Raw genomic sequence first — 118092 nt, 5'->3', positions numbered from 1 at the left:
TTCTAGTTGTACTAGTATAAGGGCAGTTACATGTTGAATGAATATAATAATGTATGTAAAAGATACTAGAAACGATATATAAAGCTCGTTTGAGTTAGCTAATTAAAAGTAATCGATAAATATTAAATACTGAAAAACACTTTTACATATTAGAGCTTATTTTATATAATTAGTAGTAATATTCTTTGTGTGGATTTATACGTGGTTGACTTCAGAGGAGCTTGACGTTAAAGTCGTTACATCAAGCTGCCTTAGATCACTCGGAAGTTGGGATAACCCGTTCTTGCCAAGCTGTTTCTTTCATCATTCCAGGAAACTTCTTGATTACCCAATTTAACCCTTAATATATACACAGCCTATGCTTTTATTCTTCCAGACCACTTTTCCCATTGATTGGATACTCAACCCCTTTTATATACTAGTGTTTCCAGCTTTCTTATCCTCCTACTTACCCATCCCTCATCATCTCTCTAAGCTCCATTTTTAGCACTGTTTGTACTGAAATATTTTGAGCTTATTGCACTTTACTCCTCAACAAAGAAATGGCAGCTAAAAGGTCCTTTGATGACTCGAATCCCGACCCGAACCAACAAAACTACAAACGCATGAGATCTACTACTAGACCTTCTTTTGCTTCGTATGTACACTACGATTTTTTTAAATATCAATTAATAATTCATGTCCAAATACTTATTTAATTGCTTGTTTTTTTCTTTTCCAACGTTGATTTATCATGATTATCTGGCTTATATCTTTTATCCTTTCTTTGGTTATATGTAGTGTCATTAAAGAAGTGGTGATGGTGAATTTCTTAGACAACTTCTCTTCTGCCTTGGAACCTATGCTCCGTCGAGTGGTATGGACTATGTAGCCTAGTCAGACTTTAATTTTGAGTAAATTTCACGTATAATTACTGAACTTTATCATTTCAGTACAACAATAAATTTATAAAGTAACTTTGTCACATGAAACTAACCCACATGTCAGAAGCAGTCAAAAACACATTCCAACTATCACTGTTTTTTGAGTTTCATACCTAGACTATGTTGAGAAAACTACCTAAACTATCACTATCTAATTTGCAAAACACACCTCAAATTATTCTTGAATGACATGTGATCTACACTCTTCATTTTATATAAAAATGTTGCCAAGTGTTGTCCATGTAGATAAATAATGTCACAAAGGCACCTACATGAAATTTTTTTTTTTTTAAAAATTGTTTTAAAAAACAAATTGAAAAATAATAATTTTTGTAAAAAAATATCAAAAATTATAGAAAATAAAAATAATTTTCTCAATCTTATGATAGTTTAAATATAAAACTAAAAAAATAGTGATAGTTAGGGTGTGTTTTTGACCCTTATCTCTTTTCCAAAACAAAAAAGATAATAAAAAGTGATCAGTTTTTTTGGCAGTTTCAAAAGAAGAATTTTTCAATTTTTAAAATGTAGTTGAGATTTCAAAACTTAACTTCTTTTCAAGTAAAAGGCGTGTTTAAACACAATTTCTAACTTCCCAAATTCATTTTCCATCTTATCTTCAAAAACTCCTTTTTAAAAAAAAAAAATAAAAAAATTCAACCAAATCTATATACAAACGCTAGCGAAGTATTAACAGGTACCTGAAATTAATTTGCAGGTTCATGAAGAGGTGGAAGATGGACTAAAACGCTACTCATGTCGTTCCATATCTCGATCTCCTTCACTAAGAATCAAAGCATTAGAACCATCAAATCTTCGCTTAAGTTTCAACAAAAACCCCTCTCTAACAATATTCACAGGTACCAAAATCGCCACCAACGACGGCCAAAATCTCCAAATTCTATTGGTCAACACAAGCGGCGAAGGGGTTCCGACAACCTTACTTTATCCAATCAAAATAGAAATCGTCGTATTGGACGGAGATTTTAATGAAACCAATTGGTCACATGATGAATTCAACAAAAACATCGTAAAGGAGAGAGCTGGAAAGAGGCCATTGCTTGCTGGTGAACTTAATTTAACGATGCGAGATGTTGTTGTTCATGTTGGAGAAATTGAATTTACTGATAACTCGAGCTGGATTCGAAGCAGGAAATTTAGAATTGGCGCAAAAGTGGTTAAAATTGGAAACGGTCAAACTGGTGTGAGAATAGCAGAAGCTATTACTGAATCTTTTATAGTTAAAGATCACCGCGGAGAATGTAAGCAATATTTTTTTTTCATTATAATTTTTGTTTGTGTAGTCAAAACTAATATTCTAACTTGACAAACATCCAAGGCTCACTATTCTGAGTTCTAAAATCAGAATTTCATAAATTGCAAAAGGACCCAAACTATACTACTACAATATTACTAGATAAATGATTTTTTTTTTATACTGATAGTGTATTTTAACCTATTATAGCTGGGTGACAATTAGCCCACTTGTTGAGCTCCCTGCCTTCTACAGTTACTTATATTTTAGGTTACTAAATGTACTTTTGGGACGGTTATCTATAGCTATCATTTAAATGATTTGATAGTATTGTACAAATTATTTTGTATCAATTGCAAAATAATAAGTTTCTGACATGTTAATATATTGCAGTGTACAAAAAACATTATCCACCAGCACTAGGAGATGATGTGTGGCGTCTTGAAAAGATTGGAAAAGATGGAATTTTTCACAACAAGCTGCGTTCAAATGACATCAACACTGTACAAGATTTCTTGAAGTTGGCCACTATTGACACACCAAAGCTTAGAAATGTAAGCCTCTACTGAGACAAAACAAATCTAAACTAAGTACTATGAATTAAAAAGAAAATTTTATGAAGAATTTTTTTAATAATTATTTATGATTCTACAGATACTGGGAAGTGGGATGTCAGAGAAAATGTGGGAAGTGACATACAAGCATGCAAAAACTTGTGAGCAGGGCTCTAAGTTATACATGGCCAGTGGAGCAAATTATACTCTCTTACTTAGTCCAATTTGTCAAGTTGTTAGGGCAATTGTTGATGGACAGATTTATCCTACTCGTGAATTAACAGGAATACAAAAGGTAAAAAAAAATAAAAAAATTATCGATTTTATACGCACTTAGAGTCTTGAGATATTGTTTATTCCATTTTGTACTTGAACAATTTTACTAATATCTATACTATGGTATTAATAGGCCCATATCCAGAATTTGGTAAAGGATGCTTACGCCAATTGGAGTTCTTTAGAGGAAGTTGATTGTCTAGTGAATGAGCCAGCACTACTAACTCAAGGTTTGTAATTCATACGCATTTTTAAATAATGGTTGGTGTTCGGATCAGCTACACTAATTTCACGGGTTCTGCATTATATAAAGATTGCTTTTAGTTGTACTTGCTAAAGATTATATAAAGAGGTCGTTTTCAAAAAAGCACAAGTTTTTGGAATTAATAGTAAGAGTCAACGCACTTTGCTTCTATATTTTAGTACAATGTGTTGGTTATTAACTAACTAATACATAATATGATGATTTTTTTTCATATGAACAGGAGAACCAATAATGGATCAGTATCCCACTGCTCAACATCAGCAGCAACCCATGCTAAGATCCTATCAGGGAAACACATTTTTGACAGATGCATCTGAACAATTAGTTGAATACCATGACTGGATTAATGTTGATCCTAACTTCATTTGTACTCCTGCTGATACTAATGGTGGCTATTACTTTTCAGGAGGATCTTCTAATAGAGAATTGCGTTAACTTTATACTGTCAGCGTATAGAAGTTAATAAAAACTTATGCATCACGTTCATGTAAATATTGTGTAGGAACAAAGTTTGCCCAATAAGGGGCTAAAATTTGTTGTAGAAGTTGCGCCACCTCTTTTTGTAAAAGATGCGTGGTTTGGCAATCGAATGTGGAAGTATGTTTCAATTTTTTTTTCTTTTTAAAATCCAAATTTGGATTGTCTGTTGTAGCGAGCGATTGTTCATTTAAATTGAAAGAACAAATTAATGCAAATGTTTAATTTGATTATGCATCCAGCTATCTGTTGTTTATTTTAAACCCCTCTACAACTTCTTTGAATTAAAAAAAGAAGAAGATTGTAGGTAAGAGAAACAAGATCCTTTTCTTGAAAATTTCCCTATTTTTTCTGAAATTGGCAGGTATAAAACCTAGTATCTATACCAAAACAAGCAATTTAACATGAACAATTAAACATTAAATTGAAAAAAAATAGAATATAGTAGTATTTAACCCTATTTAAGTGATAAGTGTCAAGTATGAGTAGAAAAGACATACGTCTTGTATACATTGACATAGCGTAAAGATTAGGTAAGTATTTACCGGTACTGCTGGCAAGCACAATTAATCCTTCTACTGGTGCCTGCCACCAGTACTGGCTGGGCAGTACCGGATGAATGTCTCCTATTAAATTTATCTGTTCAACAATGTCAATATCATTAAGTTTTGAGCAATGAAATGAGTGCACAACAAAATGTATGATGGGGCCATCAAGCTGAAAACTACTTTGAGGAAGTGAACCTGAACATAAATTAGTAAAAGACACAACTGAATAGTTCTAAAACACTTTGTTTTGCTTATTAAGACACATCAAATACATTCAACACTAACCACAAAATGTACTCTGATTAATCACCCTGGTAAAACTATAACTTGCATAACCAATTAAACAAGTATCTACACGATTTACTAAAGAATTTAAGAAGTGAATTGAATTAGCTTTGTTAAATTTAGAGTACTGCATACGAGATATGTACATCAAAAAGGTCCAAAGTAATGAAAAGGAAAAACACGAAAATTCAGGTTTCGGCAACCAATAGAGCAGGTGATCAAGATCACTATTAAGAAAACCACAAACTAGACAAGCTGAGGGCATAAACTTAGCCAGTACTGGAAGCAGTTGTTATTGAGCTGCTACTGCTAGTCCATTTTGATATAACTGAATCGGGTGAGTGAGATAACGGGTGATTCTTCAACAACCCAGCATCATCACCAGGACTGGGCTTGCCTATTTCTGTTGCTGTTTTATCCATACTCTGAATTCCAAGTAGAGCCTCCAAAACTTCTGGCATGGATGGTCTCAAATCCCTGTCGTTCTGAAGACATTGGAAAGCCAACTCTGCCACGGCAGTGATCATCAACTTTACCTTGTCATTGGAGCTAAAGCAAAGATTTGAATCAACCAGCTCATGTAATGCGTTGCTCTGAATCTTGTTAATTGCCATATTTGATAGATTTATTTCGTGTCGATGCCTACAGGTATCAACAGCTGGCAGGGAGGATATAAGCTCAATTAGTACCACCCCGAAACTATAAACATCACTTTACTTGTTGAGCTCCCTGCCTTCTACAGTTACTTATAATTTAGGTTACTAAATGTACTTTTGGGGACGGTTATCTATAGCTATTATTTAAATGATTTGATAGTGTTTTACAAATTATTTTGTATCAATTGGAAAATAATAAGTTTCTGACATGTTAACATATTGTAGTGTACAAAAAACATTATCCACCAGCATTAGGAGATGATGTGTGGCGTCTTGAAAAGATTGGAAAAGATGGAACTTTTCACAACAAGCTGCGTTCAAATGACATCAACACTGTACAAGATTTCTTGAAGTTGGCCACTATTGACACACCAAAGCTTAGAAAGGTAAGCCTCTACTGAGACAAAACAAATCTAAATTAAGTACTATGAATTAAAAAGAAAATTTTATGAAGAAATTTTTTAATAATTATTTATGATTCTACAGATACTGGGAAGTGGGATGTCAGAGAAAATGTGGGAAGTGACACAGAAGCATGCAAAAACTTGTGAGCAGGACTCTAAGTTATACATGGCCAGTGGAGCAAATTATACTCTCTTACTTAGTCCAATTTGTCAAGTTGTTAGGGCAATCGTTGATGGACAGATTTACCCTACTCGTGAGGTAAAAGTTAAAATTCTCGATTTTATCTGCACTTGAGTCTTGAGAAATTTTATACTCCATTTTGTACTTGAACAATTTTACTAATATCCATAAAATGGTATTAATAGGCCTATATCCAGAATTTGGTGAAGGAGGCTTACGCCAATTGGAGTTCTTTAGAGGAAGTTGATGGTCTAGTGAATCAGCCAGCACTACTAACTCAAGTTTTGTACTTCTTCGTACGCATTTTTTAATAATGGTTGGTGTTCGGATCAGCTTGACTAATTTCACGGGTTATTACTTGAACAATATGAGAAGAAATCTGAAACCTCATGATTCTCAATTCATTTCTTTGACCACTATGTCATAATTAATTTCTTTAACCTTACCTAATAGTATCACATATGCCCATGCACAAAAAAAGTTGCTTTTAGTTGTACTTGCTAAAGATAATATAAGAGGTCTTTTTCAAAAAGCACGAAATTTTTGGAATTAATAGTAAGAGTCAACGCACTTCGCTTCTTTATTTTAGCATACAATGTGTTGGTTATTAACTAACTAACTAACTAACAACAACAACAACATACCCAGTGAATCCCACAGCGTGTGGTCTGGGGAGGGTAGAGTATACGCAGACCTTATCCCCATCTTAGGTAGGGAGGCTGTTTCTGAAAGACCCTCGGCTCAAGAAAAAACATCCATGATGGATCAGTATCCCAATGTTCAACATCAGCAGCAACCAATGCTAAGATCCTATCACAGTTTTGACAGATGCATCTGAACAATCAGTTGGATACAATGACTGGAATATTGTTAATCCTAACTATATCTGCACGCCTGCTGATAATAATGGTGGTTTTTACTTTTCAGACGGATCTTCTAATAGAGTACTGCGTTAACTTTATACTATCTAATAGAGTATTCTGTTAACTTTGTACCGTCAGCGTATAGAATATAATAAAATTTAATGCATCAAGTTCATGTAAATAGTGTGCAGGAACAAATGCATCAAATTCGTTGTAGGAGTTGCGCCACCCTTTTTTATAAAAGTATGCGTGGTTTGGCAATAGTTTGTGGAAGTATGTTTCATTTTCTTTTTCTTTTTAAAATTCAAATTTTGATTGTCTATTGTACCGAGCAAATTAATGCAAATGTTTAATTTGATTATGCATCCAACTATCTGTTGTTTATTTTACACCCTTCGACAATTTCTTGACTTCAAAAAAAAAAAAATTGTAGGTAAAACAAAATAGTAGATCCCTTTCTCGAAAATTTCCAAAATTGGTCTGAAGTTGGCAGGTATAAAACCTAGTATCTACACCAAAACACCCATTTTAACATGAAATTAAACATTAAATTGGAAAAAAAAATAGTATATAGTAGTATTTAACCCTAATTAAGTGATAAGTGTCAAGTGCGAGTAGAAAAGACCTATGTCTTGTATACATTGACATAGCGTGAAGATTAGGTAAGTTTTTACCGATATTGGTGGCAAGCACCAATAGTTAATCCTTCTATCGGTGCCTGCCACTAATACTGGCTGGGCATTACGGATGAGTATTGTAATGATTAAGTTTTCGTTCCTAAAAAATAATAATCAAGACACGAAAAATAGCGATAAAGAATAATATTTGATTTCAAGAATTTGTGCGGGGTTACAATCTTTATGAAATTTAATAAAAAGATGTAATTAATCATCTGATTCTTCTCCTCACGACCGTCATTCAAGGGCTTTGCTTGTTTTTGAATGGATAGATTACTTGTTGTCGAGATTTCACTACGAATGCGGCACCGAGCTTTGATCACAAATGTAGAGGTACGGGAAACTTGCAGCTCACCACTTGGAGCGAAGACTTCTTAGTATGCGGAAGACTTGCTGATGAGAGCTTCTCTATGTATTTCTCTTGATTCCCTTTTGGCTTTATGAAGAACCCTATATATAGTCGCAGGGGAGAGCTAGGGTATGTATGTGATTGGTTGAACCAGGTCATTTGAACGTTTGGCGACATTTGATTGATTCTTCTATTGACTTGACATGCTGCATCACTTATACACGTGGCACGATTTTATTAGTCCTTGACTGACTTGGCGCGCCACGTCATTTAATACGTGGCATGAAATTTAGGCTAATGGAGCGGGCTCATGATTTGACGACCAACTGAATGGACTAGCCTGGTAAAATTGAACTTTCAATTAAATCCATACCAATTGGACTTACGCCATTGATCCAATTATATTAGCCCATGATATTTATTTAAACTAATATATCGTAAATTTAATAGAATTTGAATTTCTTGTGAATTTACTTTTAATAAAATTTCGTCATCCACGAGTATCTCCAATTAAATTTATCTGTTCAACAATGATATCATTAAGTTTTGAGCAATTAAATGAGTGCACAACAAATTGTATGATGGGGCCATCAAGCTGAAAACTACTTGAGGAAGTAAACCTGAACGTAAATTAGTAAAAGGCACAACTGAAGAGTTCTAAAACACTTTGTTTTGCTTATTAAGACGGGTCCGTGGCATTTTGCACCCTTAATGTGTGCTCTTTTTTTCAACTTGCACCCTATTCTATTTTTTTTTATGATTTAAACCCCAATCTTTTTATTTCCTTGCAAAACAATAAATTCACCCTTTTTATAAATTTACCATGAGGGCAAAATAGGAATACAAATAATATATCTTTTTTTCCTTCAATTTATTTATTTTATTAGAACTGTAACAACAATAAAATTTATTTTCAAAGCTCTTTTTTTATTTTTTTATTTTAAGTGATATTTCTCTATCAATAGTTGCTAAACATTTGGAGTTCTTATTGTTACAAGTTTGTCGTTTTTCCTTTATAATTTAATTACTACTAATTTATAAAGGAAAAACGACAAACTTGTAACAATAAGAACTCCAAATGTTTAGCAACTATTGATAGAGAAATATCACTTAAAATAAAAAAAATAAAAAAAGAGCTTTGAAAATAAAATTTATTGTTGTTGCAGTTCTAATAAAATAAATAAATTGAAGGAAAAAAAGATATATTATTTGTATTCCTATTTTGCCCTCATGATAAATTTATAAAAAGGGTGAATTTATTGTTTTGCAAGGAAATAAAAAGATTGGGGTTTAAATCATAAAAAAAAATAGGATAGGGTGCAAGTTGAAAAAAAGAGCACACATTAAGGGTGCAAAATGCCACGGACCCTATTAAGACACATCAAATACATTAAACAGCAATATCCTGCTACACTAGACACAAAATGTACTCTAATTAATCACCCTGGTAAAACTTACTCATAATTTGCCATGGCAAAGATAACCAATTAAACAAGTATCTGCACGACTTACTAAAGAATTTTAAGGGAAAAGGGTCAAAAATACCCTCTACCTTGGGAAAAGGGCTAACAATATTCTCCGAACTAATTTTGGGTCAAAAATACCCCTCTCGCCATTAAAGTTTTCAAATATACCCCTCTCTTAACAGAAATTCCCGAATTCCCTAAAATAACTTTATTTCATTTTTAAACCTGCTCCATTATTTAACCCGATTCCACTAAATAATAATCCATACTATTCTCTTATTCCCCTCTAATTCTCTCAAAGAAATGAAATCGGGTTATTCTTAGTTGGGTCGACTTAAATAATGGAACGAGTTTAAAAAATGAAATTGGGTTATTTTGAGGAATTTGGAAATTTCTGTTAAGAGGGGTATATTTGAAAACTTTAATGGCGGGAGAAGTATTTTTGACCCAAAATGAATTTGGAGGATATTTTTAGCCATTTTCTCAAAGTAAAGGGGTATTTTTGACCCTTTTCCCTAAATTTAAAGTACTGCATACGAGATATGTACATCCTCTATAAGATTAAAAAAAGGGAAAAGGGTCAAATATACCCCTAGTTATACTTTGGGTCCAAATATACCCCTGTCGTTATACTTTGGGTTCAAATATACCCCTGTCGTTATACTTTGACACAAATATACCCCTCGTTTTAATGAAGGAACACATGTCATCATCCTATTGGTCTATTTTAAATTATCTCTTAATTAATTAAAATCCAACTCATAACCCGATATCCATTAAAAAATTCATATCCACACCCGATATCCAATTAAAATGAAACTTTTGCTCCCCATTATTCTTCTTCTTTCCGATTAAATGCCTTGGAGCAGATTAAATATGGTAATAGTGGGACCATCCAATTCACCATTGAAAAGGATGATAATTTTTATCTGCCCTTTAAATGAAGAAGGCAATGGCATAAGTTGAGTAGAATAAAAGGAGACACCAATCAAGATAAATCCCCATAGCCAAATCAACCACAACCCAAGTTGCTTTGCCTGTAACTCCACCTTAAGGGAAATTGAATTCAATATTGATTGAGAATAAATAACATAATAGAATAGTAAATGCAGAAAGCTGAGAACTTTGTCGCAATGAAGAAAAGAAACCAATTTTGATGGAGGATAAAGAACATAATAGTATAGTAAATACATAAAGTTGAAAATTTTGTTCAAGCAGAAAATATTGAATAGAAAAAAAGGTCGATCCGATTGATAATAAACAACACAGTAGCATAGTAAAAGCTGAAAGATTTGCTGAAGCGGAAGAAGAAATAGATCTTGATTGACGGCAAAAAAAAAAGTATAGCAAAATGCAAATGCATAAAGATGAAAGCTTTGATGAAATGGACATGCGAAGAAGGAGGAGGAGCAAAGATTTCATTTTAATTGGATACCGGATACGGGTATGGATTTAGATTTTTTTATTAGATATTGAGTTATGAGTTGGATTTTTATTAATTAAGGGACATTTTAAAATAGATCAATAAAATGATGACACATGTCTCTCCGTTAAAATGAGGGGTATATCTGACTCAAAGTATAACAACAGAGGTATATTTGGACTCAAAATATAACGAGAGATATATTTGGCCTTTTTCCGATAGTACAGGGGTATATTTGACCCTTTTCCGTTAAAAAAAGGATCCAAAGTAATCAAAAGGAAAAACACGAAAAATAAAATATACTATCTTTTTTTGTTTTTTGTTCAACACACCGTAAAATTTCTATATATAATAAGTGCCATGGAGGGACGAACACAGCAGGCCCTCCTTGTACCCACTGCTTCACGAATTGTACCCGCATTAAATTCTTATATCATGAGCTATATAATTTGTACATTTTATTCAATTATTTTTATATTCCATGTAGACACGTGTCATAGTACTTAATATTTATTCTCTTCTCATGTATAGACGTATGCACTTTAAATTTAATTCTCCGACACATTTATTTCCTCCGTGCACTTTTATTTGTTCACTTTTGACTTTTCGTGTCCTAGTTGAATATTTATTCTCTTCTCATGTATAAACATATGCAGTTCAATTTTAATTCTCCTACACAAATTTATTTTCTCCATGCACTTTAATTTGTTCACTTTTGACTTTTCACATTCTTTGAGAATTAATAAATCTCACGAGGATATATGTCATAGTACTGAAAAATAATAAATGTCATGGAGGGACGAACACAACAGTCCCTCCTTGTACCCACTGTTTCACGAATTGCACCCGCATTAAATTCTTTTACCATGAGCTATATAATTTGTACACTTTATCCAACTATTTTTACATCCCATGTAGACATGGGTTATATTACATAATATTTATTCCCTTCTCATGTATAGACGTATGCTCTTTAAATTTAATTCTCCGACACATTTATTTCCTCCGTGCACTTTTGCTTGTTCACTTTTGACTTTTCGTGTTCTAGGTGAATATTTATTCTCTTCTCATGTATAGACATATGCAGTTCAATTTTAATTCTCCTATACAAATTTATTTCCTCCATGCACTTTAATTTGTTCACTTTTGACTTTTCACATTCTTTGAGAATTAATAAATCCCACGTGGATATAGGCCATAGTACTGAATATTTATTCTCTTCTCATGTATACACGTGTGCACTTCTATTTTAATTCTCCGGCACATATTTATTTCCTCCGTGCACTTTTACTTGTTCATTTTGACTTTTCACGTTATTTAAGAATTAATAAATGAAGTATTTCTTGCATCCCATATTACTTGGCCACATTACTATACTTGACTTTTCACGTTCTTTAAGAATTAATAAAAATGAAGTACTCCCATCGTCCATATTAACGTAGACATGTGTCATAGTACTTAATAGTTAATTCCCTTCTCATGTATAGACATATGCACTTTAAAATTAATTCTCCGACACATTTATTTCTTCCGTGCACTTTTACTTGTTCACTTTTGATTTTCGTGTTCTAGCTAAATATTTATTCTTTTCTCATGTATAGACATATGCAATTCAATTTTAATTCTCCTACACAAATTTATTTCCTCCGTGCACTTTTTTTTTTGGTCGAAAGTAAAAGATTTATATTCAACCAATTGGAAGTATTTACACCCGTGCTCATAGGACTCTTGAGGCAGGCTCTACAATTTGGACTCTAAATTAACATAATCCAAAATCTGTTATCTAGACTAGCAAGGATAGTGATCTAGTTGGGCTATGATAGGCAGCCAGTGATGCTTTTGCTGTCCAATTATGTGCACCATAAGTACTATTTCTTTAACTCTTTCTTCCTTGCTTCTCCGCTGCGATTGAAATCTTCGAGCATTCCTCTCACTCCAAACGTGATAGACAGCCGCAGCAAACATCACTCTTGTGATGTTTCATATCGGATTTCGACCTTTGACCTTTTGCGCTAACCATGATACTTCACTATCCCACTGCTGGATTGCTCGAGGTTGATGTATCCAGCCTACTAACTTCTGCCAGATGAAGGAAGAGTATGGGCATTGAAAAAATAGGTGGTCATGTGATTCCACCTTGTCTTCTTCGCATAGGACACACTCTTGTGCAACTGATATTCCCCAGGCATTTAATTTATCCACCGTTGTTAGTCTCCGTTGAATTGCCATCCACATTATAAATTGGTGTCTAGGAAGCATACCTGGGAACAAATTCAGGGTTTTCCAAGGGACTTTGGGCCAAATGGGAACAACTGCGTTGTATGCTTTTTTGATGATGTACTTGTCTTCGTTTACATAGCTGTCCAAGGTTGTTAACCCAGTAGTTGTATTTTGTCGCGCGTCAAATATTTTCCGGACCAACCTTTCAAAGTATCCATGCCGGTTGGGGAACCTTTCGAAGTATCCTCCGTGCATTTTAATTTGTTCATTTTTGACTTTTCACATTCTTTGAAAATTAATAAATCTCACGTGGATATATGTCATAGTACTGAATATTTATTCTCTTCTCATGTATACACGTGTGCACTTCTATTTTAATTCTCCAACACATATTTATTTCCTTCGTGCACTTTTACTTGTTCATTTTTGACTTTTCACGTTATTTAAGAATTAATAAATGAAGTACTCTTTCCATCCCATATTACTTGGCCACATTACTATACTTGACTTTTTACGTTCTTTAAGAATTAATAAAAATGAAGTACTATGTTCGTCCATATTACTTGGCCACATTACTAAAAATATATGTCTATTTTTCTATTCTATATTTATCTTCTTTTCTATTTCTATTATCCCTGTTTTCCTTCTTTGTCAATACTTTAAACGTGAAGAGAGGACGAACAATAACAATGCAAATTTGCACCAAAAGTTATTTTAATGCTCCTACACATAACTTGTTAACTTTTGACTTTTCACGTTCTTTGAAAATTAATAAATCAAGTATATATTTTATCATAATATCCATATTTATTGGTATATAGTCTCAATAGCCTCAGAAAATGATTTGAAAATGAATAATTAATGTGAAGGGTAAAATAAGAAGACGATTTTTTTTTTCCTTGATATGTTAACATCGACAAGTAAAAGTAAAGGGAGGGAGTGATATTTATCCCCATTTTCCTTCATTGTCAATATTTTACTTATTTACTCTCCTTTGCGGTCTCTGATTATTGTTTCTTTGCATTTATAAAATGTATTACTTTATATTTTCATTTCAGAATTAAAATTTGGTGATTAATGATATAACATATATCTTTCTAATTTTGATTTCTTTGTAACAATTAATATAAAAAATTATAATATATTTTTTAATTAATTTAATAAAAATATTTTAATCCAATATATACAACAAAATGGTTTTTATTTTTTGGATCTAAATAGTTACTTAATTGAAATGGATATCAACCTGTCGGTATACATATAGAATATTAAAGAATTTAAAAGAAAAATATAGAATCAAAATATTAATTTTCCCTCATATTCTTACTAAGTTTCTTTTACATCAATGAATAACTTTCATTGTCATGCTAATGATAAAATAGTCCGACTCTTTCCATCTCAAAGACTTTTAATTACAACTAAAGTGATGGTACATAAAATACATTTTGTATATATAATAACAATTAAAATATTTTTAAAAGTTATTTTCAAAATACAAACCTTAAAGACTGACTAATTAAAGTGAATAGACATGTTATATATTCAATTGACAAAAGTCACGGGCATGTATTGCTAGTATATATTCAATTGACAAAAGTTAACCCGGCCTATGTGGGACGCGGTTGCAGTGTGGGTTTGGCCGGAAGTTTTGTTTTGTGTGAATGTGTTGCTTTTTTGGGCTTATCTTGTCCCATTCTTGTTGTCATCTCTGTGTGTGGGGGAGGGGGGGGGGGGGGCACGGGGGCGGAGTGTTATTTAGCGTTTGGACATAAAAAAAAATGCGAAATTTGAAAGTTGGTATTTGAAAATAGGTACAACTTGATTTTTTTTTGAATTTTTGTGAATCAAAAAATGTAAAAGCAGAGATTTAAAATTTTCTAAATTCCGAAATTCAACTTCAAGGTAAATTTCCAAAAATTATAATAATTCTATTTCCAAATATGAAAATAAAAAATGAAAATTATCCATGGCCAAATGGGCCATTAGTTAGACAAAATACTACTACTAATTTGTACTACTATATTATCTTTGTCTACCTTCTAAACAAAACTTTAACTCCTAAGGATGTTATTCAACAAACTGTGTGCGTTTGTGTGTTTTTTGGATGGTTGGGGAGTTAGTTTGACAAAACACTACTACTAATTGTACTATATTTGTATTTTTGTCTGTCTTTGTAAACAAATTTTTAATAACCTATGATAAGTACTATCTCGTATGTGTCGTTATTTAATAAGTACTAGTACTATTTAATTAAGTCGTACTCTCTCCGTTTCAATTTATACGTTACTTTTCGCTTTTCGAGATTCAAACTGTATGAACTTTGACCAATATTTTAAGATGTATTTTTTAATCAAATTGATATGAGAAAAGTTGCAACTTATAGTTCTTTCATGTAGTTTTCAAAAATATAAATTTTAATGTTTAAATATTGAGTAAACATAATCCAATTTAGTTTCAAAGTTTAGTCAAATTGACTCTCGTAAAGTGAAAAGTGCCGCATAATTGAAATGGAGGGAGTAATTTTGTCACGATCTATGCTTTTGGCGTTTGGAGAAATTATAAATTGACAAGTTTCGAAGAGGTTCCTTTTTTTTTTTCTTCCTTTTGGGGCATATGATGATTAAAGTTAAAAGTTCTTTAAAGAAGAGAAGAATTAATTCTTTGATTGGAAATGAGTAATTATACCTAGACATATATAAACTCTCGCATAATATAATTATCACTGAGTTTGCGAACAAAGTTTCATATAATAATTTTTAAAAAAGCTACATATATAAGGTGTAAAAATATTCTTAATGCGTATAAATTTGACTCAAAACGAATAATATCATACTATATTAAAAATATCATCTGTTTTAATTAGCCAACAATTGTTCCCCTTAGATAAATAAGATAAATTTCAACCCCTCTTTGTCCTTAGATCCTTTATCTAAGGATGCTTAAGAAAATGGAAGTCTGATACTATTTAAGTTCTTGCTTTAAAGTGTTAACTAGTAAATCTATCCGCGCTACACGCGGTTACAAAAATAATATATCCAGTGAAATATTATTGAATTTAGAAATAAAATTTATAAAAATTTATTAAATTATTCATGTAAATGCATATAAAAATAATTTTATATGTGTTCTTACCCACGTGATATTAACTCAAAATAATTTGACATATATATATCACTAAAGATCTAGGAATTGTAGACTGCTAGCTTTGATTCATGTAATCTTAGTAAATGAAATTCTTTCTAATCTTCTGATAATAAGAACACGATAAATACGACAAATACATCGTACACATCCACTAAATAGGCCGTGATGAATACTTGAAACATTCTTTTGAAAATCCCCGCACTCTGAAAATCGGAATACCTAAAACCTATCATTTTAATACAAATGCAAAATGTTAACTTGATCATTCCAGCAATTTTCCTCATGTGCTTTGGTGGTGCTCAACCTTTTGCCACAAATTTAGCGCAGACTAAATAATGACGATATTGTATTACTGAAAAAACACTTCAATTTGATAAAAGAAGTAAAAATAAAATATAAAAGGAAACCTAATAATAATAAAAAAAACTAATGGACAAAATATGCAACTCAGTATGAACAAAAGAATTAATCGTCCAATTTCAAGGATAATCACATTAATTGGCTTTAACTTTCTAAGAATACAACTGTCCATTTAGTTATGTCAAATGACCCTTTCGTTACTACATTTTAGTCATGCCTTGCAATTATTGATTGTCTCACAACTCTTCATTTTTTGATTAACTTATCTTGTAATTAATCTCCTTATGAGATATACATATTTGATATAGCCGTGAAACTTCGAAAAAAAATACTAATTTCTTTTTTTGAAAATTGACAAACCATTTTCTGCACAACAACATAGTTGCCTAAACAATGATTACCACTCATCTCCTATCTCGTGTGAAAAGCTTGCATGGGAATCAAAATAAATTATGTTTGGAAAGTGAATGAACACTTTAATGGGTGCTTTAGGAAAGCCAATAGATATAGGGTGAGTGTAGTAGCTGGAATCGTAGAGATTAAGCCCATAATAAGCTCTCTATGCCAATAAGGTGGATGAATCAAAGGGATTCGGAAGATCAAACTATATTTCAATGCAATGTGTACAACTTTTCTGTTACGCGCGCGCAGGGAATCAGGGCTGAACAAAGATAACACATCCAATCACATATAACACTACGTACAAAAAATAAAAGTATACATCATCTGAAAATAAGACATTTATAAAGAAAAAACAACTATCCAAGTTTTAAGATAACATAAAAGAACATGCGATGAGTAGAAAGCCAGACAGACTTGAACATACCATAACAAATTCTCCAAATTTTGCTACCCGGTCGCTATGTACGTAACAGGAATATAGAATTAAAGTTTCAGGAGGAAGCAAAATTTTAGTAAAAGAAATCAGTCATTTGTAAAATATAAATCTAAGAAACAAGAGGAAGGAGGAATTAAGGTGTAATTAAGAGAATTTAATGTGTCTTTTGGGTTGACGTGTGGAGTAATGGCAATACGTTCATATGATAAGGGAAAATGCTCATTACTTGTATTTATTTTGAATACCATAATCTGAGCGTTTTTCTTATAAATGTACAGAGAAAGTAATTTGTAGCACATTTAACATAATTAAGATATTTAAAGTAGTAACTCTTTAGTTATTTTTAACATAGTACTTAAATGGAAAAAAAGGAGAAAAAAATAAATAGGAATGCTAGTCATAGAGAGTGTCACATCGTCTTGTCTATAGTTAGTTTTATATTATATATAGATATAGATTCATCATGGGCTTTTGTCTTCCCTGTACTATACTGTTCCTTGATTTCTTTGTGGCCGGTGGTTGGCTTGTGGCTGAATACTAGTATGTAAAATTAAAGATACTAGGATGCATTATGTTACATGTATTTAAATTAGTTTGAATATTAAGTGTGAATAATTTGTTTGTAGTAAATACTTATTCAGATAGAGTATTTAATCAACGAAAAAGGCTCAAATATGCCATAGAACTATCGGAAATGACTCATTTATGCCACTCATCAATAGTTTAGCTCATTTATGCCATCGTCCGTTACCAAAATGACTCATCCATGCCATTTTTCATTAACATCAGTTTTACAATACCAGTTATGACATGTGGCCTCCAACTAGATTATGGTTGTGGGTGGGTCGGGTATATGGGTCGGATTTTTTATTAATTTGAAATTTAAAATTAGGCTGGTTTAATTAAACGACGTAGACCTCTAATTGGAAACCACGTGTCATATCTGGTATTGTAAAACTGGCGTTAATGAAAAATGCCATAGATGAATCATTTTGGTAACGAGCGATGGCATAAATGAGCCAAATTATTGATAAGTGGCATAAATTAGCCATTTTCGATAGTTCAATAGCATAAATGAGTCAAACTATTGATGAGTGACATAAATGAGCCATTTCCTATAGTTCGATGACATATTTAAGCATTTTCCGTTTAATCAAACTCATTAAACTAATCAATTTAGGGAAATTTTAGTAGCTCAATTGATTGACTATTGAACTTTCGATTCCCACTTTGTAATTTCCTTCCCCGACCCCTAGTAAAAATACATCTAAAAAATCAATTTAAGTTATAGCAAAATGATAAATTGAAATAAAAATATATGCTATTGAATAACCATGATTAAGATATCACAGTGTAGGAAACATATAAAATTGGATTAGTTGATTAAAAGTAATTGTTAAAGTACATTAGATATTTAAAAAATACTTCCTACATAGATCCAGTGACATGGCAGACCACATTGGACAGGAAAGCTATTTATCTTTTTCCTGTCTTTTGACCTTTCCCCCCCCCCCCCATTTTTCTCACTCCATTTCAGCCCTTTTCTTTTTACGACCAGACGCTTCTTTTCGTTCCCCGTTCTCAACAATTACTTCTTCGCTTTAATTAGCCACCAAACTACTCCTCCAAACCTCGGAATCTCCTCTCTTTTCTCCCAATTCAATACCTATTCATACTCTCTCTAATACCTTTCTCCTACTTAATAAAGGAGATACGATATTGTTGTATAGTATAATACTCCTTCTGTTTCAATTTGTTTGAACCTATTTCTTTTTTAGTCCGTGCCAAAATGAATGATCAAATTCACTTTATGAATGATTTACAGCCACACAAATTTTCATGACTTATTTTGAATCACAAGTTTCAAAAGTCTTTCCTCTTTCTTAAATGTCGTGCCCAGTCAAATGAGTTCATATAAATTGAAGCAAAGGGAGTATATAATATAATTTAACTTTTCCTACATATCAATTGGAATTGTAATTTTCTTTTTGTGACCCAAAGTTCTGGATCGAGGGCTTTTGTCAATTATAATTCTTGACTCACTTGGGATGGACAAAATGGTGAACTCATACTCTTCTCCCTCAGTGTCACTCAGGTTTTCCATCAACTTTCTGACAATATGCATATTAATTTTTGCCATTCCTTTTTGATTGATTTTAAATGGGTATTATTTTTTCCGTGTGTTCGCAGGTGGATTCCTACTTTATTCAACAATACTATCAGGTGCTTCAACAGCCACCTAATTGTGTTCATCAGTTTTATCTGGCGCCTGTTCTATTGTTCAAGTTGATGGTGATTAGCAGTTTGTATACGTCAGTCGGTTGCCTATATGCTAGATCTTCATTCCTTTCACCGGAGGTAGCACTAGTCAAAGAGGGAGACTCTGTTCAAAGCGGTATGGTTCTTGTTTTTTGAAAAACGTTAGTTTATCGCTAATCGCTTATACCCGTCCGTCCTGATAGTGAGATCCTTTCAAAGTTGCAAACACAATCCCTAGCGTAAGTCGCAATCAACTTGATGCACTTTGTCGGACTAATGAGTATAGGACCTAATTAGAGGTGGTTGGCGCCTATATACATTCGCTTCTACCCTTGTGGTAAGATCCCCTCTTCTTTTATCCTTCTTTTTTGTTATATTGAAATTTAATATTTAATATTATGTTTCCAGATGTGATCTATGACAAATAAAAAGGCACACAAAAGTAAATAGTACTTACAGGTTACATGTTCGTTAAATAATTGGATTATGAAGATACGAATCTTTAAGGCAAAACACTCTCTCCATATATGTCAAAATTATAGCCCATCTATGAATAAAGTGTATTGTTTTATTGGTAATGAAGATTGTTAATCCTATTTCTTTGTTATATATTGATTAGCTTTTGCAGTTTCCTAACAATAATCCACTCAAGTTTTGAAAATTTACTCCGGCCCTCAATTCCTGTTCAGTTAGTGCAGATCATTATTGCAAAGCTGGGCAAGTTATTAATGGTCTTCTATCCCTGCTTTTGATATTTGTACGCAATTTGCCGTTATAAGTTTAATGATAACAGTTTGAACTGAAATAACTTTAAGCTGAGGGACAAAAATGATAGAGAGATATCGGTAAGCGGAATCAAAATAGGTGAACCATCGCATTCAAGTCATGACAAACTGGTATTATTTCATTCTATATTAAATATCTTCCCGTTTGTTTTAATCTTGGCAAGAGATTGGTATGCAAAATGACCAGAGAGCAGGTCATGAAAAAGGAGAGGGATTAGATGATAGACATCATCTTTGTGAGATAAAAAGTGTTTTAAACGGATCTGAAACCCAAGAGTCTTGAAACGTGTGTATTGTTTATGGGTTTGCCGTACTTCTTTGCTCTGTACTTTTAGGTGTTTAAGATTTTTTCTAAATGTTTTGTTTAAGATTTTTTCTAAATGTTTGCTCTATACTTTTTAGTGTTTCACTGTTTTTATTCCAAAGCTACATAGTATCAATGGTTTTAGGTGGAACATTAAGATGTTTGCAATTATAGCCAATATCAAATATCCATTCTTTCTCATGATGATCTTGGACATGTTTAGCCTTGGTATGTTTTCAAGGCTAACATTTACAAAGTCGTACTAAAAATTAGCCTTTACGTTTAATGTAAAATATTAGTTGTTGGAACTCAATTTGCTCAAAAAGTGCGGGTTTATTCATGCTTGGGGTAGTTTTTGCATATTGCAGTACAAAAATAACATCACATAATGAACATTCTTCTTTATTCCAAGCCACAAAAATAAGGGATGATGCTTTCGAAGGGTTGGAGTACTTCTTTAGATGTAATTTTATACTGAAATTAGCTAAAACTTACGTTGTTTACCAAATTCTTGATACATATAAGACTTTGTTAGACTAATCTTGAGTCTAACAAGTAGATCTACAAACTTTGTTGATCTTCATGTACTCCATGGTGTTTTGAATTTGAGAAATTGGAAGTCCTTAAATATACGTCCACGCATTGAAGGTGAAGACGACAGACCTGCAATAGATGTCACATTGATGATTGACTCGATATGTAACACAATTGCAAGTACTATAGTTTCAAAAGCGTGATTACTTTCAAGGCAAGCTATAATTTTACATGTCACGAGCTCATGGATAAACACATGTATACAAGAAAGTTGTGGTCAAAGTTTCGCATCAAAGTTCAAGCAAAATACTAGGACTGGAATGGTTTAGGAATTCCCCTTTAAGTGCAGGATCTAAATCATGTCTAGATATGTGAATTTGGCTAAAGGTTCAGAGTTCTGAACATTAAGTGAGGATAGGTTGAGACTTGAGTTTTGAAATGTAACAATATGTACCTCGGGAGGATTATGCTGTATGGTGCCGCATATGGGCAGCTAGCCCGGTCATATTGTAATTTTCTTATATTTTTTTCTCCAAAGTAGTATTGTTCAATTTGCATAGAAATTTATTTCATCAAGAACTACATATGGATTTTGCAAAGAATATGACTGAACTTCTCAGGATTTCTTTTCTGTTAGTTGGATTATATAGTTTTATAATTGTTCAATTTAAAAGCTTAATATTATTTTAGTCAAAACTGCCAAAAGTTACTAAAAAAATAGAAAGGATGATGATTCAGTGAATGATGCATATTGAAGACTCATCCCTCTTTTCAAAATTTCAAGTGAACTGTATGTGAATTGTGATTGATAATTGGTTTCTATGAAGTTAAAAGTTTCATCTCTTTTTTAACCTCTCTTGTAATATCTTATCATAAGTAAATTTGCAACAAAACATGTAAACAAGTCATTTCCTGAATTGATTTGAGACACTTAATGCCTTCCCCAAGCCCAATCATGAAAGATTTGAAGACGAGTATAGTATTGAGTATTATATACTTTTCCTGTATACAAACTTAGCAAAACGATGCTTGATTATTCCATAAAACATCAATCAATATTCAGAAGGCAATTATATCAAGGAACAAATGTTAGAATCTGAAAATTTATAGAATGCAAGACTTCTGCAATCTTTCATTAAAAGTTCTTGAGATATACTAACAACGCCAAATTATATAATTTCGAATGTTCATAATATATCTTTAGTTTTTTTTTTTTTTTTTCTTATTTTTGATATTCAAATTCGTAAGTTTAATAAGGCCATCCATGGCCGCGCGAAGCGCGAACAAATTACCGAGTTAATTCCCTAAAAGGTCACCCATGTTTTGACATTTGCCTCCTAATATCAATTTTGTTTTTTTAGGACTAGAATATCACTCAACTATCCTCATTTTCCTGACAAATACTAAACATTCCAAAACGCTCCTTCTCTCTTAGTTGGCATGCCACGTCACATTCAATTTCTTTTTTAATAATAAACTTATGGAATAATTTCAAAAACCTCCCTCCAAATTTGCCTTTATAATACTTAGTTCCCTTTACATTAGCTTCCCTTGTTTTGATTCTTTTGTAATCAAAGTATCAAACTAATTTTAAATACTAAAAATTATTTGTGTTGCTAATATACCATTTTGTAACCTTATTTATAATGTTTGAACTTTTGAAGATAATAGTTTCTCATTGATCGTAAGATTTTTCCTAATTTATAACTATCTAATTTTATAGGTAAAGTGTTGTTTTTTTTTTCTTTTTTGTGCATGAAAATTTTAATCTCGAACACTAAAACATGAAATTCAACAATTGTGATATGAAAATTGATTCAAAAAGCATGGACTTCATACTGCTTCATTAATTATTTTTAAAGTCTTACGCTGTATATGCAGTTTCCAATCCTTTTTTGTAGATATAATTATGCTCCTTCTACCAAAAAAATTAGTATAAAATTTATTGCAGTTATACAACTATAAGAATTTTAAAAAATAGATTATTCATCTCACCCTCTAATGCGCTCCTTTTAGCCCAAATATTGTTATTAATAACATGATTATAAGAACAGAGAGAAATATTACCGTAACACGAGAATTTGGGATTTCTCAGAGTGATATGACATTAATACTAGAATTTAGGATTTCTTATTTAGATATAAGATAGTTTTAAATTTTTAGCCTAACTATTAATATAACAATCCTAACAATTTTAGAGGAGAGAACTTTTATGAAACATTGTTCACATAATTAAGTTATAAAAGGGTAAATTTGAAGTATATAGATTTCTAATTATTTAAACAAGTTTGGTTACAAAAATTGAAATAAGGGATGTTAGTGCAAATATCTCAAACCACAAGGAAACTAAGTGTTATCAAGACAAATTTGGAGGGAGGATTTTGAAATTATTCCATAAATTAACTATTAAAAAATAAAATTTTAATGTGACATGACATGCCAATTAGGAGAGACGGAGGGTTTTGTAATGTTTAGTATTTTTTGAGAAAAATAAGAATAGTTGAGTGATATTCTAGTCCTAAAATAAATAAAAGTGATATTAAGAGACCATTGTCAAAAACATGAGTATCTTTTAGGGAATTATTACCTACTTGATTTTATAAATGTGAGTATTTTATTTTGAGTGTGTGGATTTATATGATGGGTTGACTTGAAGATGGACTCGACGTTAAGTCGTGTTACATCAAGCTGCCTTGGATCACTCGGAAGTTTGGAATAAGCCTCTCTTGCCACGCTGTTTCTTTCTTTATTCCACGAAACTTCTCTAATTACGCAATTTCACCCTTAATGTTACAATTATAAGCCTTCCAGCTCTGTACTATATATACATGTATTCCAGCTTTTCATATCCTCCTACTTACCCATCCCTCATCATAATCTCTCTAAGCTCCATTTTTAATAGTGAATTTGTACTGAAAATATCTTGAGCTTATCACCCTTTACTCCTCAACAAAGAAATGGCAGATAAACGGTTCTTTAATGACTCGGATTCCGACCCGAACCAACAAAATTACAAACCCATGAGATCTACTGCTAGACCTTCTTTTGCTTCGTATGTACACTACGTTTTTTTTTTTTTTCAAATATCAATTAACTCATGTCCGAATATCTGTTTAATTGTTTTTTTCCCCTTTCTAACGTTGATTATCAAGATTATTTGACTTATTTTTATCCTTGCTTTGGTTATTTGTAGTGTCATTAAAGAAGTAGTGATGGTGGATTTCTTAGACAACGTCTCTTCTGCCTTGGAACCTATGCTCCGTCGAGTGGTATGTATACAATTTAATTTTGAATAAATTTCATCGTATAATTACTAAACTTTATCGTTTCATATTAACAGCAAATTTATAAATTAACCCACTTTATCACAAGCTCTCGTTGGGCCTTTTTTTTGCACGGATTGTCATTCTTTTGGGGTGGTCTTTAAATTTTGTCCCTCAAATAGTCAAATTACTGGTCTTTAAGTTTTGCTCTTCGCTTGAAAAGGTGATCGAAAATACCTTGAGATTTTAGGTTCAAGTTCCGCTCAGTCAAAAAAATAATAATTTCACAAGGCAAAGCTTTGGAAAAAGTTCTGCTTTATGTGGCATACTTTGTCTTAAGGCATAACTAAAAGTTTGTCCCATACGGCAGAACTTTCCTTGAGACATAAATGTTGTCTTATAAGGCAAACTTTTAGTTATGTCTTAAGGAAAAATTCTGCCTTATAGGGCATATTTTTAATTAATGCATAACATAGACTTTGCCTTATAAGGCAAATTTTTAATTATGCCTTAAGGAAAAGTTCTGTCTTACGGGGTAAATTTTTAGCTAAGACATAATTAAAATAATGCCCCATAAGACGGAACTTCTTAAAGCATAACTAAAAGTTTGCTTTATAAGGCAAAGTTCTGCCCTCTCCGGCAGACTTTTGGTTATGCCTTAAGGCAAAGTCTGCCGCATAAGACGGAACTTTTTGCAAAGTCTTACCTTGCAATTTATTTTTATTTTTATGACTAAGCCGGAGTTCGAACTCATAATCTCGGGTATTTTAAGCGAAGGATAAAAATTAAAGACCACCAATTTGAGGGCAAAAACTAAAGACCACCCCCAACAAAGGGTAACCGTGCAATTTGCCCATAATTTTTTTTTCACTTCTTTTCAAAAATATTTTGAAAACATTGTTTAGTTTCAGTTTTTTCAGCAGTTTTTGAAGATGAATTTTTAAATTTCAAAAAGCTTTTTAGACTAGTTTTTCAAGTTTTCTACTTACAAAAAGTCAATTTCTTTTTCAAGTAAAAGGCATGTTTAAACACAATTTCTAACTTCCAAAAATCATTTTCCATCTTATCTTCAAAAACTCTTTTTTTTTTTTTTTTTTTTTTTTTTTTTTTTTTGAGTTTCAACCACATCTATGTACAAACGCTAGCCAAGTATTAACAGGTACCTGAAATTAATTTGCAGGTTCATGAAGAGGTGGAAGATGGACTAAAACGTTACTCATGTCGTTACATATCTCGATCTCCTTCACTGAGAATCAAAGCATTAGAACCATCAAATCTTCGCTTAATTTTCAACAAAGAGCCCTCTCTACCAATATTCACCGGTAGCAAAATCACCACCAACGAAGGCCAAAATCTCCAAATTCTATTGGTCGATACAAGTCTCGAAGACAGGGTTTCGACAACCTTACTTTATCCAATCAAAATAGAAATCGTCGTACTGGACGGAGATTTTAATGAAACCAATTGGTCACATGATGAATTCAACAAAAACATCGTAAAGGAGAGAGCTGGAAAGAGGCCATTGCTTGCTGGTGAACTTAATTTTACGATGCGAGATGGTGTTGTTCAAGTTGGAGAAATTGAATTTACTGATAATTCGAGCTGGATTCGGAGCAGGAAATTTAGAATTGGCGCAAAAGTGGTTAAAATTGGAAACGGTCAAACTAGTGTGAGAATAGCAGAAGCTATTACTGAATCTTTTATAGTTAAAGATCACCGCGGAGAATGTAAGCAATATTTTTTTTTCATTATAATTTTTTTTTGTGCAGTCAAAGCTAATATTCTAACTTGACAAACATCCAAGGCTCATTATTCTAAGTTCTAAAATCAGAATTTCATAAATTGCAAAAGGACCCAAACTATACTACTACAATATTACTAGATAAATGATTTTTTTTTATACTGATAGTGTATTTTAACCTATTATAGCTGGGTGACAATTAGCTCACTTGTTGAAGTCCCTGCCTTCCACAATTAAGTGGAGGATTCGATTTCTCACCGACGTAATAAAAAAATAATATTAAAAATCTATGTTATGACGTGTAATATGACTTAAATTTTAGGTTACTAAATGTACTTTTGGGGACGGTTATCTATAGCTATTCATTTAAATGATTTGATAGTGTTGTACAAATTATTTTGTATCAATTGCAAAATAATAAGTTTCTGACATGTTAATATATTGCAGCGTACAAAAAACATTATCCACCAGCACTAGGAGATGATGTGTGGCGTCTTCAAAAGATTGGAAAAGATGGAACTTTTCACAACAAGCTGCGTTCAAATGGCATCAACACTGTACAAGATTTCTTGAAGTTGGCCACTATTGACACACCAAAGCTTAGAAAGGTAAGCCTCTACTGAGACAAAACAAATCTAAATTATGTACTATGAATTAAAAAGAAAATTTTATGAAGAAATTTTTTAATAATTATTTATGATTCTACAGATACTGGGAAGTGGGATGTCAGAGAAAATGTGGGAAGTGACATACAAGCATGCAAAAACTTGTGAGCAGGGCTCTAAGTTATATATGGCCCGTGGAGCAACCTACCTCCTCATCCTTAGTCCAATTTGTCAAGTTGTTAGGGCAATTGTTGATGGACAGATTTATCCTACTTGTGAATTAACAGGAATACAAAAGGTAAAAAATAAAATAAAAAAAATTATCGATTTTATATGCACTTAGAGTCTTGAGATATTGTTTATTCCATTTTGTACTTGAACAATTTTACTAATATCTATACTATGGTATTAATAGGCCCATATCCAGAATTTGGTAAAGGATGCTTACGCCAATTGGAGTTCTTTAGAGGAAGTTGATGGTCCAGTGAATGAGCCAGCACTACTAACTCAAGGTTTGTAATTCATACGCATTAAATAATGGTTGGTGTTCGGATCAGCTACACTAATTTCATGGGTTCTGCATTATTTTTTATCGGCATAGATATTGAATAACTCTGTCCATCAAGACTTGAACAATATGAGAAGAAATCACCTAATGTGAATTTAAACCTGAAATCTCATGATTCTCAATCCATTTCTTTGACCACTAAGTCATAATTAATTTCTTTAAGCTTACCTTTACCTAACAGTATCACATATGCCCCATGCACAAAAATAGGTAAACAGTATCACATATGGCCCCATGCACAAAAATAGTTGCTTTTAGTTGTACTTGCTAAAGATTATATAAAGAGGTCTTTTTCAAAAAAGCACAAGTTTTTGGAATTAATAGTATAAGAGTCAACGCACTTTGCTTCTATATTTTAGTACAATGTGTTGGTTATTAACTAACTAATACATAATATGATGATTTTTTTTTCATATGAACAGGAGAACCAATAATGGATCAGTATCCCAATGCTCAACATCAGCAGCAACCCATGCTAAGATCCTATCAGGGAAACACAGTTTTGACAGATGCATCTGAACAATTAGTTGAATACAATGACTGGATTAATGTTGATCCTAACTTCATTTGCACTCCTGCTGATACTAATGGTGGTTATTACTTTTCAGGAGGATCTTCTAATAGAGAATTGCGTTAACTTTATACTGTCAGCGTATAGAAGTTAATAAAAACTTATGCATCACGTTCATGTAAATATTGTGTAGGAACAAAGTTTGCCCAATAAGGGGCTAAAATTTGTTGTAGAAGTTGCGCCACCCCTTTTTGTAAAAGATCCGTGGTTTGGCAATCGAATGTGGAAGTATGTTTCAATTTCTTTTTCTTTTTAAAATCCAAATTTGGATTGTCTGTTGTAGCGAGCGATTGTTCATTTAAATTGAAAGAACAAATTAATGCAAATGTTTAATTTAATTATGCATCCAGCTATCTGTTGTTTATTTTACACCCCTCTACAACTTCTTTGAATTAAAAAAAGAAGATTGTAGGTAAAAGAAACAAGATCCTTTTCTTGAAAATTTCCCAATTTTTTCTGAAGTTGGCAGGTATAAAACCTAGTATCTACACCAAAACAAGCAATTTAACATGAACAATTAAACATTAAATTGAAAAAAATAGAATATAGTAGTATTTAACCCTAGTTAAGTGATAAGTGTCAAGTGTGAGTAGAAAAGACATACGTCTTGTATTTATTGACATAGCGTAAAGATTAGGTAAGTTTTTACCGGTACTGCTGGCAAGCACAATTAATCCTTCTACTGGTTCCTGCCACCAGTACTGGCTGGGCAGTACCGGATGAATGTCTCCTATTAAATTTATCTGTTCAACAAAGTCAATATCATTAAGTTTTGAGCAATGAAATGAGTGCACAACAAAATGTATGATGGGGCCATCAAGCTGAAAACTACTTTGAGGAAGTGAACGTGAACATAAATTAGTAAAAGGCACAACTGAAGAGTTCTAAAACACTTTGTTTTGCTTATTAAGACACATCAAATACATTCAACACTAGACACAAAATGTACTCTGATTAATCACCCTGGTAAAACTATAATTTGCATAACCAATTAAACAAGTATCTACACGATTTACTAAAGAATTTAAGAAATGAATTGAATTAGCTTTGTTAAATTTAGAGTACTGCATACGAGATATGTACATCAAAAAGGTCCAAAGTAATCAAAAGGAAAAACACGAAAATTCAGGTTTCGGCAACCAATAGAGCAGGTGATCAAGATCACTATTAAGAAAACCACAAACTAGACAAGCTGAGGGCATAAACTTAGCCAGTACTGGAAGCAGTTGTTGTTGAGCTGCTACTGCTAGTCCATTTTGATATAACTGAATCGGGTGAGTGAGATAACGGGTGATTCTTCAACAACCCAGCATCATCACCAGGACTGGGCTTGCCTATTTCTGTTGCTGTTTTATCCATACTCTGAATTCCAAGTAGAGCCTCCAAAACTTCTGGCATGGATGGCCTCAAATCCCTGTCGTTCTGAAGACATTGGAAAGCCAACTCTGCCACGGCAGTGATCATCAACTTTACCTTATCATTGGAGCTAAAGCAAAGATTTGAATCAACCAGCTCATGTAATGCGTTGCTCTGAATCTTGTTAATTGCCATATTTGATAGATTTATTTCGTGTCGATGCCTACAGATATCAACAGCTGGCAGGGAGGATATAAGCTCAATTAGTACCACCCCGAAACTATAAACATCACTTTTACTGGTGAGTTGATAGCATTCGTGATACTGGGGATCAACATATCCAGGAGTACCCTGTGGAGCTGTTGAGACATGTGTAACATCAGTTGGGAAAAGCCGAGACAAGCCAAAATCTGCTACTTTGACGCAGAAAGTACTGTCCAGGAGGATGTTGTTAGTTTTTACATCTCTGTGAATGACATCTGAATTGTGGAGAAAGGCTAGCGCGCTTGCTGTTTCTATGGCAATGCTCATTCGTGTACTCCATGAAAGTGATCCAGGCTTTGAGCATTCTCCATGAAGATGATCAGCAACTGTGCCATTGGGAATATATTCATACACAAGAAGAAGCTCACGGCAATGGCGAGATGTGCATCCGTAAAGGGTAACTAGATTCCGATGGCGCAAGCGAGTGAGGATTTCAATTTCATTTCGGAATTGCTCAACCCTCTTGTAGTTGTTCTCATATAAACGTTTTACAGCAACATCACGTCCATCTCTTAGTTTACCTATAACATGTCATGTAAACCATATGGTTAATGAATCAGATCAAATGTTTAGGTTTAGTAGCAGGTTTGCAGTGAGAAAAAGGCCACTTCAGAATAATTTCTCTTACCTAAGTATACTGTGCCAAAGCCACCTTCTCCTAGCTCTTTGTTGGAATCAAAACTGTTTGTGGCTTCTTCCAGTTCATTATAGTCGAAGACGTGAGCTCCAAAATAGTGCGAAGCCTTTGCAGGGTCCGTTGTTGAGGAGGGATAGGAAAGGATGCTTCTGGAAATCAAAGACGAACCAGCTTGACTTTTCTTTTGTCGACGATGATAGAGAACGAAAATTACACATGCCACAACGGCAGTGAATGCAGTTGCACCTACACCTGAAAGAGAGAAATAAGCGACTAGGAATATCTTGAACATTGTTGAAGAGAAGGATAATAATAATAAGATGAACAGAGTCAAAGGACAGTTACCTACGGCAACTTTCACCCGGATATCTCTTTTAGTGCCTGTAATGCAGACATAAACAAGTGATCAAATGATACGGAACCACAATAAAAAAATATCTGCAGTAGTATCATAAAGACGTAAATACAACTGCTATCGCCCTTCTGTTTCTTATCTACGAATGAATAATGTCGTTATTTTTTACTCTGTTATGAGAACATAGTCAAACGTGGATTAAATTTGGACTCGATATTCAAGCACCACAGTGCCCTCTGCTATTCAGGCAATCTCGATATATCAACCTTATTCCCTTTTGCAGATGTTGTGGTAATTCATTTTGGCATAAACAGGGTCCTGACATGATTCTACCGCATAGTTATAGTGCTCTAGAAGCTCAGTATGAAAAATCGCAAAATAATGATCAGGGCATTGCTGGCATAATTTACAACATAAGTTTCCCTTTCATAAGGTTTTGTACTCCATTTGTCTAAGGACCAAGCTAAATGGAGTTTCCTGAGGTGGATACGAATGCTTCATCAGATTTCTCGACTTTGATGATCCACCCCCTCCTTAGTTTATTAATGGAGAAAACTTAACAAGGAAAAAAAAAAAGATAATAGAAGGAAACAAGAAAAAATAACTGCTGTAGAAACATCAATTTGAAAAGCCTAAATCCTGAAGTCAGGTTAAAATCACAGAATATCATGAGATTCAGGTGAAAAGGTGGAAACTAATTGCAAGTCTTTCTAACGTCTAAAGTCCAACTTCACCACCTACTGGATAAGAGAGTCAAGGACTTTAGATGGGGCAAAAGAATTAGAGATTTCAATTACGAATTAGACAAGAAGAAGTAGAAAGGGAAGGGATTCGGGAAGCATCCAAATCTCGGGTGGTAGAAGTGAAAACATGGAAACAGAGAGAAAAAGTTGTTTTATTTAGTCATCGCGTCCTCATGCACTTTCAGGACTAGCAAAAGAATACCCAGATGGAGCCTTGCAAATGCAGAATATCGTCTTCAGTACCGAAGTATTGTTTTTCTTCCATTCACAGATATATGATTTTCAAGAATATTGAGATAATCACTTCTGATCTTTTGTTTCTGAAAATTCTATCATATATCTCAGCTAATTCTTGAAAACCAATCCCTTAGGAAGTTCTCATTCCTTGTAAGTTGTAATAGAACCCATCGCTAAGCTGTTGCTATACCAATGAACTGCTCTTTCAGAAGATGCATTGTTATCTGCATCATACACAAATTTTGACATACGTATCTAGCTGGGTGAAGCAAAAACAAAACTTGCTGCTGTCAAGTACTACTACAATCTTAGAACAGGCATCATCAAAAAGGGCTTGTGCTGGACAACCTGTATCTATATTTTATTATTTGGGCTTCACAAACTTGATAAAGAATGCCCCAAAGAATGTTACAATGGATGGAATAAATCAGAAAGGCGTAAAAAAAAATTGGAAGCTTACCACCAAAACATGGGGAAAATTTTGGAGGTATTTTGAATGGACAATTTAATTGAGATGTCTCTTGGGGCCAAATATTAGGGCATATGCCAGCCTATAGGTGATTTTTTACCTTGGTGGCAGTCTTATTTAAAAGTTGAACACTCTGGCTAGCAATAGATACATAACATGCGTCCCAATCAAGGGGAAACATAAGGAGTCTGCCCGAACCAACGGAACGATCCTGGCTACCAGTTAGATTCAACTTATTTTTTGGCAAACAAAGAAAAGTTAGATCAGGGAGATGGAACACACCTTGATCCGGTACATAACCGCAGTAGTAAGAATAAGTTCGGTCCTGACAAAGGCACGTTTGCTTCCTAGTATCTGTATCTAACCAACATAAACCCCTTGACCTCTCACAAGCCATACATTCTATGCTTTTGTTGTAAACCACATCAAACCCTTGCTTCAAAAGCTCCGATATTTTCGTACTTCCTTGGTTCTCAAACTGCTCAAATTCCTTTATCACAACAGGAACCACGACCTTAAACTCACAACTCGGGTACTTTGGTCCCCAAAATGATGAAAATGACTCATCTGGATAGAAACCAAGACTGGAGTCTCCAGTGTTATTGCAGATAAAGGAGAAATTTTTCCACTCTGAAGGTATACTGAAAGGACAACCATATAACAGGACGAAAGCATGCAGGTCGGGACCATAGTGGAAAAGGGCATCGTTCAAGGTAGTGTTGCCAAAACTATCAGGACAAACGTCTTCTTCAAGATCTTTGCGAGCAATTCTCATGGTTCTCGTATCTTTATTGATGGCACGTACGCGGAAATTATGATTATCAATCTTTATAACGGGATCCTCGTTGGCTTCACATTCAAGCTCGAATTCTGGAAGACCACATTCTTGAGGCCGATCACCACCCCAAAAAGGAAAGCCTATATTTTGAATATTCCCACAGCTGTAGGAGCTATTACAAGTGGTATACTGTTCATTTTCTTGGCCATAGGATAATGAGGACGTGATCAAGAAGAATAAGAAGGTGATGACGGGATGGAGCAGAGGAAGAGGGAAGTTTTGAGCGTGCATTTGTGAGAACTCATCAATGAAAGACTAGGTTGGCTGGAGAACCTATGTATTAGAAGAATTTGGCAAAATATATGATTCAATTTAAGTGTCCTAGTGTCAAACATAATCCAGTTTTGACTAACAAAAGATGTCCTGCTTGAGAATTGGTATGGAAAACTGCTCAGTTTTTATATGACTTTTCCAGTGATTAATATATAAAATTCACTTTTCAACTTAGATGACGAAAATAAGGTTTGCGTTCACAACTAGAAGGAGAAATTTCAAATGAATAAACAAGCCTGCGTAAATCTTTTGCTCCAATCTTATTGTTAGCTTTCCAGTCAATAACCTTGAAAAATTCCTCCAAGACTGTAAATAACAGTTCTAGATGATGAATCTAATTTTACCAAAAGGAGGACAGAAATGAAAGGAGGCGGAAGCACTTATGTTCACACTGAACAGGAAAAGAACATGTCTTTGAAAATTCCCTCTTATGGATTATAAAATTCCAATATATCATATCATATTCATTAACTGACTGCACCTGTTGACCATGCCTATATTAACCTAATTAAGGATCTTTTTCTTTTGCCCTTTGTGAAGCTAATGGATATTTTCAGTGCTGCTGATGGTCAGAAAACTACACCGTAGCTGAAAGAATAAAAAGGTGATAAATAATTAAAAAGGGGTTGGCTTTTTTTGACCCGAGACTCAGAAACCTGAATCTCGTCTACAAATAAAGCCTTGTATTTATAATAAATTTCTTTTGGGTCATGCTGAAGAGAGAAATTGCTACTTGAGTTGCGGTTCGCCCCGCATCACTTTAGAACAAGGTTCCAACGCAAAAATGATCTCATCTTTACTAATTTTCTTCCCTAGTTTTTATGGGTCCAAAAAAAAAAAAAAAAAAAAGGAAGAAAAAAAAAGCTTCAAGGAGAAAAAGAATAGCTACCCAAACTAGGCAGCTTTGAGTAATCCCTAGATTGGAGTCGTGTTATGAAACAAGCAGAAACACTTTGCACATCTCCATAGAGAGCATAAACCAATGTCTGGTATATTATCATCATACTATTTCAAAGGTGGGAACATTAAAAAGTTAAAACATTCATTAAAAGTTATACGACACTTTATCCCTCATCTAAATACTATTTCTATACTATTTTTTACACCAAATAGTAAATTTACCTATCAATAAATGACAAATGAATTAACTAAATGAGAAGTAAATCAATTAAATGGAAAGATTCATGTATCAATTAATTCTACAATTATCTATCATTATTATGCTTTTGAATATTAATATATAAAATGAATATTTTTAAAAAATTGTATTGAGATACTAAACTTCATAATATTATCCTTTTAATTTAAGAATTTATTGTAGAAATGTTTTACATGTATTCCTTTAAATTCCCGTGAATTCTTTTCATCTTCTAATTAAAGCTAACATTTGTACTTCATTATTCCTTCATATTTATCCTTTTGTTTTTAATGTTTACTTGGCTTCCTATATACTATATGCTTTTAAAGTGAACGTGCAATGTAAACTTTCACTTATAAATAGAGCATCTAATATCATTCATCATTGTTACTTCAACTTTATGAAGCAAATAGCCAGGGGTTGAAGTTGGTCAAGAGAAAGGTATTAGAATCTATATTAAAATTTTATAGTTTGTTTTTCTATAGTAAAAGTTAAATATCATGTAATTTTATTCCTTTTTCCAGTATTTGTATACATCAAATTTTCTAATATCAGTAACTATTAAGCATCTCTATTACACCTAGCTATTATGTACTTCTTTACAGGAGTATATCATGAAACTGACAATGAGTTACGAGCTATCATGAGGTGGACATGTTGATTAAATCGCTTTTCGTTCACAACTTCTTGATATGTACGTTGTTACAAAAAGGGGAAGGCTACTTATATAAGATGTTACTTTCATTCGACAACAACCTAATTTGATGTCTGTAACTATTGAGTATCCATATATATCACAACTAACAATTATTCCCTTGCTTTTTTCCCCTTCAAATTTTGTGTAACTTATCACATACATATATATATATATATTGTAAATATTATTAAAATCATTTTATTAAATTAATTAGCGTGAGATACACGTGTTAAAGTACAAGTGCGAAAACTAGTTTTACAATAACGTGGAAAAGAAAAAAGTTCCAAAAAACAGGAAAAGAAATTTCATGGGTATCAAAAAGGCCCTTTTTCAGAAAAATTAGCCCAAAAGTCACGGTTTTGGACTGCTTGTTAATCTTTTTTTGGCGCGGATTGTCCTTCATATGGGCTGGTCTTTAATTTTTTGCCCTACTTCTCATTTAATGAAAATTTGTGGGTCAAAGTACCTTTATTCGCTGGTTACGAACCAAAGATTCTGGGTTCGAACCCCAGCAAAGTGAAAAAAACAATTTCGCAAGGCAATGTTTCATAGAAACTATGCTTATTTGGGCAAAGTTATATAGAACTAGGCCTTTTCCGGCATAGTTCTGTAGAAACTATGTTTTTATAGAAATTATGCCTATTCGGGTAAAATTACATAGAAACTATGTCTTGTCCTGTATAGTTCTGTAGGATAACTTAATTTCTATTGAACTATGCCGGACAAGGCATAGTTTATATGTAACTTTGCTCGAATAGGTATAGTTTCTATGAAACCTTGTCTTGCGAAATTAGTCATCGATCCGAATTTCTTCTTTTTGTTTTTTCGATGTCAAGAGTATTTTTGGCTACTTTTTATTACTTAAAGTGCCAAAGGACAAAAATAAAGACCACCCCGAGATAGGACAATCGTGCGAATTGCCTGACAAGTAATTGTGAAATAGTCATAATTAAGGAGAAAATAAAATTTGAACAACAATATCCCTAGCTAATAGTCTAAAACACAGAAAAAGATCAAACATGGCGCTGAAGTTCAAAGTTAGTTTTGACAAGCGAACTCTTAGAAAAATTCTTGAAATTTCTTATATGTAGTTCAAACTCCAGAATTTTCAGGAGTCAACTCATAAAGGTTCTAAACTCCAGCACAATGTGTTTGCATTTTCCCATGTTTGAGCTTGGGTTATTTTTTCTCCAGATTTTATATTGGAAACTAAAAGTGGCTAAACTTTGAATTGTTTTGAATGCTGGTTAAAGCTTAATAATTAGCTGTGGCCTGTGGTTATTTGCCAATGGGCTTACATCTGGGCTAGTTTAATGGGCCTTTTAATTTCTGCAGCTATTAGTAGTACTGCCTAGTGCTTACTGGGTTTATATCCCTTCATTTTTGGTTCTCTTTGTGGAAAATTCGACCGGGTTTCTGATTTTAGACGCAATAAATTGCTGTGAAACTAAGCAAAGCAGAGCTGTACTTTGATTTTTTTGAATTCAAAGTATTTAGGAAAGAGAAGTGTCGAGATATTAAAGTCAAATCCTAACATCAGTTATTCAACAAAACCTGATACAATTGGCGTATATAATAAGATGGGATAATGACTAAACGCGTAGGCCAACTATATATGGAATCAGAAGATTGGACCTTTTTTAGATCAAATAGCATTACTTGGGTTAAAAAAGTGATAAAACCAAACCTTCGTATTAATCTTCTTGAACAGGACGGATTGTGATTTCTTTTTCTAGGTTTATGAAACACTTCTTGTCTGACCAGCTTTCAAGGCATAAGAACGACTGATTCAATATCAATAGCTTCAAATTTGCAGTATCATGGGATAAATATGATTTCTTCTCTTTTAACTAAATATTTCGAGTTCGAATAAGAAATATATGGTAGGAAAGTAAGTTTCGAATATGAATGATTAAACCAAAAAATAATTTCAAATATGCATGATTAAACCAAAAAATAAAGAGTTATAGATTTGATATACCAAATCTAAGAGGCAAAACATTCTTACTACATATCTGTTCACGTCAGTCATTTGAATGTAAACCAACAAAAAGTTTATTAACCATGAGATAGACTGATTAGGTTGATTTTAACTTTTAAGCAGCAAATTATGAAAATCTAACGGCAATGTTCTATAAGAAGAATGAGCAAGGTAAATACTAGCAAGTCGATAACCATAAACTGATAAAGTTGGAATGTACCTTTGCAATGATCAAATTTAACGGTACCATCTTGGCAAAAGCACAAAAGTTCCTGAGTTGAATTGTTAGAACCACAACGCCCGCCTGATTCCTCACACCGGCCGCACTCCAACGCGCTCCCCCAGTCCAGCACGAAACCCCCTCCCATGACCCCACCAAATCCTCTGATCCAATCATCCTTCTCGAAGCGTCTCCTCTCTGTCACCGTCGCCACCACTTTCTCCTCACAAATCCCAAACCACTTCAAATCTTCTGGCTCAGTTACCCCAATATAGAAATAAGTCATGTTTCTACCTGACAAGAGGGGTTGATCAGATAGTCAGTGTGGCAGAGCACAATTTTCATTAAAGGGGTACAAAAATATGAAGAAATAAATATACGAAGAAGATAATGGAATTTCAACGTCTATTATATATATATATATAATTGATTTTAACTTTGTATACAGTGTAATTTTTCCTCGAAGCCTCAATCCTACCTATAGCTCCACCCCTGATGGTCAACACCCCATACCTATAACCCCAGGATCGTGAGTTCGAGTTACCAAAGGAGCAATAACTCCAACAAAGGGGGATCAAAAGGGAGGGGAAGGGGAATAAAAAAACGTCCTGTTTGTACCTGATTTCAAGCATTCTGCGGGAAGCGCATACGGTACAGGCTTCGTACAGTTGAAATAAAAATTGAGTTTCAAATCTGAATCCGAATAACTCAACGGCAATTTCTCCAATGTAAGGTTGTGACGTGCTCTAGGACATTGCACGTCTAAAACATCAATGTCCACTAGAGTGAGAGAACCGGTTTGGTAATCTATCTTTTTGACGTAGAAAGCATCGCCAGGAAGGTAAATAATAGGATGTGGTTGATCTTTTGAGCAGTTGATGCCAAATTGTGGGTAACCACAGTATTGAGGAAAGCTGGAGTTGTAATTGTCGAGTCTCCAGAAAGGATATGAAATTTCAACTCCATTGCAAGTAGATTTAGGACAATATGCTTTTGAAGGAGTATCGTCATTTGGACTGGATCTGACGAAGGAGAAAAACAGAGACGCGAAAAAATAGAAGAAGAAAGAAAAGGATTGATTTTGAAACATGGTCAATTAAAGTTGAACAAATTGCAAAACTGATTGGTATACATGTAGTAGAATCTTTTGTGCAGCTTCAAGTGTAATGTTTTTTCATTGAAACTTGCAATTACTTAAACTACTTGTTTGATTCCACACAGTATATATTAAAAGAGAGGGAGTATATATTTTTGACAGCATGAAGTATGAAACGTTGAATTTGGGAGCCCCTTTATAGTCTCATGGATAGGCACCAAACTATTTTGTCATTTGCTGGTGAGAGTTGGATTTCTTAATATAGGTATTGAGTTTATGGAGATTTTTTTTGAAGACTTTGGATTGATTTATGTATTGGGAAAACATAAAGAATGAGGAAAGAAGGTGAGATGAATTATTTGTATCCAAAAATGCACAAGAAAATGATGGTCAAATTACGACGTCAACCAAAAGGAAAAAAAAAATAAGAAGGAAATTGCAACGCGGCTTCTCTTTACAGTACAATACAAGCAGTTTCCTCGATCACGCCCATTGCAAATTGTAATTTAGGTACACAGCAATCAAAGCGGATTGCAGCGGTGTAGCACTAATAACAAAACCAGAGACTAGTAAGTAAGAAGCTAATGGTAATAACGTCTCAAATTATACATCGCTTTTTTGATTTATATGTCCATTAATAAATATTAATTAGAAGAGGTATTTAATTAGTTGTATTCTTATTTATATCTATATTATAATCTCTTGCCATTAAATGTGTTACTTTATTTATGTGTCATTTTCTTTAATGAAATTTTTTTTACTAAGAATAAAATGAGAAAAAAATAATTAATTATGCCTTAGCTCCTAAAACGATAAAAATTTAAGACAACTATTTTTAGTTGTCATGACAAACAATTTGAGGGGAGGGAGTTCAGTATTTGGTTCCTGGACAAATTTATGATGGGATCATAATGGAGGGATTATAATAACTAATGCTTATGATTTGCTTGGATCTTTGCATTAAAACTGGAGTAGATGATGCATGATTTAAATTTAAAATACTATGTGTTTGGTTTTAAATTGGACAAATTTAGATAAACTTTTATTTGCAATTTTAATTTTGAGCTTCTCAATCCAATTTGGCATTTTCCATTTTGTTTTTCAGAATTTTATTTATATTGGTTTCTATTAAACTTTTTCTTTTCCTTGCTTTATTTTTTTTAATTTTTTTTTGCCCTTTGCTGCTTTAAATAATACTCCTATTAATACTGCTGACCACAATTGACTCAGTCAGTACTCGTTTTCATGCTTTGTATACTTGGCTTATATACCCGAAGCGACGCACGCACATATGCTTCCACTTTTTCAAAAAAATATAGCAATATCCTTTCTATTTTATTTTGTTCCACTATGGAGCATGGGCTTGTTTGAGAACAATTCTGCACTTACACGGAAGTGAAGAAAATACAAAGGAGCTGTTTGGATATGATTTAAAATTATGATATAAATTAGTGATTTGAAATCATAATAATTTGAAGTTGAAATTTTGTATGAATATGCAATTTGGGTTTCTTAAGTTGTATTTTTTCTCATATACATAAAAACCTCACAAGCTGTGAAAACCATCAAAATTTTCATAATTCTTATACAATCTTACCAAATGACTAAAGCTTAGTTCATAACAAAATTAATACACTACTAGAAAACATTTTTAAGAAATACAACGTCAAGTGATCGAATTTAGTTCAATAAAAAAGAAAAATTGAACATGAGTTGGATAAGTAAATGCAGTTGATAATGGTTGGTAAGAGTAAATTTATTATAAATATACTATCATCTTGCATTACTTGATATTTGATATATTGTGAATGGTTGGTAAATACATCTACCAACTTGTGAGTCTTTCTTTACAAAATATAAACTTATGGGTTAAATTTTACATTTTAAAAATTTGAAATCATCACTAATTGGAATCTCAAATCATGCCTTTATGGATGATTTGGGATTTGAAATCATGATTTGAAATTGAAGCTAAAATTTTATGCCAATTGCATAAACAAACGCTGATTTGAAATCATGATTTGAAAAAAACTGAATGTGTTCCACAATGGAAACAAGAGAACACGAAAAATATTGTGTCACAAAAACATTTTTTCCCCTTAACATATTTAAGTGGTCAATACGTGATTAAATGCTAGATTCATAATGTTCTTTACTTTATATGTAAAAGACTAGTTTTTGCTAGATCTGACTCCTCTCCATTACATCTTCTCTTCATTTCCTTAAGTGTATCTTTAGTTGAGTAACATTGTGTTCTATTTAAGTTGTAAAAGTCCAGATTATATTACACTAACAAGCATTTTAACCATAATTAAATGATTTTTTTTTTAAAACTACCCTCCGATTTTAGTAAGAAAAAAGATATTCCCCACAAGTTTTGATACCAATTAATATCATCTTATATTTTAATATTTAATTACATGTTAAAACTGCATAACATTAAGCTAAGAGGTTGGGTTATTCTTTTTCAAAATATCACCAAAGCCCTAAAAATTGTGAGACTCTTGTACAGGGGAGATTAATACATAATCGACTACTGTCTTCGAAGCAAGAAAAAAACTCTTGGTTATTTAAAATATTTTTTATCTTCTTTTGTGTGAAATAAAAGGAAAAAAATGTTTTTTAAGACTATTGTTTATTATCAGGCTAAAGCTAAAGCCGCTAAACAACACATTTATACGGAGAAAATAAGATCACTTGATCTCTTACAACTTGAATAGAATAAGATCACTTGGCCACATTTACGTTGTACAATTATAATATTTGAATCCAAAAGAATAAGATGGAATTAATGATATGGGCAAAATTTGTGGAAAACATCTCTTCTTACCATAGTTGAAGAGTATTTTTCCATAACTTACTCACTTAACTATCATTAAGATGCTTGTTAATATGATATAATTAAGACCTTTAAAAATTAAATAAAACACATGCCACTCATCTAAATGTGCACTTGAGTAAATGTAAAGCAAGCGTAAGGGAGAGGAGTCAAATCCGTTTTGTTTAAGTAACAGAAATCATTTTTTCCCAACATTGATCAAAGGTGTTGGTAGATGGCATGATTGTGCGCTCTCTCTCTCCATACATGCATACGCTTACAAAAACATATGTATATATTTGTTTGCACATGTTCAAAAAGAATAATATTAATGCTTTAATTTGTACTCCTCCATTGCCAATATGGACCGGCCTGTATAATTGTGCAAAAGCAAGTCATCTGAAAAAGTGAATTTTTAAAAATCGTTCAACAAAGTTATTACCTCTTCTTTTTTTTTTCAAACTCAGATTAATTACTTGTTAAATCCAAACTGCGGTCATTTCCTTCGAGTTCAATTTAACCAAACGAACACGTGTTCCTCCATCTTCCCGCCTAAATATACCTCTTCACGTCTTGCACACACCATATTCTACAAACTCAGAAAATCAGTACAGGAAGGAAAAGCCATGGGAGCTCTCTCTCTCTTCATCCTCACCGTTGCTTTTGCTTCTACTTCATTCCTTTCTCTCTCCACCGCAAATGCAATCGGTTGATAACGCAAGACAAGTAATGTCCAGGTCAGGGTACAGCACTATGTCCGCCATTACTATGCTGCGGAAGGAAAAATACCTCCTCGCTTGGAGTAAACGCAACGTCACTGCCGGCTTCACTATCTTTGCTCTGAAGGTAAAATTCCGGATATCAATTCTCCTTCATTATTCCCCTGTTTATCTCACCCTCAGTAACCTCCGTTTTATGACAGAAATCCCTACGATTTCTCGTGAAAAAAATCTCATCGCTACTACTACAAGCAGAACTTACCTTGATTCTGATGAAATCTCAATTGGCCACGTCATAATCTCTCCCCTGCCAATCTACGATGACGGCTATGTCATTGTTTACTCCATTCAACAATTCTTCGACATCAAATACACCAAGGACAAAATAGCAAGGCGTAAGAACAGTGAACTCTGAGCTAATTCTCATGAAGGTGTACTGTCTCTATAAATTCTTCTTTTGATATTGAACTGTTCATTTTGATGGATTGATGATGGTGTTTTGATTAGTGAATTTTGGTTTTTTGATTCTTACAACCAATTGTAGTTGTTATAGCAGATCAGGTACAGGGGAATCATCATCATCTATATTTTTATTTGCTCGAATTCCTGAAAAACTGTCTAAACACAGTACGCACTTCAATTTGTTGGCTACCGATTCAAAGGTGTTGGTACGTGGCATGATCTTGTGCGCTCTCTACCTACACAAACATATGTACGGAGTACATATGTTCAAAAAGAATATTATTAATGCTTTAATTTTGTATTCATCCATTGCCAATATGGATCCGTCTACAAGTTGACTAATCACTCTATTCAAAACACTAACACGGACTGTTCTGCTAATTAATGGCTAAAGACATTTTAAAATTAAATGATCATAAATGCTCAAAGAGAAAAGGCAAAAGAAGATGGTGAACAAGTTTCATTAGATCTACGTTTGTATCTGTTTCATTCTCCAATGAGTGTTTGTAAGTCATGTCCAAACATTTCTTCTTCAAATGTCATTCTTCACTAGCTGAGACTGTAGAATCAAGTGTTGAACTCAAAGAAGAATAACACATAAAGGGCTTAATTGGCTGCCCCAAAGAGATCATGGACGATCCTTCAGATCGTGAGGGAGAACATATGAAAGGTTTTGGTGGGAATTGAATGGCCTCTAACTTACCTTCCAGCATTTTAATTGCTTTATTCATTGGTGGTCTATGAGAGGGATCAGTTTGAATGCACCACAAACCTACTAATATCATCTTCTTTGCAATTTCTTCTTCTTCAATGGTCGTGATGCATTGTATATTCAAATCTTCAACTGTTACTAGGCGTTGATAAGCCCAACGTGGGAAGTATATTTCACTATGATGGCTTCTTTCTGCAGTGTAGTTCCTTCTTCCTCCTACCATTTCAAGAACCATCATTCCGTAGCTGTAAACATCTGATTTATGAGAGACGCCTCCAAAATTTCTACTGAATACTTCTGGAGCAATGTAACCAATGGTTCCTCTAGCTTCCAACATCGATATCGTGCTTTCTTTCTCAGGGCATAGTTTTGCTAAGCCAAAATCAGATATCTTGGGGCAGAATTCCTCATCAAGAAGGATGTTGTGAGGTTTTATGTCGAAATGCAATATTCGTGCATTGCATCCTCGATGCAAATACTCCAGTCCTCGTCCTATCCCAAGCGCAATTTTGTACAACTTTTCCCATCCCAACTTAGAATCTTCACCATAAATGTGTTGATCGAGCGATCCATTGGGCATGAATTCGTAAACAAGAGCTCTTTCTCGACCATTAAAAGAAAATCCCAATAGAGTAACTACGTTGACATGTGAAGTTCTACTGATGCTTGCAACTTCGTTTATAAATTCTTCTCCATTGCCTTTGGTCGAATTTAAAATCTTTACAGCAACAGGATGGCCATCAAGGTTACCTTTATAGACCCCACCATAACCCCCTTGTCCAAGCTTCTCTTGAAGTGAATTTGTCATTTTCCTAATGTCTGAATAACTGTATGCCTTAGGGGCTAGGGATCCATATTGCCTGAGGAAGGCCTCAATATTCTGATGTTCTCTACTCTTCTTTGGTAACAAAAGGCATGTACCGCATGATTTCTTAGATACACTGCAGTAGATTATGCAGCAGGTTAATATTATTCCTATCCCAGCAGCAAATATACCTGTAAGTAACCGGATGCACAAAAAAGTGTTTGAATCCACAGTTTATCTATACGTTCTTGATCCTTGTTGTGAAGAGAAGGACAATAATAAGATGAACAAGGTCAAAAGACAATTACCTATGCCAATTTTCACTCTGATATCTTTTTTATTACCTGTAATGCAAAGATAAACAAGTGATCATTTGATACAGGACCATACTAAAGGAACTTCAGTAGTATAACAAATCAACAACTATGACCTTACTGTTTCTTACCAACGAAGTAAGAAACTTGTTGGGATCGAAATAATCAGGGTGTCATGCAGAAGCTAATAATTGCAGACATCAAACGACGATAAATCGGATGACATACAAAAACTATATATAAAAAAATTTTTACTAAAATAAGCTTAATATTATTATATGATTTGGCCAACTGACCTAATACATATGAAAAACTAAAATAAAAGCATAAAACTATTGAGAGATCTCCCCCTAAACAAAACTCTTTAAGGACTACATTGTGGATGCTATTGCGTTATGTTGTATGAGAGGTATTCTTCGATTTATAGAGGTCCAAAACCTTTTTCTACAAGAAAAGGACTAACCAAATATGGAAGAGAACTATATCAAACTCTTTGTATTAATATTCTTGAACAGGACGGATTGTGATTTCTTTTTCTAGGTTTATGAAACACGTCTTCATTTACCAGTATTCAAGGCATAAGAACGACTGATTCAATATCAATAGCTTCAAATTTACAGTATCATGGGATAAATATGATTTCTTCTCTTTAACTAAAGATTTCGAGTTCGAATAAGAAATTTATGGTAGGAAAGAAAGTTTCGAATATGACTGATTAAACCAAAAAATAATTTCAAATATGTATATGATTAAACCAAAAAATAAAGAGTTATAGATTTGATTTTTCTTATATACCAAATCTAAGAGGCAAAACATTCTTACTACATATCTGTTCACGTCAGTCATTTGAATGTAAACCAACAAAAAGTTTATTAACCATGAGATAGACTGATTAGGTTGATTTTAACTTTTAAGCAGCAAATTATGAAAATCTAACGGCAATGTTCTATAAGAAGAATGAGCAAGGTAAATACTAGCAAGTCGATAACCATAAACTGATAAAGTTGGAATGTACCTTTGCAATGATCAAATTTAACGGTACCATCTTGGCAAAAGCACAAAAGTTCCTGAGTTGAATTGTTAGAACCACAACGCCCGCCTGATTCCTCACACCGGCCGCACTCCAACGCGCTCCCCCAGTCCAGCACGAAACCCCCTCCCATGACCCCACCAAATCCTCTGATCCAATCATCCTTCTCGAAGCGTCTCCTCTCTGTCACCGTCGCCACCACTTTCTCCTCACAAATCCCAAACCACTTCAAATCTTCTGGCTCAGTTACCCCAATATAGAAATAAGTCATGTTTCTACCTGACAAGAGGGGTTGATCAGATAGTCAGTGTGGCAGAGCACAATTTTCATTAAAGGGGTACAAAAATATGAAGAAATAAATATACGAAGAAGATAATGGAATTTCAACGTCTATTATATATATATATATAATTGATTTTAACTTTGTATACAGTGTAATTTTTCCTCGAAGCCTCAATCCTACCTATAGCTCCACCCCTGATGGTCAACACCCCATACCTATAACCCCAGGATCGTGAGTTCGAGTTACCAAAGGAGCAATAACTCCAACAAAGGGGGATCAAAAGGGAGGGGAAGGGGAATAAAAAAAGGTCCTGTTTGTACCTGATTTCAAGCATTCTGCGGGAAGCGCATGCGGTAGTGGCTTCGTACAATTGAAATAAAAATTGAGTTTCAAATCGGAATCTGAATAATCCAACGGCAATTTCTCCAATGTAAGGTTGTGACGTGCTCTAGGACATTGCACGTCTAAAACATCAATGTCCACTAGAGTGAGAGAACCGGTTTGGTAATCTATCTTTTTGACGTAGAAAGCATCGCCAGGAAGGTAAATAATAGGATGTGGTTGATCTTTGGAGCAGTTGATGCCAAATCGGGCATAACCACAGTACTGAGGAACGCCGGAGTTGTAATTGTCGAGTCTCCAGAAAGGATATGAAATCTCAACTCCATTGCAAGTAGATTTAGGACAATATGCTTTTGAAGTAGTATCATCATTTGGACTGGATCTGACGAAGGAGAAAAACAGAGACGCGAAAAAATAGAAGAAGAAAGAAAAGGATTGATTTTGAAACATGATCAATAAAAGTTGAACAAATTGCAAAACTGATTGGTATACATGTAGTAGAATCTTTTGTGCAGCTTCAAGTGTAATGTTTTTTCATTGAAACTTGCAATTACTTAACTACTTGTTTGATTCCACACAGTATATATTAAAAGAGAGGGAGTATATATTTTTGACAGCATGAAGTATGAAACGTTGAATTTGGGAGCCCCTTTATAGTCTCATGGATAGGCACCAAACTATTTTGTCATTTGCTGGTGAGAGTTGGATTTCTTAATATAGGTATTGAGTTTATGGAGATTTTTTTTGAAGACTTTGGATTGATTTATGTATTGGGAAAACATAAAGAATGAGGAAAGAAGGTGAGATGAATTATTTGTATCCAAAAATGCACAAGAAAATAATGGTCAAATTACGACGTCAACCAAAAGGAAAAAAAAAATAAGAAGGAAATTGCAACGCGGCTTCTCTTTACAGTACAATACAAGCAGTTTCCTCGATCACGCCCGTTGCAAATTGTAATTTAGGTACACAGCAGTCAAAGCGGATTACAACGGTGTAGCACTAATAACAAAACCAGAGACTAGTAAGTAAGAAGCTAATAGTAATAGCGTCTCAAATTATACATCGCTTTTTTTATTTATATGCCCATTAATAATAATTAGAAGGGGTGTTTAATTAGTTGTATTCTTATTTTTACCTATATTATAATCTCTTGCCATTAAATGTGTTACTTTATTTATGTGTCATTTTCTTTAATGAAAAAAATTCTACTAATAATAAAATGAGAAAAAAAATAATTAATTATGCCTTAGCTCCTAAAACGATAAAATTTGAGACAACTATTTTTAGTTGCCATGACAAACAATTTGAGGGGAGGGAGTTCAGTATTTGGTTCCTGGACAAATTTATGATGGGATCATAATGGAGGGATTATAATAACTAATGCTTATGATTTGCTTGGATCTTTGCATTAAAACTGGAGTAGATGATGCATGATTTAAATTTAAAATACTATGTGTTTGGTTTTAAATTGGACAAATTTAGAGAAACTTTTATTTTCAATTTTAATTTTGAGCTTCTCAATCCAATTTGGCATTTTCCATTTTGTTTTTCAGAATTTTATTTATATTGGTTTTCTATTAAACTTTTTCTTTTCCTTGCTTTATTTTTTTTTAATTTTTTTTTGCCCTTTGCTGCTTTAAATAATACTCCTATTAATACTGCTGACCACAATTGACTCAGTCAGTACTCGTTTTCATGCTTTGTATACTTGGCTTATATACCCGAAGCGACGCACGCACATATGCTTCCACTTTTTCAAAAAAATATAGCAATATCCTTTCTATTTTATTTTGTTCCACTATGGAGCATGGGCTTGTTTGAGAACAATTCTGCACCTACACGGAAGTGAAGAAAATACAAAGAAGCTGTTTGGATATGATTTAAAATTATGATATAAATTAGTGATTTGAAATCATAATAATTTGAAGTTGAAATTTTGTATGAATATGCAATTTGGGTTTCTTAAGTTGTATTTTTTCTCATATACATAAAAACCTCACAAGCTGTGAAAACCATCAAAATTTTCATAATTCTTATACAATCTTACCAAATGACTAAAGCTTAGTTCATAACAAAATTAATACACTACTAGAAAATATTTTTAAGAAATACAACGTCAAGTGATCGAATTTAGTTCAATAAAAAAGAAAAATTGAACATGAGTTGGATAAGTAAATGCAGTTGATAATGGTTGGTAAGAGTAAATTTATTATAAATATACTATCATCTTGCATTACTTGATATTTGATATATTGTGAATGGTTGGTAAATACATCTACCAACTTGTGAGTCTTTCTTTACAAAATATAAACTTATGGGTTAAATTTTACATTTTAAAAATTTGAAATCATCACTAATTGGAATCTCAAATCATGCCTTTCTGGATGATTTGGGATTTGAAATCATGATTTGAAATTGAAGCTAAAATTTTATGCCAATTGCATAAACAAAAGTTGATTTGAAATCATGATTTGAAAAAAACTGAATGTGTTCCACAATGGAAACAAGAGAACACGAAAAATATTGTGTCACAAAAACATTTTTTCCCTTAACATATTTAAGTGGTCAATACGTGATTAAATGCTAGATTCGTAATGTTCTTTACTTTATATGTAAAAGACTAGTTTTTGCTAGATCTGACTCCTCTCCATTGCATCTTCTCTTCATTTCCTCAAGTGTATCTTTAGTTGAGTAACATTGTGTTCTATTTAAGTTGTAAAAGTCCAGATTATATTACACTAACAAGCATTTTAACCATAATTAAATGATTTTTTTTTAAAACTACCCTCCGATTTTAGTAAGAAAAAGATATTCCCCACAAGTTTTGGTACCAATTAATATCATCTTATATTTTAATATTTAATTACATGTTAAAACTGCATAACATTAAGCTAAGAGGTTGGGTTATTCTTTTTCAAAATATCACCAAAGCCCTAAAAATTGTGAGACTCTTGTATAGGGGAGATTAATACATAATCGACTACTGTCTTCGAAGCAAGAAAAAAACTCTTGGTTATTTAAAATATTTTTTATCTTCTTTTGTGTGAAATAAAAGGAAAAAAATGTTTTTGAAGACTATTGTTTATTATCAGGCTAAAGCTAAAGCCGCTAAACAACACATTTATACGGAGAAAATAAGATCACTTGATCTCTTACAACTTGAATAGAATAAGATCACTTGGCCACATTTACGTTGTACAATTATAATATTTGAATCCAAAAGAATAAGATGGAATTAATGATATGGGCAAAATTTGTGGAAAACATCTCTTCTTACCATAGTTGAAGAGTACTTTTCCATAACTTACTCACTTAACTATCATTAAGATGCTTGTTAATATGATATAATCAAGACCTTTAAAAATTAAATAAAACACATGCCATTCATCTAAATGTGCACTTGAGTAAATGTAGAGCAAATGTAAGGGAGAGAGTCAAATTCGTTTTGTTTAAGTCACAGAAATCATTTTTTCCCAACATTGATCAAAGGTGTTGGTACATGGCATGATTGTGCGCGCTCTCTCTATACATACATACGCTTCCAAAAACATATGTATATATTTGTTTGCATATGTTCAAAAAGAATAATATTAATGCTTTAATTTGTACTCATCCATTGCCAATATGGACCGGCCTGTATAATTGTGCAAAAGCAAGTCATCTGAAAAAGTGAATTTTTAAAAATCGTTCAACAAAGTTATTACCTGTTTTTTTTTTTTCAAACTCAGATTAATTACTTGTTAAATCCAAAATGCGGTCATTTCCTTCGAGTTCAATTTAACCAAACGAACACTTGCTTTTGCTTCTGCTTCATTCCTTACTCTCTCCACCGCCAGCCACCGCAAATGCAATCGGTTGATAACGCAAGACAAGTAATGTCCAGGTCAGGCTACAGCACTATGTCCGCCATTACTATGCTGCCCTCGCTTGGAGTCACTGCCGGCTTCACTATCTTTGCTCTGAAGGTAAAATTCCGGATATCAAAACTGTTCTTCTCTTTCATTATTCCCCTGTTTATCTCACCCTCAGTAACCTCCGTTTTATGACGGAAATCCCTACGATTTCTCGTGAAAAAAATCTCATCGCTACTACTACAAGCAGAACTTACCTTGATTCTGATGAAATCTCAATTGGCCACGTCATAATCTCTCCCCTGCCAATCTACGATGACGGCTATGTCATTGTTTACTCCATTCAACAATTCTTCGACATCAAATACACCAAGGACAAAATAGCAAGGCGTAAGAACAGTGAACTCTGAGCTAATTCTCATGAAGGTGTACTTGTAAATGGTAGTACTAATATTTAGCTCGAAAAAATTGCTACAATTGTTCTTTCAGCATTGTGGATATGGATCTGTATGTTTCTGTCTCTATAAATTCTTCTTTTGATATTGAACCGTTCATTTTGATGGATTGATGAAGGTGTTTTGATTAGTGAATTTTGGTTTTTTGATTCTTACAACCAATTGTAGTTGTTATAGCAGATCAGGTACAGGGGAATCATCATCATCTATATTTTTATTTGCTCAAATTCCTGAAAAACTGTCTAAACACAGTACTCACTTCAATTTGTTGGCTACCGATTCAAAGGTGTTGGTACGTGGCATGATCTTGTGCGCTCTCTACCTACACAAACATATGTACGGAGTACATATTTGTTTACGTATGTTCAAAAAGAATATTATTAATGCTTTAATTTTATATTCATCCATTGCCAATATGGATCCGTCTACAAGTTGACTAATCACTCTATGCAAAACACTAACACGGACTGTCCTGCTAATTAATGGCTAAAGACATTTTAAATTTAAATGATCATAAATGCTCAAAGAGAAAAGGGAAAAGAAGATGGTGAACAAGTTTCATTAGATCTCCGTCTCTGTCTGTTTCATTCTTCAATGAGTGTTTGTAAGTCATGTCCAAACATTTCTTATTCAAATGTCATTCTTCACCTGCTGAGGCTGTAGAATCAAGTGTTGAACCCGAAGAAGAATAGATAAAGGGCATCGTTGGTTGCTCCAAAGAGATCATCCACGATCCTTCAGATCGTGAGGGAGAACATATGAAAGGTTTTGGTGGGAATTGAATGGCCTCTAACTTACCTTCCAGCATTTTAATTGCCTTATTCATTGGTGGTCTATGAGAGGGATCAGTTTGAATGCACCACAAACCTACTAATATCATCTTCTTTGCAATTTCTTCTTCTTCAATGGTCGTGATGCATTGTATATTCAAATCTTCATCTGTTACTAGGCGTTGATAAGCCCAACGTGGGAAGTATATTTCACTATGATGGCTTCTTTCTGCAGTGTAGTTCCTTCTTCCTCCTACCATTTCAAGAACCATCATTCCGTAGCTGTAAACATCCGATTTATGAGAGACGCTTCCAAAATTTCTACTGAATACTTCTGGAGCAATGTAACCAATGGTTCCTCTAGCTTCCAACATCGATATCATGCTTTCTTTCTCAAGGCATAGTTTTGCTGAGCCAAAATCAGATATCTTGGGGCAGAATTCCTCATCAAGAAGGATGTCGTGAGGTTTTATGTCGAAATGCAATATTCGTGCATTGCATCCTCGATGCAAATACTCCAGTCCTTGTCCTATCCCAAGCGCAATTTTGTACAACTTTTCCCATCCCAACTTAGAATCTTCACCATAAATGCGTTGATCGAGCGATCCATTGGGCATGAATTCGTAAACAAGAGCTCTTTCTCGACCATTAAAAGAAAATCCCAATAGAGTAACTACGTTGACATGTGAAGTTCTACTGATGCTTGCAACTTCGTTTATAAATTCTTCTCCATTGCCTTTGGTCGAATTTAAAATCTTTACAGCAACAGGATGGCCATCAAGGTTACCTTTATAGACCCCACCATAACCCCCTTGTCCAAGCTTCTCTTGAAGTGAATTTGTCATTTTCCTAATGTTTGAATAACTGTATGCCTTAGGGGCTAAGGATCCATATTGCCTGAAGAAGGCCTGAATATTCTGATGTTCTCTCCTCTTCTTTGGTAACAAAAGGCATGTACCGCATGATTTCTTAGATACAGTACGGTAGATTATGCAGCAGGTTAATATTATTCCTATCCCAGTAGCAAATATACCTGTAAGTAACCGGATGGACAAAAAAGTGTTTGAATCCACAGTTTTATCTATAAGTTCTTGATCCTTGTTGTGAAGAGAAGGACAATAATAAGATGAACAAGGTCAAAAGACAATTACCTATGGAAACTTTCACTCTGATATCTCTTTTATATCCTGCAATGCCATAAAGAAGTGATCAATTTATACCGATCCGTAAAAAGGGAACTTCAGTAGTATAATAAATCAACAGCTATGACCTTATTGTTTCTTGTCAATGAAGGAAGAAGGTTTTTACTCCATTAGCGGAAAATAGTCAAACGTGGATTTCGATTTTTAGTTTCTAGATTTATCAAGACAACACGTACTGCTGTGGGGTTGGATTCATTATCCGAGCCCTCTGTTATTCAGGCAATCTCTACGTTTAGCCTCATCCTAGTGCAGAAAAAAAAAACCATTTTGCAGCACTTGTGGGTAACTCATTTTTGTATAAGCAAGGTCCTGATGTGATTCTACTACATTGTTGTGGTGCTCTTAGAAGCTCAGTACGAAAACTCTGGGCCGCTAATTGAATTCAACTAATATTTGGTAAACAGAATTAAGTTAGATTAGAGAGATAGAACACACCTTGATCCGGTACATAACCGCAGTAATAAGAATAAGTTCGGTCCTGACAAAGGCACGTTTGCTCCCTAGTATCTGTATGTAACCAACATAAACCCCTTGAACTCTCACAAGCCATACATTCTATGCTTTTGTTGTAAACCACATCAAACCCTTGCTTCAAAAGCTCCAATATCTTCGTACTTCCTTGGTTCTCAAACTGCTCAAATTCAGTGGCGGATCCAGGATTTTCATCCAGGGTGTTCGGAAAAAAGAAGAAGCTAAATATACATTGTAATTTTTTGCCGAGGGTGTTCAAAAGTTAATATATGCACATAAATACAGAAAATTTACCCTATATATACACTATAATTTTTTGCCGAGGGTGTTCGGGTGAACACCCTCACTTCAACGTGGATCCGCCCCTGCTCAAATTCCTTTATCACAACAGGAACCACGACCTTAAACTCACATCTCAGGTACTTTGGTCCCCAAAATGATGAAAATGACTCATCTGGATAGAAACCAAGACTGGAGTCTCCAGTGTTATTGCAGCTAAAGGAGAAATTTTTCCATTCTGAAGGTATACTGAAAGGACAACCATATAACAGGACGAAAGCTTGCAGGTCGGGACCATAGTGGAAAAGGGCATCGTTCAAGGTAGTGTTGCCAAATCTATCAGGACAAACGTCTTCTTCAAGATCTTTGCGTGCAATTCTCATGGTTCTCGTATCTTTATTGATGGCATGTACGCGAAAATTATGATTATCAATCTTTATAACGGGATCCTCGTTGGCTTCACATTCAAGCTCGAATTCTAGAAGACCGCATTCGAGGTCGATCACCACCCCAAAAAGGAAAGCCTATATTTTGAATATTTCCACAATTGTAGGAGCTATTACAAGTGGTATACTGTTCATTTTCTTGGCCATAGGATGGTGAGGAAGTGATCAAGAAGAACAGGATGGTGATGATGGAGTGAAAGAAGTAAGCTTTGAACATGCATTTGTGAGAACTCATCATAGAGAGACTAGGTGGACTGGAGAATGTGTAGGTATTAGGAAAGTTTTGCCAAGTATATAGGAGTATGTGATAACCGTTGTATTTTGTCATTATTATGTACAGTTAGAATATTAGTCATTATGATGTACAACTAGAATATTTCCTAGAATATTATGTACAGCTAGAATATCTCCTAGAATTAGGTAAGTCTTTTGTATATATTGATGACATTCAATCATAATCAATCAGGGAATTGATTTCCTGCATGATATCAGACTAGGTTTTCCTTCTCCACAAAACCCTAACCTAGCTGCCACCCTAACCCTAGCCGGCCGCCCCTCCCCTCTCCCCTTCGTTCTTCTTCTTCCTCAAATTATTCCTCCTCCCTTCGTCTTCAAAGCCACCATGACTGACACAGGAGCAAAGTTTCACTCTGCTCTCTCCATAACCAATGTTAAATCTCTCGTTCCTTTCACATTGGACATTGAAAATGGTCCATATCATTCATGGGTGGCATTATTTAAGGTGCAAGCCCGAGTGCATAACCTCATGCATCACATTCTCCCCCCTACAGAGGCCACGGCTAAGGCCAAAATTGATGCCTTACGGGCAGCTGATCTTGAACTCTATGATCGTCTTGATGCGGCAGTCTTACAGTGGATATATGGTACGATCTCCCCTGAATTACTTCAAGCCATATTGGTGAAGGATGACACCGCGGCGAAAGCTTGGCAGAGGTTGGAGGCCATCTTTCAAGACAACAAGGGTTCTAGGGCAACCCATCTCGAGGAAGAACTTGCTGTTGTCTCTCTCGAAAACTTTTCAAGTGCGGATGCGTATTGCAACCATGTCAAAACCTTGGCAGACAGGCTAGCTGATGTGGATGCTCCGGTGGCAAATAGTCGCCTTGTCTTGAAAGCGTTCGACCCGTTACCACCCTTTGAAAGCGTTCGATCCCGAATAAAACTAGCGGAACGTATGCTCAAAAATCGTCTCTCCAAGGAAGCCGGCGGGAATGCGGCTTTTATTGCCTCTACTGGCGGTGCCCAACCAGGTAACATGGAACATGTTAACTCCACCTCTCAGAATAATTTTTCTTCAAGTTCCAATCATGGCAGGAATAATAACAACAAGAACAAGAAGAAAAATAATGGAAAGAACAATGGGCAAAACCGCCACGGTGGGGGTGGACAGAACGCTGGCCGCGACACCAACCAGTGGCCGACTGGCGGCACCAGTCAGTGGCAGCCGCGCCACGTCCTACTGCCGTACCCTCCATATGGGCAGTGGCAGCCACAGTGGGCAGCTCCACCTTGCCCCTACCCGACTGCTCCATAGCAGCAGTCCCGACCGGCAATGCAGCAGCCCAGAATTCTCGGGCCCAGACCTCAACAGGTCTAGGCGGCCTCGGCAGCCCAGCCTCATATTGGCTACTCTCCGACGGATATTGAGGCGGCAATGCATACTTTCTCTATCGCTCCACCGGATGGGAATTGGTATATGGATACCGGCGCAACATCACATATGACTTCGGACCAAGGTACACTCCCGTCTTATTTTAATTTGAGCAATAATAATCATAGCATTGTTGTTGGTAATGGGTATGTAATTCCAATTCATGGTTTCGGGAACACTACTCTCTCACCTCCACACCCCTCTCTCACCTTGAATAATGTATTGCATGCACCCAAGCTCATTAAAAATCTTATCTCCGTCTGTAAATTTGCCATTGATAATTGGGTTTCTGTTGAATTTGACCCGTTTGGTTTTTATGTGAAGGATTTCCAGACGGGGAACAAACTAATGAGATGTAACAGTAGCGGGGACCTCTATACACTCTCCACCGTCATCCAGGCCTCACCTTCAAAATCTCCTTCCGTCTTCACTGCTTTGTCTCCTGATTTATGGCATCGTCGTTTAGGACATCCGGAGCCCAAACTTTACGCTCTCTTCATAGCCAGCATTTTATTGAATGTCATAGGAACAAACAGTTTTTATGTTCATCTTGTACTTTGGGGAAACAAGTTAAATTACCTTTTTATGAATCAATGTCATTCACTGCTTTTCCATTTGACATAGTTCATAGTGATCTTTGGACGTCGCTCGTACCTAGCTCTAATGGGCATCGTTACTATGTACTATTTCTTGATGATTTTAGTAAATTTTTGTGGACTTTTCCTATCTCTAAGAAGTCTCATGTTTACTCTCTTTTCACCTCATTCCATGCTTTTGTCAAAACTCAATTTGAACGGTCCATTAAAAATTTACAATGTGACAATGGGAACGAATTTGATAATGGACCACTTCAAATTTTTGCTCAAAAACATGGGATGCAATTTCGCCTCTCTTTCCCTCACACATCTCCTCAAAATGGAAAAGCCGAACGTCACATCCGATCCATAAATAATGTAATTCGGACCCTGCTCACCCATGCCTCGATGCCCCCCTCGTTTTGGCATCATGCACTTTCTATGGCCACATACCTTTTGAACATTCTCCCTACTAAAGTTCTAGGATACTCTTCCCCTACTCAACTCCTATACCAAAAAGATCATATCTATTCCCATCTTCGGGTTTTTGGGTGTCTATGTTTTCCTTTGTTTCCATCCACCACCATTCACAAGTTACAAGCACGGTCCACTTCTTGTGTCTTTCTTGGGTACCCTTCCGATCATAGGGGATATAAGTGTTATGATATGTCAACCCGGAAAATTTTCGTTGCCCGTCATGTGGTCTTTGATGAACACACATTCCCATTTTCAAAATTTCATACTCCTACTCCTCACAGGTATCAATTTTTGAACCATAATGTTAATCCATACATCATTCATCATTTCCAACGAAATTCTGGCAATACACCTCCCAACGCTCCAAATCCCCACCCCGGCTCCACCCGCGGCTACTGCCAGTACCCAGCAGCATCCCCCCCCCCCCCCCCCCCCGCCGCAGGACAGCCCTCCCGCTGCTCCTGCACTGCTGCCTTCCATCCCGCCATCACCACCTACGGCCCCCTCCCTACAGCCTCCACACCCCATGACGACCCGGTCCCGAAATGGCATTTTCAAACCCAATTTGAAATATTCCTCCAACCTTAACACCGAGACCACTACCTCCATCTCTCCATTACCTAAAAATCCCGTCAGTGCTCTCCGTGACTTAAATTGGCAGAATGTCATGATGGATGAATTTAATGCTCTAATTGAAAATAAGACTTGGGAGTTAGTTCCTCGGCCTGCTAATGTTAATGTAATTCGGTCAATGTGGATTTTCCGTCATAAAAAGAAATCTAATGGTTCTTTTGAGAGGCATAAAACCCGTCTTGTTGGTGATGGCAGGTCTCAGCAAAAGGGTGTTGACTGTGAGGAGACCTTCAGTCCGGTGGTCAAGCCAACATCCATTCGCACTGTGCTAAGTATTGCATTATCTTATTCTTGGCCCATCCACCAGCTCGATGTCAAGAATGCTTTTCTTCATGGAAATCTCTCTGACACTGTGTCTATTCATCAACCATTGGGTTTTCGGGACCCCAATTTTCCTGATCATGTCTGCCTATTGAAGAAGTCTCTCTACGGCCTGAAACAAGCCCCTCGAGCTTGGTATCAGCGGTTTGCTGATTTTGTCGCCACCATTGGCTTCTCACACAGCAAGTCTGATCACTCATTATTCATTTATCGCAGGGGTTCTGCTATTGCATATATACTGCTTTATGTCGATGACATTATTTTGACGGCCTCTTCAGACGGTCTCCGTAAGTCTATTATGGCACTCTTAAGTGCCGAGTTTGCCATGAAAGACCTTGGTCCACTAAGCTATTTCTTGGGTATTGCTGTTACTCGTAATGCAGATGGCTTATTTTTATCACAGAAGTAATATGTCGAAGAAATCCTGGAACGGGCAGGTATGTCACTCTGTAGCCCGTCTCCTACACCTGTTGACACAAAGCCGAAGCTAAGTGCCTCGAAAGATGCACCATTTGATGATCCGACTAAGTTTCGTCAGCTTGCTGGGGCTTTGCAGTACCTTACATTCACTAGACCAGATATCTCTTATGTCGTCCAACAGGTGTGTCTCCACATGCATGACCCTCGTAATGAACATATGGCTGCTCTTAAGCGTATTCTGCGCTACATTCAGGGGTCTATCGATTTTGGTTTGCATCTCTATAAGTCTACTGTCAGCAGCTTAGTCTCCTATACAGATGCAGAGTGGGGTGGCTGCCCGGATACCAGACGCTCCACCTCTGGCTATTGTGTCTTCCTCGGTGACAACTTGATTTCTTGGTCCTCCAAACGTGAGCCTACACTCTCTCGTTCTAGTGCCGAGGCCGAATACAGGGGAGTTGCTAATGTTGTCTCCGAATCCTGCGGGATCCGGAATTTACTTCTTGAGCTACATTGCCCGATCCAAAAGGCGACACTTGTTTATTGTGACAATGTAAGTGCGATATACTTATCAGGTAACCCGGTACTGTTGACACCCAATTTTGTCCCTCCTTTATTTCATTTTTTTATTCACTCGGGCGTCTAAATTCATTGACGAGCTAAACACTTTATTTTTTACAATATTTTATTGCTACTACTATTAATATCGCTACTTTTATTTTTAACATTACAAGTATTACTTTACTACAAATTTTAGATGATTCGTCATCATTTCATTTTTTTGGATTTGGATTCGTTAAATTAATTACAAGACAACACTTTGCAAAATATTTATTTTTTACAAATTAATTATTTATTGTCTTTACATAATATATATTACATACCAGTTATTAAATTAGAAGCCCAAAAAATAATTAAATAGCGGAGGAAGGAACAACAATTTATAGCCAAATTCATGACCCGAAATACAAATACAATACTATTTCCTACCCAAACAAACAACCCGCATTTTTATACCCAACTCACATTTATTTCAGCCCATATTTAAATTAATGGGCCAGCCCAAACGGACCAGCCCATTAACCGAAACCGACCCGACCCGGTCCACTCTTTCACCTTCTTTTACCCTAATTCCTTTCCTCTTTCTCTTTCCCTCATCTTCCGCCTCCTCTCTCCCTTCTCTTCATCCCTCACCTCTCTCTCTCCACATCGTCTCCACTCACTACTGTCTCCTCACGCTCCCTGCCACCTCCACTCATCACTGTCCCCCCACGCTTGTCCCCCACTCCTAAACTCTATCATACGCTCCTCTCTTTTCTTAAACCAAACGAAGCCCTATAAATTGGGGGAAAAAGAGAAAAAGGGGGAGAAGTTTTCGGTGATAAAGTCTTAGAAATTTCCTTTTTTCTTATTTTTGTCTGGATTTTCCCTTAAATCAGAAAACCCTTCTGTTTGAAATATAGGATTTGGGACGGAAATTATCATCGAATAGTTAGCCCCAATTCTAAAAAACAACCACATATTACTCTATTTCCAATTTCCAGTTCGAGACTCTAGCTATTTTAATCGAGTTCGTTCGTGTTCGAGCGTAGATTCGAGGCTTCAACATCCCAGTTCATTGCGCGCAAAACAGGTAAACTTCGATATATCTATCACTTGTAATCTTTAATTTCTGTTTGTTTTAAGATTTTAGCTCACTCTGCTATATGTTTGGTGGCTATGTAATTCTTTGTCGTCGCGTTATTTGTTCGATGTTTGGATGCTGTTAGGATAGAATAACGATCATTAAGATGAAGTTTGAAAGATGTCTATTGTAGTTTGATTGATTAGATGGAATTTACAGGACTTATAACTTATTTAAAGTTGAATATACATAGGATATACAGTGGTTTATCAAAGTAAGAAGAGCATATACATTCGATATACATCTGATATACACGCCAACAACAACCCAGTGAAATCCCACAACGTGGGGTCTGGGGAGGGTAGAGTGTACGCAGACCTTACTCCTACCAAGGTAGGATGGCTATTTCCGAGAGACCCTCGACTCAATAAAAACATAAAAAGAGGTCAGATACGGCTAAGAGATTCAAAGCGATATGGAAATGAAGTAATCTGATATACACGCCATGGTGTATATATCTTTAGGTATATCATGTATATGATTAAAGAAGGTCGGCACTGTCTCTCTTTTACTTTATTTGTTCGAATGAGATGCTCTGTGACGAATGTAATCTGCTTAGATTTAAATACGGTAAAATGATTATATAGCCTGTCGATGTTGGTTGTCGAATTCTGTTTGGTCATGTTCTGTTATCATCATTATTCAGTTCTGTTGTTAGTGTGCGTGTTTAGTTTGGTTATTCGAGTTAAGAGATTAGTTTGCTCCTCCTTTATATTTTAGAAAATGGGGCTTGTATGGAAATTTATGATTTTGTTTTAGTAAGGGATTAAATTCGGATGATATTGTGCTTGTTTCCCTGCTGGTTTCGTTATCTGCTTAAGTTGTGATGAAATACAAGGGTGTAAGCTTAGATGTTTATTGTCAGCATTGTCCTTCTTTGCTCTATTCATTCTTAACATTGTAATCTGTTATGCATTTAATTTATTTGGATTTGGATATAATGAAATGATTATGCCACATGTCAGATGTTGCTTGTTGACTCGACTTGAACTTAATTACTATTTCTGTGTGTTCACGGTAGATTCGACTTATTGAGTTATTAGTTCTCCTTTTCTTCATATGTGTGAAGCATGTAGTTATAGTAATCGACATATATGAAGTTAATATCAAGACGGGAGTCGTTCGCTTAAATGACGATTTTTGTTTCTTCACTTGAAATCTGCCTAATCCCCTTTTTATTCATGACAAGTGCATAAACTGTTTATTCCCCCTTTAAATAATATACTGGCATTCTTTAATTTTTACAGGAACATGAATCTAGTTAGTAGGCATCTCTGTTTAAAAAAAAGGGGCTCTGTTTAAGTTAAAAATCCTCTTTGCTTCATTAGCTATGCAAAACAACTGAATATTAGTTCGTTAACCATGTTTAAAATTCAAAAAAATGATCTCTCTCCAATTGACTTGCTTGAATGTTTAAATTATTAAAAAGATATAAGAGTAGATTGTGGTTGAATTTATTACGCCACTGGAATATTAATATCTGTTTTCTTACAGTGCTGGTTCAGATCTTCAGTTTTCGTTGGTTAAATGCCCCAGATTATGGTTTTTCCTCTTATCTAGTAGCCATGAGATTCCTGGAGGAATCCTTATATTATGTGTGTACTAGTTGATATTTTCCAAGCATTGTCTTCAGTTAAGTGCTAAGAGATAGACTTCATTTAAACTTGGCTCAGAATGTGAGCTTCTATTGACTATTGACAATTTAAAATCAATAGTCATATCTTAAGAATTCTTGAGTGACTGGTTGTTCATGACCTGATGCTTATTTTTACTTTTTAGAAAGTATGTTGAATGCATTAATCTCCTTTGCTTGTTTGAGTATTCTGCGTATTAGTTTAACACTAATCTTTTCTCTACTAATCCTTATTTTCTCTAATTTTTTTTACGCATGAACATCGCATACGAGTCCGAGCGGCTCATCGTCTTTTCTCCGCATTTGGCGTTGGGCTAAAAAGCCCAACAAAATATCCTCCCGTGTCAGCCCAGCCTGCAGCACCAATAGAAGATAAAATTTGGGCTAAGCCCAACAACAACAGTAGCGTAGCAGCAATCCTTAAAAATGGGTTGAGCCCATTTAACCTATTTGCTCCTCCATTTTATTTTTTTGCATTTAATTGGTAATTGTATGACTGCTACTTTTACTTGTTTATTTGCTTAGATTAATTAAACCTTGGCAGAATTAGTGGGGTTTGGTTCTAGTAATAAGTAGTTAATCTAAAGAAAATCAACTATTAATTCCATAAGTTTAACTACTTATAATATCCATACTGTCCTTCTTTTCTATTATTAGAACAATTCATTTCAAAATAGTATGACTACATATTTTGAGGATCAAGATTCATTCTTAATATCATAGAAACTTTAAGACGCTACTATTCTTTACATTAACGTTAGCTTACTCTAAAAAACAGGCAAACTAGTTTCGACGAACAACTCTTTCACTTTAGGTTCTTCCCAACACTTAAGTAAAAATACATATTGAAATACATATTTGTCTAGAATAAATCTTTTAAAACTCTTATCAAATAACTCTTTTAAATTTTAGTCATTTCCTCCGCATATAAACATTACCTGTCCCACTTCTTTGGTTTATTTCTAACAAAGCTCTTTTGTACACTTACTATTTTCTACAAGTATTATTTTAAACAACGCTATTATACTTTCGTCTCAAAACCTTAACCATATTTATAAGTCGCATTTTAAAATAACATTAAAAATACTCTTTTATACAAATTATTATTATTATTTTACAAATTCTACTTTAAATAGCATTCTTACATGTCCATCCATAACTTTAGTCATACTTACAAAGCTACTTTCTTTTTCCTATAATACTATATTTACACTTAGCCTAATTAATTATAAGTCCGGTCGGTTAACCATTATTAATGGGTCTTAAAGGATGCCTAATACCTTCCCTTTAGACTAATTGAACCCTTACCTAGAATCTTAAGTTTCGCAGACCTTAAACACAATCAACTTTAGATAACTACTTTAATAAACTTTAGGTGTCCTAATTCACCATAAATAATTAGGTGGCGACTTCTTAACAACAAACAAAAACAGGAATCTTCAATACGTCATACTTCTAATTCTAACCTTAATCTGCGGGTTAAAATGGGGTGTGACAGCTTGGCATCAGCACACTAAACACATTGAAATGGACATACACTTTGTTCGCAAAAAAGTTTCCCGTGGCGAGGTTCGTGTCCTTCATGTTCCGTCCCGATATCAGATTGCAGACATTTTTACAAAAGGGCTTCCGCGCGTACTGTTTGATGACTTTCGGGACAGTCTAAGCGTTCGTCCACCTCCCGATTCGACTGCGGGGGTGTGATAACCGTTGTATTTTGTCATTATTATGTACAGTTAGAATATTAGTCATTATGATGTACAGCTAGAATATTTCCTAGAATATTATGTACAGCTAGAATATCTCCTAGAATTAGGTAAGTCTTTTGTATATATTGATGACATTCAATCATAATCAATCAAGGAATTGATTTCCTATGGTTTATTCAACCGAAACCAATTGATGACTTTTCCACTGATTACTAAACAAAATATGCGTTCAACTTAGACGATTGGAAAAAAATGAGGTCAAAACAAAGAATATTCTCTAATAGACAGAAATGACTATTATTTTCCACAAAAAATATGAAAGAGACTTATAACATACTTTCTAGAAATGTAAAAAGAAAAAAAGAATCTTAAAAACAGAAAAAAGAAATTTCATGGGGTACCAAAAAGTTTCGCATTTCCTACTTCTTTCTACATATTTTCGGAAGTAAAACAAACATGTTTTTGCGCGGATTGCCTTCTTTTGGGGTGGTCTTTAAATTTTGCCCCTCATATTTGTGGTCTTTAAATTATGCCCCTCATATTGATGGTCTTTAATTTTTGCCCTTCGCATTGCAACTCTGAGCGTTCACGCAGAAATCATGAGGTTCTGAGTTCGAACCCCCGCTCAAGCATAAATTAAAAAAAAATACAAGGCAAGGTTTGGGTCGCGTGTATGCCGGACCCGGCATATACTTGTTAAGGAATACCAAATTTATGTCGGACCCGGCATACTCATGCCTTATGGGCATACTTGGCATAAGTATGCCGGGTCCGGCATAACTTTGGTAATTCCTTAACAAGTTTATGCCGGTGGGGGCATACTTTTAATGGGCAAACTTTTATGCCGGACCCGGCATAAACTTGTGAAGGAATTACCAAAGTTATGCCGGACCCGGCATACTTATGCCAAGTCTGCCCATAAGGCATAAGTATGCCGGGTTCGGCATAAGTTTGGTAATTCCTTAACAAGTTTATGCCGGTGGGGGCATACTTTTAATGGGCAAACTTTTATGTCGGACCCGGCATAAACTTGTGAAGGAATTACCAAAGTTATGTCGGACCCGACATACTTATGCCAAGTCTGCCCATAAGGCATAAGTATGCCGGGTTCGGCATAACTTTGGTAATTCCTTCACAAGTGTATGCCGGTGGAGGCATAGCGAAATTTAAACTCTGCCTTGCGAATTTTTTTTAAAATTTTGATTGTGTGGGGGTTCGAACCTGGAACCCATGAGGTTTGGCCGAAGGACAAAATTTAAAGATTTTAAATATGAGGGGCAAAATTTAAAGACCACCCCAAAAGAAGGACAATTCTAATTGCCCTAAAACAAATGGGCTTACAGCTGGGCTAGCCAAATTTCAAATGAGCCTTTTAATTGCTATCCTTTATTTAAGGTCGCTTTTATAGACGATTAGTCAACTTTCACCTATATTGCATTGAAATTATTATACAGTCAAATCTCTTTATAATAGCATTATTGGGTTCGAAATTTTTTAGTTGTTATAGAGAATTGTTGTTATATACCTATAATAACATTTTCCATTTAAATAATCGTTGGCTGTTATAGGCAAAAAAGATGCATAAAATCTATTTTGTTTTTTTCATGTTGTAAAAAAAGGACTAATTATTTAAATTTTAAACTTTAAATATATGAATGCTTCACTAACTAAACATGAAAGAAAGTTAATACAATTTCAATAAATTCATAACTAAATGTATAAAGTTTTAAGCTCTAAGGCACACATTTTAAATCTACAGTACTTGAAAAATTAAATTCTTACAAGATTGATGGGAGTTAAATAAAAAAAATATAAATTTTATTAAAAAACCAACGCAGTACGTTGGTTTTTTATTTAATTTTCTTATTATTTTAAATAAAAAACCGACACTGTGCGTCGGTGTTCTTCAAAATTTTAAGAATTAATTTCCAGAAAACCGACGGACTGAGTCGGTTTTCTGGAAAATTTCCAAAATTAATTTCTAGAAAACCGACGTACTGCGTCGGTTTTCTGGAAAATTTCCCGCATGCAATTGCTGCATTTTCTGCAGTCACACCTGCTCAAAAATCAATACCAAAAGCTGCTCAAAACTAGCATTAAAATGCTCCAAATCAATTCTAAAAGAGCTACAACACATAAAATCACCCTAAGTAACAATCAAACACTATCTAAACACATTAAATACGATCTAAATAAACCTTCAGAGTTCAAAAATATTTAAATGTCCAACCAAAAGTACCATTAACTAGTTCTACATAGTTTTAACATAAGTCCATAAAGCATAAAACATAAGTCCATTATGAAATCCAAACTAAAACATAAGCCCCCCGACTATATAAATGAACCCCAACCACTTCCGGTTTCAAATACTTCTTACACCGGCAAAGAGAACAAGCACACATAATTACCCCTTCATTTTGAAAAGGGTGAAGTGACATTGCATGTGTGTAACTTGTCAACAAATTCATCGTGTACACCCACACAATCATTATTATTTATATTATACATCCACATGTGATCCATCTACAAAAATATACCCACAAATTATTGAGGTTATAGAAATATATTTTAACTTAAGAATTCTATCTTAAAATATAATTTAAGAAAACACAATCTCAACCAATTCTAACTTTGAATTCTCAATAACAATTCTAACTTTAATAACCTATGGATTCTAACTTTAATATAACTTTTAAAAGCACAATCCCAACCAATTCTAACTTTGAATTCTCAATAACAAATCTAACTTTAATAACTTATGGATTCTAACTTTAATATAACTTTTAAAAGCACAATCCCAACCAATTTGAACTTTTAATTCTCAATAACAATTCTAACTTTAATAACTTATGGATTCTAACTTTAACAACTTATGGATTATAACTTCAATATAACTTTGAAAAGCACAATCCCAACCAATTCTAAAAATTGAAAAGTAAATCTAGCCAAATAAAGTCTACATTTTAGTTTTGAGGTTATAAAAATATTATGACTTAACAATTCTAACTTTGAAAAACACAATCACAGCCAATTCTAACTTTGAATTCTCAATAACAATTCTAACTTTAACAACTTATGGATTCTAACTTTAATATAACTTGGAAAACACAATCCCAACCAATTCTAACTAAGCTAACACAAATACATTGACAATGAACATAAAACATAGCACAATCTCAAGCATATATATATATATATATATATATATGAAAAGTAAACTAGTCAAATAAAGTTTACATTTTTTCACAAATTCAACATCAATAATTTTTAAAAGTATAATCCCAACCAATTCTAACTTTGAATTCTCAATGACAATTCTAACTTTAATAACTTATGCATTCTAACTTTAATATAACTTGAAAAAGCACAATCCCAACCAATTATAACTAAGCTAACACAAATACATTGACAATGAACATAAAAAATAGCACAATCTCAAGCAAATATATATGAAAAGTAAACTAGTCAAATAAAGTTTACATTTTTTCACAAATTTAACAATAATTTAAGAAAGCACAACACCAACCAATTCTAACTTTCAATTCTCAATAACAATTCTAACTTTAATAACTTATGGATTCTAACTTTAACAACTTATGGATTATAACTTCAATATAACTTTGAAAAGCACAATCCCAACCAATTCTAAAAATTGAAAAGTAAATCTAGCCAAATAAGTCTACATTTTAGTTTTGAGGTTATAGAAATATTATAACTTAACATTCTAACCTTGAAAAGCACAATCCTAACCAATTCTAACTTTGAATTCTCAATAACAATTCTAACTTTAATAACTCATGGATTCTAACTTTAATATAACTTTGAAAAGCACAATCCCAACCAATTCCAAAAATTAAAAAGTAAATCTAGTCAAATAAAGTCTACACTTTAGTTTTGAGGTTATAGAAATACTATAACTTAACAATTCTAACTTTGAAAAGCACAATCTCAACCAATTCTAATTTTGAATGCTCAATAAAAATTCTACTAACTTATGGATTCTAACAAAAAGCACAATCCCAACAAAAAAAAAACTAGTCAAATAATATTACAAACAATGATAACTAAGCTAACATAAATACATTGACAATGAACATAAAATATAGCACAATCTCAAGCTAAAAAAAAAATGAAAAGTAAACTAGTCAAATAAAGTTTACATTTTTTCACAAATTCAACATCAATAACATTACAAATGATGTTTAACAAAGCTAAATAGACTAACATTAGGCCTAAAATCTACAAATAAAACTAAAATTGAAAGAATTTTAAAAGCCCTAATTTAAAAGAAACTACCTCAAATTACAAGTTAAAAACGGGGTTGCGGTAGGTGGGGTTGGACTGCGTAGGTAGCGGCGGCTAGCAGCAGGTGGCGGGCAAGGGTAGAGGGGGGTGGGCGGCGGGTTAGGGTTTTTTTTTTTTAGAGAGAAGTGGGTTTTTTTGGGGGGGAAGATGGCAAATGATATGCCAAACCCATTTCTATCATATTGTTAAAAAAAAAAACGACGGAAAACCCAACGCGGTCCGTCGGTTTTTTTAAAATGTTGACCAGCCTTTGACCAAAAAAAAATTTAAAAACCGACGTAGTCCGTCGGTTTCTTTAAAAAAAATCGTTTATTAATATTTTACAAAAAAAATGAATTATAAATTATTTAATATATTTTTAAAAAATTAATTAATTTTTTTTAATAAAACCGACGTCGGTTTTTGTAAAAAGAATTTGGCGGAAATATAATTTCAAAATTTTGCGGAAAAAAACAACGTTGTCCGTCGGTTTTTTAATTAAAAAAAATTATAAATACACAAAACCGACGCACTGCGTCGATTTTCCGTCGGTTTTTCAAAGCGACGCAGTCCGTCTGTTTTTTATCCGTCAAATTTTGCCAGTTTTTTAGTAGTGATATTTTGAGAAAATGAAAGCTATAGTCTAACCATGTTTCTTTGAGTCAATTCTCTATAAGTGTATACATATTGCATACATGTAATAGTGAATTATTTAGTACAAAATATCTTCAAAAAGTCCTTTGATGACTATGTGGTTTTTATTTTTATTTTGAAAAGTGTTGTTATTTAAAATAATATATTAAAATCACTATGGCATGTGATAAGTGGATATAACAACTAATTTAATATGCTCAAACGAGCAAGATCATATTGTGATATGGTTATTTCTTTCTAATAATATTCACGTAACGCACAGTCTATATTAAAATTGAGGAGCTGAAATAAATTTCTAACCCAATGTGATGTGTGAACATATCGACAGAAAGCTGAGTTTTCGTGGCTGTCAAGTATGTACAATTAATTGACAATAGCCACTTTTGGGGTCTTATGTATTTGTTTGTGTAGTCGATTTCTTTCAATATTTTTTGTTTCTTTGATATTTTTTAGCAATAAATTTTTTTATGCTTTATTCTTGCTTTGTGGCTAGAAGATGGGGATATTATTTACTTTCAAAAATCCCTTCGGAAGTTAGACAATGAACAATATTATTTTCTAGAGGTTTCTTCATCCTTTGAAGTACGTCCACAATAATTATCAGGTTTGAATTGCATCATTATATTGTTTGAAGAAATGATCAGTGATGAAGCAACAACTATATATACCATAGAAAGATGTTAGTCGGTAATAAGATTGATTATATGTGTCTTAAAGCTGTGTTGATCTGATGGACAAAGAGATACCAAAGGTATACACATTGCAAAATTTTGGAAAGTAAAACATTTAGTCCTTTTATGTTTTAAAATCCTTAAGTTAAATTTTTATCATATAATTTGGTTAGATGAGGGCTTAATTTAGAATATAGGTGGCGTTGATACGTGGAAAAATTATAATCCTTATGACTTTGAGGACCAGTCAGATGCATTATATAATACTCTAAGTCATTAGTGATTTTGAAGAAGTATATGTGGTTAAGTGTCAAATTTTTATTTTATTTCTAGCAATTATCTTTTGTCACGAACAAGATATTTTTCATACTGTTTATATTTCTGGTGTAAAACAGTTTTTATTTCTATTTTATAGGTATAAGTGCTTGAAAATACATCATTCGAAATCAAGAATATTGAACACCCAACTTATTTCAAATTGTGTAGATTCGGAAACCTCATGATGATGGTGCATTAGGCAATTAGAAAATTGAATTGTGGGCATCACTAAGATATTTAAGGTGAATTCAAATTTTTTTGCGGTTCAACTTCATTCATGTTGTTACGATGTTGTGTCAGTATGTTAGTATTATTCAACATGATCAGAACTTAAAGCTAAGATTATTACAATGATCTCTTTCTGCTCTTTTTTTCTTTGAAACAATCCGCGTATCGCGCGAGTACGTATACTAGTTTACACTTAATAGTGGACAAAAGATACCAAATTCTTTGATTGTTTTTTTCCATATAAATTTCTCTCTCCTTTTCTTTCTCCCCCTATCTAAATAGCATTAACTTTGGTGACCACAGTTGACTCAGTACTGTTCATACTTTATACACAATGTGACGAACGCACATATGTACTACTCTTGTTCATAAATACAATATTCTTTATTTTATTTTGTTTGACGAACTATAGGTGTTGATTGACAACTCGATTCTACACTTAAATGGAATTGTGAAGTGATTAAAATATTAAATCTGTTTCATAGTGGAACCCGAAATATATTCATAGTGTCACTATTCACTAATACCATTTCTTTAAACAATTTACATGGTCAGTCCTCAACACGTCATTAAACGCTACGTTCATAATGTTCTTAACTCTATATATGAAAAAGATTGGTCTGTTAAGAACAAAAAGGATTTGTTAATTAAAAAGAGTGCTCAGAGAAGAACCTGTTTGATTTTTTGATACACTTCTATTTTCTTTAAACTTATCGTCTCCCAATTTTTTTTAGTAACTAGTAACAGTTATATTACCAGGAAAAAGTATTTACACAGTTCAAGATCAAAACCCTTTAGAGTTGGAGATAAGGCCTCAACTTCCTGTGCACCTAAAGCAACATCACAAATTGTGGACTCAACAATACATCATGAGCTATAACTATGGGTAGAAATCGTCTCCCAAAATTTCATTTGAATTTAAGTTCTCTACGCTATTAATGTAAATTTTTATACCGTTAAGTTAAGTTGACTTATAATAACAGTTAATTCATTATAACAAAATTAACATCATAATATGAAAATAGGTAATGACTTTCTCTAAACAGCTAAATTATGCTGACAATATTGCAATATTTTACATTATCGGTTATATATATTCCGTCTGGTTCAAAAAGAGTATCCATTTAGCCTTTATTTTTTTGTTCAAAAGAGTGTCCACTTACCAAATCACGAAAAAATTAATCTTATTTTTTCAGATTTGCCCTTATTAAGTATTAAGTGACTAAATCTCAAAACCTATTTAATTAGGAGTAATTTAGTCAAATTGCCTATTTTTGCATACAAATTAGTATTTGCTTAAGGGATATACAAATGACTAAGACACACTTTTTTTTTATCGGAGGGAGTATAAATTAAAGCTTAAATTTCTACCAATAGTGTAAAAGCAAGTCATCTAAGGGCATCTCCAACCTTGTGCATCATTTTTTACTCCAAAATGGTGGAAATTAACTCCAACCCATTACACTATCTTTTACACCAAGAAATAATATTCCTTTTATATTCTTCTCTCTCTTCTATATTATATTATTTTCTTTTATTTTTTTATTTCATAAAACAAATCTTTTTTTTTTCTTTTTTACCTACTCATCCCATGTAATTCATATTCCTTTGGTTATAATATAAAATTATTTTATACCATGAATTTTTAAATAATATAAATTGCAAGCAAATATTATACGTTATACATATTAATGGATAATTCAAATAAAAGTGAAATCATTGATAAAATATAATTAGATAAATATTACATTATGGTAAAATTTATTTTAATTTCTACATAAATATTCAACTTTCACGATTAGTATGTTGCTCCCATAAATGCTCTATTAATGCATTACGAAGTGCAAAATGAGCATCTTTGTTCTTAATTTTTTTGTGTCGAGCCAAAAATTGTTCAAATCGGTAATTTTTAAACTACCATTCCTACTGTTGGAGTTGAACCTTCCCAAGCATCTTGAATTGGTGCATTAAGATCACGCTCCTACTCGATTATCAGGTTGTGCAGTATAACACATGTAGTTAATATATCATGTAGCACTTCTTTTCTCCAAAAACGTGACGGCCCTGCAATAATTGCAAAACGAGATTGCAAAACTCCGAATGCACGTTCAACATCTTTTCGACATGATTCTTGTTTCATCGATATTTCTTCTTTTGAGAGTGTGGCTCTTGAATAGTTTGCACAATTGTAGACCATTTTGGATATATACTGTCAGCTAAATAATAACCCACATCATATTCGTTTCCTTGAATAATATAATGGGCGGGAGGAGCAATACCTTTAGCAAAATTGGAAAACAGATGTGATGATTCTAAAACATTAATGTCATTATTAGTGCCGGGCATATCAAAATATGCATGCCTATCCAAAGGATGCTCCACTTGCAAAAAAATGTCCACTCGATCTACAGGATACTCTACCAATGAAGATATGCTATTTAATTTTTACATGTTACTCAAGATCTAATAACGGGTGTAAATCAATCTAGAGATAATTTTTGGGGTCAAGTGGAAGAAGCATACAATAAGGCAAAGGATGAGTGTTGGGAGTATCGCAACAAAAGATCGGTGGAATGTCAAATTCAAGTTATTAAGAAGGCTATAAGAAAATTAAATGGATGTGTACGTCAAGTTGAAAATTTGCATCCTAGTGGTGCTTCAGATAAAGAAATTGTGAGTATTTAATTTGTAATTACATATACTTTATTTGTATATATTTACTTACAGTTTCCCTTCATTTTTTTTTAAATATTGCAGATTAATCAAGCAAAATGTTTACTTATGCAAGATCCGAGCTACAAAAAAGGTTTTAAATTTGATCATCTGTGGGATATGTTGAAAATTTTTGAGAAGTTTAAAGATGTCGATGCTGGAAGAAAAAAAGTTCAAAAGCAAAGCTCTTCTTATATATCATCGGAGTCTGAGACTCCTATTCCTAATTCACCTCTAGTATCATCTCCTAACTTATCATCATTTTCATTAAATTTGAATGAGGATGTTGCAGGTGTTCCACATCATCACAACGACTTATTGGGGTGAAGAAAGCAAAATTGAAGAGAAAAATCGATGAAGGTTTTTCATCTACTATGCAAATGGACCAATCAGAAAATAATCGGCTTGTTGAGTTGTTGGCAAAGTCAAGTGCAGATAGGCGGCGAGATATGGAGATAAAAGATAGAGCTTTGAAACTAAAAGAATTTAAAGAAGAAAATAAAATTTTATTGTCGAATTTAGATTCTATTGATGATCCAAATATTCGTGAATTTATTCGACAAGAACAAAAACGAATAATGGATAAAAGAAGTCAACAATTTCAACAGCCACAACCACAACAACTCAATATTTTAACGATATCGGTGGATCTGAAAACGACCTACCAGAGGACTAAATTATTATGTTATTTAATGTATTGAACATTATTATGTTATTGAACATTGTGTTATAATTTTAATGTATTATGTTATTGAACATTGTGTTTTAATTTTAACATATTTTCAATTCTAAATTATTATGTTACTGAATATTGTATTATTTATTAACAACATATTATATTTTATATTTGCACTTTTCATTTTTGTGATGGTTATATTTTTTTATAAAATTATAACTTATAATAAAATTAAGCTACAATTATATAAAAATAATATCTACGAAAATTAATTTTAAAAAATTACACTCCAAAATTAAGATGTAAAATTAATATTATAAAGATATTACATAAAAAATATTTAGGTATATTAGGGACCTAAATGAAAAAATTAAAATTTATAATATGTTAAATTAAAAGTGTTATATAATAAAAAAATAAGCATAAAATATTGATGAATAATAATGGTGTGGATGAATAGTGTTGCACCAAATTTGGATATGGATATGGATCTGTATGTTTCTGTCTCTATGAATTCTTCTTTTGATATTGAAGTGTTCATTTTGATTGATTGATGAAGGTGTTTTGATTAGTGAATTTTGGTTTTTTGATTCTTACAACCAATTGTAGTTGTTATAGCAGATCAGGTACAGGGGAATCATCATCATCTATATTTTTATTTGCTCAAATTCCTGAAAAGCTGTCTAAACACAGTACTCACTTCGCTTTGTTGGCTACCTGATTCAAAGGTGTTGGTACATGGCATGATCTTGTGCGCTCTCTACATACACAAACATATGTACGGAGTATATATTTGTTTACATATGTTCAAAAAGAATATTATTAATGCTTTAATTTTGTACTCATCCATTGCCAATATGGATCCGTCTACAAGTTGACTGATCACTCTATTCAAAACACTAACACAGACTATTCTGCTAATTAATGGCGAAAGACAAATTAGAATTAAATGATCGTAAATGCTCAAAGAGAAAAGGCAAAAGAAGATGGTCAGCAAGTTTTATTAGATCTCCGTCTCTGTCTGTTTCATTCTTCAATGAGTGTTTGTAAGTCATGTCCAAACATTTCTTATTCAAATGTCATTCTTCACCTGCTGAGGCTGTAGAATCAAGTATTGAACCCGAAGAAGAATAGATAAAGGGCATCGTTGGTTGCTCCAAAGAGATCATCCACGATCCTTCAGATCGTGAGGGAGAACATATGAAAGGTTTTGGTGGGAATTGAATGGCCTCTAACTTACCTTCCAGCATTTCAATTGCCTTACTCATTGGTGGTCTCTGAGAGGGATCAGTTTGAATGCACCACAAACCTACTAATATCATCTTCTTTGCAATTTCTTCTTCTTCAATGGTCGTGATGCGTTGTATATTCAAATCTTCATCTGTTACTAGGCATTGATAAGCCCAACGAGGGAAGTATATTTCACTATGATGGCTTCTTTCTGCAGTGTAGTTCCTTCTTCCTCCAACCATTTCAAGAACCATCATTCCGTAGCTGTAAACATCAGATTTATGAGAGACGCCTCCAAAATTTCTACTGAATACTTCCGGAGCAATGTAACCAATGGTTCCTCTAGCTCCCAACATCGATATCACGCTTTCTTTCTCAAGGCATAGTTTTGCTAGGCCAAAATCAGATATCTTGGGACAGAATTCCTCATCAAGAAGGATGTTGTGAGGTTTTATGTCAAAATGCAATATTCGTGCATTGCATCCTCGATGCAAATACTCCAGTCCTCGTCCTATCCCAAGCGCAATTTTGTACAAATTTTCCCATCCCAACTTAGAATCTTCACCATAAATGTGTTGATCGAGCGATCCATTGGGCATGAATTCGTAAACAAGAGCTCTTTCTCGACCGTTAAAAGAAAATCCCAATAGAGTAACTACGTTGACATGTGAAGTTTTACTGATGCTTGCAACTTCGTTTATAAATTCTTCTCCATTGCCTTTGGTCGAATTTAAAATCTTTACAGCAACAGGATGTCCATTAAGGTTACCTTTATAGACCCCACCATAACCCCCTTGTCCAAGCTTCTCTTGAAGTGAATTTGTCATTTTCCTAATGTCTGAATAACTGTATGCCTTAGGGGCTAGGGATCCATATTGTCTGAGGAAGGCCTGAATATTCTGATGTTCTCTCCTCTTCTTTGGTAACAAAAGGCATGTACCGCATGATTTCTTAGATACACTGCAGTAGATTATTCAGCAGGTTAATATTATTCCTATCCCAGCAGCAAATATACCTGTAAGTAACCGGATGGACAAAAAAGTGTTTGAATCCACAGTTTTATCTATAAGTTCTTGATCCTTATTGTGAAGAGAAGGACAATAATAAGATGAACAAGGTCAAAAGACAATTACCTAGGACAACATTCACTCTGATAGCTCTTTTAGTACCTGTAATGCAAAGATAAACAAGTGATCATTTGATACAGAACCATATTAAAGGAACTTCAGTAGTATAATAAATCAACAACTATGACCTTACTGTTTCTTACCAACGAAGGAAGAAGGTTTTGTTTTAGTCCATTAACGGAATAATATTCAAACATGGATTTCGACTATTAGTTTCTAGGTTTATCATGACAGCACATTCTGCTTTGGGGTTGGATTCATTATCCGAGCACTGCAGTGCCCTCTGCTATTCAAGCAATCTCTACGTTTAGCCTCATCCTAATATCCTAGTGCAGAAAAAAAAAATCCACTTTGCAGCACTTGTGGGTAACTCATTTTTGTATAAGCAGGGCCCTGATGTGATTCTACTACATAGTTATAGTGCTCTTACAAGCTCAGTACGAAAACTCTGGGCTAACAATTGAATTCAACTAATATTTTGTAAACAGAACTAAGTTAGATTGGGGAGATGGAACACACCTTGATCCGGTACATAACCGCAGTTGTAAGAATAAGTTCGGTCCTGACAAAGGCACGTTTGCTCCCTAGTATCTGTATCTAACCAACATAAACCCCTTGACCTCTCACAAGCCATACATTCTACGCTTTTGTTGTAAACCACATCAAACCCTTGCTTCAAAAGCTCCAATATTTTCGTACTTCCTTGGTTCTCAAACTGCTCAAATTCCTGTATCATAACAGGAACCACGACCTTAAACTTACAACTTGGGTACTTTGGTCCCCAAAATGATGAAAACGACTCATCTGGATAGAAACCAAGACTGGAGTCTCCAGTGTTATTGCAGCTAAAGGAGAAATTTTTCCACTCTGAAGGCATACTGAAAGGACAACCATATAACAGGACGAAAGCTTGCAGGTCGGGACCATAGTGGAAAAGGGCATCGTTCAAGGTAGTGTTGCCAAAACTATCAGGACAAACGTCATCTTCAAGATCTTTGCGTGCAATTCTCATGGTTCTCGTATCTTTATTGATGGCACGCACGCGGAAATTATGATTATCAATCTTTATAACGGGATCCTCGTTGGCTTCACATTCAAGCTCGAATTCTGGAAGACCACATTCTTGAGGCCGATCACCACCCCAAAAAGGAAAGCCTATATTTTGAATATTCCCACAGCTGTAGGAGCTATTACAAGTGGTATACTGTTCATTTTCTTGGCCATAGGATAGTGAGGACGTGATCAAGAAGAATAAGAAGGTGATGATGGAGTGAAAGAAGTAAGCTTTGAACAGGCATTTGTGAGAACTCATCACGGAGAGAATATGTAGGTACTAGGAAAGTTTTGCCAAGTATATATGATTTATTCAATCGAAACCAATTGATGACTTTTCCACTGATTACTAAACAAAATACGCGTTCAACTTAGACGATTGTAAAAAAATGAGGTCAAAACAAAGAATATTCTCTAGTAGACAGAAAAGACCAGTACTCTTTCTGTGTTTGATACTTTTCGCTTTTTAAGAGTTAAACTTCTTAATTTTGATCGTGTGTTTGAACATAAATTTTTTAAATTTTTTGAAATAAAATTTACATATTTGAAAACTAAGTAAAAAGTACTATAAGTCGCTATAATTAATAATTTGAAATATTAAAAGACATATGAAAAACATACAGTCAAAGAACATCATGTTTTTCTCTCGAAAAACGAAAAGTGTCAAACAAATTGGGACGGAGGGAGTATTGTTTTCCACAAAAAATATGAAAGAGACTTATAACATACTTTCTAGAAATGTAAAAAAGAAAAAAAAAGAATCTAAAAAACAGGAAAAAGAAATTTCATGGGGTACCAAAACATTTTTTTGCACGGATTGTCCTTCTTTTGGGGTGGTCTTTAAATTTTGCCCCTCATATTTGTGTTCTTTAAGTTTTGCCCTTCGCTTGGATACCTGAGGTTCTGGGTTCGAACCCCCGCTCAGGCATAAAATAAAAAAATAATTTCACAAGGCAGGGCCGGGGGGAGTGTATGCCGGATCCGGCATACAATCCTTAAGGAAAAACTAAAGTTATGTCGGAGGGGGCAGACTTTGCCTTAAGACATATATATATATATATATATATATATATATATATATATATATATTTATTTATTTTTACTTTTCAAGGCAAACTTTAATTATGCCTTAAGGAAAAGTTCTGCCTTATGGGGCATACTTTTAGTTATGCCTTAAGGAAAAGTTCTGCCTTATGGGGCATACTTTTAGTTATGCCTTAACTAAAAGTGTGCCCCATAAAATATAACTAAAGTATGCCCCATAAGGCGGAACTTATCCTTAAGGCATAACTAAAAGTTTGTCTTAAGGAAAAATTCTGCCTTATGAGGCATACTTTTGGTTATGCCTTAATTAAAAGTCTGCCCCATAAGGAAAAGTTTTGCCCCATAAGGCATAACTAAACTATGCCTTGAGGAAAAGTTATGTCCCCTCCGGCATAACTTTAGTTTTTCCTTAAGGACTTATGCCGGATCCGGCATACAATCCCTAAGGAAAAACTAAAGTTATGCCGGAGGGGGCAGACTTTGCCTTGAGACATATATATATATATATAAAAAAAAGTACTTTTCAAGGCATACTTTTAATTATGCCTTAAGGAAAAGTTCCGCCTTATGGTGCATACTTTTAGTTATGCCTTAACTAAAAGTGTTCCCCATAAAATATAACTAAAAGTATGCCCCATAAGGCGGAACTTTTCCTTAAGGCATAACTAAAAGTTTGCCTTAAGGAAAAGTTCTGCCTTATGAGGCATACTTTTGGTTATGCCTTAATTAAAAGTCTGCCCCATAAAACATAGTTCCTTAAGGAAAGATTTTGCCCCATAAGGCATAACTAAACTATGCCTTGAGGAAAAGTTATGCCCCATCCGGCATAACTTTAGTTTTTCCTTAAGAACTTTATGCCGGATCCGGCATACACTCCCTCTAGCCCTGCCTTGCGAAATTATTTTTTTATTTTATGCCTGAGCGGGGGTTCGAACCCAGAACCTCAAGTATCCAAGCTAAGGGCAAAACTTAAAGACCACAAATATGAGGGGCAAAATTTAAAGACCGCAAATATGAGGGGCAAAATTTAAAGACCACCCCAAAAGAAGGGCCCGTACCAAAAAGTTGCGCATTTTCTACTTCTTTCTACATATTTTCGGAAGTAAAACAAATGGGCTTACAGCTGGGCTAGCCAAATTTCAAATGGGCCTTTTTAATTGCTATCCTTTATTTAAGGTAGCTTATGGACGATTAGTCAACTTTCACCTATATTGCACTGAAGTTATTATCCTCATTTTTTGGATAACTACATGGCATAATTAACTCTAGTACATATTTAGATTTAGTAGTTATAATTTTGATTAATTACATCTTATAACTAAAAGTAATATGCTAAATACAATTAATAATTACATATATATTTAAAGTAGAATACCATCATCACATTATTCACTGCCAACCCAACCCTCCCATCTCTCTCGCCCCTTCCTCCCACTACTCCGGTGTATTTTTCTAAGTATTTTTTTGGTTTTGCCAAGTATATATGATTTATTCAATCGAAACCAATTGATGACTTTTCCACCGATTACTAAACAAAATACGCGTTCAACTTAGACGATTGTAAAAAAATGAGGTCAAAACAAAGAATATTCTCTAATAGACAGAAAAGACTAGTCCTCCTTCTGTGTTTGATATTTTTCACTTTTTAAGAGTTAAACTTCTTAATTTTGTTCGTGTGTTTGAACATAAAATCTTTAAATTTTTAGAAATAAATATTCATATTTGAAAACTACGTAAAAAGTACTATAAGTCACTATAATTAATAATTTGAAATATTAAAAGACATGAAAAACTTACAGTCAAAGAACATCCCGTTTGTCTCTCGAAAAACGAAAAATGTCAAACAAATTGGGACGGAGGGAGTATTGTTTTCCACAAAAAATATGAAAAAGACTTATAACATACTTTCTAGAAATGTAAAAAATAAAAAATAAAAAGAATCTAAAAAACAGGAAAATGTTATGAAATATATATATATATATATATATATATATATATATATATATGAATGTCCATATAGTCTAGGTTTTCCACATGTCCTAAATAAGAGTAGGTACATGTACATTTTGTGGCATGTATGAAATGAAGAAAATGAAGCAACACAAGTTTGATTTTAACTCTTGGTGTTGTCATTGATGACTTCATCAAGAGATTTACCATCTCTATAAATAGATGGTTAAATTCTCAATTTGTGAAAAGATATCAACAAGAAGTGAAATACAATCTCTCCCTCCTTTCTATAAAGTTATTAGTTTGCTTCTCTTGTTTATTTCAATTATGTAGTTTTATAATACGTTATCAGCACGAGTCTCTAATCTTTTATTTGAGTTCAGCCCATATCGGTACTACCGTCTTTGTGTCATCCATGCCTTACTGAAAATCAAGGTATTGTCCTATCCATCTAAAATAATATACTTATGCAGAAGTTTTTGTTATTTAAGGGGTTGCAATTATAAATCATCCGGGAAACGGTTCACGACGGTGTATGTAATCAAGTATTGTTTGCAATTCTTCATGAGGTTTGGGTATCTAGTAAGTTATACTTGTATCTTATAATAAAAACAGTTTCCATCACAGGTAAAGTGATTTGAGCCTTTTTGCTTATTATTATTGGTTTAATATTTTTAATTCACTTCTAATGTTACATGTTATGTTTAATTTGGTACTTGTTTTTAGAATGATCCCAGAAGTGACATTCATACTTCACAAGTCTAAAGTATCACTAAATTTATTTATATTTATGGATCATGATCACTGGAAGTGATGATTCATATATTGGCCTCCATGTTGTGATTTATATTGAAAATATGTTAGAGAAAAATCTCTACATTATATGCATATCTCGATTTGCTCCTGAAGTAGCAATATCTTAAAAGAAATTTTAAGCTATCACAATTTGATATGCTTAAGGCCTGCACGTTCAGATGATTGTGTTCCATTTTTTAAGAATGAGAACTTTTGATATAAGCTATAAATATAGATCCATTCCCTGAAGTGAATGTGATAATATGTAGTAAAGCTATAAATATAAACGTGCATTTGATTGTGAAAATATCATGATCCATCTCCAGAAGAGATAATTATTTATTTACAAGTATCATGACACTAGCAATGTCCAAATAATATCTGATTATGATAAATAAATTGAAGTCTCTTGAAGATGTTATATATGATAATACCATTCATCGTAGATCATAATTGGTACGATCGGAACACTGTAGTAGACCTGAAGTTTACTAACAATAAAATGGTTATCATATTGAGACTACAAATGATCGGAATATTAAATATCTTCAAGTTACTATGGGTAAGAAATACACAAGTGCAATGTTACTCGAGCATGATGAGATCACATACCACGATAAACCAGAAGTTTATTGATATAAAATTTCATGCAATAGTAAACCAGACGTTTATTAAAAGAAATAGCACTCGTCATAGTAAACTTGAAGTTTACGGGTACAGATAATTTTGTCAATTGACAAGACCATTTTGATCGTCCTGATTTAAATCTGATGTGCTAATTGAGTAATAAAAACATATTGAAGAACTAGAAGATTCTTTAAGAATTTGTTTGTGTTGCTTGTTCTCATGATTAGTTGATTAAACCAGCTAATGTTGGGACTGAATCCCCAAAATTCGGAAAAATATAAAGGTGAATGTGGGCCCCTTCACCTGTAATGTAATGTCTTAAATAGATGCATCTATGAGACGGTCTCATGTATGTTTATTGTCAACTGGCAGTTTGACATTTACGAAGTTGCTTGCTCAAAATGATTGAGTTGGAAGCACAATTTTCAGAATATGTAATCAAAACAATATCTTGATAATGCTGGTTTATATCTAAGTTGGTTTGGCATTAGATGCCTCCATAATACAGCCAAACCATTGCTTATGAGAACAAAGTTTCAGATGTTGGTCTGAGATATGATATATTGCATACAACAGCACTTGTGTGCTTCAGATCAATAAATTATGATAAATTCTCCCCTCATATTTGTTTCAGGGTCAGGAACTAGATATTTTCATCTTTTAGCATTTGATGTGCGGTACATGATATACCATCATGCACACAGATGGATTTTCCCAAAGAAAATGGGGACATATGTCACTAAAATAAGGGGGAGAGAATAAGCAGCTAAGAAATATGTTGTGAATTATCATCAGTATGATCCTCAGATAATTCAAGTCAAATGCTGGAAGCATTTGCTGACCCAACTATTTCATATTTCATCTGCAAAATGCTCCTAATGTCCCTGAAGGACAGAGTCTACAACATGCATGGAGCATGGTAGACCAATCGGTTCCAAATATAATAATCCTTGAAAAAAAAGGAGGAGCAAATGATCATAATAAGGAGGCAAAGTGCTCTTAAAGAGCCGACGACATAAGACTTCATGAAACCTTATGCGAGGTTCAGGTACCTGAAAACAATGAAGTGATGAGATCTCAGTAAGTTATGTCGAATTGCGAACCGATACAACATGATATCTTGTCGACAATATTTTGATACAATATAGCGCAATATTGTAAAATATTGTGAGGATCTAAATTCTACGTCTATTAAAGCATGCTGACTTAGAAATTATTATCAAGTGAAATGACGCATCTTGGTAAGCATAAAGCTTATTTGACCTGCTGTCCAGACACCAGAAGATGTCATATCATTTAAATAGAAATAGATGTTTTCACATCCTATATGAATTACTTGACAAAATTTATATGAAAATTTCTGAAGGATTCAAAATGCCTGAAGCATATACAAATTCTTGGGAAACTTGTTTATAAATCCTTAAATGGATTAAATGAATCAAGGCTGATGTACTGAAATTGCCTTAATGAATATTTATTGACGAAGGGTACCAATAAGATCATGTTTACCCTTGTCTCTATATGATAATCAGAACCTTTCATATTATTATGCAAGTTGATGACTTGAATATTATTGGAGCTCTTGAAGAGTTTCCAAAAGCACTTGATTATATCTACTGAAATGAGAAAATTGAAATGGTCCTGAAGTACCATATATTTGTGCAGTTGATGCATTTATATATCTTGCTATAACTACAGGCATGATATAATTTACTCCAACATGGAGTTATTGAAATAGATCAACTGCATATTGCAAATGAAAGCCCTGACATGAATATATTTGTCCTAACCAATACTGTCAAGTGTTTTGGACCCACAGGGCATTCATCTGATCGACATAAGAATTCAATCCAGATGTGTTATCTATTTCCATGAAAGATTATTGTCATGACAGTCAAATCATAGAAAGACAACAACAGATTATGAAGCAAGTCATGATGTACTTGTCCTGATTGCAACAATATTATACGGCGATGATGCAACTCTATCTGAGAAAGGAAGATGCAGATCATCAACCAGTTCGTCAAATGATCATTTGACAGCTCTGATAAAAGCTCTGTCAATCTCAAGATATGATAAGTTGGTATACAAGATTTGTCACATCATCGTCAAGAATTATGTGATGCTTTAATCAGGGGGAGCAAATACGCACTGTACTCTTTTTCCCTTGACCAAGGTTTTGTCCCATTTGGGTTTTCCTGGCAAGGTTTTTAATGAGGCAGCTCTCAAAGCGTATTACTAGATATGTGTACTCTTTTTCCTTCATTAGGACTTTTTCCTACGGGGTTTTTTCCTAATAAGGTTTTAACGAGGCACGTCATCTATTAATGGTTTGAAGCAATCCGGGCGCATGTGGTATAACCGCCTTAGTGAATATTTGTTAAATGAAGGCTATACAAATGATGCAATTTGCCCATATGTTTTTATAAGAAAGTAAGATCAGAGTTTGTTGTACTTGCGGTATATGTTGACGACATAAACCTTATTGGAACTCCTGCAGAGTTCAAAAAGGCAATTGATTATTTAAAGAAGGAATTTGAGATGAAAGATCTTAGAAAGACAAAATTATGCCTTGGTTTGCAAATTGAACATTTGACAAATGACATTTTTGTCCATCAATCTGCCTATACAGAGAAAGTGTTGAAACAATTTTATATGGATGAAGCACATCCATTAAGTACTCCGATGGTTGTTCGATCACTTGATGCGAATAAAGATCCGTTCCGACCTCAAGAAAAGAATGAGGAAATTCTTGGTCCAGAAGTACCATATCTTAGTGCAATTGGTGCACTAATGTATCTTGCCAATACCACAAGGCCTGACATAGCATTTTCAGTTAATGTATTAGCGAGACATAGTTGTGCTCCTACAAGGAGACACTGGAACGGAATTAAACACATATTGAGGTAACTAAAGGGGACTATCGATTTGGGCTTATTTTAACTGCAGTCCCGATCTTGTTGGTTATGCCGATGCAGGGTATTTATCTGACCCACACAAAGCTAGATCTCAAACAGGCTATGTATTCATTTGTGGGGGCGCTGCCATATCTTGGCGATCTACAAAGCAGTCTATTGTGGCTACCTCATCAAATCATACTGAGATAATAGCTATTCATGAAGCGAGCCGTGAAGTTGTGTGGCTGAGGTCAATGATACATCTCATTCGAGAAAAGTGTGGTTTGAAATGTGATAAAATACCAACAATCTTATATGAAGATGATGCAGCATGTATTGTCCAATTGAAAGGAGGATTCATAAAAGGAGATAGGACAAAGCACATTTCACCAAAATTGTTCTTCACACACGAGCTCCAAAAGAATAGTGATATCAACATGCAACAAATTTGTTCAAGTGATGATATAGCTGATTTGTTCACCAAGTCTCTACCAACCGCAACTTTCGAGAAGATGGTGCACAAGATTGGAATGCGAAGACTCAAATACTTGGACTGAAGTTCCCATCAGGGGAGTTAATACACATTGTACTCTTTTTTCCATACAAGGTTTTGTCCCACTGGGTTTTTCTTGTAAGGTTTTTAATGAGGCAACCAAAATGTATATTATTAGAAATATGTACTCTTTTTCCTTCACTAGAATTTTTCCCACTGGGTTTTTTTCTAGTAAGGTTTTAAGGAGGCATATTATCTATCAATGGACATCCAAGGGGGAGTGTTATGAAATATATATATATATATGAATGTCCATATAGTCTAGGTTTTCCACATGTCCTAAATAAGAGTAGGTACATGTACATTTGGTGGCATGTATGAAATGAAGAAAATGAAGCAACACAAGTTTGATTTTAACTCTTGGTGTTGTCATTGATGACTTCATCAAGAGATTTACCATCTCTATAAATAGATGGTTAAATTCTCAATTTGTGAAAAGATATCAACAAGAAGTGAAATACAATCTCTCCCTCCTTTCTATAAAGTTATTAGTTTGCTTCTCTTGTTTATTTCAATTATGTAGTTTTATAATAGAAAAAGAAATTTCATGGGGTACCAAAAAGTTGCGCATTTCCTACTTCTTTCTACATATTTTCGGAAGTAAAACAAATGGGCTTACAAGCTGGGCTAGCCAAATTTCAAATGGGCCTTTTTAATTGCTATCCTTTATTTAAGGTAGCTTATAGACAATTAGTCAACTTTCACCTATATTGCACTGAAGTTATTATACTCATTTTTTGGATAACTATATGGTATAACTAACTCTAATACATATTTAGATTTAGTAGTTATAATTTAGCTTAATTACATCTTATAACTAAAAGTAATATGCTAAATACAATTAATAATTACATATATATTTAAAGTAGAATACCATCATCACATTATTCACTGCCAACCCAACCCTTACATCTCTCTCCCCCCTTCCTCCCACTACTCCGGTATATTTTTCTAAGTATTTTTTTGGTTTTTTGATTATCCTTTGCGCTATTGCAGAAAGAAAAATGGAAGAAGGAAGAGATTTTTGTTAGGTTCTTTTCTTCTACAAAGAGTCAGTTTCTTCTCCAAAGAAGAAAAGAAAAGAACCGTGATGTTGAGAAGAAAAGAGAACTGTGATGTTGATGACGATGACGGCGGTCAGATCTGGACGGAAACAGTCAGATCTGATCGAAAATAATCAGATCTGAACGAAATTTGACCGGAAAAATATAAAATACACTTATTTGTTGTATGGATACAGTGTTTTTCGCCGGTATTTCGAAGAAGATATTTTTGTATACAAATGAATACAGTGAATTTGAAGTGTATACAAATGAATACAGTGAATTTTGTTTCTTGTATTCAGTTTTTGCGTGTATTCGTTAATTTTTTAGTGCAAACTTGAGTGTTTTGGAGTGTATTTTGAAGGACATTTTTTTGTATGCAACTGATTTTAAATATAATAAAGTGAATACAGTGTAAAAGTAGCTACAATAAATACAGTTGAGTTGAATACATTTGAATTGAATACAAATTTTACTGGTTGTATTCATGAATACAGCGCCGCACCATAGTGAATACAATAAGTAACAAGCGCTGAAACAAGCTATATGTTTGCTACGAGATGTAAGTAGGTAAAATATAGCTACGCAGCAAAAATAACCCTTAAAAGTTAGTCATTTATGAAATTTTCCCATTAAATTTGGTATGGACTGATGCAGTAAAATTTTAGTGTCTACACTTACCTAGTGACCGCATTGAAATGCAAGAATGGTTTTATTTTTCTTTCAACCAAGAACGATTTGTTTTTTGTTTTTACTTATCTACCTACCAAAGTGAAAAGGTCCATGGAGAAAAAGAGAAAGAAAACAAAATCAGGAGAGATAGAAAAAGAAAAAAAAAAACATATTAGGAAAGGGTTAGTCGAAGACAAGATATCCCCAAAATTCAGGGGCATGAAAGCAAATTACATCAATCAATTTTGTCGGAAGGAAATTAATTTACAAATAACAAAGTCACAGAACCGTTAATCCTTGAGCGCAGATCGGCGATAAATTGACGAAACATAAGATAAATTCCATTTAAAACACGAGAAAATCAACGAATATGACCCACGAGAAAATGAACTAGCCGTTGAGGAATCGAAATTCAAAAAGGCCCAATTTACATACGGTATCAAAGAGAGAGAGAGAGAGAGACAAACCTCTTAAGCTCTCATTATTCTTTCCATTTCCATATCCTTTTTTTGCTCTCTATCAGATATCAGATTTTGTTCTTCTCAGATCTCAGGCGCAAATCAATCAATCTTCAGGTAAATCTCACAAACAATTTCTGTTTTCTTTCTTTTTCTTTCCTTTTTCAATTTCAGGATGCAAATTCTACTTCATGTTGTTAAATTCTCTTTCCTTTTTTTCGCTCACTGATCTTCAGCTATGTAGTAGTAGTAGCAGCAGCAAAGTAGTAACTATGATTATTTGCTTAGACCATTTGTTTTCTAGTTAGTGCGTACTACGAATGTTGACATGAATTTAGATTCAGATTATTTTGTCAACTTAGGAAGGTCTGATGTTATGTTGAAGTGGATAATTGGAGACTATGATCTAAATGAGTGACAATAGATTTTTTTGTTTTTTTTCGCATTAAGCTTTCTATTTGCTTCTTTTGAGTTGTAAAGTTTTACGCTTTGTTGTATTTAACTAATGTTTTTGAGTTTTCTTCTTGTACACTAATAATATTAGGTACCATTGTTTGTGTTTAATCCTCATAAACAGAAAGAAAGTTTTAAAATTGGGTTCACTGTAGTACTTGGTAGGGGTCTTCAATTTGAACCATAGTCTTTAAATGTGTATATTTTTACCAAGTTTTCACGCATTGACACAAAGGAGTAACACGGTGTTGTGGTATTCCACACCCACGGGCTTAAATCTTGGATTTTCCTTCTACGCTATGCGCGTTTTTTTGGGGGAAAGAAGAAGAACCTTGCCCAGAAAAGACAACCCTAACCTTAATCAACCGTGTTTAGGGATATTTATAAATTCTAGCACTGTGTCAATGTTTAATTGGTTCTCTCTTTACAATAAGATCATTAGGACATCTAAAATTTCAGTTATCTCAGTGTCCTCTCAACAGGCTTTTGCATTTTTCAACTGGAGTTCATTTTGGGGAATTACTGGTCTAGTTCTAGTCAAGATGACAGTTAGAACTCCTGGTACTCCAGCTTCAAAGATAGAAAGGACAACTCCAGTAACCACGCCTAGTAAACAAGCTAGAGAGGAGAAAATCGTCGTAACAGTACGATTAAGGCCTTTGAACAAAAGAGAGCTTTCAGCCAAAGACCATGCTGCATGGGAATGCATTGATGATCACACAATTATTTCTAAATCACTGCCCCAGGAACGTGCTGCTCAACCAGCTTCATTCACATTTGGTAACTGAATGACACATTCACCCCCTTTAATGTTCTTGTCATTGTTGTCTTATCTTAATTTAGACTCCATAAAATCTGATTGAGAATGTTTATCTCTTTTATCTCAGATAAAGTCTTCGGTCCAGATAGTATAACTGAAGCCGTGTATGAGGAAGGAGTAAAGAATGTAGCTTTGTCCTCATTGATGGGAATAAATGGTAATTCTCTTGCTCGTACTTTGAAGGGGGATTTTATATGAATATCTCTAGCTTTTGGGAAACCTTTTGATCGTGGATTATTTTCCATTATTTGCATCTCAGCAACCATATTTGCGTATGGACAAACCAGCAGTGGGAAGACTTACACTATGAGAGGAATTACTGAGAAAGCTGTCAACGACATATATTCACATATAATGAGTGTAAGCTTCATCATTCTTGAGCGCTGTTGTTGTCGTCTGATACTTGGTGTCAGAACTTCCCTAGGTCATTGAAGACATGTCACAAATGGGATTACTGGAATTATTAGTAGAATGTTATACTATGAGATATTTGAAGCATGTAGTTTACATGGTCCTTGTCCTAGATGAGTGATAAGTCAAGTAGTTCCTGTTTCATACTTGTATATTCTACAATTCCTACAGTTTTATACTAGTTTCTTTTGCTTGAAATGAAACAAATATTTAGAGTCTTTGTTAAGTGCCATTATCCTTGGGACTGATGACGATCTTTTTTTTTTTTTTTTGTCATTTTACATTGTCATAGACCCCAGAAAGAGAATTTAGAATAAGAATATCTGGACTGGAGATCTATAATGAAAATGTCAGGGACCTATTGAATTCTGAATCTGGTCGCAGTCTCAAGCTTCTTGATGATCCAGAGGTAAACTTGAGCTAAATGATGGACCTTCAAATTTATAGCCTTCACTCTCTTGTATCATTTCTTCATGGTATCTTTTGATTTGCAGAAAGGAACTGTCGTCGAGAAATTGGTGGAAGAAACAGCAAGCAATGACCAACATCTGCGACATTTAATTAGTATCTGTGAGGGTAAGAATTTGATTATTTCAAAGTGATATTGCTTTATTTTTTAGTTTTTCCCAGCGAATCTGTCTTTACAATGTGCCATCTTTTTTAAATCTGCAGCTCAGAGGCAAGTCGGCGAAACCGCCTTAAATGATACGAGCTCACGGTCTCACCAGATAATAAGACTGGTCAGTCCTCAATTTCGTGCTGGAAGTCTTGTGTTCCCAACTTGAAAATGTCCTCAGCAACAACTTTTTTATACTGACTACGATTACTTTTTACCATATGCAGACAATTGAAAGCATTCTTCGTGAAAGTTCTGATTGCGTGAGGTCTTATGTAGCAAGCTTGGTAAATGAACCTCCACCTTGATTGTTTTAGGGGACACTTGAGAGCGATAGAGAAACCCTAATCATTAATATCTCTGTGCTGCAGAATTTTGTTGATTTGGCTGGGAGCGAAAGAGCCTCACAGACAAATGCAGATGGCGCAAGGCTTAGGGAAGGTTGCCATATCAATCTTAGTTTGATGACTCTTACAACCGTAATTAGAAAGCTCAGGTCTGTAATCAATTATGTGACAGCTCACTTTTTTGTTCAAGTTATTTCATCATCCCTGTCGTTGTACAGTGTAAAGCATGGACAAACACTTTTGTGCTCCTATAGTTCTGTGTTAAAAACTTAACTCATTGTTTCTGTTGATGACATGCCCGTCTATAGCTTCTTACCACAGTTGATAACTTATTTCTGTCATTGCAGTTCTCCGTTCTGATTGGTTCCTTTCTATTGTTTTTTCCTCAATGTAGTGTGGGCAAAAGAAGTGGTCATATACCCTACCGGGACTCAAAGCTGACAAGAATATTGCAACATTCACTTGGTGGAAATGCCCGTACTGCGATAATATGCACTCTCAGCCCTGCATCTAGTCACATTGAACAATCTCGCAACACTCTCTTCTTCGCCACCCGAGCGAAGGAAGTCACAAACAACGCCCAAGTTAACATGGTACACTTAGTAACTTGCCTTGCAACCTTATTATGGATATACTTCTTTTATGAGCTGTATCTCATTTTATCTTTTAACATTGAACTTCTCCCTTCCTTTTTAAATCAGGTTGTTTCCGACAAACAGCTTGTCAAGCATTTGCAGAAGGAAGTAGCCAGATTGGAAGCAGAACTGCGCACCCCAGAGCCAGCTAATGAGAAAGATTTAAAAATTCAACAGGTGCATTAAAGATGACTTCTTTTTTTAAATTTTTTTATTAAAGATGAATTTCTTTAAGAAAATGAAACGTTAAGTGTTTAACATTTGACTAACTGACTGGCCCTTTTAGATGGAAATGGAAATCGAGGAGCTGAAGCGTCAAAGGGATCTTGCACAGTCACAAGTTGACGAGTTACGCAGAAAGCTTCAGGAGGAACAGGTTTGTATCTAAGTTTTCTTGTATCATGTGCAATTCAGAGTGACGTAAAGGTCTCTTTGTGCTAATACTGAATCCCTGATGCAGGGATTGAAGCCATCTGAATCTGTTAGTCCGGTTGTGAAGAAATGTCTCTCATTCTCCGGCACATTATCTCCGAACCTCGAAGAAAAAGCACCTGTCCGTGGTGAAAGAACAAGAAACACAATGGGAAGGCAGTCAATGATGAGGCAATCTTTGGCTGCCCCTTTTACACTCATGCATGAAATTCGAAAACTCGAACATCTCCAGGAGCAGCTTGGAGATGAAGCAAATCGAGCATTGGAAGTACTGCAAAAGGAAGTTGCATGCCATAGGCTGGGTAACCAGGATGCTGCAGAAACTATTGCTAAGTTGCAAGCAGAGATCAGAGAAATGCGTTCTGTAAAGCCAGTCCCCAAAGAAGTTGGAGTTGGAAATGTTGTTGCTGTCAATAAGAGTGTCAGTGCCAACCTGAAGGAAGAGATAGCCAGACTTCACTCACAAGGAAGCACAATTGCTGACCTTGAAGAACAGCTAGAAAATGTTCAGAAATCATTAGACAAACTGGTTATGTGTCTTCCAAGCAATAATGAACAACAGTCAAACAATGACACCACACAAAAGTCAAAGCATCCATCAAAAAAGAAGAAGTTGCTCCCATTGGCCTCGAGCAACAGTATCAACAGGCAAAATTTCTTGAAATCTCCTTGTTCTCCTCTGTCAACTGCACGACAAGTACTGGATTGTGAGGTTGAAAATAGAGCTCCAGATTCGGAGGATATGTCCTGTGTAATTCAAGCGATGCAAGAAAATGAGACTCCTACAAAAAGTGATGGAGGAGATGTTTCATCAAAGGAAGGCACTCCATATCGCCGTTCCAGTTCAGTGAACATGAAAAAGATGCAAAAGATGTTTCAAGAGGCAGCAGAAGAGAACGTCAGAAACATAAGATCGTATGTGACAGAACTCAAAGAACGGGTGGCCAAACTTCAATACCAAAAGCAGCTCCTTGTATGCCAGGTAAAACTTGGACTCTCTTTTTTTCTGTCACACTGTGAAGTTGTTCAAAATTTTCAGGAATCCTCAAGCTTTTACCATTGATATTCTTTTTCATAGTTTTATCCCTTTGCTGGAATTATATTTATCTTCTTCAATTTTTCTTTATTATTTGTTTGTTAGGTGCTTGAACTGGAAGCAAATGAAGCGGCTGGATACAATTTAGAGGATGATGAAAACGTTCAGGAGATGCCAGAAGAGTCCCCGGTTTCATGGGAAATCACATTTAAGGAACAGAGGCAGCAAATTATTGACTTATGGGATATTTGCTACGTCTCAATTATTCATAGGTCACAGTTCTATCTGTTATTCAAGGGAGACCCTGCAGATGAAATATATCTGGAAGTTGAGCTCAGACGGTTGACATGGTTACAACAGCACCTAGCAGAGCTTGGAAATGCAACCCCGGCTCGTGTTGGAAATGAGCCAACAGTCTCTTTGTCATCAAGGTATCTTTTCCTCTCTTTCCTCGTGGCCTATTTACGTGTACATAGAAACTTTATAAGACTGATGATTTTTTATTTTCCAATTGTATTCAGCATTAGAGCTTTGAAGAGGGAGAGGGAATTCCTTGCCAAGAGATTGACAACCCGTCTGACAGCTGAAGAAAGAGATTATCTGTACATAAAGTGGGAAGTTCCTTTGGAGGGAAAACAGAGGAAACTGCAATTTATTAACAAGCTTTGGACAAATCCGAATGACGAAAAGCATGTAAAAGAGAGTGCTGAGATAGTGGCAAAGCTCGTAGGTTTCTGTGAAGGAGGTAACATGTCAAGAGAGATGTTTGAGCTAAATTTTGTCCTTCCATCAGATAGGAGGACATGGTTCGCTGGCTGGAACCAAATCTCCGACCTTCTCCATATCTGAGAAGCTTAGAGTCTTTTTGTAAGTAAATTGATTGTATTGCGAGTTGTTTTTCATGTATATGAAACTCTGGAGCCTCCCAATTTTGGAGCCTCCGAAGTTGTTCCAGTACAACTGATTAAATTTAGAGCAGCATGGAAGATTGGAATTTGAGGCATCACATCATGCAGCTTCATTTTCTGAATAAGATTTCGATTGAAATTGTGATATCTGTATTAAATCTGTACTTTGAACACCTATACAAATTTGCTATGCCTACTTGCAAATCCTCCTATACTTGGGCTTGATATGGATCTGTACGGTAACATGCCCCATTATGAGTTTAATTTTAGGTCCCAAACTCCCCACTTTGGTTGACTTATTGTACTCAATTACAAAAAGCTATCACATTTTCCCTGAAATATTTGAGTCTGCTTGTTTGTTTTCTTGTGCCTTTCTTTCTCTGAAAGTCTGTAATTTATTGTTTGGGCCAACAAGTCCTCGTATTAAGTCTCTCTTATTTATTTATGTCCTCTTTTTGGGAAGTTCTGGTTAGCAGCAAGAGATTGCTCTTGAGAACTTGCAAGTTAAATTCCAAGAGATTGCTCTTGAGAACTTGCAAGTTAAATTCTAATACTTGTGTATTTAATCCAAGTAAAATCCACAAGTTATGATAGAACTTGGTAGAACAAACAACACATGGCCATATATTCTAAAACTTGTGTATTTAAGGCCAACAACACATGATACAGTCATTGAGAAATACCATATATGGTCTTGGTAGAACTTATGATAGAACTTGTACATATAGTCTATAATAGCTTGGATGTTAAAGTAGCATGAGTTCATCTCTTTCATTCCAGAGTGCATATATAAAAAGCAAACAAACATACATAAAAAAACAAAGAGTGCAGATCATAGCACACACAGCGACTCACATGATATAGAGTCCATCAAACATATTGTTTTCACTCCCTACACATCACATAGCACGAAGCAAGATATAAATAGAGTTATGGTCCTTCAAATGTAGTATTAACACTTGGGATAGGGAACACCACAAGTGCGAGCGACCTTTTTGGCACCAGGGGAGTTGACATAGTTCCTTAAACTTGGGTTCTTGAGATATTGGCAAAGGCAAGGTTTTTGTTCCCTGATCTTGCTGCAGCAGAGAGTGGATGGTGGTGAACTCGATGTGATCGCGCCAAGGCAAGGGCTCAGCTGAATCGCGCTGCACGTTACAGCCAGAGAGATGTGTGCTTCAGCAAGAAGCAGCACTAGAACTGTGACAACTGCAAGCTTTGATGTTGTCTTCATTATTGTCACTTGAAGATGGCTTTTGCTTCAATAGAGAAAAGAGAGTTGGAAGAATAGGACTTGGATGAGCTGCATTTTAGCTTAGTCCGTGGCTCAATTTATAGAGGAGAGATTGGTAAAACTTTTGAATATTCAGGCAAAGGTTTGATAGAAAGTACATCTAGTGCATGTTCTTTAATTCCCATAATTATGGCATCCCACAATTACCAAGTCACTAGTTTAAGTCAACATGGGGCTACACGCGTGAGCACCCTTGTTCAATATCCAAACGCTGTTTTTCCCGCAGCTGCTTAAAAACATGGGGCCACATGCGTGATCCAGAATTTTGAGTTTATGAGTTCTGAATTCTAGAAAATACAGGTCGGTTCTGAATAAATTTATACATCTAAACTGGATTTCTTAATACAAAGACAGGATTTAGGCTAAAAGTATTGAGCTCTACCAAATTCGAAACTAGAATTCTAGCTCTTCCCCTGATCTCAAATGGACTGGGAATACTTTTCAATGTGACACGAGTGGCCATTCTGGGAAAAAAAATAAACTGTTATCCTCAAGTTTAGGTAATAAGTATGAAGTTATGAACAAGTGTGAATCCTATGAATTCAAGTCTCACTACGTACTGTGCTGGAAGCTGCACCGCTACATTTCATGACATGCTTGACTTGCAGTAGCCGAGAATTTTCCAAATTGGCGCTGCATCGACTAGTCATATCAATCTTGATCGCCTCCTTAATTATTATCACATGTGCGTTTCATCTGTGACAATATTTGACTGAATATAAAGTTTAAAAGAGCAAACATCACATCAAAGTAGAAGTTTAAATAGTTTATTGAAGGTATTTGCATAGAACGATATCAAACATTGCAAAACGTCCCAAAATCAAAAAGCTTGATATAAATTAGATTGAAGGGGTATTACTTTTGGCTAGATTTTGTTGAATGGTAAAAATAAAAGTAGAAGTTATTAAGTTAAGGTCTAAAACAAAGGGAAATATTTTTTTAATGCCTAAACGAGAGTACAATATAGAAAATCATCGACGTGTTCGATTCAGTACTTTGCTTGTATTCATGTTATAATTAGTTGTGGCATGGCTTACCAGTGATCATCATTATTTTGTTGCAATGAGAGTGTGCATTAATATTGTAGGGGACCAATTGTACTATTCTATAATCTGTGCACAGTTTAATCTTTTCTTTTTAAAATGCAATAGAATTTAGACATATTCTTTTATCTTTTTCGCGGTGAAGAACAAGTCAATTACTGTAATTAATTTCAGGTCATCAACCACTAACACGACTTCTAGAAGGCTCCCTACCTAATTTCTTGAATATTTCTGATTATTCTTTCCATCTCTATCTAATTTTGGAAAAACTGAAACTAGCGATTCTACATTCAAAAGGTCTCTTGGGTCATTGTTTAGGAAAATTAAAGTCACAAAATAATCATTGTTTAGGAAAATTAAAGTCCCAAAATAATTTTCTTTCACTGCATGACTAATTTGTGTCTCATTTTTATGGACACCAACATTCTATTTTCCCCCCCTAAGGCTGATAACAGATCCATTCTTTTACAAAACTTCACTTCATGTTTTGTTTTAATAAATAGTAATGACCACTATAAACCCCTTTGCATCAATTTAAAAGCAAGCTCTAGGAGGAATCTTAGTAACTCAGTTGGCTGGCTGCCTGAATTTTGACCTTGTTGGTGTGGATTCGATTTCTTACCTTGTAATTCACTCCCCATTTCCCCTTCCCCAAATTTTTTTTTTTTTAAAAAAAAGGCTCTATTAATAGGTCTTGATAGGAAAATGGAGGATTTGCCTACTAACAAAAGCACTGCAATTGAACTGTCCATTTGTAAAACAGTAAAGTATTTATAGTTTATTGAGTACCCAAAATCATCACACTTGATAATGAGGATTGTCGTGTACTAAAATTTCTTCAATATAATGGGTTAGCGCATGCACCTCACGAAGTGGTGACAATTATGAGAAATTAAAGTTTAAATCATAGCAAAAATAACAATTAATGATAAACGAACACTTGTGTGAGATAATATCCAAAAACAATTATGGACAAACACGTCCATACTCTTTAATTTCAACATCTCAAAAACGATACAATATAAAGGACATTTTGGTATTAGAAACATTTTAATTTAAGACCATAATGTTGAAAAATCTCTCTTAATTTCTTACATTTCGTGCTCAATCCTACTGAGACATGTAATCACCCAAGGGTATACCTTAGTGGTCATTGAAGTAGATCGAGAACCATGAGGCTTCAGCTTCAGATTTCGGTGGAGCAAAAATTCTAGATAACTTTTTCTTATCTGTCCAAGGAGTGTTGGATAGTATTATTTGATACCTATACTTTGTAAATTATAAGGACCTCACAAAACTAATTGAGATATGCACAAACAAGCCTGATTAAAACGATTATAGAAAATCTTAAAAAAGACACAATGAAATGGTTGGGAGCAATTGAGATGCACTTGAGGGCAATTCGCTGCGAATTGCCCTTCTTTTGGGAGGTCTTTAAATTTTGCCCTCATATTTGAAATTTTTAAATTTTACCCTTCGGCTAAACCTCATGGGTTCCAGGTTCGAATCCCCATACAGTCAAAATTTTTAAAAAAATTCGCAAGGCAGAGTTTAAATTTCGCTATGCCCCCACCGGCATACACTTGTGAAGGAATTACCAAAGTTATGCCGGACCCGGCATACTTATGCCTTATGGGCAGACTTGGCATGAGTATGCCGGGTCCGGCATAACTTTGGTAATTCCTTCACAAGTTTATGTCGGGTCCGTCATAAAAGTTTTCCCATTAAAAGTATGCCTCCACCGGCATAAACTTGTTAAGGAATTAGCAAATTTATGTCGGACCCGACATACTTATGCCTTATGGGCAGACTTGGCATAAGTATGCTGGGTCCGGCATAACTTTGGTAATTCCTTCACAAGTTTATGCCGGTGGGGGCATACTTTTAATGGGAAAACTTTTATAGTATGCCACATAAGGCGAAATTTTTCCTTAAGGCATAACTAAAAGTTTGCCTTATAAAGCAAAGTCTACACCTTAAGAAAAAGTTCTGCCTTATGGGGCATACTTTTGGTTATGCCTTAATTAAAAGTCTGCCCCATAAGGCATAGTTTCTTAAGGAAAAGTTTTGCCCCATAAGACATAACTAAACTATGCCTTGAGGAAAAATTATGCCCCCTCCGGCATAACTTTAATTTTTCCTTAAGGACTTTATGCCGGATCCGGCATACACTCCCCCCAACCCAGCCTTGAAAAATTATTTTTTTATTTTATGCCTGAGTGGGGGTTCGAACCCAGAACCTCAGGTATCCAAACGAAGGACAAAAATTAAAAACCACAAATATGAGGGGCAAAATTTAATGATCACCCCAAAAAAAGGGCAATCCGTGCAAAAAATGCACAAATTTACCATCAAGCTAATGTTAGTACTAATGGGCTAAACGCACGCACGAGAGGCCGCATTTGACGACCTGGCTTGGGGCGGACCCTACACACACACATATGCAACCTGCTTTCGGTGCTAGTGATTGCCAGTACTGGCTGACATTTACTCATACTTTGGTGTGCCCAATAGTATGCCTTCAATTATTATTTTTGATCCACACTTAAGATTTTTTTTTAATTAATACTAATGATTCTCTCGTAAGCCCAATCATGTTCACTACCAAGAGTTTACTTTTCCAAAAAAAAAAAATGTGCCCTTTTTTTAAGTTAATTCATTTGGAGTTTGAGTGGACCAGCAATATGAGGACAGTAAAAGAGGGAAATTAAGATAAAAATTATATTTTTACGAGAAAAATTTACTTTATACATAAGAAATCTGAAAATAACATATACTACAAAAAATTACTTATATGATCATTTTTTTTTCAAATAATAAAGAATTATGTTTGCTCATTTCCCCTATTCAAGTCATATTCAACATTTTTACAATTTGTTAGTACTGCCAGTTGGATCTCACATCGGTGGCATACGTGGTCCTTGATGTGTTACACCTTGGAAAATTCTCCGTTAACGTACAACGAATAGGCTAGCGAAGAGCACGACGTATACGATGATTTGATAAGTAAGAAATAGCATTTGATGATCCTAATCGAGATTCAAAGACATTAGACGTAAGGGAAGAAGGTTGTCAAAGAAAGTAAAGGATATGTTACGTGTCGGGTAAGAATTATGAGTGGCAAGTTAACGATGGCTTAAAGATGTTTCAAAGACGAGTGATAACGTCCCTTAGATTGATACTGAGGTGTTAAACAAGTGTCAAGAAGGTTCCATAAGGATTGGAGATCAAACGAGTCGACGAAAACAAAATCGGAACAACTGGGCATTATGCGGCCCAACATACTGGCCGTATAAATTATAATGGTCGTATGTTAGGCCATATATTTAGCCAAGAGGGGCATCATTCACTGGACCAAACATACGGCCATACATACGGCCCGTATAAAATGTACGGACCGTATGTTGGTCCATATATCTTGGTCGGAACTGATTTCATGATTAAATATAAGGACCCCTCTCTCATTTCATTTCAATTTATTTCCACTCTCCTCTCTTCAAGAAACCTCTAGAACTCTCTCCATTATTCATCCACAAGAAATCAAAGGAAAACCATGATCAACTACACCAAATCCACAAAATCAAGTGTATGAACCTAACAAAAGTTCATCTACACCAAGAAAACTCAAGGGAAGCGAGTTAGGGTTTTGGTACAAGAAGAGGAGTTCCACTCAATGGTTGTTCATCCATCATCTAAGGTGAGTTTTATGATCATTCCATGTTGTTTAAGGTATTGGAAGGCTAAGACACTTGAATTGTAGAAAGATATAGAAAATGAGTTATAGATGTGGGAATAGTGACATTGTTGGGTGAAGGTTTGGATTGAATTATGGATATTGGTATGTTGTGATTGTAAATATATTGTGAATGACATTTAGACCACGGAATAAGTATTATATATGAGAAAACACAATAGCGAACTATAATCACAATTATGGAGAAATTGAAGAGGAATTGTGAAATGCGGATAATGTAGATGAATGATGATTGTGGTCTATTATATTGTGAATGTTGTTATAAATGTTTGAGAGTTGATATAGAATATGGGAAAAGTTGTATAAACAAAAGAAATGCTGCCCATTTTTCGTTAGCTTTAGTAAGCACGTTTAAGTAATCGATTAGCTAATGTTCATGCGACTTCTCTTGAAGGTAGAAACGTGGGCATTGAAGGAGAACAAGCAAGAGATAGATTAGTTAAACGGAAAAGGTATGTGAGGCTAGTCCTTTCTTTCTATGGCATGAATCCTATGGTATGATTTTCCTTCTTCTCCATCAATCCTCTATATATCGGAAAACTAATAGCCTATGTCCATGAATAGCCATATGAGATGAGAGATATATTATGAGTTCAATAATGATGATGATGAGTTAAGTATAAAGATTCTAGATTTTATGACATGATGTTCCTATAACGCTAATGATGTTATATATTGTATACACTCACCTTATATATTATTTCCTTCAAGGTGAGGCAGAATACCATAAAGTTAATGTTGTCATTTATGGTACACACTCACCTTATATACTATTACCTTCAAGGTGAGGCAAAATACTTATAAATGTTCCATAATGGAATCGGGGGCTCACGACCTTATGTCCCCTCGATAAAGTATAACTATCTTTGAGTTATTATACATGCATTGTGATGAGTATGTGTTGATGATATTACACCGTGCCTATATGGCACGGGCAGACACACGCCACTGCAGTGGGCAGCTTATACCCCGAACGCGGGAGGCTTGGACGCAGGTTAATTATTATCACACCTTACCTATATGGACCGACAGCTTATACTTATACATTTATGCATACATAGATGACTATGAAGTAAGACATCATACATTATTTCTTTTATAATTGAAAGTCTGATACAGTTGCTCCTTATTTGATGCTCCCTTTATCTCATTGACGTATTATTATTATTTATGTCTCTCATACTCAGTACAATGTTCGTACTGACGTCCGTTTTCTTTGAACGTTGTGTTCATGCCCACAGGTAGACAGAGAGGTGATCTTGATCTAGATCCGTAGAAGCTAGTAGCTGATTTGAGAGCACTCCGTTATTCCGGAGGTGCCTTTGATTATTCTTTTGTGTACAGATGTATATTTTGGGCACGACGGGGTCCTGTCCCGTCCCTATGTCTAGCACATTAGTAGAGGCTCGTAGATACGTAGTGTGGGTTATATGGTCTCACGAGGTTGCTATTATGTATATACATATATTATTTTGTTAGCCGAAAGGCTTATTTATATAAAAGTATTTATGTTTTCAAAGGAAAAATGATTTTCTTATGATTGAGTACGAATTTGATAAACGAACGTTTAATGAGTATGATGAGTAGTAGAACGAGTGGTGCTCGGTGGTTAGCCCCGGGTACCCGTCACAGCCCCTAGTCGGGTCGTGACAAAAGTGGTATCAGAGCAGTCAGTCCTAGGAAGTGTCTACGAGCCGTGTCTAGTAGAGTCTTGTTTATGGTGTGTTGCGCGCCACACTAATAAACAAGAGGCTACAAGGCATCTAGGAAAAATGATCATCTTTCATCTTAAGAGATCATGCGATAGAGTTGTGTTATAAGATTTTCCCCTCTTAATAGTGTGTTATGATTTCAGAAATGCCGCCAAAGGGAAAAACTACAGTCGCCCAGAAGGGAAAGACTACGACAAAAAGGCGGGTAGAAAGAGAGCCGCCAATGAATGTAGAAGAGGGAGATTCATACAACAAGGCCCCATCTAATCCTTCCTCCACCCTGCCCAATGTGGAAGAACAAGGAGGAGCTTCAGCTCCAATTCCTCCACCGATTGCTTCAGGTCAACAAGTGACTGAGGCTATTCATATATTGACACAGTTAGTTGCCGCCCAGGCACAGCGGCATAATGTGAGTTCAAGTGATAAGGCATCTAGTACCAGAACCCGTGACTTTATGAGCTTGAATCCTCCGGAGTTTTTCGGGTCAAATCCGGATGAAGACCCCCAAGGTTTTATTGATGAGATGCTGAGAACATTGAGGATTATTCATGCCTCCGAAACTGAATCTGTGGAGTTGGCATCGTATAGACTCCGAGATGTGGCGGTATTGTGGTACAATAATTGGCTAGCATCAAGAAAAGAAAATGTGTCTCCTCCCGTGTGGCAAGAATTTGTAGATGTTTTCATCCGTCACTATTTGCCACCCGAGGTCCGTCGAGCTAGAGTGGATAGGTTCTTAAATCTGAAGCAAGGAAATATGAGCGCTCGGGAATACAGCCTTCAATTTAATTCATTGGCTAGATATACCCCGACTATGGTGGCCGATATGGGAAACAGGGTACATAGGTTTATGAGTGGCTTGGGGCCACATTTGTTCAAGGATTGTTTAACGGCTTCGTTGCAAGATGGGATGGATATTTCCTGAATACAAGCCCATGCCCAGAACTTAGAAGGACGACAGCAACCACAAAGGGGTGATCGTGATATTGATAGGAGGCAAAGCAAGAGGGCCAGATCTATGGGGGCAGGCAGTGATTATAGAGGGGGATCAAGGCAGACACATTCTAGATACTCAGGCCAGTCGGTGACTAGTGTACCTCCTCGATTTACGGGTAGTAGATCTGATCGCTCCTTTCGTTCATGACTGGGTCAGAGTTCGAGGGCACCAGATTTTCAGTTTGGGGGAGATTATAGCCAAAGAAGACCCCCAGTACCGCAGTGCAGCCAGTGCATAGGTTACATTCCATACGGTGTCGCCAGGGTTCGGATGCTTGCTATGCTTGCGGCCGGGTTGGGCATATGATGCGAGATTGCTCATCGATGAGTGGTAGAGTTGGGGTTCAGCCCGCAGGACCAGTGGCTGGTTCATCTTCAGTGCGCTCGGTAGGTCAGACTCCCCAGATGTCAACAGGTCGAGGTAGAGGCAGAGGAGGAGCATCTACTTCAGGTGCCACTCAGCCCCAAGTGTATGCTTTAGCCGGACGACAAGATCTTGAGTCCTTCCCGGATGTAGTTACAGGTACATTATCCATATTTTCTCATGATGTATATGCATTGATATATCCGGGTTCTACACTCTCTTATATTACTCCGTATGTTGCTGGTTGTATTGGGGTGAAACCTGAGCTAATTAAACCTTTTGAGGTATCTACTCTGGTTAGTGATCCCGTGATAGCGAGACAAGTGTATAAAAATTGTGTACTTGTGGTATGCAATTGCCAGACCAAAGCTGATTTAATTGAGTTGAAAATGCTAGATTTCAATGTGATTATGGATATGGACTGGTTGGCCTCATGTTATGCTAGTGTCGATTACCAAATGAAAATAGTTCGATTTCAATTTCCAGAAGAGCCCGTACTTGAATGGAAAGGTAATAAAGCATCTCCAAAAGGTAGGTTTATTTCCTACCTTAAGGCAAGAAAGGTGATAGCTAAAGGCTATATTTATCACCTAGTCTGAGTTCATGATACCGAAGCAAAGTCGCCAACTTTCCAATTTGTTCCGGTAGTGAATGAATTTCTAAATGAACTTCCAGGCCTTCCTCCAGAAAGAGAGATTAATTTCGCCATTGATGTGTTTCCGGACACCAAGCCTATTTGCTTGAAAAGGGGTTTATTAGACCCAGTTCATCACCGTGGGGAGCACCGGTCTTGTTCGTGAGAAAGAAAGACGGTTCCCTACGAATGTGCATCGACTATAGACAGTTGAATAAAGTGACAATAAAGAACAAATATCCTCTTCCAAGGATTGATGATTTATTTGATCAACTACAGGGTGCCAAGTGGTTTTCTAAAACAGACTTGAGGTCGGGTTATCATCAAGTGAGAATTAAAGAAGAAGATATTCCCAAAACAGCTTTCAGAACAAGATATGACCACTATGAGTTCCGAGTGATATCGTTTGGGTTGACTAATGCTCCGGCAGTGTTCATGAATTTGATCAATAATGTATTCAGGCCACTCTTGGATTTATTCGTGATAGTATTCATTGATGATATTCTGGTATACTCTCGCACGGAATCAGAACATGCAGATCATTTACATATCGTTCTTGGAATTCTTCGAACCCGAGAATTGTATGCAAAATTTTAAAAGTGCGAGTTTTGGCTGAATTCTGTAACATTTCTGGGCTATGTTATTTCAGATGATGGCATTCGAGTTGATACTCAGAAAATTGAGGCTGTGAAGACTTGGCCAAGGCCTACGACGCCTACAGAAGTTCATAGTTTTCTGGGATTGACAGGTTATTATAGAAAATTCATAGAAGGGTTTTCCTCTATTTCATCCTCATTGATAAAGCTAACCCAGAAGTCAACTAAATTTCAGTGGAATGATGCTTGTGAACGCAGCTTCCAAGAGTTGAAGAACAGATTAACCTCAGCTCTAGTCTTAACACTTCCAGAAGGGCCAGATGGCTATGTTGTGTACTGTGATGCTTTCGGCGTTGGGTTAGGATGCGTGTTAATGCAGCACGGTAGAGTCATTGCTTATGTTTCGAGACAGCTGCGGAAACATGAAAAGAACTATCCAACTCATGATCTCGAATTGGCTGCGGTTATTCATGCATTGAAAATGTGGAGACATTACTTGTATGGAGTGCATGTCGATATTTATACAGATCATAAGAGTCTTCAGTACATTTTCAAAACAAAAAGAGTTGAATCTGTGACAGAGGCGGTGGTTAGAATTATTGAAAGATTATGATGTAAGCATTTTATACCACCCCGGAAGGCAGATGTAGTAGCTGATGCGCTTAGCCTCCGATCAATGGGTAGCCTAAATGAAGTTCCTTCGGAGAAGAAAGAGATAGTTCATGTGCTCCACCAATTAGCTAATCTTGGAGTGCGTATAATTGATTCTAGTAGTGCAGGGATTGGTATTAATGATCCCACAGTTTCATCCCTGAATATAGAAGTGAAGGAGCGTCAGTATGAAGATCCTCATTTGTGCCATTACAGAGACACATCTCATGGAAAAGAGAAGTCCCCATTTAAAGTTTCTATGGATGGAATTCTTAAATACCGAGGTAGGCTGTGTGTTCCAAATGTTGCAGAACTACGTCGTAAAATTCAAGAAGAAGCCCATTATTCTCGGTATTCTATTCACCCAGGAGCAACAAAGATGTATAATGATCTCAAGTTGATATATTGGCGGGATGTCATGAAGAGGGACATAACAGAATGTTTAGCTTAATGTCTAAATTTCCAACAAGTGAAAATCGAACATCAAAAGCCAGGAGGATTATTGCAAGCAATGGAAATTCCTACTTGGAAATGAGAAGTGATCAACATGGATTTTATTGTGGGGTTACCTCGTTCTCGAGGCAAATATGATTCTATATGGGTGATTGTGGAAAGATTAACAAAAGCAGCTCATTTTCTTCCAGTCAGAACCACATACTCAGCAGAAGATTATGCGAGGTTATATCTCAAAGAAATTGTGCGGCTCCATGGTATTCCACTATCCATTATCACAGATAGAGGAGCCCAATTTATAGCCAATTTCTGGAAGTCTTTTTAAGAAGGGCTAGGTACCCAAGTGAAGCTTAGCACGGTATTTCATCCGCAGACTGATGGGCAAGCCGAACGTACCATTCAAACTTTGGAAAATATGCTACGGGCATGTGTTTTAGATTTTGGTGGTAGTTGGGATGATCATTTACCTCTGATTGAGTTCGCATACAACAATAGCTATCATTCCAGTATCCAAATGGCTTCGTACGAAGCCTTATATGGAAGGAAGTGTAGATCCCCGATTAGATGGTTTGAAACATGAGAAGTACAACTAATAGGCCCTGAATTGATTCAGCAAGCGGTAGAAAAAGTCAAGGTGATTCGAGATCGATTGTTGACAGCCCAAAGTCGCCAAAAATCTTATACAGATAGACAACCGTAAGCGAGACTTGGAGTTTCAGGTTGATGATTGGGTGTTTTTGAAGGTGTCGCCAATGAAAGGGGTGATGAGATTTCGCAAAAAAGGAAAGTTAAGTCCTTGATACATTGGACCCTATAAAATTATTCGCAAGGTGGGTCATGTAGCCTACGAATTGGACTTGCCTTCAAAGCTTGAATCACTCCACCCAGTTTTTCATGTCTCGATGCTCTGCAAATGCGTTGGAGATCCCACAAGGATTTTTCCAATAGATGATGTCCAAGTGACAGAAAAGCTGGCATATGAAGAAGTGCATATTGCCATCTTAGACAAGCAAATATGAAGACTTCGAAATAAGGAAGTAGCTTCAGTCAAAGTCTTGTGGCGAAACAACAACCGAGAAGAAATGACTTGGGAAGCGTAAGAGAAAATGAAATCCACGTACCCGCACTTATTTCAACCCCCAGGAGAGATACAAGATGAAACACTAACGCTGTGAGGTATATATGCTTTCTTTTCATGTTTTTGGTCGTGTGTGGCCAATTTATATTGTTATTGTGTTGTGGCCCTGTGAGGCAATATTATTATGGGTTGTTGTGACAGGATGGTAGTGCCATATTACAGGGGAAACTCTGGAGAAATTTTCGTAGAATTCCCGAGTGTTTAACATTCGAGGACGAATGCTCTAAAAGGGGGGAAGAATGTTACACCTTGGAAAATTCTCCGTTAACGTACAGTGAATAGGCTAGCGAAGAGCAAGACGTATACGATGATTTGATAAGTAAGAAATAGCATTTGATGATCTTAATCGAGATTCAAAGACATTATACGTAAGGGAAGAAAGTTGTCAAAGAAAGTAAAGGATATGTTACGTGTCGGGTAAGAATTATGAGTGACGAGTTAACGATATCTTAAATATGTTTCAGAGATGAGTGATAACATCCCTTATATTGATACTGAGGTGTTAAACAAGTGTCAAGAAGGTTCCATAAGGATTGGAGATCAAACGAGTCGACGAGAACGAAATCGGAACAACTGGGCATTATACGGCCCAACATACTGGCCGTATAATTATACTCGCCATATGGTAGGCCGTATTTATCCAAGAGGGGCATCATTCACTGGACCAAGCATATGGACATACATACATCCCATATAAATGTACGGACCGTATGTTGGTCTGTATATCTTGGTCGGGACTGATTTCATGATTTAATATAAGGACCCCTCTCTCATTTCATTTCAATTCATTTCCACCCTCCTCTCTTCAAGAAACCTTTAGAACCCTCTCCATTATTCATCCACAAGAAATCAAAGGAAAACCATGATCAACTACACCAAATCCACAAATGAAACCTAACAAAAGTTCATCTACACCAAGAAAACTCAAGGGAAGTGAGTTAGGGTTTTGGTGAAAGAAGAGGAGTTCCACTCAAGGGTTGTTCATCCATCATTTAAGGTGAGTTTTATGATAATTCCATGTTGTTTAAGGTATTGTAAGGCTAAGACACTTGAAATATAGAAAGATATAGAAAATGGGTTATAAATGTGGGAATAGTGACATTGTTGGGTGAAGGTTTGGATTGAATTATGGATATTGGTATGTTGTGATTGTAAATATATTGTGAATGACATTTAGACCATGGAATAAGTATTATATATGATAAAATGCAATAGCGAACTATAATCACAATTATGGAGAAATTGAAGAGGAATTGTGAAATGCGGATAATGTAGATGAATGATGATTGTGGTTTATTATATTGTGACTGTTGTTATAAATGTTTGAGAGTTGATATAGAATATAGGAAAAGTTGTATAAATAAAAGAAATGCTGCCCAATTTTCCTTAGCTTTAGTAAGCACATTTAAGTAATCGATTAACTAATATTCATGCGACTTCTCTTGAAGGTAGAAACGTGGGCATTGAAGGAGAACAAGCAAGCGATAGATTAGTTAAACGGAAAAGGTATGTGAGGCTAGTCCTTTCTTTCTATGGCATGAATCCTATGGTATGATTTTCCTTCTTCTCCATCAATCCTCTATATATCAGAAAACTAATAGCCTATGTCCATGAATAGCCATATGAGATGAGAGATATATTATGAGTTCAATAATGATGATGATGAGTTAAGTATAAAGATTCTAGAGTTTATGACATGATGTTCCTATAACGCTAATGATGTTATATATTGTATACACTCACCTTATATATTATTTCCTTCAAGGTGAGGCAGAATACCATAAAGTTAATGATGTCGTTTATCGTACACACTCACCTTATATACTATTTCCTTCAAGGTGAGGCAGAATACTTATAAATGTTCCATAATGGAATCGGGGGTTCACGACTTTATGTCCCCTCGATAAAGTATAGCTATCTTTGAGTTATTATACATGCATTGTGATGAGTATATGTTGATGATATTACACCGTGCCTATATGGCACGGGCAGACACACACCACTGCAGTGGGCAGCTTATACCCCGGACGCGGGAGGCCTGGACGCAGGTTAATTATTATCACACCATACCTATATTGACGGGCAGCTTATACTTATACATTTATGCATACATGACATGATGACTATGAAGTAAGCCAACATACATTATTTCTTTTATAATTGACAGTCAGATACAGTTGCTCCTTATTTGATACTCCCTTTATCTCATTGACGTATTATTATTATTTATGCCTCTCATACTCAGTACACTGTTCCTACTGACGTCCGTTTTCTTTAGACGTTGTGTTCATGCCCACAGCTAGACAGGTTGGTGATTTGATCCAGATCCGTAGAAGCTAGTAGCTGATTTGAGAGCACTCCGTTGTTCCGGAGGTGCCTTTGATTATTCTTTTGTGTACAGATGTATATTTTGGACACGACGGGGTCCTGTCCCGTCCCTATGTCTAGCACTCTAGTAGAGGCTCGTAGATACGTAGTGTGGGTTATATGGTCTCACGAGGTTGCTATTATGTATATACATATATTATTTTGTTAGCCAAAAGGCTTATGTATATAAAAGTATTTATGTTTTCAAAAGAAAAATGATTTTCTTATGATTGAGTACGAATTTGATAAACGAACGTTTAATGAGTATGATGAGTAGTAGAACGAGTGGTGCTCGGTGGTTAGCCCCGGGTAACCGTCACGGCCCCTAGTCAGGTCGTGACATGATGTCCTTGGATGGACTTGGATAATCCTCCCTCATGAGCTAGCTTGTGAGATTAAATAAGAAAAATATTCATTTCTTTATCATATCCGTGGTGTAACTTCGGAAAATTGGGTCAAACCGGATGCTCAAAAAACGGGCATGATAATTTATACATTAACTTCAGTTTTTGATGGGTTCTCCGTTTGTCAACCTCTTAGTAATTCACATCCTCATTTATCAGGGAATTCCCTCTGTTGGTAGTACCAAGCAACTGCTTTTATCTATCAATAGTTCAATACTAAAGTGTGAACAGCTTCTTATAGAGGCTATCTGGCTTCAAGTTGATAGGGACATTCTTTTTGGATAATTGAGAAATTCCTAGGGCGCACGATTCGAGATTTTATGGATAGTGGTCCCTTTTGCACTTAAAACCCATTCTTTTGTCCTGCGGCAAGGTTTGCACCGCTGAATCATGATGTATGCCTAATCCACACATCATGTGTTGTGCTCTTATCACTAGATCAAAGCCCGGGGTAAGTTGATAGGGACATTTTAGCGTACAGGTTCCAGACTATTATTATCTTAAGGTCCTAAGCGATCATTTTTACATTGAAATTGTCTGCTGCGCTTTATGTCCAAAGCTAGATGTTAGTGCAATAACTAACAAATTAGTACCAAGAGTCTGGCATATTTGATTTAATATTTGTTGAAATTGTCAAAGAGAATATCAAGCAAGACGTTCTCTACTCATACCAATTTCAACAGACAAAAGACGTTTACATATTTGTTCACCCCAAAGATTGGATATCCTAGCATTGTGTTTCAATCTTTGGCACATAAACATTCAAACGTGGCATCGACTAATACTCTACGAGTTACACATTCATATATATAGTTTGGAACTAAAGGGGTTGGCTGCTGTGAATGACAATCCTGAAGAGTGAACAGACTCCACAACTATTGTCTGCAGAAAATTTCAAATGTTAGAGAAAATAGAACAAAACATAGTTTTTGTCAAGAACAGTGTGATTTAGAGCAAATCACAGATATCAAGTAACTTGACCACAGGTATCTAGAGCTATCAAGGCTAGACAGAGCATGTTGAAAACATGAACCATGTTATCACTAAGTCAAGCAATTAGTCTTATATGCATGAACCGTTTGTTCTCCAGTAATAAGATGAAAGATGTCGAATTGGCACATTACTCTAATAATCATGTTTACTAAATGTTGCTAGAGCAAACGAGACATGGTTACCTCAGAATTAATGTAAAAATAAAACTTACCATGCAATATTGTCCCAGTGAAGAAAACCACCGTGACCTCTAGCATTTGAGAAGTTGTAATCAGGTCCAGAAACTGGGTACAAAAATAAGTGAGCAATGCAATTTTTCAGATCAATTGAGTACAAGCAAAAACTACTACAAGTTTCGATGGAAGGAAGAAAGTACCTTCATAACCCCCCAAAACTGGATCTTCTGCCAACAGAAGGGGTGTGTCTAGGTCAATGAATCTGCACAGCATTTAGGTACAAAAATTAGAGAACACAATGTGTGCTGAATTGGATAACCAAGAGAACCAATCAAATTGAAATGACAATACAACCATGACTAGGCATAGTATTTGTTGAAATATGGATATACTGATGTCAACTTCAATGAAGTATTAAAATACTGTCATAGAATTTAGAGCAGAGTTAATTCAGTCATAGAATTATCTCAACTGTTTTACCCAATGATTTGATTTATACTGTTTTAAAAGTAGAGTTTGGTGATACAAGGAAGGTGAGGAAAGGGGAAGTGAGATAAAAGGTGCAAGAGGAGGATGAGGAGTAGAGACCAGATAAAGGAGGTAAATCATATTTAGTTCTCTTCTACAAGATGTCAACTGACATTTCACAAAGAATTAATTATACACTTAGGCAAAATAAACCAATCTTACACTTTTCTCTTTTCCTTGCCCCTTATAACATAGCGTAAAACTGAATCTAGATTAAGATCCACCTTATTCTTATTTTGCTTTTCAAAAGTAGAATTAATTTATTCTACTATACTGGCAAAAACCTCCCAATGGATTCTCCAATTCTTAATGTCTTTAGCAATGATGATAGATTAGTTTGGATCAAATCAGTTTTTCTTTTTTTTTTCAGATAAATTGCTATAGAAACTTACTTGAAACATCCAAGGCCAGCGGCTAAATGACCAGCAAAGCCCATGGCAAGCCTGGTTTCAACCATACCACCAATCATCAGATTTAAGCCCGAGGACCTAACCAAGTCAATAATTTCCAGAGCCCCAAGGACCCCAACTTTTGCAAGCTTAATATTAATGACATCCGCAAGACTTTCTTGCACTATCTTTTTAGCATCAACCAAACTTCGACAGCTTTCATCAGCAGCAACAGCCACACCATATTTGTCCTTTGCGATCTTACTGACATGACCAAGACCTTCCCAATTGTCTCTATGAACAGGTTGTTCAAAAAGCACCGGAGTCACATCCATTTCTGACAGGAAATTAGAAATTTGTCATTTTCTCTTTCGAGCAGATAATGATGTAGCGGAACAACTGAAAGAGGCTAATCATTATCATAGAGATATGGAAGAAATAGAAAGTACTTAGATTTATAAATTCTTTGCCATTCCTTTGTCCATAAATATAGGGGAGAATTAGAATCTAGATGATTACTTAATATAAAAATAACTTTACCATGCAACTTTTCCAGGACTTTAATAGCTTCATTTGCTGTGTAACCTTCATTAGCATCTAAGATAAACAAGCAATCAGGATGTGCTGCACGTATGGATTGAAGTACTTCAATGTCTGCGTTCAAATTCTTGCCCACCTTAAGCTTTAAAGTCCTGAAACCTTGTTTACGATACTTTGAAGCCAGTTCAGAAGCTTCCGTGGGTGAAACTATCGGAATCTACAATAAGATGGTCACTGAAATCTATTTAAACACGTCTATGACAGTTTTTAATTTTCTACTATAAATTCTCTCAGTGATATTTTTTCTAAATAAAACTTCTAGTATGATCGCATTGTTGAGATTTGAGAGCAATGTTTGAGGCTGCAAGTACTTGGAAACTAACAGAGGTAGAAAATTATTTTACTCTGAAGTGCCTACTAAAGTAGAATAAAAAGGAAAAGCCTTAACTGTGATGTCAGTAGATATTGAGTTAGATACTCCACCAAATAGTCTCCACAGAGGTATTCCGGTGCTGTTCGCAGCTGCATCAATCAGTGCCATCTCAACTCCTGCCCTGACCTTCAATCAGGTTATAATTTGAATCAGTACCACACAAGTTTCCAGTTCTACAAATATGAATTTGAAAGATAAGAATCAACAGATTTAAAGTATTTAAAAGCTCAAGGTAGCTTGTCTATTCATCCTGTGGATACGTAATGTCAATCTAGAAGCACCAGGACTACTGTACACACACTAGTACGTGTTTTTCTCAATGTATTAAGAAAGATCCGTCACCTTATGAAAGGATTGCTAGTTTAGTTTCACAGGAAGGATTTCTGCTGTGTGATATTACCAAAGACTAAAAAGAGATGCTGACTGAAGGTAAGCCAAAAGAACCAGACGAGAAGGAGAATTGAGGACACAACAGACAGAGAAGTTATTTTCATGTAGATGAAAAGCCTTAATGAGGAGGATGAAAGAATCCAGTGACAATGTCTCACAAACTAGGTCCCATCCCTGAAAAATATAGGTCGATATAGAAAGGCCAAACATGCAAACTAGTAACATATAAATTAGTTATAAAACGTCCACAAATAAAAGCCTCAGGCTTAGAAGACCCACACATGCAAGTTATGCATGTCCTTTCGAAGTGATAACTGCCTCCCAACTCACTATCCTCCTTCCAGTTTCGCCAAGTCAGAATTCTATACCTCCCATACCTTCTAAAATCTGAAAGCCAACCGACAATGTATATAAGCTAGACAAAAGGTCCATTGAATTGTTACAGGAACAAAGGCAGCCCTATTCAATAACCATGTATTGAAAAAGATAAATAACTCCATTATCACAATATGTCTCTCAGACCTCAAGAAAATAACATAAAACAGATAAGCCTATAATACTCAATGTTATATTGACCTTTTGAGTTTCAATCCTGAGAATCAATTCGATGAGACACTTAAAATGATAAATCCAAAAGAATTTTATAGTTCTGCCGAAGACCATAAAATAACATCAAGGTTAAAGAACTGCCTCCATCAGAGAAAACACTGTGTAAAATTTCAGTTAGAACAACTTCAGTTTGCATAGAACATAATAGTAAACAACGAGACAATGACAAAAATGGTCCGTTATGTTTGAGCGTAGGTTTAAAATAATCCCTTAAACTGAGCAGTGTTAGTCCTTCAAGTTTGCCAAAAGTTTAAGACTTGTAATCTCCATCAAATATTTAACAATTTATGTTCGTTAGATTTAATGGAAACAATGTGAAAAACAATTTAACCATAAATATGAAGAAAATCTCATCAAATTCTAAAATATGCAAACACTAGACACTATAAAAAATGGCAGAAATTACACCTCAAAGAGTTCAGTAAATATTTGAGGGAGACTAAAAGTGTTAACCTTTGGCAAACTTAAAGAACCAAAACTGTTCACTGCATACTTAAGGGACTATTTAGAACATACCCTCAAACATAAGGGACCATTTCTGTCATTTTCTCAGTAAACAACTGCCGGCAATCCAATTAGTACCTTACTAGGTTCAACAAGAAAATAGGAGTTAGGACCACACTCCACATACCCAAATGGACCAAACCCAAAACGAGAAGAAATCAAACACTTTATCAATATCACAACTAACACAAAACAGAATTAAACAGTGAAAACACACGAGAAAACAAGAACTTCAGTTACTGGTATAAACTCACAGAAGCAAAATCATGTCCATGAAGCATGTCTCCAATCTTCGTCAATGCAAGATTTAAAGTCATCTCACGACTCTGCTTCAAGAACTCACATACTTCTTCAGCTTTTACTAAAGCTGTTTGTTGATCCTCAGCAGTAACAAATGGAAGAATAGGAGCTTCACCCCAACCAACACAACCATTACTTAACTCTATTCTTATAGCTACGTTTTCCACTTTTTCTAGTCTTGATGTTGCAATTGTAAAAGGAGCAAGTAAAGGTACATTCAATGGCCTCCCTTCTGCTTTATGAACATTAATTGTTACTGTTTCCATCAAATTCTTGAACCCAAAGCTTGTAGGTGTCAACGCTGGAATAGCTGCTGCCATGCAAGATGTGATGACTTTGGGGTTCTTGAAATTGAGTGGAAAAAGTGGAGTTTTGGGAACTTGCGTATGTAATGATTTAGAGGAGTGAAGGAAACAATTGGCTTTGAAGTTTTGAGCAAGCCCTACTCGCCCCATCTCCTACTGAGTTTGAGTGTCACTGATTGGTCTTTGGAAAGAAAATGAAAGATTTAAAGAATTGGCATAGTGAATATCGAACTATGTTCTTGTAGTTGTCTTGTCCTCTGTTGACGGTATTATTTTATTTGGAAAATGTCAGTTTTTAGCTCTCCCATGTGGGAGAATTCTTGGAAAGCCGTTTGTCCTATTGTTTTGTTTTGTTTTGTTTATACATTGAGAAAATGAAAAAATTGGTCCTTTATGTTTGGGGTAGGTTCAAAATAGTCATTTAAGTATGCAATGAATAATTTTAGTCCTCTAAGTTTGCCAAAGCTTACAATTTTAGTTTCCGTCAAATATTTACTGAATTTTGTCTGTTATACTTGATGTAAACAGTGAAAAAAAGGATTTACCATAAACACAAAGAAAGTCTCATCAGACCCTTAATTATGTAACACAAAAAATTACATTCGACACTAAAAAGATAAAATATAATAACAAGTTGCACCTCAAAAAACTACATCTGACTTTAGAAATGAATCAAAAAATAGTAGAAACTATAGAATTATACCTCTAAATGTGAGTTCCCGCTAATTTTCTTTTCTCATAATTCTTGTTAAATCTAACAGATAGAGTTTGATAAATATTTTACAAAGACTAAAAGTGTTAACTTTTGACAACTTAAAGGACCAATACTGTTCAGTGCATACTTAAGGGACTATTGAACATCTCCTTAAACATAAGGGACCATTTTTGCCATTTTCTCTACTGGGATCGAACGGTTGGTGGACAAGGTCCTCCAGCTTCGTTTTAAAAAATGAAGTCTTTCTTATATTATTAGTAATACTTAAAATCAAACATTTAGATTTTAGGTTGTGGTGGTAAAAGTTGAGATTCGTCCATTTTTAACCTAGGATCCAAATTTTGAGAATAGACTACTATGGTTCAAAGCATTTGATCTTTTTGTGAACTTATAGCCGTGAATTGAACTTCGTCGAATTAGTAAACTTTCCAAAACAGGATGGTTAAGAAAAATCATAGCATGTCTAGTCCCACATCAATGTACCAAGCCAAGATCCTATCACAAATGCACGATTCACAACCAAGTTAACAAAACATTCAAATACAAGTGGACCCAGTGTATAGCAAATTAATACCCACGTGAACAAGTGATAAGGCATCAAGTACAACATTTTAAGGCATACAAATCTTGAAGCAACAACTAAAATTTTAAAAAAAAATTGTGGGCCTCATATATATTAAACAACAACTAATATTAAAAGAAATTATGAGCCCCATATTAAACACCAACTAGTATTAAAAAAAAAAAGGAAAAAAGTGGAACCCACCACATTCAAACTCACGAAAAAAAGTGGACCACATATTAACAAAATCAAGCAATATTAAAAAAAATGAATCTCATATTAAAAAAACAATCAATGTTAAAAAAATTGTGGGTTCCATATTAAACACCAATCAGTATTTAAAAAAAAAAAAAAAGTAAAACAAAGTGGGAAATGTCAAATTGACACATCAACGGAGGACCCACATGGTCATGATGCAGAAACTTTGGATATTGCAAAGCCAATGAGTGACATTCAAATACAAGTGGACCCAGTGTATAGTAAATTAATACCCACGTGAACAAGTGATAAGGCATCAAGTACAACATTTTAAGGCATACAAATCTTGAAACAACAACCAAAATTTTTTTTAAAAATGTGGGCCCCATATATATTAAACAACAACTAATATTAAAAAAAATTATGGGCCCCATATTAAACACCAACCAGTATTAAAAAAAAAAAATGAAACCCATCACATCCAAACTCACGAAAAAAAATAAATCCTATATTAATAAAATCAAGTAATATTAAAAAAAAAATAATGTTATAAAAATTATGGATCTCATATTAAACACCAACCAGTATTTAAAAAAAAAGTCAAAAGTAAAACAAACAAAGTGGGATATGTCAAATTGCACATCAACGAAGGACCCACATGGTCATGATGCAGAACTTTGGATATTGCAAAGCCAATGCTTGACATTCAAATATAAGTGGACCCAGTATATAGCAAATTAATACCCACGTGAACAAGTAATAAGGCATCAAGTACGACATTTTAAGGCATACAAATCTTGAAACAACAACTAAAATAAAAACAAATTATGGGCTCCATATATATTAAACAATTAATATTAAAAAAATTGTGGGCCCATATTAAACACCAACCAATATTTAAAAAAAAAAAAAAAAGTGGAACCCACCACATCCAAACTCACGGAAAAAAAAAGTGTACCCCATATTAACAAAATCAAGCAATATTAAAAAAAAAGTGAAACCCACATATTAAAAAAATAAACAATATTAAAAAAATTGTGGGCCCTATATTAAACACCAACCAGTATTAAAAAAAAAAAATGGAACCCACCATATCCAAACTCACGGGGAAAAATGGACCCCATATTAACAAAATCAAGCAATATTAAAAAAAAAAAAAAAAAGTGAATCCCATATTAAAAGAACAAACAATGTTAAAAAAATTGTGGGCCCATATTAAACATCAACCAGTACTAAAAAAAAAAGGAAAAAAAGTGGAACTCACCACATCCAAACTCACGGGAAAAAAAAAAAAAAAAAAGTGGACCCCATATTAACAAAATCAAGCAATATTAAAAAAAAAGTGAATCCCATGTTAAAAAAACAAACAATGTTAAAAAAAACTGTCAAACAATTAAATCAATAATGATGGACTCATTGTCACATGTGTATCATCCCATTAATGAGAATAAATGAAATTATTGTACAGCAACATACTTAAAATACTTATATATTAAAATAAGATAGAATTTAATTACTTTTTCATTTTTCCCTTACTCTAATAAATGTGAAAAGAGATTAATGTCATAAAAGAAAAAATAATATTAAATGGAGATCAAATAATTAATAAGGTAAATTAGTGAAATTATAATTCTAATTGACATTTCCTTAAAAAAATCGTGTAAAAAATAACATGACAAATAAAATGAGTTAAACAAAAAATATTTACTAAAATTTTAAAAATAGAAGTTCTTCATTTAAATAAAAAATTAAATTTCTACTTTGTTTCATTTTAAACATGTAAAATTAATATAATAATTTGAATTAGAATTATCCAAATCAAAATTTGATAAAAAAAATTATATGTATTACTTTTCTATTACTACTACATAGAAGAGCCGGTTTAGGCAAGATCGTGGTCCGTGTTCGGTCCTACCTTTTTATTTAAGGGTAAAAAAATCATTTGTGGTCCCACCCACTTTTTTATTTAAGGGCAAAAAAAAATAACATTTTATACTTTATATTACCAACACTTCTAAAAAGTAGAAAAAATTCTTTATTATATTTCTATTTTTCTACCATATAGAAGCATCAGTTTACCCATGCTTCGTCGACAGTCACTCTTAAAAAAAAAAAAAAAAGGTGAACCCCACCCTCTCCAAACGCATGAAAAACAAAATGGACCCCACCCTCTCCAAATTCATGGGAAAAAAAGTGGACCCCATATTAAAAAAAAAAAGGCAACGTCAAAAAAAAAAAAAACGTGCACCTCATATATTAAAAAATCAAACAATATTCATGTAATTCCCAAAGTATCCCCATCAAGTCAATAATAGTGGATTTATTGCCACATGCATATTAACCCATTAGTGAGAGTAAATGAAATTATTGCACAGCAAAAAATATGGACCCCATATTATTACTTTTCTACAAAATATTTAATTATTGTATTTTTTATTTCGCCATGTCATTTATTTGTTATGTTTACTAAAATAAATATACTTAAAATATATATATTTAAAAAATAAGATACAATTTAATATCAAATGAAGATCAAATAATGAATAAGGTAAATTAGTCAAATTATAATTCTAATTCACGTTTCCTTAAAAAACCATGCAAAAGACAACATGACAAGTAAAATGAGTTAAACCGAGAATATTTACCAAAAATTAAAAAATAGCATTTCTTCGTTTAAATAGAAAATTAATTTCTACTTTGTTTCGTTTTAAACATGTAAAATTAATTTAATAATTTGAATTAGAATTATCCAAATCAAAATTTGATAAAAAATAATAAGTATTTTACACTTTTAAATTAATTAAATTAAAATTGAAAGTATCAACTGATGCTTAAATATTGTTATTATTTTATCTCAAAGAAAGGAAAATAATTTTCTTTTAAACAAGTATTCTTTTTTAAAAAGTATTAATAAATTTTCGTAGCAAACACAAATAAAATAAAGTTTTAGATACGGAGCACAAATTACAATGTTATATTAATCATATTTATATATAGATACATTATAATCCGAAGTATTGGGGTCCGTGCACAGCACGGGCATAGCCCGTCTAGTACCTATATGGAAGAGTGGGTTAAGCAAGGATCGTCGTCATCCAAAGGGTAAATTGTCAGATTGCTATAACTTTTTAAATTTCCCAAAGCAAACGTGTACCAGCTCTCCTTTTTTATGATTGGACACTTCTACTAACCAATGGCATTGCTTTTTATGGGGAGTTTTGTATGCTTATGGGATTCATGATTTGACATAATTAAATTGCAAAAACAGAAAATAGGCCCCAGCACACTTAATACTCTATAGGTAACTCTTACGTACATCAAACATTTATGACCATTTCTATTAACTTTTCTATAAAAAAACGAATGAAATATTTCTTTTTTTTAAAAAAAAAGAAATTCATCCATGCATCAGACTTTTACCCGTAATGATAAAAACTTTGACATTGACACCAACCTCATATATTATAAATATAATACTCCTTCTATTTTAATTTATGTAAATTTTTTTAACTGGACGCGATATTTAAGAAAGAGTAAAGACTTTTAAAATTTGTGGTTCAAAATAAGTCTTGAATATTTATGTGGCCGTAAATTATTTCATAAAGTGAATTTATTTCCAAGTTAGGAAAGATGTCATTCATTTTGACACGAATTAAAAAAAAAATAGGTTCACATAAATTGAAACAGAGAGAGTAATAAATAGCAAAACATACTGTATAAAGGAGAGGAAATATAATTCTAACCTCCAATCTTGAAAGTGGCTAAATGAGTTATCTTAGTAAATAAAGATGATATGACTGGTTAACCAAAGAATTAGAGGGAGTGGATTAGTAGGATAACTACCGTATGGTATAATTTTACTGTCCCTAATTATTATGAGTCATCTCAATTATTGAATAATCAACTGAAAATAATTAGAAGTACTTAATAATATAAGGGCAGGACAAGTATCAAATGATAAATTATTTCTTAATTCAAACTTGATAAATAAAAGTGAACATCTATTTTTAATATAGAGGATAAGGTAAAAGTGGACGAAGTGAGTGACAAATATTTTTGAACTACGGATTTTTAGTAACCTACCAATTCAATAAGTTGTGGGCAATTTGCACGATTGCCCTTTGTTGGGGTGGTCTTTAATTTTTGTCCCTCAAATTCCCGGTCTTTAATTTTTTCCCTTTCGCTTAAAATATCCTGAGGTTTTGGATTCGAATTCTGGCTTAGTCATAAAAAATAAAAAATTCGCAAGGAAAAACTTTGCAAAAAGTTCCGTCTTATGCAGCGAACTTTGCCTTAAGGCATAACTAAAAATTATGTCGGAGAACCTCACGATATTTTCGACCACCTTTCTAAGCGTAGGGCAATAATTAAAGACCACCCTAAATGAAGGACAATCTGTGCAAAAAAATGAAGTATTTAAAGAAGCTTGTAGAATCCAGTATTACATATTCTATATTATAATAACAATTATACATAAAATTAAAAGAATAAATTAAGAGACCGAAAATTATTTTTCTTAATACAAAATTTTATCTAGAATACATAAAGAAGTAACGGGTTTAAGACATATCAGATATGAAAATGGGATAACCTTCTTTTTATTTGTAAAGTTAAGTACAAACACAAGGATACACATCAAAAGTTAAATACAATAAAATTAAAATCAAATCAAATAACAGTGGAAAATGATAATAATACGTAGCATAGCTGCTATAGTATTTTCGGGTGATTTTTTCAATACACAGAATTGATGCATTTTAAGGAAAATGAATTGAGGTAATTTAAAGTAACTGATATAAGTTCAAGATTTTTTTGGAAAATAATTTCTCACTTTTGTTTATCAAAATATTTTCTAATATTATCATACTATTCTAAAAAGTGAATAATATGCAAATATATTATGCTCCCGTGCTTACTTTTAATTGTTGTAGAGAAAAAAAAAACATACTCATCCAATCTATTTTAGTTGTCGTCCTCAGTAAATATAGATGATTCAAAATAGTTGTCATTTTATTTTTATTTATACTATATTAGAAGCATGAGTTGGGGGTGGTTTCGTCGTCCACCTCCAACTCATGTAAAAAAAAAAAAGTGGACTCCATATTAAAAAAATCAAGAAATATAAAATAAAATGAAAAAGTGGACACCACCACTTTTACAAAAATCAAGCAATATAAAAAATAAAAAAAAGTGGACCTCATATTAAAAAA

General features: G+C 34.5%; 8 protein-coding genes and 1 pseudogene across 13 annotated transcripts; 3 read left to right on the top strand and 6 right to left on the bottom strand.

Moving 5' to 3' along the window:
* Positions 1 to 368: 368 nt before the first annotated feature.
* LOC132633258 (protein SAR DEFICIENT 1-like) lies at positions 369 to 3987 on the top strand. The gene is made up of 7 exons (XM_060349549.1): positions 369 to 637; positions 781 to 856; positions 1642 to 2185; positions 2572 to 2732; positions 2833 to 3027; positions 3142 to 3238; positions 3494 to 3987. Exons 1-7 carry the CDS (start codon positions 543 to 545, stop codon positions 3706 to 3708), a joined length of 1383 nt encoding a protein of 460 aa, XP_060205532.1. The 5' UTR covers positions 369 to 542; the 3' UTR covers positions 3709 to 3987.
* A 19897-nt stretch (positions 3988 to 23884) lies between these two features.
* LOC132633257 (protein SAR DEFICIENT 1-like) lies at positions 23885 to 28120 on the top strand. Its single transcript, XM_060349548.1, has 7 exons — positions 23885 to 24098; positions 24240 to 24315; positions 25490 to 26036; positions 26498 to 26658; positions 26759 to 26953; positions 27071 to 27167; positions 27646 to 28120. Exons 1-7 carry the CDS (start codon positions 24004 to 24006, stop codon positions 27858 to 27860), a joined length of 1386 nt encoding a protein of 461 aa, XP_060205531.1. The 5' UTR covers positions 23885 to 24003; the 3' UTR covers positions 27861 to 28120.
* A 685-nt stretch (positions 28121 to 28805) lies between these two features.
* Positions 28806 to 38437, bottom strand: LOC132633255 (LEAF RUST 10 DISEASE-RESISTANCE LOCUS RECEPTOR-LIKE PROTEIN KINASE-like 1.2). Of its 3 annotated transcripts, XM_060349543.1 has the most exons (5): positions 37621 to 38432; positions 37003 to 37296; positions 30397 to 30432; positions 30043 to 30303; positions 28806 to 29935 (listed from the first exon to the last, which is right to left on the bottom strand). In XM_060349543.1, the coding sequence occupies exons 1-5, from the start codon at positions 38090 to 38092 to the stop codon at positions 29001 to 29003; spliced, it is 1998 nt and encodes a 665-aa protein (XP_060205526.1). In that variant the 5' UTR covers positions 38093 to 38432; the 3' UTR covers positions 28806 to 29000. The 3 variants fall into 3 exon arrangements, with proteins under 3 accessions (XP_060205526.1, XP_060205527.1, XP_060205525.1); XM_060349544.1 differs by lacking the exon at positions 30397 to 30432 and having other exon boundaries at positions 37621 to 38437; XM_060349542.1 differs by lacking the exons at positions 37003 to 37296; positions 37621 to 38432 and adding an exon at positions 32138 to 36996.
* A 4102-nt stretch (positions 38438 to 42539) lies between these two features.
* On the bottom strand, positions 42540 to 46375 carry LOC132633256 (LEAF RUST 10 DISEASE-RESISTANCE LOCUS RECEPTOR-LIKE PROTEIN KINASE-like 2.1). Of its 2 annotated transcripts, none has more exons than XM_060349546.1 (4): positions 45562 to 46375; positions 44944 to 45237; positions 43923 to 43958; positions 42540 to 43805 (listed from the first exon to the last, which is right to left on the bottom strand). In XM_060349546.1, the coding sequence occupies exons 1-4, from the start codon at positions 46031 to 46033 to the stop codon at positions 42637 to 42639; spliced, it is 1971 nt and encodes a 656-aa protein (XP_060205529.1). In that variant the 5' UTR covers positions 46034 to 46375; the 3' UTR covers positions 42540 to 42636. The 2 variants fall into 2 exon arrangements, with proteins under 2 accessions (XP_060205529.1, XP_060205530.1); XM_060349547.1 differs by having other exon boundaries at positions 44944 to 45233; positions 45562 to 45717.
* A 4139-nt stretch (positions 46376 to 50514) lies between these two features.
* On the bottom strand, positions 50515 to 53295 carry LOC132631518 (LEAF RUST 10 DISEASE-RESISTANCE LOCUS RECEPTOR-LIKE PROTEIN KINASE-like 2.1; annotated as a pseudogene).
* A 19430-nt stretch (positions 53296 to 72725) lies between these two features.
* LOC132631516 (LEAF RUST 10 DISEASE-RESISTANCE LOCUS RECEPTOR-LIKE PROTEIN KINASE-like 2.4) lies at positions 72726 to 75455 on the bottom strand. Its single transcript, XM_060347090.1, has 3 exons — positions 74604 to 75455; positions 74091 to 74126; positions 72726 to 73930 (listed from the first exon to the last, which is right to left on the bottom strand). The coding sequence occupies exons 1-3, from the start codon at positions 75394 to 75396 to the stop codon at positions 72807 to 72809; spliced, it is 1953 nt and encodes a 650-aa protein (XP_060203073.1). The 5' UTR covers positions 75397 to 75455; the 3' UTR covers positions 72726 to 72806.
* A 9692-nt stretch (positions 75456 to 85147) lies between these two features.
* On the top strand, positions 85148 to 91024 carry LOC132633253 (kinesin-like protein NACK1). 2 transcript variants are annotated; one of them, XM_060349540.1, is made up of 15 exons: positions 85148 to 85293; positions 86098 to 86409; positions 86517 to 86606; positions 86709 to 86809; positions 87153 to 87269; positions 87355 to 87436; positions 87533 to 87600; positions 87704 to 87763; positions 87848 to 87972; positions 88218 to 88416; positions 88525 to 88635; positions 88745 to 88834; positions 88919 to 89872; positions 90032 to 90357; positions 90448 to 91024. In XM_060349540.1, exons 2-15 carry the CDS (start codon positions 86172 to 86174, stop codon positions 90773 to 90775), a joined length of 2889 nt encoding a protein of 962 aa, XP_060205523.1. In that variant the 5' UTR covers positions 85148 to 85293; positions 86098 to 86171; the 3' UTR covers positions 90776 to 91024. The 2 variants fall into 2 exon arrangements, with proteins under 2 accessions (XP_060205523.1, XP_060205522.1); XM_060349539.1 differs by having other exon boundaries at positions 85152 to 85293; positions 86112 to 86409.
* Positions 91025 to 91506: 482 nt separating this feature from the next.
* LOC132633254 (non-specific lipid-transfer protein 2) lies at positions 91507 to 92161 on the bottom strand. The gene has a single exon (XM_060349541.1). The coding sequence runs from the start codon at positions 92066 to 92068 to the stop codon at positions 91787 to 91789; it is 282 nt and encodes a 93-aa protein (XP_060205524.1). The 5' UTR covers positions 92069 to 92161; the 3' UTR covers positions 91507 to 91786.
* A 14724-nt stretch (positions 92162 to 106885) lies between these two features.
* On the bottom strand, positions 106886 to 111744 carry LOC132633252 (L-Ala-D/L-amino acid epimerase). Of its 2 annotated transcripts, XM_060349538.1 has the most exons (7): positions 111057 to 111743; positions 109315 to 109425; positions 108867 to 109083; positions 108330 to 108663; positions 107610 to 107671; positions 107445 to 107517; positions 106886 to 107122 (listed from the first exon to the last, which is right to left on the bottom strand). In XM_060349538.1, coding segments are annotated over exons 1-7 (1299 nt in total). In that variant the 5' UTR covers positions 111558 to 111743; the 3' UTR covers positions 106886 to 107121. The 2 variants fall into 2 exon arrangements, with proteins under 2 accessions (XP_060205521.1, XP_060205520.1); XM_060349537.1 differs by lacking the exon at positions 106886 to 107122 and having other exon boundaries at positions 107441 to 107517; positions 111057 to 111744.
* Between the last annotated feature and the right edge of the window lie 6348 nt (positions 111745 to 118092).

This window comes from Lycium barbarum, chromosome 3, assembly GCF_019175385.1.
Source record: "Lycium barbarum isolate Lr01 chromosome 3, ASM1917538v2, whole genome shotgun sequence".
Lineage (NCBI taxonomy): Eukaryota > Viridiplantae > Streptophyta > Magnoliopsida > Solanales > Solanaceae > Lycium > Lycium barbarum.
Note: the sequence above shows the minus strand (reverse complement) of the source record. Positions and strands in the feature narration are given on the sequence as shown.

Coding starts and splice junctions, on each gene's coding strand:
- LOC132633257 (XM_060349548.1), top strand. CDS start 24,004: ATGGCAGATAAACGGTTCTTTAATGACTCGGATTCCGACCCGAACCAA. Junction 24,099..24,239: donor GCTAGACCTTCTTTTGCTTC/GTATGTACACTA, acceptor GGTTATTTGTAG/TGTCATTAAAGAAGTAGTGA. Junction 26,659..26,758: donor ACACACCAAAGCTTAGAAAG/GTAAGCCTCTAC, acceptor ATGATTCTACAG/ATACTGGGAAGTGGGATGTC.
- LOC132633253 (XM_060349540.1), top strand. CDS start 86,172: ATGACAGTTAGAACTCCTGGTACTCCAGCTTCAAAGATAGAAAGGACA. Junction 86,410..86,516: donor ACCAGCTTCATTCACATTTG/GTAACTGAATGA, acceptor CTTTTATCTCAG/ATAAAGTCTTCGGTCCAGAT. Junction 87,601..87,703: donor CTCACCAGATAATAAGACTG/GTCAGTCCTCAA, acceptor TACCATATGCAG/ACAATTGAAAGCATTCTTCG.
- LOC132633255 (XM_060349542.1), bottom strand. CDS start 32,924: ATGCACGCTCAAAACTTCCCTCTTCCTCTGCTCCATCCCGTCATCACC. Junction 30,433..32,137: donor CGGTTATGTACCGGATCAAG/GTGTGTTCCATC, acceptor TCTGCATTACAG/GCACTAAAAGAGATATCCGG. Junction 29,936..30,042: donor CTTTGGCACAGTATACTTAG/GTAAGAGAAATT, acceptor GACATGTTATAG/GTAAACTAAGAGATGGACGT.
- LOC132633258 (XM_060349549.1), top strand. CDS start 543: ATGGCAGCTAAAAGGTCCTTTGATGACTCGAATCCCGACCCGAACCAA. Junction 3,028..3,141: donor AATTAACAGGAATACAAAAG/GTAAAAAAAAAT, acceptor TGGTATTAATAG/GCCCATATCCAGAATTTGGT. Junction 3,239..3,493: donor GCCAGCACTACTAACTCAAG/GTTTGTAATTCA, acceptor TCATATGAACAG/GAGAACCAATAATGGATCAG.
- LOC132633252 (XM_060349537.1), bottom strand. CDS start 111,557: ATGGGGCGAGTAGGGCTTGCTCAAAACTTCAAAGCCAATTGTTTCCTT. Junction 109,426..111,056: donor ATGGACATGATTTTGCTTCT/GTGAGTTTATAC, acceptor ACCTGATTGAAG/GTCAGGGCAGGAGTTGAGAT. Junction 108,664..108,866: donor AGTCCTGGAAAAGTTGCATG/GTAAAGTTATTT, acceptor ATTTCCTGTCAG/AAATGGATGTGACTCCGGTG.
- LOC132631516 (XM_060347090.1), bottom strand. CDS start 75,396: ATGAGTTCTCACAAATGCCTGTTCAAAGCTTACTTCTTTCACTCCATC. Junction 74,127..74,603: donor CGGTTATGTACCGGATCAAG/GTGTGTTCCATC, acceptor TTTGCATTACAG/GTACTAAAAGAGCTATCAGA. Junction 73,931..74,090: donor CAGAGTGAATGTTGTCCTAG/GTAATTGTCTTT, acceptor TAACCTGCTGAA/TAATCTACTGCAGTGTATCT.
- LOC132633256 (XM_060349546.1), bottom strand. CDS start 46,033: ATGTTTCAAAATCAATCCTTTTCTTTCTTCTTCTATTTTTTCGCGTCT. Junction 45,238..45,561: donor CGCAGAATGCTTGAAATCAG/GTACAAACAGGA, acceptor CCCTCTTGTCAG/GTAGAAACATGACTTATTTC. Junction 43,959..44,943: donor TAAATTTGATCATTGCAAAG/GTACATTCCAAC, acceptor TTTGCATTACAG/GTAATAAAAAAGATATCAGA.
- LOC132633254 (XM_060349541.1), bottom strand. CDS start 92,068: ATGAAGACAACATCAAAGCTTGCAGTTGTCACAGTTCTAGTGCTGCTT.